General features: G+C 38.5%; 2 protein-coding genes across 7 annotated transcripts; one reads left to right on the plus strand and one right to left on the minus strand.

The window, feature by feature from the left end:
• Positions 1-11,739: 11,739 nt before the first annotated feature.
• On the minus strand, positions 11,740-29,488 carry c4orf33.1.S (chromosome 4 open reading frame 33, gene 1 S homeolog). Of its 2 annotated transcripts, none has more exons than XM_018243312.2 (6): positions 29,351-29,488; positions 26,253-26,442; positions 24,801-24,861; positions 16,323-16,374; positions 13,937-14,136; positions 11,740-12,089 (listed from the first exon to the last, which is right to left on the minus strand). In XM_018243312.2, exons 2-6 carry the CDS (start codon positions 26,431-26,433, stop codon positions 11,999-12,001), a joined length of 585 nt encoding a protein of 194 aa, XP_018098801.1. In that variant the 5' UTR covers positions 26,434-26,442; positions 29,351-29,488; the 3' UTR covers positions 11,740-11,998. The 2 variants fall into 2 exon arrangements, with proteins under 2 accessions (XP_018098801.1, XP_018098802.1); XM_018243313.2 differs by having other exon boundaries at positions 26,253-26,446; positions 29,351-29,479.
• Positions 29,429-101,253, plus strand: sclt1.S (sodium channel and clathrin linker 1 S homeolog). Of its 5 annotated transcripts, none has more exons than XM_041579579.1 (21): positions 29,463-29,567; positions 30,800-30,920; positions 32,716-32,816; positions 34,902-34,969; positions 38,924-38,967; positions 39,541-39,613; positions 40,210-40,265; positions 48,717-48,846; positions 52,429-52,499; positions 64,762-64,852; positions 65,187-65,278; positions 65,882-66,059; positions 68,981-69,079; positions 72,372-72,443; positions 73,185-73,259; positions 76,465-76,610; positions 86,633-86,825; positions 89,243-89,439; positions 99,014-99,092; positions 99,287-99,382; positions 100,769-101,253. In XM_041579579.1, the coding sequence occupies exons 3-21, from the start codon at positions 32,780-32,782 to the stop codon at positions 100,787-100,789; spliced, it is 1,818 nt and encodes a 605-aa protein (XP_041435513.1). In that variant the 5' UTR covers positions 29,463-29,567; positions 30,800-30,920; positions 32,716-32,779; the 3' UTR covers positions 100,790-101,253. The 5 variants fall into 5 exon arrangements, with proteins under 5 accessions (XP_018098799.1, XP_041435513.1, XP_041435512.1 ...); XM_041579578.1 differs by having other exon boundaries at positions 29,473-29,611; XM_018243310.2 differs by lacking the exon at positions 30,800-30,920 and having other exon boundaries at positions 29,429-29,567.
• The last annotated feature ends 9,230 nt before the right edge of the window (positions 101,254-110,483 follow it).

The raw sequence follows: 110,483 nt of genomic DNA on the forward strand, positions 1-110,483 counted from the left end.
AATATATATTCAGCTGCTGCATTGCATTTGAAACTGACCTCCTTGACATGGGGAGAACATGCAACTTTGCAATTCAATCATTTTGCTAAAAGAGCCACAAGCATTAAGAAGGGCAAAGATCAGCTCGGAGTGGTAGAGAGAGGGATCTTATATTTTATTTTAAATGTCTTTAAGTTATACTGTTTATACTGAAGAGTAAAATGGCTACATTGGGTGTAAGAAAGCACTTTAATGGAATCGATCATTCTGATTGTGTTAAAATACTTTTTATACAGGTGCTTGCAATGGTTAGGCAGGCACACATATGTAGTTACAGTTTTAGCAATGTGGTAACTAGGGCCCAAATTACTCTAGCAACCAAGCATTGATTTGAATAAGAGTCTGGAATATGAACAGGAAAGGCCTGAATAGAAAGATGAGTAATAAAAAGTAGCAATAACAGTGACCCCCATTTGAAACCTGGAAAGAGCCAGAAAAATTAGGCAAATAATTTGAAAACTATAAAAAATAAACAAGGAAGACCAATTGAGAAGTTAAAGGTGAACCACCCCTTTGAAGTCTAAATGCTAAAAACTTAGTTTTTTTATTATAAAATCCGAATTTTTAGTGGAAAAAGACTTATACACTGAGGCTGCAAAGAGTCAGAATCCAAAAATACTCCATCTTCAAACTGTCGAGGTTGTGTAGAAGTTTTCGGGTGTCAAATTTTTCATGCAATATTCTGAAAAAGTCGCGGTTTTTGACGATCTGATTTTTTTTCATGCTTTTTTAACGATTATACGAGTAAATTGTGGATTCTAGTTTGTTCGGGCTTTTTTATTCAAAACATCTAATTTTGATAAATAACTCCCTAAGGGGCAAATTCACTAAGGCGCGAAGCGCCGAACGCTAGCGTTAATTAGCTAGCGTTTGGCATTTTCGCTACTGCGCAAATTCACTAACGAACGCTGGCGTACTTTCGCTAGTGTTACTTCGCAACCTTATGCCAGGCGAATCTTCGCTAGCGACGAAACTACGCAAATTCACTAACTTGCGCAGTGTAGCGAACGCTACCTTTTACTTTACGCTAGACTTCCTTCGCCACCTCAGACCTGGCGAAGCGCAATAGAGTAGATAGGGATTGTTTCAAAAAAAGTCAAAATTTTTTCTAAGTCCCAAAAAACGCTGGCGTGTTTTCTACATGATGGCTGATAGGCTGAAAAAGATCGAAAATTTTTTGGGGCTCCCCTTCCTCCCCCCTACATTTCCTGACTCATGGCAACTTAACTATACAGTGGGCACATGTGTAGGGCAAAATAAAATTTTTATTTGCAGATCTGAAGGTTTTCTAGGCATTTGTAGTGCCGATCCGAGTATAAGCCGAAGTACCTAATTTTACCTACGAAAACTGGGAAAACTTATTGACTGTAGTATAAGCCTAGACACAACTACAGCCCTGTCTCCCAGCAGCGCGCATTCCGCCAAAGAGACTCCCCCAGCGATCAACCGGACTTCTTTGCAAAGTTGATGGTGACAGAGAATTTCGGATTACTGTGTGCATTGTCCCACTGTCCCACTACCATGTGCAGAGGGTGCTGTGTGATATTGCCATCACTGTTAATCTTTCGTATAACCAACAGAGGGCACTGTGTGATATTGCAGTCACTGTTATTCTTTGATATAACCAACAGATGGAGCTGTGTGATATTGCAGTCCAAGGAATAGGGGTTGCGGACACCACCAATTGACATCAACACGTGCAAACCAAAGTCGTGTAAAATAAATCCATCTTTATTGAACAAATTTAAAACTTGCGGGCAGGGGAAACAAGCTTGACGCGTTTCGTGACGACAAGGTCACTTCATCAGAAGCAAAATATTGCAGTCACTGTTATTCTTTCATATAACCAACAGAGGGCGCACTGTTATTCTTTGATATAACCAACAGAGGGTGCTGTGTGATATTGCAGTCACTGTTATTCTTTCATATAAACAACAGAGGGTGCACCGTTATTCTTTGATATAACCAACAGAGGGCGCTGTGTGATATTGCAGTCTCTCCCCAAGTGAACTGTTGGTATAGGAATGATTAAAAGTGACTGCAATCTCAGCTACTGCCCGCTGACCCGAGAATAAGCCGAGGTAGACTTTTTCAGCACATTTTGGATGCTGAAAAACTCCGCTTATACTCGAGTATATACGGTAAAAAGTACAAATGAAAAAAAAAAGAAAACAATAATCCAAATAAGACAACGAAAACCTCACATTCCCAAAATTTGTTGTGAAAATACTAGCTCCATTTGACTTCTATATGACCTCAACAGCTTTTCGTTTTTCCCCCTGGTTTTAACACTGTTTAATCCAAGATTTTTACTAAAAAAAATTAGAAAATGGGCCCTTTGCTGACACTATTTATTAATCTGTTCAAGATGCTTTTTAAGAACAAACTGGTTTGTGTGGGGTTATTGAAAGATGCTCTTAAAAATCAGTAAAACGGAAAAAAAAATACAGTCATAAAAAAAACTATGTCTAAGTCTAAATCTCAAATTAAAATTGACATTTGCCTAGAACAACTCCCATTGACTGTGTGTACTAGCCAGCTTTTAGATTCAAGTTTTTGAGTTTTTCCTCCAGTAAGGATTAATTATATATTTCAGGATTTTTAGCAATGTAATCAGATTGATATTTTAATAAAATGATTAGAAAAAAATAGTTGTCATACAAACAGTTTAGCGTATCACATTTTTTAAAGCAGTTGCTAAATTGTGCCTGCGTTATATATCGAAACACTAAAGTATTGATATAGCATTTTAGCTATAATTCAACAAGATTATCCCAAGTTTTTTTGTACCAAAAATATATTGTATGTTTTGTATATTTGGGGGAAGCCTGCTTCTCCAATAGTTTTTGTTTACACCATTAGCTACTAGCTAGCGATTAGCTAGTAATTAGTTATGGATTCTGGGTATATGCTGCAAATGTAATATAATTATTTATACAGTGTATGCTACATATTCCACGGCTTTATACCATATACATTGTTATATGGGTTTTGAAACTGAAAAGACACTTCCAAGCAGTTTAACAAAAACTAGAACTGTAAGTCATTCATTTAAGTGCCAGGTAACAGCCACATTTTAACAGTATTAATAAGTTACAGTGAAAATAATATGCTATGCTGATTATAGAAACAATGGTATAAAAAAGCATTATAGTCAGAAACGTACACTTCTTTTATCTGTAAACAAAATATTTTGCTTATCAAAGTTACCAATTTACTAGTGATGGGCGAATTTGCGCCGTTTCGCTTCGCCGAAAAATTCGTGAATTTCGCGAAACGACGAAAAATTCGCAAAACGGCGCCGGCGTCTCGTTTTTGACGCCGGCGCCCGTTTTTTTTACGCCGATGCCCGTTTTTGATGCCAGCGTCTGTTTTTGCGGAAAAAAATTTTTTGACGCCGGCGCCCGTTTTTTTTACGCCGGTGCCCGTTTTTGACGCCAGCGTCCGTTTTTGCGGAAAAAATGTTTTTGACGCCGGCAAATTTTTCCCGCAAATTTTCGCGGGCATTTCGCGAATATATTCGCTGGGGGCGAATCACGCAAATTTGCCGCGAATTCGCGCCTGGCAAATAAATTCGCCCATCACTACAATTTACCTGTACTTTTCCCTTGTTATGCCATGGCATGCAGGGAACTCCTGCACAGACTAAGTACGAAAGGGCTGATTTTTCTATGTTCCAATATGGATTTTACTGCACTATAACTCAAATTAAAACTTCAAATCAAGTATTTATTAAGTTAAACATGTAAACTATTTATTCAATTTTAGTTTTTTGAGCAATCCCATTTGTGTAAACCCACAAAATCAAGGTATTCAAGTTTTTTCAACATTGCTTTTCGAGTTTTTAATGTTCAGATTTTTAAATAAACATTTGTTTATTGTGATTTTATTCGAAGTAGGAAAACCCCTCTACAATTACACAAACCCGAATTTTGATAAATAAGGCCCATACTGTAAGGTTGATTATTTTTCCAGTATTAGTATAGGTTTCTGTCCTACCATACATGCTTAAAATAATTAGTGATGGGTGAATCTGACCTGTTTCGCTTCACCATAAATTTGTAACGGCAAAGAAATCCCTGAACACATTGCCATTGGGCGCAAACTGCACAACATTTACTATCCATTATAGTCTATGGGCATTTTTTCTCAAGAAACAAGGTGAACTATTTCACTCCTCCCTAAAATTAATAATAAAATGACATTCCCTTTAAAAAAACATTTGAATGGTTATCAGATGTTTTGCATTTCTGTATCCAGTCAGAACATTATATTTTGGAATCATACAAGTAATGGGACGGGGGGGGGTACTTGATTACTTGAAAACTATAGTGGATTCTTAATTACTTTTTATAAAATCTTTTTTCTTTCATTTGGCATAATAGTATTTGAAATATAAATGCTGTATAAGCATGTCTCCTTAGCCTTCTGCAAGTCAACTATGGTCTTTGACTGTTGTCATCCTGGAATCAGCCAGTTAGACCACATACAATTGTAAGTGACCCACAGCATGAGTGTGTTGTTTGCAGCCAGAAAATTGTGGTTAGGTTTTGAGAAACGTAAAAAAAAAAAATTCATAAAATATATTAACAACTATAAGAAAAAAAACAATTAATGGTGTCTATGTTAGACAGATTTCGCAAACATCTACTACAGTTTAGTGTATTTTTTATAGCAGGGAATGTTCACAGGTAACATTTACTAGACATGACTTACTCAAAATATAAAATTTAAAAAAACCTGATTTTATACAAATATAATACACAAAAGCCATGAATATCTTGTAAATTATATTCTTATAAACTGTGACTAGTGATGTCATCAGTTCATAAACGGATATCATTTTTGTCACGACTCACTAAAACTTGTGTATTATAATAAATAAAGTACCCCTTGTTAGAACATTAGGGGGCCGATTCATCAAGCTCGAGTGAAGGATTCGAAGTAAAAAAACTTCGAATTTCGAAGTGTTTTTTGGGCTACTTCGACCATTGAATGGGCTACTTCGACCTTCGACTACGACTTCGAATCGAAGGATTCGAAGTAAAAATCGTTCGACTATTCGACCATTCGATAGTCGAAGTACTGTCTCTTTAAAAAAAACTTCGACCCCCTAGTTCGGCAGATAAAAGCTACCGAAGTCAATGTTAGCCTATGGGGAAGGTCCCCATAGGCTTGCCTAAGTTTTTTTGAAGGATTATTCCTTCGATCGTTGGATTCAAATCCTTCGAATCGTTCGATTCGAAGGATTTAATCGTTCGATCGAAGGAATAATCCTTCGTCGTATGATCGTAGCATTTGCGCTAAATCCTTCGACTTCGATATTCGAAGTGGAAGGATTTCAATTCCTAGTCGAATATCGAGGGTTAATTAACCCTCGATATTCGACCCTTGATGAATCGGCCCCTTGAAGTAACCTCTGAGTTCCATGACCTGTATAAAAGCATTCGGCCTTACGCCTCGTGCTTTTATATGTTCATGGAACTCCTCGGTGACTTAAAATATCCTTATATTTTATAAGAGTGGATACTTTATTCACTATATTATTTAGGTCTAAGACTGCTTGTCAGATTACAAATACAATTTCAAAAAAGCACAACACTGCATATATAAATATACAATATATAATACTCACCCAATTATATAATATATATATATTGATAAATTATTAATTAATTCCTTTAATGCATGTACAGAAGCTTGTTCAATTACAAAGAAATTCCATGTTCGAGAGCATTACATGACAAAATAGTTTGCTCCTAATTACAGCCGCCAAAATGAATTTAGCATTTGAAGTAGGAAATGACTGTGCATGATGTAAATAATAATCGCCCTGATGTTAACTAAAAACTGAATATTAAAAACATGTCTGAGGATTTCCTTTGCATATATAAATAAAACTAGTTTTGCTTGGAAATATATTTTACCAGCTCAATTTATGATTTGAACTTTTTTGTGGGGGAGTAAAAAAAGAAATAAAAGCTGTAAAAAACCTTGGCATTTCTTTAAAATAACAACAGGTTGCAAAAAAACAAAAAACAAATAATGCAATAAAATAAACTAAATTTTCATTCTATGCTCAGATCAAAGTGAATAAGTGTTGCAGCTGTACAAACATAGTTTAGCCAACCATACACACACACACCTTACTAAATGACCAAGGTAATGAGAAGATCAAACCTGTTCCTGATCTTGATAGAATTTGAGGTGAATGACATTGCTTGTGCTGTACATGAGGAAAATTATGGCTAAAAGTGTTTTTACATAATATGTATTGAAGAAAAACAGAATTACAAAATAAGATAGTACAGTAAAATTTAAATCCCGACAGTTCCTGGCAGACTGTAGGACTGGTTTATGTAAAATTCTGATTGAACAATACTTATCACCTACTAGCATTATTTGTATGGGAATCTTTTTTTGAATCCCTAACAATACCCGGGTATTTAATTAAATGTTATTATCTTTACCTTTCGTGAAACAAATGGATTGATGCTACACCTAACACATTGCTGCTATGTTCAGTTTTTTTAATATGTAAGTGTATTTTAAATTTGGAAAAGCTAAAGTGTGTTTTACCTAATATATTCCCAGTAGTGAGACCCCTTGTTTAAGTAATTCTCCGCTATATGGATTCTTTTCTTAAATTTATGTATTTTTCCATTTGGGTAGCTAAAGTCCCACTATTTCTCTGTACTCTGTATCTTCCATGACAAATACCCAGGGTCAGTTCACTATTATGCACCGTATGGTATCAGCAAAGTTATCCTGCACAAAAAATGCCTGTGATATTAATGGGAAATGTTTTTGTGAACCGACACATTTATCAAAGTCAGTTTCTCTTGTAAATCTGCCAGTTCATAAGAGTTTTTTTTTTTTCTTAATAGCGTTGAACTTCATTGCTTTTGGGTGTCCATATAGGGACTTATAAGAGCTGCCAACTTTATTGCCCTGAGTATAGTCCGCAGGTTAAAATGGTGGAAGCATCAACATTTCACCCAGTGTTCAGCAGAAGTGCTAAACACCCAGCTATAACACCCCCTAAAAACAAGCATAGTGTTAAATGTAAGGATCACCCGTAGGTCCTAATAGGGAACTCGGGTCCATGGCTGCGGGACCAATAAACAAATTAGTAACATGTTCACGCCCTAATTGGTTAATTGATAAATTAACCCCATTGGCAACAACACTTAATTGAAGGAAGGGAGATGGTTTAAAATAACCCAGCTGACAGAGCAGCCTTTCTTATTTGAGAAAAAGCACCCTCCCACCCTCCGCTGAGTTTATCAGAATTTTCTGTAATATTGTTTTTTCCACTGTTTAATTTTGTTTTGTTTTATTGTCACAGCTTTAATTGGCGGAGTTATGCAAATGCCATGATAAAGGAAATGGTGGGTTATGCAGTTAAGGATCTGTAGCTTACGGCTTAGATCCACATCAGGCTGCTGGAGACCCCTGGGATCGATTGTTAATTCGCGCCTGCAGTCATCATTGGCTGCAGCAGGCGTATATGTTGTTTCATGTTCAATAAAGCTGTGGCCAATACAATTGCAATCAAAATATGTGTATTTGTTATTATTTAAGGTGGTGGGCCCAGCTACATATTTTGTTCACAATTTTAGATTTGGTCCCTTGGCTGCCATGATATAAGAGTCTACTATGGACTTGCCAAACTAAAGAAGTGATTTCCCACAGTAACCCTAATTTTTTTTAATGCATAGTTACAAACATGTCTGATCATCCATTTGACTGATAGCTGAGACACTCAACAACCTTAATACAACACGTTAGCTGCTGAAGGTAGAGGTAGGCTTGTTTTAGGAAACCTGTCAAAATATCACACAGGGGTTAGTAGTAACAAATTGTTTCTATCCAACTATTATTGATGGAGCTGACCCAGCCTGTAAAAGGATCTGTCAGAAAAGGGGGAAAACAGCATCTTTATATAAATATTGAAAAATTGCAGTTACCCATAGAAGATATAATGTTCCTTTTAACTTTTCTGGTTAAAGAAGAAACACAAATTCAGTTGAAAACAGGTTTACAGGGGTAGTATACCCCATTGTTCAACATGAGTGCAATGAATATGACTTGAACATACTTTTTGCCTATTTTTATTTTTTGAGGTGAACAGGGAAACTGAAGCTACTGCATGTTTGGTAGATAATTACATTACCAGTGCACAGATAAACAGAAGTCCATTATGGAGTAGAATTATCTGTGCTCTGGTTCAGAAATTTTGACAGTTTGATCTGTCTTGAAAAGGAGAGTCAACAACTCCATTAAAGGAGCTAGAATTATGTTGTCGGATTAATGCTTTAGAAGATTGTGGTACAGGTATTATAATGCAAAATGGGAACTGGGAAGGCTTCACTGTATTAAAGATGGAAATTACAAGGGGATATAATAGTTTAGCTTTAGCAGTCCATTATCTATTTAATTTTGTTAAATGTACTGGAGGAAGGGAATTTTAAAAGCCAAATGTTCCACATTAACAATAAGTGCTCTACTTAAAAGTTCTGTAAACATTCTAGAACATAAAGGTAAGTTTCGTTTTCTTTTCTTTTTATACTTTAACAGACGTTTACAGATTCTAAAAAACAAGCTCATTCTAAAAAATGAACGCATAAGGCATATATCATGGATATATCGTACATATATCATACTTCCCAACTGTCCCTTTTTCATCGGGACAGTCCTGCTATTGACAGCTCAACCTGCAGTCCCGCGTTCATACTGGAGAGTACCGACTTTCTCTGCACTGAACAGCCAGAAAAACAAAGTTTATAACTTGATTGGCTTTTGTCGGAGAGCCCAGAACAGCTAACAGGTGCAAATAAGATACTTTGGGGCACATTTACTATGGGTCGAATATTGAGGGTTAATTAACCCTCGATATTCGACCATCGAAGTTAAATCCTTCGATGAAAAATCGTTTGATCGATGGATTAAATCCTTCGAATCGAACGATTCGAAGGATTTTAATCCATCGATCGAACGATTTTCCTTCTATCAGAAATTGCTAGGAAAGCCTATGGGGAAGGTCCCCATAGGCTAACATTGGTGCTCGGTAGGTTTTAGGTGGGAAGTAGGTAGTCAAAGTTTTTTTTCTAAAGAAACAGTACTTCGACTATCGAATGGTCGAATAGTCGAACGATTTTTAGTTCGAATCGTTCGATTCGAAGGTCGAAGTAGCCAATTCGATGGTCGAAAAAATGTTTGTACCTATAGGTTGAACTTTGAGTGAAGGGAGGGGCAGGAGCCCTTGTCCCTCTGCAATGTGTGTCTGTCAGATACCGAAGCGTGTCACAAAGGGTTGCTGCTGCACAACTATTTTATATATGCAGAGCCATGTGCACCCACTGATATTTTCTAGTTTAATTTTCAAAGAGAATGGAGCTGTGAATTGTTTCCTTACCAGGGCTGTGCACCAGGCCCTGGGACTATGGAGAGATACCACATGAATGGCAATGCCCTGTCTGGGCTCAGGGATAACGAGACCCTGATATTTGCGAGAAATGCTGACCAGGATGAGAGAGAGAGATTCATGGAGATGGATGGCAGTCGGATGGGCTTTGCTGTGCTCTCACTGTGGATGGTTTTGGGAGCATGCTCTAAAAATTCCAGCAAGTTGTGTGCTTGGCTAGGAGAGCTTGGAGCCTCTGAGCATGTCATTGCTGTGGATCCCTGTTCCAGCTTTGTGTGAGCCCCTGGGTGAGTTTGCCTGAGGGAGGATAGAAAGAGAAAGGACCCAGCGTGTCCCCTGTTTGTGATTAGTCTTTGCTGCTGTGCCTGCCACGTGGGAGCAAATTATTGGAGGAAAGTAATGCTTTTTGGGGTAAAGAGGCCGAGACTTTTTATCCACCAGGAATGGAGTATGTGACTTTGCCTGGCAGGGAGGTGTCAGGATTGGACTGCAACAGGTTCCCCAGGGTAGTGGGTCATTGTTATATGAATGCATATTTAATATGCATTTCCTTTCTTATATAACGTTTATATTTGTTATACAGCGCTTGGTGTGTTTGAATGTATTCCTAATTACACCACCCACATGGGGAATTCCTGAATCCCATTAGGTGGAGGCAATGCCATAGAGGTAATTCCCAGTACCCTTTCAACTTGCAAAGGGGACTCAGGACCTGAAGTTGGTAAGGCAATGTGTGATGTATAACCTTTGGCACAGGGGGGGTGGCCAAAAGGGGGGTCACACACACACCTTGGTACCACTTTATTTTCTACTAAAAATGATGTCAAACCATCTAAAATTGTCCCATGTGAAACTGTTCTAACAATAAGTAAAGAAATGCACATCTTAGGTGACTTGGAAATCGTCCATAACAGATTTAGTTGCCTCTCTAGAAAGAAAAATGTAATTCCTCGACAATTTGCCATTTCCCAGAGCGATATAAAAACATGCTTAAAATACCGGTCCTACGAGCTGATACAAGTGTTTATACTCAGTATTAGCATATTGCTGATGTTCAATAAAATATGCCAAACACTTCTTTACGACAGTATGTCAGAAATAAACATTCTGAAACCATATGATGTGGGGAAAGAATTATAAAGGACAAGATGCACAAATGTATGTTCTGTTTTATTTGTCAAAGTGTGTCCTTTTTGTCAAGAAAAAATCTCAAATGTCATTCTGCAATACGATGCAAATCAGGGTTACAGTGTTCAGATATTGTTGAATTACAAACACCAGGACAGATAACCTAAAAGCTAAAGGTTCACAATAACTAAAGGAATGCAGATTGGGCACCCCTGATTTGGAAGCTTTAGTAGCAGAATTTACTTCTTCAGTGCTAATTAGGCTCCCGGATCACCCACCCTGTTTTGAACACTTCATTATATGTTGTTAACACAACAATAAAAATCACATTTGGACTTCATGTTATGAAATTTGAATAACATGAATCATTTATTAATTAAGATTAAAATAAAGGAACTGCAGAAAATGTTTTAATCCACAAGAAACAGATTTTTAAAGATATCAAATATAATTTGAATTTAATGTACAATTGCATCTTTGCAACATTAAAAATTAAACAGCCATCAATATGCATCTTTGTCAGCTACAAAATATCTCTGGAATTATGCATAATGAACATAAATGCATGGAAACAGAAAATGAGGGGGGGGGAAGACTGCTGACAAGATCGTGATTGCTATGAATACATTTACAGTACCTGAATTTATGTATATTGAGGTTTTCTTTTCAAATAAGATGTAGGAAAAAAATGTAATAAAGAACATTTCTACCTACATACAATGTAAATATCAAGATCAGTGACACAGGGGCATATTTATCAAGGGTCGAATTTAGAGTTTATGAAAATTTATAAAATCTCCCATAAACTCGAGATTCTGAAAAAAAAAACGACCTATCTAAATTTATTAAAAAATTTGATTTTTTTTAATTTTGGGTGAATAGGAGCAACCTGCAAACTCAAATCGAATTTGAAACAAATTCGAGTTTTTTCCCCAAAAAAAATCCAAATTGATTGTAGGAGGTCCCCCATAGGCTAAAACACCAATTGCGCCATTCCCTTGTCCAATTACACTAAAATAAACTCAAAATTCTAATTTAAAAATTCAAATTTTAAATTCGACCCTTGATAAATCTGCCTCTTAGTGTCATAATGTCATCTTGCTAGATTTGTGAACGTTGGGAATCCACATTTTTTTGTTACCTTGTTAACATTTAACTGTTAATTTAATTGTTAATGTTACCTTGGCATACTATTTCTATGTCTATGTCTAGGTTTTTCATGCTTTACACATAAATCTTGTTTAAAACAATATGCAAGTTCATATTGTTATATTTCTACAGCTTTAACGCTTTAATATAGGAGAAGACATTCATTTATGGCTATTAGTGATTTGTACATGCTAAATCTGAAATGAAACTGATTAAAATAATTAGAAGGTATTTAAAGCACAAAGATAGACCATGTTACATTTTCCAGAGGCAGGACTGAGGCTGTTTCCATTTTTTACCCATCAGTGTGCAGAAACTAAAAGGTCTGAAGTACTCCAAGCGGTGACTAAAAACAAAGAAAAGAAAGAACACTGATAAGTGGAATACCCAGTTCCATAGGACTATAATTTATCTTTCATACTAAATGTAGCTGAAATGTGATATCTGGCAGTTCCTGACATTGAGCTCCACTACACAATGTTTCCACTAGAATGGAAAAAGAAGAGAATTGCTAGAGTTCTAATTATTACATTCTGCAAATAAAAATGTAAAATTATACATGTGCTAAAAGATAGAAAATAATGTAGCAAATCCTTCATGATAAAGTAATATAATTGCCCACACAGTCCTGCCTAGAAAAATCTGTAAATACTGCTACTGACACCTTCTTCTGGTCTACATTTGTTTCTACAATGCAGGGAAGTCCAGCCTACACCTCTCCAACTAACATACAAATTAAAACAGCATCAACTGACTTGGCAAGTGTCTCTGACACTTCAAGGAGAACGAAACAATAAAAATGAATAGGGCTAAAAATGTCATGTTTTATATAGTGAACTTATTGCACCAGCCTAAATGTTCAGCTTCTCAATAGCAGCAATGATCCAGGACTTGAAAAGTGTCATGCTCAATGAGCAGCTGTAGAGAAGCTAAGCTTAGGGGTTGTTGCAAATTATCAAGCATAAAATAAGGTTGGCCTGTAATATAAGCTGATGCTACAGGGCTGATTGTTAAATTCTGATGCTAGTTGCACTGGTTTCTGTGCAATTTTCCATATTAATTACTAATCAATCTTATATTGTGACATTTCTATTCTACGTGTACTATATAGTGTGAGTGGGTCCCTAAGCTCAGTAAGTGACAGCAGCACAGAGCATGTGCAGTGAATCAGCAGAAAAGAAGGTGGGGAGCTACTGGGGCATATTTGGAGACACAGATCTTTACTGCTAAAGGGATTTGTTTGCCTTGGGCTGGTACAGAAGCCAAAAACATAGAGTACAACCTTTCTAGCTACTTCTTTAGTTTAACTTTCCTTGTCCTTTAACAAAATCCAAGATGGAAAACACCTGCAACAACTTTGATGGCCTGGATCATTCGTACTATAGAGTTGCTGAATCTTTAAAGGAAAACTATACCCCCAAAATGAACACTTAAGCAACAGATAGTTCATTTCATATTAAGTGGCATATTAAAGAATCTTACCAAACTGAAAATATTGCCCTTTTACATCTCTTGCCTTGAGCCACCATTTCGTGATGGTCTGTGTGCTGTCTCAGAGATCACCTGACCAGAAATACTACAGCTCTAACTGTAACAGGAAGAAGTGTGGAAGCAAAAGACACAGTCTGTCTGTTAATTGTCTCATGTGACCTAACATACAGTACAGTGAATCCTACGATCCCAGGGGGCGGCCCTTATTTTTTAAAATGGCAATTTTCTATTTATGATTACCCAAGGGCACATACTACTAGAAAAGTATATTATTATGAAAATGGTTTATTTACATGAAGCAGGATTTTACATATGAGCTGTTTTATGCAATATCTTTTTATAGAGACCTACATTGTTTGGGGGGTATAGTTTTCCTTTAAGATGGCTCACTCAGCATATAAAAAATGGCATTTCTAGCCACATTCATTTTTAGGGTTAGAGTTGTCGGTTTCTATCTATCACCTTGGATATCTTTGGATAATTTTTGCATAGCAAACTTGGTAATTATTTTTATAATATAGTGGCCTGATACACCAGAAGTCCTCACCAATGTCTAAAAAAGAAATGCAATGGATGTTATAGTTCATAACATTAAAGTTGCCTTCAAGGAAGATAGTGCTAATGAGGAATAAATCATTCCTTTACATGACCTACAATATACTGTACATGTCCACACGCTTCATCTCAGTAGGTAATACTTACAAATCAGGCTGTTGCCCTTCTTTCAATGCATCTTGAGGTATAGGATAAAGTGCTTCATATGTTCTCTTTGTATCTGATCCATGAATGGCATAGGCATTAAATTGATCTACTGAAGGAGGGAAATAATCCCATGGAAGAATCACACTGCCTTCCCATTTTCTACTTGTCTTATGTACTTGTACAGACAAAGGAAGAGACTCCTGCACAAATGAAAACAAGAAGTTGTAAGGGTTTAGTATATTTAGATGTGATGGAGGTAGTTTTTTTTCTTTTTTTTTATTAAAACCTACATTATATTTCTGAATATGAAAGAAAATATCCATCCACATGGATATTAGAACAATGATATAAGGAAACCGATAAAGACCAACATGCGTTATGCGAACACATATTTATACATTATTTTTCATTCTATTTATATATACTTATTTTGGGTATTTATGCAATCTTTACATTTTTTATGAATGCTGGATTTTTTTTTTGCAAGCATCTACTGCTATTTCATTTTGGACTTCAGGACGAGTGACATCATTTTTAAGTAACTTTCACCAAGAGTGAATAAAATTTCAGGATACCTCTTCTTTATGCATAAAAAAAATAAAAAGACAAAACATGGAATAATTGTGTAAGGCAGTACTTACTAACAGGTATTGGGAGGTCTGGGAATGTGAAACTGATTTGAAAATGAAAAAACACAAACCCTTTCACTGCCTTTATTCTTCTATTCCGCTTTCTGTTCCACTCCTGCCTCTGTTTATTACCTCCCACCTACCATGCTTTGAATGCCTTACATTTTTTCCGGTGCACATATGCATTTTTGAGAAGGAACCTATTCCAATCTTTAGTCAAAGGGACAACCTGGTTCCTTGAATCACCCAGAAAATTTGACTTACCACAAAAAGAGATCCAATGAAGCTAATAAAACTTTACAACCTTAAACAAGGAAGCACAATATTTAACAGTTATCAAGGAAGATGAAGATAAGTAAATAGTATAGCTTTCTTAGGCTATGAGCAAACTCAGGGGGCTATCTGCTAATGTTATACCAATAGCACGCCTTAGCCAATCAAAAAATGTCTGTGCCTGTTAAGAAAAGTTAAAGAAATCAAGCCATAGAGAATAACGTTTAGGGAAAATTAAAAATGCAAGTGCAGCCAGGAACACTTGCAGACAGAGGTATTGAAGGAGTACCCACTGCCAAAAAACCCTTCATTTCAGATATTTCCCTCTTCCTTTTAGGTTACTGTTCTTCAACCAATCTGTGTTCCCAGCTGCCTGTAGTTGGGATTCCAGGAGAAGACAGTGCCTTCCACTTTATAAATCTTTTGAGAAAATGTACAAATTACTGATTTAATTGCTAAATATTTGACCAGTTGTATATCACATATGAATGCATTCTTACATTTAAAGCATACAAAAATTTTGAAATAGGGTTGTGATTACAGACATTATTGTTTTATATTTATTTAGCAATTTGAATCGGGGTTCTACAAAGTTTTAGGCTGGTCTCTTTCTGAGTACACAAAAAGTGGATATGTTTTCAGTCTCAATAACAATCCGCAGAAAAATTTTCCTGCCCCCCAAAAAACTATGGCAGGCTTGCTAGTACAAAAAGCTAAAATTGAGGGCTTGAAATCCCTGTTCAAGAATAAAACACAGAGAAAATACATTTTCTCTGACACCCTGGTATCTAAGAGATAAATGGAAAGGCTTCCTCAAAATAGAACCATTGCCAAGAATAAATATTTTCAGATACTTAAAATGCATCTGCAATTGCAAATCAAATATGAAATACGGATGCTCAATTCTAAAACATAATTGTCAAAATACAGGTTTGTTTCCTACCTTTGCTTGGATACAACATTAACTTTAAATCATTTAAATCATCTCTGGCTGAAAATATGTGAGAGTCTCATTACTTAAAGGTGATACAGATGCACTTAACATTGTGCTCAAATTATTAGTTCAATATAATCATCCTGTGACGAAGCCTAAAGCTGCACAGTGCACGCTCTTAAAATGAGTTCTAAATTTGGCAAATCACATCTAATTATTCATAGGGTAGAAAAAGGATAAAGTTAAAGGTTTCTAAACTTTATTATCCCTAATCGTCTCCCGCCCTCCTGTTTTATAGCTGACAACTGGGCTGTGCAGAACATGCCAACACTCATTAGAGATTCCATTTTATTAAATGGTTACTTGGCAAGGGAAGACCAAAAAACTAAAGGATAAGAAAAGAGAGGGAGGTGAATTTGCCAGTTAGCTCATTTTCTGTTCAGCCATGCTGGGTTGAAGATCTGATTTTCTGTTGATTTTACTGTTTATGATCTTCATTTGTCTGCTCAGTAGGATTTGTGTTTCCTTTACAAGCCTTATCCTCACTTACTTTCCAAATAATCCTGCGTTTTGAAAGAAACAGGACCAAATGCTGCCCATGCCTGCAAAAATAAAAAGCACAGCAGTGTACAGATCAGTTGTTTGTAGTGTAAGTAACTAAAATGGGTCGCTAAGAAAAGCAATATATACTGCAGGCAAGATTGTTTTCACACAGATTTTCACACAGAGCACACAGCACCTGCACATCTATATAGTCCACAGGACACATTGCACTTCACTTTATAATACAGAAATGTACATTACTAACACAGCAACTTTTCCATAAAAAAACAAGAAAATAAAACATTGCATTATTTTCAACATTAAGCTATAACGCAGGGAGGAAAAATGTATATATTTGTTTGTGTGCCTACATAATTATTTAATTAGCAGTACAGAAAGGGGCAATAAGGTGCTGCGGGAGGGGCATCCTGGTAAGCAGTGCAGCAGAATAGCTTGAGTGTTCTTTGAAGCAAGTATTCTGATCTGCCTATCTAGACTGCTTTATATTCTGTTGAAGGTACAATTGACCTCCCATCTAAGCTTTCATACTTCAAATGTAAAAAAAAAAATATTTATAAAAAAAACAGTTTACCTGTGGCACCTTAACTCTGCTAGCATCCATCTCTCTAGGACCTATTGCCATAACAACACAGGCCATTACTTATTTTCACAAAACAAAGAAATCACGAGGACTCCGACTAACCCACACTTAGCATTGACCAGCTGCTATTTTTTACAAGTTTCAGACTAACCTACACTCTTGAGTTGACCACCTGCTAAAAGTTATAATTGTACCACATTTTGGCCAAGCTATGTAAATCCTACACTACCCACTATGTACTAAAGTTACAGAGTGGTAGAACTGTGTTCACTTACTGTACCCTTTGTGCTCAGAAGCTATGGGGGGAGGATATTCAATCACTGAGCCCCCAGATCAATAATTTGCATTATGTGCAGCAGGTAGGTGGAACCATGTTCACTTATACTTTGCGGAATCATTTTCTTATAAGTTGATTGCCAGCTAAAAGCTATATTAAGCTTCAATATATGCACAAAACAAAGAGAAATCTTGAGGACTTGGTCTAACCCATGCTTTAGCCATGGGTTACTTAAAGGAGAAGTAAAACCTTGCTACTAAAATCCCCTACCCTACATAAACCTCCCTCGGTGCAGATTCAGGTCATCGAAGTTCCGAATCTATAAGTAAATGCTGTATCAGCGCATTCACAGTTGGAGCAAATTTCTGTTTCGCAACAACTGTGCATGCTCCGAAAGTCACGGAAATTGCTGAAGTGATTATTCTTATTAATAATAGTGAATAATAATGCATTAATAATAATTCAATAATAATCCATTAATAATCTTGAGATGAAAGTGATGGAGGAAGACCCCAAGATTACCAAAGTGACTGAAGATGGTGCCTGTGAACTCCACTGGACCGAATCTGTACTGAACGGTAAGTAAAGAGTTACTGAAGGAGCATTTAGCAAAGGTACCACCTAGGCTGGGGGGAGCAAGGAGGGGGGGTCTATGTAGGGTAGGGGATTTTAGTAGCAAGGGTTTGTTTCTCCTTTCATTTCAGTTACATAATTCCTTACCAACAAAACTGAGTTAAGGAGGAACTCTTTGCTAAGAAGATTGGCAAGCCATCCATAAAAGAAAAAGGTAGCTGAAGGACTGCAAGGGAGCACTCAAGGTTGGCACAAATAGAGTTTATATACATACGTATATACAGAAAGCTAAAACAGCCTATGAACATCTCTAGAAGAAATCAAAGTGGTAATAGAAATGGCATCCCTACTGCGGGTTTAAATCTCATGGGGACATATTGGTTTCAACACTTTGTTCATTCTTCAAGAATATACCAGACCTGAAGCCTATGGGTTATTCACTTGGATGGGCGCATATCCCCCCCACATTCACTGCGAAGCAATATTTATATTCTGGACAGCACTTCAATATTTTTGTGAAATTACAATACCTCATTGCACAAATGCGGCACAGTCCGCAGACAGCAATGTTTCATGGCACATACCTTTTATTAAGCGAATAAAAAGTCAGTGTAGACCTAAATTGTTGCTGTCTGGAAACTCGTGCAATATAGGCATTTTAATGGAGCACTTAAAGTATAAATACTCTGGATGGCAAGATTATATGGTTTTGGGGGGTAATCCTATTTTTCTGTGTTTTTACCCCACAAAAAATGCAGTAAATGTGTTGATTTTTCAGTAGTTGATGTAAAGTCCTGGACAATTTGGATGTGCTAACTTCATATTGGGCTCACTAAATGCCAGGTACTTTGGCCTATGCCAAAACCTATGCACAATGGGCACCAAACTGTTCATTGGACCCCTGGCAATCATATTTAGGGTGATTTTTCTTGGTACGTAATGATTCATGGGCGATATGGTGCTGGAAAGTTGAAGCTTTGAGGCAATTTTCAGATATTTCACCAAAACCGACAATTTCGGGAAAGCCTTGCGACTCACTAGTTTGGATCAGAAAGGCATGGGTAGCCATTTTAGATTCAGTAGAATGTGTTCTTTCCAAAAATATATGGTTTTGGGGGGTAAACATATATTTCTGTGTTTTTACCCCACAAAAAATGCAGTCAATGTGTTGATTTTTCATTAGCTGAAGTTACCCACAGGAATATTTGTATGCACTAACTTCATGTTGAGGCCTCAAAATATATGGTTTTGGGTGGTAAACCTATTTTTCTGTGTTTTTACCCCACAAAAAAAATGCAGAAAATGTGTTGATTTTTCAGTAGCTAAAGTAAAGTCCTGGACAATTTGGATGTGCTAACTTCATATTGTGGTCTCTAAATGCCAGGTACTTTGATAAACCTATGCATAATGGACATCAAACTGTTCAGTGGACCCCTGGCAATCATTTCAGGGGTGCTTTTTCTTGGTACCGAATACAGTGTGGGATATGTGGAGCAAAATAAAACCTTTGAAGTGATTTTTCAGAATTTTGATACATTTTTATAAAAAACACTAAGTTCTGACAAGCTTTGGTGTTTGGTAGTTAGGAGTAGAGAGACATAGTTACTCATTTTGGAATCAGCAGAATGTTTACTTTTCAAAAATATATTGGTTTCTGGGGTAAACCGAATGTTTCAGGATTTTGTGGCCTTGGAATCTTAAGTATGCCATTTTCTGCCTTCAGAAGTCCTAAATCTGCCTAAAACTATACATATCTGGTATTGGCACGTTCGAGAGACATGAGACTTTCCAAATCACTTGGATTTTCATGTGTAAAATGAATAATTCTTCTGGTATAAATTCATATATTGTGAAAAATGGGAATTTTTCATATTTTTTTCGTATTTAGCGCTATAAATCTTTTTGCAGACTTAGAAATACATGATTTAGAAAGCTCAGTTTCTCCAGAAAAAAACAATGTATAGTTTTCCTAGGTAAACTATAGGTTTCCCCTCAGAAAATGCCCCTAAAAAAGAGAGAGCACAAATGTTTAAAAAACGGCTGTCATTTCAAGTAACCAAAATGTGAAATTCTGCTGGCACTTAAAGGGTTAAGGCAAGAAAGCCTCTTAACCATGTTTTGTTTTGCTTTTATATGTTTTATATTTATAGAGTTTTCCAAGCTGCTACATTTCCTTTCAGCCTTACATCCTGAAGTCTTCTCTGTACTTTCTTATGTTTGCACTCATTCAGCTGTGGCTTGATATGTGATGCAGTCAGTGTTCTGTTGCACAGGCAAGTAACCCTTGTGCTCTTGCCATTCCTGTTTCTTGATGTTATTTGATAGTATATGCCACAATAAAATGTCAGTTTCTAATAAGTTATAGATTGGTTTGAGTAAAATAAAATTCACTAACATTTTTCAATTGACCTATACATATTCCTAAATTGTATTTTGAAATTCAAGGTTAGAGAAGGAATATTCTATTGTACAAAAAATAAATTGAAGCATAATTTGTAGTGATTGCTATGGGTAAATGCAATTTACTACCAATGATAGTCAATTGGACCACATATGTGCTGAATGTAAAAAGAACTTGAATCTACTTTAAAAATAGGGTACTCTTAGCTAGTGAGACTCTCTCTTCACTCCAGTCTTGAGGAGGGGTTTGCTCCAGGTTTCCCTTTGTATGTTGTGCCTAAACACACAACTTACTTGCACCAAACAAACAACATGATAACACAATTTTAGTGCCACAAACAAGATAATCCAAAATGATATTATTACTATGCAGACACAACTTGCATCTACATTGGTAAATCTTTTCCAAGTTGTATTCCACACTACTTAGTGTACACACACACACACACACAATTACACTGGACTCCTGGTGAAAAATGCTTCTTTATAAGTGAAAGATGTGGTGATTCATGCTAATTTCTGCACTGTATGTGCTTTGGGTCTGCAGAGACAGATTCCATAAACCTGGCAGTCTCAAGACTGTAAGCAGCTAATAAATGGTTATCCTAACATTGGTTGGCAGGCACAGGTATCAAAGACATTCTATGGAACTAAAAGCTAATTTAAAGCAATAGGAGCAAGCAGCTTTGCAAAAGAAGATAGCATGAAACAGTTAATGAGATTAAGGATGTGTGCCTGCTTTGTTCAAATATTTTAAAATACACATAACATTTCTGAATCATAAAGAACGTCCTTTATCGATCGCCTTCCTTTTAGCTCGAATTCCATTCTATTCTCTATGCTAGAGAATATGCAACTGTTCTGTAGGTATGCCAGCAGCACGTGATCTCTGAAGCATGACAAAAGCAATTACTGTTGCAGTGATTAAAGGCTTTCAAACTTCCAACACTCAAGGGGGCTTTAATTTCTTCAGACTCTTATATCTTTACATACTCAGCACACAACAATATTTTCATATTCCCCTAGCTTCTGCGACATATTTGCATTGGCGCTCCACCTCCCAAAACCCGCAATTACAGCAAATTTATTGAATATAGTAATGACTTGTGAAACAAACTATAAGCGAATATCAGTCCATTTTTTCTATGATTGCTTATAAAGTGAAATTATAATAGCAGTGTCATGTAAGATTAAAGAAGATGGAGACAAAGGAGTATAAGGAAAATATTTGAAAAGCAGACCTTGAAGCAATGTACACATTCATGACACCAATTATGCATGATTTTTAAAACTATTTTATGCATAGGAATACTATAAGTGACTAGATCACAAGTGTTGGAGGGAACAAGATTATGAAATGGACAGTTACAGCAACGTTTTGGACCACGCAGGTCCTTTGTAAAGCTGACAGAACTGCACTACTATGTAACTTTGCCCTCTATTTGTTGCTGCAAAATAATCCCTCATTTAATTTTTATTTAAGAAGGGGAATAATTAATTTGTATTTCAAAAAAGGAGAATAACCTTGAATGACAACTGCAGCCCTTTCCTTATTTGGTATATTTGGAGAACTGCAGCTGGATAAAAGGGGCTGCAGGTCGCAAGGACTTGTATGTACTGTGCGGATTGGGTTTGGATAAAATAATGGGCCCAAGGTCATATCTCAGTTGAGGACCTGTTCATTGTCCTATCATTTAGATCATGGCTGTCCAAGTGGAGGCCCATGGAAGATGTGGACCTCCAAATGATTTGTATGCACCCCAAAGTCTTCTCAGAGGCTCCATAGACTTCACTTATGACATCATTTTAATTCAATCTGTATAACATGTATAACATATAATTTGCCTGATACATGTAAGAATTAGACCGCACTGATTAAGATATAGTACAGATATGGATCAATTATCCGGAAACCAGTTATCCATAAAGCTAAAAATTGTGGAAAGGCAGTCTCCCATAGACCCAATTTTATCAAAATAATCCACATGTAATAAAAATACCTGGTGGTCTAGTGGTGCGGCGGCGTGGACGGCCGCCACGCAACCGCGCCCCTTCTCCTGCCTCCAGCGCCATCTTGGTTTCTTAGGGCGCGCCTCTTAAAGGTACAGGCGCGCTGGCGTGATTGTGCCAGCACGCATTGGGCACGTTTTGGCGTGAAATTTGAAAGTATTTTAGGCCCATTCTGACTCCCAGCCAGTGCCCGTGATAGAACTTGTTTCTAGTGGTTCCTGAGCCTTGTGCGTCTGATCTGTTCTGTATCTAGTCTGTTTGATTACCCGTGTTTGACCCAGCCTGTTCCTGACTATTCTGCATTCTGTATCCTGACCCTCGCCTGCCTACGACAACTCTTCCTGTTTAACCCCTTGATTGACAACCCGGTTTGACCCTTGCCTGCCTGACGATTCTTGATTTCTGCCTGCCTTGACCTTGCCTGTCTGACGATTCTCTTGCCTGCTCCATTTGTACCGTGACCTTTGGCCCAAAAGACTCTGCTAAGAGCCGTGCCCCTTCGCCAGCCAGAACATCTCGCCTTGCACCCCTCGTTAAGTCCAGGTGGCACCCAAGTAAGCTGAGGGCACCTCCCGAAGCCCAACGGTGGTCACACTACTGGTGAAGCCGAGCCGAGACCAGGGTGCTCGGCATTTGTTCTGGTATCGGGTGCCGGTCGTGACACCACATTTTTAACAATCATTTCCTTTTTCTCTTTTATAATAAAACAGTACCTTACACTTTATCCAAATTAAGATATCATTAATCCTTACTGGAAGCAAAAACAGCCCATTGGGTTTATTTAATGTTTACATGGTTTTCTAGTAGACTAGATATGAATATTTAAATTAAAGAAAGATCCCTTATCCATAAAAGCATTCTGGATATCAGATCCCATACCTGAAGTAGGTTATTCCCACTGGGGTAAGAATGAAATGATTGCCCTGTCAATTTTATGATAAAGAGACAATAAAGCAAATATACAATTTTGCACAGTGAAAGTAGACTTAATTCTAATGATTTATATACATTTAAATATAATATAAATATATTTGTAGATGCAATTGTTGAATACTGCTTCTTTGTTTCAATCTGCTGTTCTCTGCACTGCTGGTCTGACTACCTGTACCATTGAAACAGAACTATAATAGTCAGTTCTCCTTTGTTCAAGGCTCTGTTCCGTACAATACCTTTGCTGATCAAGTAAAAGTTGTCGAGCTGCTATAGAAGTCAATGAGAGATGTGCTATTTTTGGATAATTTTTTTATCCAATCAATGGGTTTTTTTTCACTGGGGTTTTCAAGGTATTTCTATTTTTAAGCAAATCATTCAGCATTTTTTCAATTTGTACTTTGTTTTTAAATTCAATGACATTTGTAGTTTTAGAGTTTGTGAATTTACTCTAAAACCACTAAAATATGACCTTTAATAAATAAGCCTCCACAGCTCATCTAACAAAAAGTCACCCTGTTTCACTGAAGTGCCCTACTACATGCAGTACATGTTTTAACACTTATGTGGGCTCAACATAGACTGCCAGAGTTAAACTTCACCGCTCTCTAATTTATTTCTAAGGGATTTTTAAAAAAAACTCAGATTTTAGAATGTACACTGCTGGCTCTAAAGATCGGGCTCCTCAATTATAAGCTCCTTTGCCAGAACAATATATTTGACATTTCCAACAGGCTCTCAGTCTATGCCATTTGAGGGAAGAGGTGACAAGGTGAAGCATAAGCATACATATTTTATCCTATAATTTTGTTTTATTCAAAATACAAGGGAGCTTATAATTGAAGCGACAGAGCTGTACAAATGCTTAACAACATAGACAGGGTTGCACCATTTTCAAAACAATGGTTGGTACTGCAAGCCAGGAAGGAATATGATCACCAGTAAGAGTGAATTTATAGGGTAAAGAACCATCCCCAGCTAACAATTCATCAGTATGGCATTTAAAAGAAATAGATTAGGTTAGTTCTAGATACAAGATACAAGACCCAACAAGTCAAAGGGCAACTAAAATAAAAAACAAAGATCCTTTTTTTGATTCGTGCCACAAAAATATAACTTGAAATCCTGGCCTGCCAGTACCCTGACAGGTGGTCACAAAGATCTTCTGGCATGTGCCGGTATATAGCTCAGAAGGAATTTTTTGGTTCCATGCTAGTTCGGCCAGAAAGCATGAAAGTTGTGGTTGTCTTTGTTTGTTATAGAACTTTCTATCATTTGTATGGCCAAACAAAAATGGGTGCAGTTTCCATACTTCCTGGCAATTCAAGCACAGAACCAAAGGTTACATTTTAAGCAGTACAGCTGGTTTTGAAAGTATTTGCAAAACAACTTTGCTAGCAGTCAGGACACATTTTAATTTCCATGTTAGAATTATGATGAAACCCATATAGGCTAGTACTCATTCACAAACATAAAAAGCACAGCTTCAATAACAGTTGATCAGATCCCTTCTACAAATAACCCTGGTACAGATTGCTTTTGCAGGAGAGTATCAGTGCAGAGCAGAGTTTCTAGGAAGTAAAAGCCAATAGAAGTAAAGCCAATAGACTGAATTCAAACTCAGTACATCAGTTAAGTAACAGAGAAAGAAGGACAAATAAATGATAAATTCATTTAAAATATTTCTAACTCACGGGCAAATCTCTACTTCCAAGTATTGTTCCTTTTCACTGTTTAAGAAAAATGCTTCCACCACTGAAATATAAAATAAAAAGAAATATCTATAAGATATAAAGATCTCTCTCTTTACATATTTGTTATGCAAATAACAACTGATGGTTAATAAATCTGACACTATGGGGGTTATTTATTGAAGTCCGATTTTTTCTGGTCAGACTTTTAAAAGGGAAAAAACACAATTTTTTTGTAGAAAAAAAATATTTTTTTCAAGATTTATTAAACGCCAATGCTGTTAAAAGTCCGAATAAAAAAGTACTCCAACTCAAACATGTCGATTTCATGTAAAAGTCAATGGCAAATGTCCCGTTGGCATTTTGAAGATATTCTGATCTGTTCTGGGTTTCGTTCAAGAATCAATTTTGTGATTTTATTGAGTCTTTTCCAGCAAAAAAAAAATGTTTGTGAAAAAGCATTGATAAATGGCGGGGGGGGGGGGAATCTGTGTGGCTTTGGTTTTCAGAAAATAGGGATTTTGATTAATAACACCTTATGTGTTATATATATTATCCCCAACCACCGGAGTGCAGTGGGGAGCTCTCGGTGCGAGCAGCAACGTTGGGGCACATGCATGCGCATAATGAGCAAATGCCGCAACTTACTCATTATGCGTATGACGCCTCCCACAGTGAGTGTCCTGGAGCTGGCAATTTAATTATTAAAAAAAAACTCTGGTTACTCCCAACTGGAGTGAGGGCACCTTTCATGGGGATAATATATTTAAACTACAGTTGCCCTTTAAGCTTGCTAGTGAACAAATGCACAGATTGACTTCTAGGCTCTGCTGTCCTTCTTTAATTCCTTTTTATTAAACAAGGATCACTAAAAATATCCCAGCAATATTAAACAATAAACAATTAAGGCTATCAATTTACAGTATATCTAACTTATTTTAATTTCCACTCTCCTAAATGTGTTATCTTTCTCATATAAATAATCATGTAATCTACCAGTCTGATATGCCTTGGCACAAAAGAACCCCCAACAAAGCAATTAAGGTCAGCATTACATGAAATCAGGTGTGTAATATAAAAGCCGTTTAGACGCATAGCCTTTCATTTACACAAAACCAACAAGGAAAGGCATTGAATTGGATTGGGGATTTTATGGATCTGTTTAAATGGTTTCCAGCATTACAGATAGGTCAGTTATATAGGTCTGATGTTGTGTCAGAAGAAACATCTTGACAGTCAGAAAAATGTAAATAAGGGTAAAAAATTTCAGTTTCTGTGAATGCTTCCTTTTTCACATTTTGAATTGTTATATACAAGTCCCTTAATGCTCAAATTAAAATATAAAACATATATTTTCATATTTAAAAATAACCTAGCAGCTATATACTTCTACTATTTTACATGCCACAGTATGAATTACTGGCCAGAATAATAGTTAATTAAGATGACACCAACCTTCATAATCCCAAAGACCTGGAAAAGGTTGCCCACTAGGTCCAGGAGGTGCAGGAGGGTCATTAAAAAAAGGTGCATTTATATCCATCTGCAGACCATTGTTCCCATGTTTGAGAGAAATTGTCACTGGTTCATGCATTACAGGTTCACTGTTCCACTTATGTTCAATTGTAAACAGCATCTTTCAACTCTAACTTAAAGAAAGACAGCAATGAAGTTAGACTATGTGGACTGTTCAGTAAACCGACATTCATAGAAGGCTAATTAAACTCTATACCTACTTAAAATACACAAAATACCAACAAAAGGGGAACTATCGTGAAAATGAAAATTGAATATACGCTTCATCATACTGAAATAAGAAACTTTCTAAATCTAATCAATTAAATATTCTGCAAATAATAAAGTTTATCTTCACTATCCCTCTCTCAGCATCTGTTTCTCTTCATTCAGAAGTTGGGTGTCAGATTGACAGTTGGGAGTCATTGACAGTTAGATCCAATATATCTTATAGGGTGCTCCCTTTCCTAGCAGATGAATTTGAGCTCAGGACGTCGATCGCTGTCTACCTGTTGATCCCGATAATTTTCCTGGTAGACCGCGACCTGCCCGACGTTTTCAACTGCACTTCCTGGTTGTGATGTCAGAAGTGTCGCGAGACGACACTTTAGACGCGAAACCTTAATGCAGCCCAGCCGCCATCTTTATTTTTACCGACGCAGGTGAGAGCAGAAGAACCCGCTATAGACAGCCCCACTCACAGTCTTTGGTGGAATAGGCCCTTTCTCCCCTGAGCAGCGAGGGCTGGCTGAGAGAGGAGAATGGAGAGGGGGCGGGCAAAGAGCAGAGGAGAAGTGAAGGCGGGGCTGGCTGAGAGCAGGTTCAAGCATGGACACGGAAGGGAGGGCGCCATTTTGAGCAGCAAGCACGTCGGACACAGAAGGTAGGGCTAAGCAACTAACATGGACACAAAAGGGAGGGCTGACAGCTACAAACATGGACACAAAAGGGAGGGCTGACAGCTACAAACATGGACACAGAAAGGGGGCTGACAGCAACAAGCAGTGACACAGAAAGGGGGCTGACCACAATAAGCAGGGACACAGAGGGAGGGCTGACAGCAACAAGTAGGGACACAGAAGGAACGTTGACAGCAACAAGCAGAGACACAGAAGGAGGGCTGAGCAACAAGCAGGGACACAGAAGAAGGGCTGAGCAACAAACAGGGACACAGAAGAAGGGCTGAGCAACAAGCAGGGACACAGAAGAAGAGCTGAGCAACAAGCAGGGACACAGAAGGAGAGCTGAGCAACAAGCAGGGACACAGAAGGAGAGCTGAGCAACAAGCAGGGACACAGAAGGAGAGCTGAGCAACAAGCAGGGACACAGAAGGAGAGCTGAGCAACAAGCAGGGACACAGAAGGAGAGCTGAGCAACAAGCAGGGACACAGAAGGAGGACTGACAGCAACAAGCAGGGACACAGAAGGAGGGCTGAGCAACAAGCAGGGACACAGAAGGAGGGCTGAGCAACAAGCAGGGACACCGAAGGGAGAGCTGCGCAACAAGCAGGAACACAGAAGGAGGGCTGACAGCAACAAGCAGGGTCACAGAAGGGAGAGCTAACAGCAACAAGCACTGAGGTGGAAGGGAGGGCTGAGCAGCAAACATGGAGGGAAAGGGAGTGTGTTTAAACTTTCATAACCAGCCACATTTTATAAAATGAATATGGTAATTAGGAGGTGTGGTAATAAAATGGGCGTGGTCAAAAATTGCCATGCGTTACCAAGGTAGATCTCCTGTTGGCGGCCAGGTGTCAAGAGTAAATCCCAGTGTACCCAAGTCTGGGCACCCCTGTTCTAGGCAAAAGGAGCCCACTATAAGATATATTGGATCTAACAGTCAATGAATATCTGACACCCAACTGCTGCATGAAGACAGAATGAAGAGAAACAGTTGCTGAGAGATGAATAGGGAAAATAAACTTGATTATTTCAGAAACAGTACAAAATTTTTAATTGATTGTATTTAGAACACTTCTTATTTCAGTATGATGCAGCTTATATTCAATTTTAATTTTCGTGTTAGTTCCCCTTTAAGTAACTTTACACATTTTTCATTACTCAAATCCATACTTGCCTCATTATTCTCACTTGTAGCAGTAAAAAGCAGGCAAAGAATGAGTAGGTTTTTTATTAATGCTGGATATCTGTTGCTGGTTTTATACTTTGTTGCACCTTTGGCATATACTTGAAGGGAGGGCCGTTCAATATGCCATTAGAAGTCGACACTAAGGGGGTTATTTTCTAAAATCCAAAAATTTGTTTGTTGCAACAAAAGACAGCAAGGCTAGGCAAAGTAGGCAAAGTTCCAATAACATAACAAATGGGAGTGGGCTCAGTGCCATAGAAGTACACCAGTAATGAGACTATAAGTGGATATTAATAAAGGTAAAATTTGAGATTTCCCAGGAGTCTTAGAGAAATGGTTACAAATATAGAATGCCCATAAAAATCTAAAAGAGAGGTGGCATTAGTACAGCAACCAAATCTGAAGAGATCATATACGACACATTGATGTAGCTCATTCTAGCCATGTGAAATTCAAGCCTCATTGAAAGGGACCTAGGGGTGCGCGCGCGTCCTCGGTTACGCACGGTTGCGCACGCGCGTCCTCGGTTACGCACAGTTGAGCACGCGCGTCCTCGGTTCCTCGCGGAAGCGGGGAGGGGGTCGAGGCGCGACGTGGCCAGCTGGGTTGCCTGAGGCGCCAGGCCGGCATTGGGCACTGTTTCTTACATAAATTGCAGTATCCATTTACGAAATTTCGAGTTGCTCCAACAAGAGGCTAGTGATCTTGCTAGCTAGCCCAACAAAGGCAATTCATAATTTTCCACCAATACAGTAAAGAAATTAAAAAACAATCAAACATGATGCAGGAGGAATTATTATTATTATTATTATAGAACCAATTCAAAGTTGCAAAGCGTAGCTGCTGCAATTTAGTGCAAAAGAGTAATAATCAGCCATACAGGAAATGATAAAACATTCGTTTATTTATGACTCCAAAATGCTTAGTTCCCCCATCGCAGCTGACTCACCTGTCACACTAAAGTTGCCACGCAGATAGCAATCTATTTGTTCGCAGCATACGGGTTCTTCCGGCTTTCAATGCGTTCCAGACCTGCATTTCTTGGAACGCAACCATTTCCCATCACGGGTTCCTGGGCGTTGTTCTATATAGGCGTCCTCGTTGCTATTGTTACGACTAAGCCTTTTCTTTAGACGCTGCCCAGAAGTGACGCATTGCAGCGGGAGGTGAGGATTTGAATGGGACCGGGGAGGCAGCGACGTTTGTTACTGTAAGTGTAGAACGTGATTCTGTCGCTGGCGTGAAGTGAAGATATTTATCCTCAGTGTCTAGCAGCTTTCCAAATGCTCACTGACAGCACAGCCTGGAGTTCTCTGGTAGTTGCTGCTGTTTGTAGATTAGTCAACCTCTCTCACCTTAAAGGAGAAGGAAACCCCTTGGGCGCAAACCCCCCCCTTCCTCCCCCCTGTCCCCCTGGGCAAATGCCCCTAACTTGTTACTCACCCCTCTGCGCAGGTCCTGTCCACTGAGTTCACAGTCGCCATTTTCTCCCACGCGCGTCTTCTTCCTGTTTGACCGGCGTCTTCTGGCGCATGCGCAGTAGGAACATTTACCGGTACGGATCTACTGTGCATGCGCCAAATGTTCACGAAGTGAAATCGGAAAACTTTTTGACAATCGGCGCATGCGCAGTAGATCCGTACCGGTTTTACAGCTCCTCATTGCCCCCGGTACATTTTGAACCTGAATCATAAGCATTATGTAAGGCACATCTATAAAATGTCATACTTGTTGCTTACATTTGTATATATCTAATGTGGGAATGTGCAGACTGTAACACTGTCACTGTGGGGCATTCGACTGGAATGTAGAAGAGAATATTTCAGAATGGATCCATTTGACAGTGCCAGTTTCTGTTTCTCTTTAAAATTACATGTATGGGATTTATCTGGAAACCTATTAATCAGGAAGCACCAAAATATGGCAATGACATTTCCCACAAGATCCACAAACTATTCTTAATTTATGACTAATTTGCTGTTTCTATGTAATTATAAGATGGAACCTTGTACTTGATGATGTCCTAGCTAGCATAAATTCATGTGCCAACTCAATTCTATTGATGTTTTTTAATATTTAAATATTTCAGTATATTGAAAACATGCATATTCACTTTGCGGACATATTTTTTGGAAACTGCCCAGATCCCAAGACCTCCAGATAAAAGATTCCATATTACACTTGTAATATATGTCTGTTAAAACCTTTGTACCTGCTTTGAGATAGAGGCGATCCTTTCTGCAGCTTTTGCTCCTCTCCCTTGATCATGATCACAATGTGGCTGGCTGTCTTAATGCTCCAATGCTGATAAATACTGAAAGGAGTGGCCTAACCCATATATATATATATATATATATATATTATTTTTTTTTTATTTTTTTTTTTTTTCTTGTTGAAGAACTGCTGCCCTTTAGAACTCTGAGGAGTAGGAGGGCCAGCAAATGCTGAACTACGAGGAGGATTGCAATCAAGGGAAAGGAAAGAAAGCTGCAGAAATGATGACCTGTATCTCAAAGCAGGTACAAAAGTTGTAAAAGAATCTATACATTCACTTTTAAAAATGACTTTATATCCCCTTTAAGTATTCATTTTGGGGGTATAGTTTTCCTTTAAGGGTCGAATTGAAAAATGTAATTTCTATGGGCAAAACTGTAAAATTTGACTAGGGAATTATCCAAATTTGATTCAAGTTTTTGAAAAAAAAATCAAATTAGATTTTTTCGAGATTCATCATACTCTGGCACTTTAAGACTTCGAATTCGACAATTTGCCACCTAAAACCTGCCAAATCACTGTTTAAGTCAGGGGTGGTCAGACTTTGTTACACTGGGATCTACTCTTAACACCTGGCCCCCATCAGGAGATCTACCTTGCGAACACACCCTAATTACCATGTTCATTTTACAAAATTTGGCGGTTATGAAAGTTTGAACACACTCCCTTCCCCTACGTGCTTGCTGCTCTCAGCCCTCCTTCCCTTCCCCTACATGTCCATGCCTGTAGCCTGCCCTCCTTCTCTTCCTTCCCTTCTGTGTCTGTGCCTGTAGCCTGCCCTCCCTCCCTTCCTTCCCCTCTGTGTCCGTGCCTGTAGCCTGCTCTCCCTTCCTTCCCCTCTGTGTCTGTGCATGTAGCCCTTCCTCCCTCCCTCCCTTCCTTCCTTCCTTCCTCCCTCCCTCCCTTCCTTCCTTTCTCCCTCCCTTCCTTCCTCCCTCCCTCCCTCCCTTCCTTCCTCCCTCCCTCCCTTCCTTCCTTTCTCCCTCCCTTCCTTCCTCCCTCCCTCCCTCCCTTCCTTCCTCCCTCCCTCCCTTCCTTCCTCCCTCCCTCCCTCCCTCCCTCCCTTCCTTCCGCCCTCCCTCCCTTCCTTCTGCCCTCCCTCCCTTCCTCCCTTCTTCCCTTCCTCCCTCCCTCCCTTCCTTCCTTCCTTCCTTCCTTCCTCCCTTCCTTCCCCTCTGTGTCCGTGCCTGTAGCCTGCCCTCCCATCTCCTCTGTGTCCATGCTTATTGCAGCCTTCCTTCTCCTCTGTGCCTGTGTTTGTTGCAGCCCTCCCTTCCTTCCCCTCCATGTCCTTGCTTGTTGCAGCCTTCTCCTCTGTGTCCGTGCTTAAATGAATCATGTGTAGGTTGTCGAATACAGTCCACAATTACTTTTCATTTAAAAAGAACCCAGAAGCAAACCATCTATGATGCTAGCACACATTTTCTGCTATTAATTGAGATAATATATTGTTTACAAAGAATGAGTTATAGGACCTGCGATTACACTGCTCTTCACCAACACCCTTGTACATTAGCGATACGTGGGTTGATAAATGTTGTATTCTGACACACCCTTACCCGACCTGGACCACCACATCGCAGTGTCTTATATTCCCTCACTCAACTCGTTTATGTCTGACATTATTGGCTGGCAACAGTGCAGGAGCACAGAATCAATTGGCCCTAGTCTGGGTGACATACATCACTACTGTAACCAAGTAACCATAACTTACCTTCTTCTATAACAAAAAAACAGGACATTATATGCCAAGAAAAAACACTTTTTAAATATTTTAACAATACAGAAATTAATATTCTCAAAATAATATATGACAATTTTTGTCCTTAAATTATTGCACTTCAAATGCTTTCAACTGTGAAACTGTCACTGGTACTGTATTTGTGGTAGTTGTTTTCTTCTGTAATTACTGAATTGCTAATAGTCACAACTGTGAAACTGTCCCAAGTATATTTACAAGTTGTTTTTCATACTTAGTTATTGCACTGTTAATTGCCGTAGTAGAATTGTGCAGCTGCCACTGATATTTTGTTTATTCAGTTTCAGATCCACTCTCAGTAACTAGAGACTCCACTCACAACTTGGCTGTAGACTTCTCCTCAATATGACAACCTTGGAAAATGAGTTTTTCAGCAAGGAAGGTAATAAAGTAATAGTTACTGTATATTGGCTTCCTTCTTCCTGTGTCTTTTAGAACATGGCTGTGTATAAAAGTAGTATGAAGTAAAATTGTGTGTGTGTATAAAAAGACCTGTGAGTGTGGTTATTGGCTGTGAATATGTGTATGTATATCAAAATACTGGTGCACTCAAAAAACTCCGTCACTGCCTTGGTGCTGGTCATCAACAGATAAATATCAAAATCACCAAAAGACCGCACTTCCAGGACTTTATATAGTGCAAAAAAATTGTTTATTTCAACGTTTCGGCTCACAACTCAAGCCGTCATCAGGAAGTGCAAACACCACAATCCCAAACCCTTGATATAGGCCCTATTGGCGCCAAAAACATATCATGATGTCATGTGTAGGAGTGCATATCATTAGTGAAGTAATAACATTCTTTCCGAGTCAAAACTATATAATTGTGTATAGACCGCCATCATCTTGCGCAGTCTCAGCTTATGCAGGGCAAGTAGTGACAATATTACATCTCATTGATGTGAATATAATAACACCCTATTCCATCGTGATTGAGTGATGAAATTAAAAGTTCCAGATGGAACTGCTTACCCCTTCGGAGATGGCTGGACGGCTGGATTATCAGTACATCTCCCTTCGATATCGCCCACCGAGCAGTGCATACTAGAGATGAGTGGCAGGAGAATCCTATAGTATAGCCAACTGACAGAACAGCGCACCGCCAATACCGGCTCTTTCCCTTCTACCTGGTATACCTTTAAAACTTTTGAAATGTATACTGGGTAGAAGGGAAAGAGCCGGTATTGGCGGTAAGTTGGATTTGTGCCCGACCAATTGTATATATCTTTCTTACCCCCCACCGTTTTTTAAAAAGGCAACGCAAAAAATAAATAAATAAAAAATCTTGACATAAAAACAGAGTATATTTTCCTAACAATTAAGATTTTACTTTCAGTATGAAAAAGAGGGTATAAAGATCTGAAATATTGGGGCTTGATTATCTAAGCCTGTACACCCATAACAACTCTTTGTTTTGTAATGGTGTACGTGAATATTGTATATGCATTCTTCGCACAACATATAGTAAGCTACACCATATTCCTTTTATTAAATTCTGCATTTTCTTCAGGGTAAAATGTTTTAATACTTGGCTCAGGTTTAGCAACTGTAATGTTAAATTGATTTTAATTGAGTAATTTTATACTTGTAATTTGCACCTATTTGCCTCTGACATAGCCGTGAGCAATTTGGGCAATGATTTTTATGGAACGATATCGTTTAGAAGAAAAGACATCTTCACTCCCTTTTCTGCATCATTAAATAAATCTTGACGTCTCTTAAATGAAACTGTCTATCATTTGAGCAATAAATGTTATAAATATTATTCAGATGATTCCCAGATTACCAATAACAGTCAGAATAAAAAATATTTGACATTTCAAACTGCAAGTCGGAGGATCCAAGTACATAACTTGATGAGCTTCTGCGGAGCACTATGTACATCTGCTGCTCTCCCTAAAGTGTTTTTATCTTGATTTACTCTTTAGAGAATTGTTTTCCCCTTTACTAACCGGTTGAAAATCCAATTTCAAGCAATTCCCTATTGAGATAATAATTAGTGTATTGCATACATGTACAACATGAAATGTTGAATTCTAATAAAAATAAAGACTAGAAAGACCATGCATTAATGTACTTAAAATAGATCTGCATAGGCAATGGCATTATTGCTATTTGGGAAACATTGATTGCTTTCAAAACAATGTAGCTCTCTGCAGTAATATATCTTCTAAAACAAATTCTGTGGGATCTGGACACCTTTTATGGTCCAAATTTTAGCAAGGTTCACCAAGTATGTCCAAGTAATGCCTATCTGGCTGTGCTGATTTTGGTGTCCTTATAGTTTCCCCTACCCAAACAGTTGCCGCTCCAGTGAGAGAAATCTCTTAAATTGGTGCCTGCTGAATGAATATCTTATTTTTTTACCTTTTTAAGTTTTAAGTACAATATGTTCGGTGCCTGTAATAACCATTTTGGTGCCACCACATACTGATATTTTATACGTACGTTATTTCCTCCCTTTCAGTCCAGAAGCTAAGATCTGCACTTAAACGATATGAAGATAAAAATTATGGTGGACAAACTGTTGAACAGGTATTTCTACTTCTTGTGTTTCATAGGAATATTTCATTGTGCTTTTCAGTTTGTTTATCATCTGCATTTGAGCTACCATGTTTTTTTAATTACAAAAAAATTAGAATGTCAAAAAATAAAATATTGCTTGTGCTTAATAGAAATCAATGTGACAGGACTATGTGTTTTACATAGATAAAAATGTCAAACAAATCTTCAAAAAACACATTTGATTCCTTCAGCATATTAATCAAATCCTGTTTTATACTTAATTTGTGAATTAGATTTGATTTTGACATATATCTATCCCCCTTTTTCTTGACAGACATTTATGTAAGTGCTACTGTTATTTCTGGAGTTCAAAAGTAGGCTACTAGCTATAAGAATGAAAGTAGGCCAAACAAAATCCAATATAGAATCTGTTAGCCTACACCTCGTCTAAACATTTTTTAATTCAAAGCTCATTTTACTGTGATAAAATGTAATTCTTGCTAAATAACCATGATGTATGTTTTTCAGTAAACAATATAGTAAATGTAAATTACCCAAAGCAAATATTGCCAATAAACATTAAAACCAATCAGATACAGTAATTTATTTTTGATTAATATCAGACATTCATAACTTCTCCCAGGCCACCCTATTCTACCTGTGCTATAGACATTACCAATTGTTTGAGAGAGTGAGAAATAAATGTCTACTCGTAAATCTACCTAAAACAGCCCCACAACATAATGAGCATTACTATGAGTCTACATCCTATAACTAGTATTTGTGGGAGTATAATTTTCTTTAACCTCTTCATCATTTATGGTTGACCTTGCATTGTGTGAACCCAGTGACCAGTAAGTTTCATCTAAAGGACACTATATTTTACATACAAGGTATTGCCCTGCTTTGTGGGCTGACATTTAGGGGCAGATTTATCAAAAATTAAATGTGATTTTTTTTTTTTTTCCACAATTCAAATTTGTTTTGCACCCAAACTCACACATTTGAGATATATTTTCAAAAACTCGAATGTCTGTGCGTGAATAAAAAAAAAAAATGACAATTTGAATATAAAGATTCGTTTTTTATCCGAAAACTCAATAAATTTTTGATCGATTTGAGTTTTTACTGGGCACCAAATCGATTATTACATTTTTCTCCCCCTGTTTTTCATACGATTTTTTGACATTCGGATTTTTCCATAAACACGCAAACATTCAAAATTAGAGTTTATCTGAAATTAGGGATGCACCTAATCCACTATTTTGGATTAGGGGAAAACATTTTTTACTTCCTTGTTCTGTGACAAAAAGTGACGCAATTTCCCACCTTGCCCCTAATAATTTGCATATGCAAAGTAGGATTCGGTTCGGCTGGGCAAAAGGATTCGGCCGAATCCTGCTGAAAAAGGCCGAATCCCGAACCGAATCCTGGATTTGGTGCATCCCTATCCGAAATAGAAAAACCCTTACACAATTCATAAATTAGATTCTTGATAAATATGCCCCTTAATGTCTTATATTTAAAAAAAGTAAAAAATGTATTCATAACAAAATTATTATCAGCTTTCAACCCCTATTTGGGACAGGGCAAACAGGCTGCATACTAGAAGCTTGTGTGTTTTCTAACCTGTTTTCTAACTTCTGGTAACTCCAAGAGAGCCTTTAAATGGCGGGAACAAAAAAGTTAGTAACCACAGACTTATGTTTTTGAAGATGTTGTGTGACCAATATGGTATTCCCCATTATAAGATATTTAGATATGTGTAAATAAAAAATTATATTCATAATTCAGGAGAAAGACTCTCCCTAGTTACAACATATGAACTACTGTGTCTCTAAACTCCTATTTGAACCGTTTGACCTCTTGGAGGGATTTAAGATTAAGAATGGCTTTAATTTACAGGCATGTTTTGACAATGAACCCTGGCTATACTTATTCAGAAATTAAGTAAACTGCTTCATAAATGGGGTAATTCAGATTGGGTGCGCTCAAACTCAAATTACTAATAAAGTACTGTTCAATGTGGGAGCTTAACACCCCACACATGGCTCACCTTTTACTTAGGTGGGTCCGGGTGCCGATGCCCCAAACCAGTCGTTTTAACACTGACAATTCAAATGCATTCAATCAAGGCTGGTTACTCACCGCTCCAAATCCCTGGCCCGGGTGCAGCGCCCAGAACCCGCAGCTTTGGGACACCTCAGAACCATGCACTTTCCAAATCGGCGCGCGCACAATGGAATCAGCAGGAAGCAGGGAAATTTAAAAAGCAGTCTTTATTCCCCAAACATCACCAGAGTGGTTCCCTTACTCTTTACCACTGTGTTTCAGAAACTGTGGTCACAATACATATGGCAGGAGTGCCCACAAGTTAAACAAAAGGAGTTTTGTGGTATTAAAAATCACTAATGTTAAACAGACAATGTGCTAATACTGGAAAGTCTCAACATCTTATCTTCTGGAAAACCTAAATCGTATATCTAGAACCCGTGGATGACATACAGGAGTATAACCCACTCACAGATGGTTATTCTATACCTCAGTGATACTGTGTGCTGGGAGGAACACCAAAAATTGTCACTGAACACTAGTTTTGAAATTTAAATAAATGCATAAATAAAATGGTATTCACATGCAACAGCATTGTGTAGGCCCCAATACTTAGCACAATAATACTGTGAGATATAATTTTTATAGGAAATATATAGGGATATTGGTCTAAGCTTAAAACCCCCCTACACTTCCCCCTCCCTGTGATGTGATTTAGTGTAAAAAACCCTTTAAAAAATTCTGACCCTTACAGGAGAACTAAACCCTCCACAGTTAAAGCACATTGCAGGGAGGGGGGCAATTCCTGGAAGATTAGGGGGACTTTTGCTAGGGGGTTAGTTCTCCTTTAAGCATCAGTGTCCCCTGTTGGCCATCTGATCCAAGGTATTTAACCAGCATGGGTTAATGTTCCAAGCTTTAGATCTTTTGGTCAGGGATAGTAAGCTTTATTTAGCTTGTGATTTAACCATTTTGTTTTCAAGTTTTAGACCATTTCCTTTTTGTTTTCTCAGCTTCCAAACTTTTTCTTTTTTGCCCCCTTGTACAGGTCCACCCCAGCTCTGTCTTATAGAGCTCACTTCCCACACCCATATTGGGGCATATGGTCATACTACTGCTCAGCACAGTTTTGTTTCTCTGTCTTTGAAATTTAGAGACAGGGTGATCTGTTTTCCTTCTTTGACTATTTCTATGTTTCAAGCTGTCCTCTGTGCCTGTTTAGAGGATTCAAGTTATTATTAAAAACAGTATCTAGTTATCAATGTACTACATTGGGATTTTAGATTAAGGCATCTGTTGCATCAAATGAAATTCACTGTCAACAGTATTTCCTCTTTACTTGAACAGAATCATTTTGCTTGCTGCTACTTGCCATTGATATTTAACTGCATGAATTGAAAGTGAAAATTTAGGCTGAGGGCACATGGAGCATTGGTTCCCTTGCTCACAACCTGCTTTTTTTTTTTTTTGCTTACTGCGTGGATCACTCCATTCCCCAGCTTTGAAAAATACAGCTTCTGCGTGTATGCAAATTGAATGAGCCCAAAAAAGCATTTTCAGGTCCACTTCCTGTATGTATGTATATGTAGATATAGATATATATATGTATATATATATGTGTGTGTGTATTATATGTAAAACTGCAGATTTGTAACGTGAAAAAAAAGCGGTAATTTATTTAACCTACGTTTTGGTCTTAACAGAGACTTTTTCTCAACCTTGAAATGTCTGTTAAATAAGCTACTACTTTTTTTTCACTTTGAAAGACCTGTAAGTTCAGTTTTATAGGATGTTATATAGTTTTTTTTTTTTTTTTATTCTGGCACCCAGGCAATTAGCTTATACAAACGGAGTGCAAACTACACCCCAATTTTATTTATTTGTATATATTTCAGCCTTGTAAAAAAAACTTGTAATATTTTTATTTTTTAGGATGGTGAGTTTTTGAGAGAGGATGATAAGGCAACATCTCGAAGGTAATGTGTGACATTTCAGTGCACAGTATAACATTTTAGCGACTAGCAAAGATTTTTCTTTATAGCATTTATGTAGAATTAGGATAATTTTCAAGCACCTTTTGGAAATTGCTCAGCTGTGCTTCAAAGGATTATATGTGTGCATTAGTAGGGAACTAAAGGTAGAATGACTGGTAATTGCCAAGTTGTCATCCCCCCAGTGATTCTAGTAACTCACTTTCTACATCAAGCCTGTGTTCTCCTATTTTGATCTGTAGCATGAAGCAACTACAATCCCTGGGGGTGCCTAACCACTTGGCACCTATACGTAGTCCTACCTATAGTTCTCCCTTAGAAACCTAGTTTTCCTCAGGACATCTTTCCAGTTGGGAGACTATGTAGAGGCACCTTTCTGTTTCTTGCAGTTCATAGACCTGGCCTGCATAACAAAGATTTAACTTTTGGCAAATACAAATATTAATTTTTATTAAAAAATTTTTTTATTAAAATTTGTTTTTTGGGTGATTTGGAACTTTTGAACACTAATGTGTTTTATTTAATATTTAGTTTTTTTGATGTTTATTTTTACTCTAGAAATTTAAGCCTGCAGAATGAAGAATTGGATAAATACACAGAGGAGTTGATTGAACAACTTCGCTTTTATCAGGTATTTTACAAGTCATAGAGAATTTTAATCCTTTGGAAATTATATAAAGTATATTTATATATAAACTCATATGGACATTGTTTTGACCTTTACAAAACAACATTTTCCAAACTATTAACAAAGCTACAAATGTATAAAATCATTGCCCTAAGTAATCCTGCTATACCTCTGCAGTGTTTCTTTAATAGTTTTCCTTTTACAACTCAATTGTGCCTTTGAGCTGAGGTAGAAGAAGTAATCTTGGTAATGTAGAACAATGCTTTCGCCTATGCAACAGCATCTGCAGAAATGAAATATGCTAATGGGTATTGTTCGTCAGTGCTCAAAGTCACGTTTTAGAGATTAATATTTAGTCTTTAGTGAACAAGTACATTTGTGAATCCCAGGTTCCTATTTCTAGGTATCCAGGGCTAGGATCTCAAACGGCAGAGGCCTCTTGTGCAGCACGGGGGGGAAGTACCTTTATAAGTTATACAAGCTTTAAAAATGTATAACTCAGTCTTGCACTGTGTAGCTCCTGCTAACTTTTAATAAAAACAATTGAGAAATCTCATGTGAACAATATTTTTGTTGTGTTTTTTTTGTGCTTTGAATAGGCTGAAATGGGTAACATACGACTAAAGATTGAAAATGTTACTAAGGAAAATGAAAGGTGAGTGAAATGGACTAGGAAACACTTTTCTGATTCCATGTAGCTCTATTTAGCTTATGTTTTACATAGAAATGCAATAGCTGAACCATAATCTATAACTTTCACCCTTTAAGACATCAAGCTGTCTAGCTGTCTCAGTGCAAAACTAAAGCTGGAGTTCTTCCAGGATCCACTGTATAATGAATATTAATACCATTAGTATTGTATTTTCTCACTTGCTAAAGGATAGGGCACACGGGGCATTCTTCAATTGCAGTTCTCATTAGCTGGACAAGCACCAACACCTCTACTTCCACATTCCATTTACTTAAAGGACAACTAAACCCAAAAACATTAATATGGCTAAAAATACCATATTTTATATACTGAAATTATTGCACCAGCCTAAAGTTTCAGCTTCTCAATAGCAGCAATGATCCAGGACTTCAAACTTGTCCCAGGGGGTCACCATCTTGGAAAGTGTCTGTGACACTCACATGCTAGTGGGCTCTGAGCAGCTGTTGACAAGCTAAGCTTAAGGGTTGTTGCAAATTATCAAGCATAAAATAGGTTGGCCTGTAGTATAAACTGATGCTACAGGGCTGATTATTAAACTCTGATGCTAATTGCATTGGTTTCTGTGCTGCCATGTAGTAATTATCTGTATTAATTACTTATCAGCCTTACTGTATATTGTGACATTTATATTGTATGTGTACTGTATATTGCGAGTGTGTTCCTAAGCTTAGTAAGTGACAGCAGCACGGAGCATATGCAGTGAATCAGCATAGGAGGAGCTACTGGGGCTTTTGGAAACACAGATCTTCCCTGCTAAAGGGCTGTGGGTTCCGTGGTATGGTATAGAAACCCAAAACATAATGTATAACATTTCTAGCTAATTCTTTAGTTAGGCTTTAGTTCTCCTTTAAATGCAAAATACGTGAGAGTTATAGGACTCAACACTTTTAAAATGGAGAAATCTATTTGCCTACAGGCTCAAGTGATGACCTTCTATCTCTGCATGCAAAGTTTTTTGCTTTTTTTTTTGTTGTTGTTTCTAAAAGTCACAATATGTGATGCCTTAATTGTGTATTAAAATAAAATAAACCCAATTTAGTAATATAATGTGTCTGCCCTAGCTTCACATCTCTGAGCTTGTTACTGTAGATCCAGAATACATTTTTGATGTGTCAAGAAAGTGCACTAGGCGCTGCAAAGTTTATTTAAATTTTTTTATGGTAATGCAACTGTGTGGCTTATCGAATATTAACTAATTGCAGCGAATTCTAAATGCACATTGAAGCACATCTTATATCTGGATAATGTAGCAAAGTATCTTACATTTTAATAATTGCCACACTTTTCAAAATATTGTCTGCTTCAAGTAATGGATGTAGCAAATAAAAACATGTTAAATTAGTGTCGCTGTTTGTCTAGAAATCAGATAATCACTGTCCTTAGAGAGATATAATTTTCATTTGCATTTCCAACCGACACGGTGATGTGCTCCAATAGCATCATAGCCAAAGTGCCTGCTCAGTATGCCCACATAACAGATAAGCTAGAAGGAGTTTAATTATATTCATTTGCCATCATATCCTTTTATGAATTTAAAGGGGACCTGTCATCCAGACATAAAAATCTGTATAATAGAAGTCCTTTTCAAATTAATAATGAGACCCAAATTATTTTTTTATGTAAGTACCCATAACTGTTATAGAAGTAATTCAAAATCTTAGCTGTCAATCATATATTACCTGTCCCTCCTCTAGAGGCAGGCCAGGCAATTACTTTCACTTTCCATTCTGCACTTCCAATATAGTCCAAAGTCACTGCACTCTTCATAATCCCCCCTCCTTCCTCACTGCCTATAATTGTTTAGTCAGTGCATGGGCATGGGCATCAGTTCCCCCATTCTGGCACACAAACAACATTTTTATAAGATAAAAAGCATGCCTTAATGCATCAAATTAAAAAAAATTATGTACTGATGGTATAAGACCCCCAGGCCAAAATAATAAATAACTTAAAGTAATGCCCCTTGTGCTTTAAAGGAGAAGGAAAGTCATTTATACATGGGGGTGCCAAAAGTTAGGCACCCCCAATGGTTGTATTTACTCGCCTGACACCATGGGCTGGTTACTTTCCTTCTACTTTAAAGGAACAGTAAGACCAAAAAATGTGTTTTAAAGTAATGAAAATATCATGTACTGTTGCCCTGCACTGGTAAAACTGATCTGTTTGCTTCGGAAACACTACTATAGTTCATGTAAACAAGCTGCTGTGGAGCAATGGCGGAAATTGAAAAACGGCTATATGGCACAGGATAACTAATGGATAACAAATAACACCATTAGACAGACAGAGCTTATTTGCTATCTGCTGTGTAACCTGAGCCTTTTCTCCTTTGAATGGCTGCCCCCATTGCTACACAGCAGCTTATTTATATAAACAATAGTAGTGTTTCTAAAGCAAACACAGCAGTTGTACGAATGCAGGGCAACATTGCATTATATTTTCATTACTTTAAAGCACTTTTATTTTTTGACGTTACTGTTCCTTTAATGGCTGTCCAAATACAGAATATTTCTGTTTACTAACCCTATAATAATCTTTTATGCTTATCTATCAGACTACTCTCTTGGATTGGTAACATGTTCAAATTTAGTCTACAGGCTGTTGGCCCATCACTTACCACCAGCTATAACCAGAATTGGCTCTGTCTTTGCATTTTTGAACAATTTGTATGTCTTTTATTTACTTAAAAGATTTTAAATAACACACAAAAATGTAAATTCAGCCTACCTACAGTTCTGATGTGGAATTGCTGTTTGTTTGCACTTTTATCAGAATGAAAAGTATATTGTATACGCTGCTGGTTTGATATCTCCCCGCAGATTCTACATAATATTAAAGTCTGTGGACTGTGAAGGCCATTCCAAAACCTCCATCCATCCTTTCTATAAGTGGTTGATTTTGAGGTTTGTTTCGGGTCAAAGCCTTGTTGAAATAAACACTCTTTCAGAACGAATTTCTTCTGTGAAAGTGGGGAATTAGCTTCTGATAGCTTTCTCATGCAGATCATTATTATTTAAGCAACACTAGTGTGGACAACTGCTTCACTGGCAGCTAAATATCTTACAGTTTCAAATGTATATATTTTTTAAGATGTTGTATTGAATTTATTAGAAACATTGCTATAATATGAACTTACATGGAACTGACAATTGTATCATAGTCAGTTGCATTTAGAAGTATCTTAATTAATAAAAGCCTTCTTTTTAAGCCTTCATCAATAAGAAAGCCCTGTACACAAGAGCCTCAAATCAAATTGTGCAGTTCAAAATATGGTTATTTACAGTAGACCCCCCCCCCCAAAAAAGAAGTGTGTAAAATCCAGGAAATGTATTGTGCATAGTAGATAAGTGGGACCACAGAGAAACAGTGTAGAATGCGGGATAACTTAAAATTAGGGATGGGCAAAAATTACGCCTATAGACTTGTATGTATGTAAAATTCCGTGCGTCAAAAAAAATTCGACGTGCGACAAAATTTTTTTAACGCCCATAGACTTTAATGGGCGCTGAGTTTTTGGCGAAACGGGTCAAATTCGCCCAACCCTAATTAAAATCCAAGGATGTAAAATTGAGGTTACACTGTATATGCAGTGATATAGATGGCTGTATCCAGATGAAAATCAAACCTAGTGGTTAAAATGTTGAGGATGAAATCATTTTGTAGTTACTACAGTCATCCTTTATACTTTATACTCTACAACTATATAAACATAAAAGCACAGTATTTAACTGTATACTGGAGCACAAATGATGTCAGCCTTCCAGCTAGGGGAAGGCCATCTCCAATAGACTCCATTTTAATCAAATAATTCACATTTGTAAAAACAATTTCTTTTTTATCTGTATAAATATGGGATCCATTATCCAGAAAGCTTAGAAAAGTGGAAAGACGTTCTCCCATACACTCCATTCTAATCACATAATCCAAATTTATGATTTCCTTTTTCTGTGTAATAATAAAACAGTACCTTGTCCATGATCCAAACTAAGATAGAATTAATCCTTATTGAAAACAAAACCAGCTTATTGGGTTTATTTAATGTTTAAATTGTATTCTTGTAGACTTTAGGTATGAAGATCCAAATTACGGAAAGATCTGTAATTTGGATCTTCATACCTAAAGTCTACAAGGTATGAAGATCCAAATTACAGATCTTTCCGTAATTTGGATCTTCATAACTAAATTCTGAAGATCCAAATTACAGAAAGATCCGTTATCCAGAGAACAGTTTGCATCTTCAGCAAATTGCAACTTTTGGTTACAAAGGTATTGTGGCAATACCCGGTGGCCCAACGGTACTGGTTTAGAATTTACGGTATGATTTACTCATTTTTCAATATCTCGATTCCTAAACACTGAGCATAACTTTACTTTATAAAAACACCAGACAAACTGGGGATTATTTATCAACACTGGGCAAATTTTCCCATGGGCAGTAACCCATGGCAACCAATCAAATTGCTGCATTCATTATTGTATTTGTATATGGCTTTAAATAGCTAATCACTGATTGGATACTATAGTTAACTGCACATGGGCAAATTTGATAAATGTTAATAAATGAGCCCCAAACTCAATTTGAGTTATTTATTGTGATATGACCGCAAAAACTATTGCCAGAGCATATAAAACTAAACACATCTCAATTGATATTGCCAAGCATAAGGTTGATTGGATTATGGCTCAGGAGAAAATGTCTCCCTGGTTAACATACAGATACGGTAACAATAGCCTGATGGCTAATGAGATAGAGCTAAGTTACTGTGTTAGGTTTCTGTCCCTTGGTTTAGTTTAGATTGATTAAATTGCGTATGCACTGGCGGTTAGTTGAAAGATACGTGATGGGCAAATCTGTCCCGTTTCGCTTTGCCGAGAAGTTTGCGAAACTCAGAAAAAATTCGGGAAATTGAAAAAAAAATTGCGAAACTCATTGAAGTCAATGGGCGTCAAAATTATTGTGACACATGACAATTTTTACACGAGCGACAATTTTTATACGCGTGACTTTTGTCCAAATGCATTGAAGTCAATGGGCGTCTGAATAATTGTAACGCGTGACAATTTTTATGTGCGCAACAATTTTAAACAGGCAACTCTTTTATCCAAATGCATTGAAGGCAACGGGCGTCCGAATAATTTTGACTTGCGACAATTTTTATGCGCGCAACAATTTTTATGCGCACAATTTTTACATGCGCAACTTTTGTCCAAATGCATTAAAGTCAATGAGAGTTCGAAAAATGTTGACGTGGGACAATTTTTACAGGCGCAACTTTTTTGTCCAAATGTATTAAAGTCAACGGGAGTCCAAATAATTTTGACGTGCGGCAATTTTTTTGTAGCAGCGAATTTTTCCACTGTGAAATTTGCTGTTGGCGAAATCCGGAAATTCACTGCAAATCCATGCCTGTCCACACCCATCACTAGTGACTATTGGTAAATTCTGTATTGTTGAACACTGTCCTAATATCACTGCTAATGTAGTTGAGTGTAGTCTTGAGTGCACTGCCTAGTAGGGTTATAAGTACATGTGTAAACAGGAACGCCCATCACTGACTTTTTCTCTTTTTCCTCTTTCTTTCTCAGTTTCTCTTGTTTTTTTTCTTCAAATTTATTAACAATAAAGAAAACCTTACAAAAAAAGGTATTTGCTATTCTACAGTATAACATACTGTATAGATAAATATAAATTTCACAATATAAGACTAATTAGTAAATAATATGGCATGTTAATACATGGCAGCTCTGAAACCAGTGCAATTAGCATCATAATCTGATAATCAGCCCTGTAGTATCATCACAAACCTTGTTAGCTGCTTGATAAATTTCTCAGACCTCACTGAGCATGTCCAGTGACACTAGCACTCCTAACAAAATCCAAGATGGGGAGCTCCTGTGACAAGGCCTGGGTCATTACTACTAGAGATTCTGAAATAAAAAAAAAATTAAATTTCTGTCTTAAATAATGTTTATGGGTTTAGTTCTCCTTTAAGAATATCCCCATCCCATTGATTTTTATTGTATCTCTGTATAAATGAGCTGGAGAGATGAAACTTTTGACTGTTTCATGTTCATTGTATCCTAATGCTAAAAATAAACGGAAAAAAAAACCGTTATAAATAAAATTGTAACATAATTAGCTTCCAATAGCCACATATCTCGAATTTTGATAATGTGCCACTAAGAGATGTTTTTTAATTACTGAAATTATAACCATCTACATCCTACAGCCAGACTCTGATAGTTCTTGAAATACCTGTTGGCCAGCGGCACCCAAACTTTTTGCAACGAGGGCCAGATTAGGTGAGGTGAAAATGTGTGGGGGCCGACCATTCAGCCCGACATTCTTTGAACCATTAACATTAAATTACAGAAATTGAGTAATCGTAGCAGTAATATTTGGGCACATTAGTGAAATGATCTGCCACTTGGTCTATACTGCTGCCTGTGTGCTGAAGGTGTTAGCAATAGACATGTACTGGAACGTAGTGACACCATACTTCTTTTTTTTTTACTTCTTAGTTTACTGTACTGGCACGTCAGTACGTCTATTGACACCTTCAGCGCTAAAGAAGTATGTGGAAACAACGCGTCTCTACGTGCCAGTACGTGTCTATTGCTAATTCCTTCAGCACACAGGTAGCAGTATAGACCAAGTGGCAGATCATTTCACTAATGTGCCCAAATATTACTGCTATGGGATTCCTGATCGCACTGTGCTGGGGGGCCTTATTATTATTAATTTCATGACGGAGGCTGAGGGCCGGTTTAAATTTGAAAACAGGCCGCAATTGGCCCCCAGGCCGCACTTTGGACATGCCTGCTGTTGGCAATTTGGAAAATGTGCTTTAATGATATCTGTATGGTCCTGTGTGGTGCTCTGATCAAGGGATATCAGGCAACCCAGTCCACATTAATTTGTCATTGCAGGTGCTGGTCTTTGGGTTCTGTTCTATTCTTAGATCTTCTAACCATGAGTGCCTGCACACATTGACAGTTTATTTAAGATTGACCTTGCTCTCCTTGTATTTCTTGTAGGGATGCACCACTAAATCCATGATGTGGTTTGGGATTCAGACAAATCCCAGGAATTTCTGTAGTACATAATGAATCCAGTTGAATCTAGTGTTTAGCTGAACTGAACGATAACCCATATGCCATGTGACTTTAAAGTTCAGGACAATTGAACTTGCCAATTTTTTTGTTCTCAATTATTTTTCTCATATGTCAAAGGAAAACTAAAGCTTAACTAAAGAAGTAGGCTAGAAATGTTGTACATTATGTTTTGAGCTTCTGTTCCAGCCCCGTGCAATCATAACACGTTAGCAGAAAAGATCTGTGTCTCCAAAGATGCCCCAGTAGCTCCCCATCTTCTTTTCTGCTGATTCACTGCACATGCTCTGTGCTGCTGTCACTTACTGAACTTACGAAGTGATTCAAAATATGCAGTACACATAGAATATAAATGGCACAATATAAGGCTTAGTAATTAATACTGATAATTACTACATGGCAGCACAGAAACCAGTGCAATTAGCATCAGAATTTAATATTCAGCCTTGTAGCATCAGCTTATATAACAGACCAACCTCATTTTCTGCTGGATAATTTGCTACGACCCCTAAGCTTAGCTTCTCAACAGCTGCTCAGAGCCCACTGAGCATGTGAGTGTCACAGACACTTTCCAAGATGGTGACCCCCCAGTGACAAGTTTGAAGTCCTGCTGTTGAGAAGCGGAAACTGTTTAGCCACATTCATTTTTAGGGTTTAGTTCTCCTTTAAGATACAAATTAGGGTCTTGACTTTAATGCATTTGGACAAAAGTCGCGCTTGTAAAAATTGTTGCACGCATAAAAATTGTTGCTAGTCAAAATTACTCGGACGCTCGTTGCCTTCAATGCATTTGGATCAAAGAGTTGCCCGTTCAAAATTGTTGCGCACATAAAAATTGTCACGCGTCACAATTATTCAGATGCCATTGAGTTCAATGCATTTGGACAAGAGTCACGCGTATAAAAATTGTCGCTCGTGTAAAAATTGTCACGTTTTGTGACAGGTATGGGACCTCTTATCCAGAATGCTCGGGACCTGGGGATTTCCGGATAATGGATCTTTCAGTAATTTGTATCTTCATTCCTTCAGTCTAGTGGGAAATCATGTAAACATTAAATAAACCCAATAGGCTGGTTTTGCTTTCAGCAATGTTTAATTAAATCTTAATTTGGATCAAGTACAAGGTACTGTTTTATTATTATAGAGAAAAAGGAATTCATTTTTAAAAATTTGGATAAAATGGAGTCTATGCTAGACACCCTTTCCATAATTCTGAGCTTTCTGGATAACGGGTTTGCAGATAACAGATCTGTATCTCAAATGATTGCTTTTATTTTATAGGCTTCATGAGCAACTTAAGGAATCTTTAGAAAAGCAGCTGGAATCTATTCCCTCTGGTTTCGCCACTGATGCATTTACTGAGCAAGAACAGATTAAAAACCTACAAGAACAACTGCAACTTGCAAATCAAGTAAGCTTGAAGGAAGGACTTATTTCTCTGTTGTTAAATCTTTTCCAATCAAGCAAATACATATTTTCATTTCCATTGCTGCATGTATATACCGTATTTCTATCACACATTTTCTGCTTAAGGGTTAATACCCGTGTTTAATGTCAAGCCAAAAAGGTAACCTTTTGGCTTGACATTAAACACGGGTATTAACCCTTAAGCAGAAAACGTGTGCTGGAGTATTTAGTTCGGTCTGAGTAGTGGAGGTGCTGTCCTCCTATGCCCCAAGCATCGTGCATGATATTGAGAGACCAGCTGTGCACCTGCAACCTTTTGCTGGATACCGTATTTCTAACAAAGCCAATGTCACTGTGATCATTAAAAGAAAAGGAAATTCTAACAAACGGGCCTTATTATGACTTTGGTAAGTGCCCTTTTAGCTTTGCTGGCACAGCTTTCTTAAACTCCACAGATGCACACTATCTCATGAAACATCTGTGACCTTTTAAATCAACTCTTCATATATGGTGTTAGAATAGAAATGATATCTGGAGTACGCAAGGTTCAGCAGGATTCTGTTCAGTTCTCCAGCCGCAAAAATACATTGAATGTGAATTGTTTAACCAACAGTGCCCCCTGCTTGACTATAATATACTTTTTAAAGGAAGCTCATTGTAACTGTATGTTTTTACTGAAGATTGAAATTACGAGGGATGCACCGAATCCACTATTTGGGATTCGGCCGAACCCCCGAATCCTTCGTGAAAGATTCAGCCGAATACCAATCCAAATCCTAATTTGCATAAACAAATTAGGGGTGGGAATGGGAAAACATTTTTTACGTACTTGTTTTGTGACAAAAAGTCACACAATTTCCCTTCCCGTCCCTAATTTGCATATGCAAATTAGGATTCAGGTTCGGCCGGGCAGAAAGATTTGGCGAATCTTAGTGAAAAAGGCAGAATATCGAACCGAATCCTGGATTCTGTGCATCCCTAGAAATAACTATATTTTGCAAGAAACTGGAGTTGTCCACTATGATTCTGTTTATTGGTAAGTGACACATTGGGGCAGATTCCCTAAAGGGCGACGTGACTAACGCTAGCGAAAATTTGCCAGCGTGACGTCATTTCGTAACTGTGCCAATTCCCTAACAGGCACAGGGGTCACTTCGCTATTGAAGGAGATACACGCTAGCGTTGGTTCGCACGCTAACAGGCCAATTTTCGCTCTGGCGAACGGACATAACTGCACAAATTCACTAAGATGTGGATTTTACTGAACGTTACCTCTTGCACCAGACTTGCCTTCGCCACCTCAGACCAGGCGAAGTTCTTCCTCAATTTTTAGTTGAAAAAGTCCCAAAAAACACTGGCGTCTTTTCCTTTTTTCAGGGGGATAGCCTGCAAAAGTCCTTAATTTTTTTCAGGTAACCGGGTTCCCCCATACATTTTCTAACATTAACTATACAGTGGGCTCATGTGTAGGGCATTATAACAACTCTATTGTCTTTATTAAGGTTCCCTGGACTTGTAATGTAATGTATTTGCTGCAACATATACGTCCATTCAACATTCACTTCCCGCCGTATGCAAATTAGCCACTTCGCAGTTACAGTTTATGAAAAAAATATCAAGCAGGATGATCCACTAATCCTGTTCCTAATTTAGTAGAAAAAAATTGCTGTGCTGCTACAAGGATTAGTAGTACAGTTATGGGATCCGTTATCTGGAAATCCATTATCCAGAAAGCTCTAAATTACAGAAAGACTGTCTCCCATAGACTCCATTTTATCCAAATAATCCACATTTTTCAAAAGTATTTCATTTTTCTCTGTAATAATAAAACAGTACCTTGTACTTGATCACTTGATCCAAACTAAAATATAATTACTACTTATTGGAAGCAAAACCAGCCTATTGGGTTTATTTAAGGTATGAAAATCCAAATTGCAGAAATATCTGTTATCCAGAAAACGCCCGGTCCTGTTCATTCTGGAGAACAGGTCCCTAGCATTCTGGATAACAGGTCCCGTTCATTCTGGATAACAGGTTCCGAGCATTCTGGATAACAGGTTCCGAGCATTTTGGAGAACAGGTCACAATTAATCAGACGCCCATTGAGCATTCTGCCTAACAGGTCCTATACCTGTAATGCAGAAAATTATTAGTACTAAATCATTAAGTCCTCATTGTGGTAATTTTGCTCACTGATCTCTTGGGGCTTAACAATGTTTAACAATTAGCATTCAGTTCAGTATAAGGCCAAATCCTTTTGAAAAAAAAATTCTGTGCATTTTTGGTGATTTTATTAAATCACTGTTCCAGTAGATTAATCATTCTTTGAGGTTTACCACTTGCTACCTGCAGGAATGATTTATCCATACACTGTTCATCTCTGCTGCTGTGGAATGTAAATGAACCGCTAGCCTTACTACTTTCCTTACTATAATAGACTGGTAACCATTACAGCTCTATGTATAATATATAAACCGTTTATCTTTACTGCACAGTGGATATTTAAAGATGGTGGATGCAGCAACACAATTTGTAGATATAGTAAGCTGATATATAGTGAAATCTTCTGAGATAAACTGAGCTGCAATGGTTTCGTCTTGCTTCAGTGCTCTGTGCCATTTATTCTCTGTGTCTCTCAGTTCTGGTAACCTGTCCTTTCACACCTCATATATTATAAGCAGCATCCTGTCTGCTATAAATCATCACAAGTAAACAAAGATTTTGTGCAGATACAGGTGTGGGATCTGTTATTTGGAAACCCATTATCCAGAAAAGGATCCGAATTAGAGAAAAGCCGTCTCACATAGACTCCATTTTATCCAAAAAGCTCTGAATTACAGAATGGCTGTCTCCCATAGACTCCGTTATAATGAAATCAAATTTTTAAAAATTATTTCCCTTTTCTCTATAATAATAAAACAGTATCTTGTACTTGATCCAACTAAGATATAATTAACCCTTAGTGGAAGCAAAACCAGCCTATTGGGTTTATGTAATGTTTGCATGATTTTCTAGTAGACTTAAGATCCAAATTACAGAAAGATCCCTTATCTGGAAAACCCCAGATCCCAAAGCTGTACTAGAAAATCATGTATACATTAAATAAACCCAATAGGCTGGTTTTGCTTCCAATAAGGATTAATTATATCTTAGTTTGGATCAAGTACAAGATACTGTTTTATTATTATTATAGAGAAAAGGCAAATAATTTTTAAAAATTTGGATTTCATTATAATGGAGTCCATGGGAGACAACCATTCTGTATTTCAGAGTTTTCTGGAAAACGGGTTTTCCGAATAATGGATCCCATACCTGTACTTCTCAGTAGCAGAGTTGCAATTGCATTATTTAGACTGAAAATCAAAGTGGGTAAATATGCAGGTTGCAGTTCAGGTAGGGTCTGGGTCTTAGAAATGGGTTCAGCTCACGAATCTAGCTCAGAATCTTTCTGGTGGATTTAATTAATTCCATAAAGTATTGTTTCAGCATGTACCATGGTTATTGTGGGAAGATGTTAGCCATTTACAACGTTAACAACAACTAACAATGTACAATATCTAACGATGTTTCTGTTTATTATTGTAAGACGAACCAGCAGTTTCTGCTCACTGTAAATAAGCAACAGCTGGAAAGAGAGCAACTTGGAAAACAAGTAAGGTATGTTCTGAATATGTTTATTAACCATATATTTTTATAGCTCAAAATTAAGTTGAAGCACTTTTACTTATATGTAACAAAAGGCACTAAGATTGCCCAGAATGCCGTTATGGACCTTTCTATAGGTAAAGCCCCAGGCCCTGACGGGCTTCCTTCTGAACTCTACAAGAAACATTTAGAAGAGGCATAGGTGGTCGGTAGGGGACCAGCTCCTACACGCTCCCAACGTAGCCAGGTAGTTATTTCTGGGGGAAAACATGGAAGGGAGGTGTGGTCAATCTGTATGAAACTTTGCCACAAGAATGGCCGATAACAGATTAATTTGAATATTGAAGCGATTGGGCTTGTAGTTAATTTAATTCATTTTGGAATACCATTATGGTTTGTGGCTGGTGAATTACCAATGTGTAATATCCCCACTCGTTCATCCTATGTTTTTAAAGTGTGTGTTTTTTATGGACATGGTCCAGCTTCTCTGAAATGGATTTTCAGCGTTGTGTTGTGTGTATCAGGCAGCGTGGTCTGTTTTTTAATTGAGAGAAATAAAAGTTGAATTTTAAAGTGAGCAAATTTTGTAAGCACCTGAACTAGTTAACTGGAGGACTGCAGGGTGGAGACAGTTGATACAATTGTTTCCACTGGGCAACTCCTCAAAAGCTTCAAGTATAGATACATTATGGTTATTTAACTTGCGGGTGTGTGGATACTTAGTAGCACTTTCTTTGGTACTCTAGTTAAGAAACATTTAGAAGACTTAGTACCCCATTTGACATTGCAATTCAACAAAATAGCTGAAACTGGTATTCTGCCTGTATCAATGTCTAAAGCTGTAATAGTTATCAAAGGGAAGGACCTACCTCAGTGCGCCTCCTACAGGCCAATTTCATAAATAAATTGTGACGCCAAAATAATAGCCAAGATTTTAGCTAACTGGCTGAAGCCTTTTATGTCTAGTTTAGTCCACTCGGACCAAACGGGATTTATCCCAGGCAGGGCCACGGACATGTGCAGCGATTCTTTACTAATCTCCAGATAATACATGAAAACAGTGAGTGATCGCTTCGTTAGACGCAGAGAAAGCGTTCAACTCTGTTGAGTGGTCCTTTCTCTGGGAGCTTCTTAAGAGATACGGATTTGGCCCCCGTTACATTAAATGGATAAGGGCTCTATACTCTTCCCGCACGGCCCAGATACATGCTAATAATATGCTTTCCTTAACTTTCCTGCTCATGAGAGGAACAAGGCAGGGATGCCTGCTCTCCCCATTTCTGTTCTGCCTAGCTATAGAACCACTAGCTGAAACTATCCGCAATACTAACACTATTCAAGGATGACATGTTATTGTACTTAGAAAATCCTGGCCGGCCTTACAAAGTGCATTAGACTTGGTAACTGAGTTTGGTCTGTACGCGGGATTCAGGATAAACTGGCACAAGTCTAATCTGTATGCCATAGATCAGGAAGCGAAGAACTTCCCCAACCTGGATACACCCCTGCAGTGGGTAGACAGTCTTTTATATTTGGGAATAGTGGTTACTCAAAAGATTAAGCAAAACAAATCGAATAATGTGGATCCCATTATGGCTGACCTGAAAACCAAATGTATGCACTGGGAGGGGCTTCCTTTATCTCTGATGGGTCGGGTTAACCTTGTAAAAATGAAGTATTTGCCCAAATTTGTATATGTGTTTGGAAATACCCCATGTTGGCTAACCAAGGCCTTCTTTAAACAGGTGAACTCCCTAATTATTTCATTCATATGGAGTAAAAAAAGCCCCTAGAATTAGCATAAACTCATAACAGGGGGATACTACTACTGGGGGACTAACTCTACCAGATCTTCAAATGTACTATTTGGCATTTGTTATGGTGACCGTGAGATGGTGGTTTGAATCGCAGTACTCAAAGCCAGCCACAGTGTTGGAAGCTACAGTAATGGGTTCACTTGAGGCTCTACTTGTATTGCCATATGGGGGGGAGGCACACCAAAATCCATGAAGACCACTTTAAAAGCATGGACAACAGCCCAGAAAATGCTTCGGACAAAAGGAGTACAGTCATACTCGCCACATGCGCCTCTATGGCGAAACACAGGATTACAACATTTGCTGAGCCTGCCAGACACTCAGTGGTGGTCACGGTTGGGAATTAAGTACATAAGAGACTTATATCCGGAGTGACAATTGATACAAATAGATCAGTTGAATCTTATGGAGCCAATAACTCAAAATGTGTGCTTCAGATATTACCAGCTCCATCATGCAGTTATAAGCCAATTCACTGCACGAGGTCCTAGTGGAAGTGACTGCGCTCGAGACTAAGCTCCAACTTGAGACCATGCCTAAGCCTCTCTCAACCATATATTAGGTCCTAATGCTCCCAAATAACCAAAGGCTTTTACCCTGCCAAGCCAAATGGACCTGGGATATACCTACACTAACAGAAAATGATTGGGCGATTGTGCTACGACATCTGCTACCGCCCTTGGTATCAGCCAAGAACGAACTGATACAAGTTAAATTTCTTCATTGCATTTACATGACACTAGAAAGGCTCAACTTGGTAAACCCGGACAGGCCTAAAACCTGCCCTAGATGTGGTTCAGAAACTTGGAAACTGGTTCCACATGACATGGTCCTGTGTTGCAATTCGAGGCTATTGGACACAAGTTTTTGCTTTTATCTCAAAAGTCATGGTGCCACAAGTCGAACCTACCCCAACAGCTGCACTTCTGGGGTTAATAACTCAGCATGACTTTTCCAAGGAAGGCAGAGTGTTCCTTCAAACTCTTTTGTACTACGCCAAAAAAATGATAGTTCTTAAATGGAACAGACCACTGGCACCTACCATAGAGGCTTGGAAGGCGCTGGTTAATGCGGCTTTGCCGTTTTACAAGGAAACATACATAGCTCGGGGATGTCAAGAAAATTTATTGACGTTTGGTTACTCTGGATATTAAACACGGATACAAATAGTCCTGAGGTACTATAGGAGATGTTTCAAAGGAAAACCAGCGCTCACAGCACGAGGTCAGATCCACGAAAGACAGGGAAAAAGAAGAAAAAAGAAGAAAAGAGAGATTTCCGCCAATATGGTGTAGTATTTTCCAAATGTGTACACACACCTTTATGTGATTAGCATATACAATAAATAAGTAAAAGTGTCCCTTGTATCCACTCCAACCTATTATCCTAGATTTGTATAGAGGGGTACTCACGAACGTTTAAGGGATACTGTGCAGTATAGAGGCGTAGATATCAGCAGCGGATTTTACATGCGGCTCCAAAGCTTCATCCCACTATGGAAATTCACTGACATAGTGTAAAATTGTAAACATCTTTAATAAACAAATGTTAAAAAATGCACTCACAATGTTCCAGTAATAAAATCGCATAAAATATTTTGTCTCCCACAATCCCACAAAAAGTGGAGAGGAGGTGATTTGGTTAACATAACCCTGCAAAGCGAGAGCAGATGGATCTATAACATTTACACCAAAAGGTCTAAATATAGATATCAACTTGAGGGCCTTTCTGTGAACCAAATTCCCCCCCCCCCCACAGTACATAATGCTGGAATAATTAATTTATTTTAGGAGAGAATCCAACAATATTTTATTAGAGTAAATTATTGTTATTATTAATATCAGGTATAGCTGGGGAAACCAATATTCATCATAACGTAAAAGGAAAAAAACCTTTTTTTATATGTCTGTAAAGGAGCGGTTTTTAGGAAAGATTTTTAAGAAAAAATTTTTTTAAGAAAAATTTTTTTTTATAACAAAAGTTTTTTATCCTATTGTTAATATGGACTGTATTTATTAATGTATAACTCTGTAAGTCAATATATTTATATAACACTGTAAAAGAAATTTATGTGAAATTTTGGGAAAACTGTTGAAATTACGATGGTTGCTATGGACTGGGATTCCATGGCAACAGATTGGTCATAAGGAGTTAAAGAACAATAGAGATGAATATATGACAACCCAGCAGCTAGATAGTACAAATAACAAGAGAGGAGAAAAAACACCACCGGAACTATCGCCAGGACGTAAAAACGCATGCGCAAAATACAATTTGAAGCCTTTTGAAAAAGTCGAAGGACGAAACGCGTCAAGGCTAATACGCCATCGTTAAGCGCCTGAGGTTTACACGCGGTGGGAAAAGACGCCGGCGAATTTTCGCACCGGAATATGAACAGCTTGTAGACTCTTGGGGACGCTGAAGCAGTGATTGTGGGAGACAAAACATTTTATGCGGTTTTATTACTGGAACATTGTGAGTGCATTTTTTAACATTTGTTTATTAAAGATGTTTACAATTTTACACTATGTCAGTGAATTTCCATAGTGGGATGAAGCTTTGGAGCCGCATGTAAAATCCGCTGCTGATATCTACGCCTCTATACTGCACAGTATCCCTTAAACGTTCGTGAGTACCCCTCTATACAAATCCGTATGAGATAAAGTCTAGGATAATACGTTGGAGTGGATACAAGGGACACTTTTACTTATTTATTTATTGTATATGCTAATCACATAAAGGTGTGTGTACACATTTTTGGCGGAAATCTCTCTTTTCTTCTTTTTCCCTGTCTTTCGTGGATCTGACCTCGTGCTGTGAGCGCTGGTTTTCCTTTGAATCCTTGCTTTAAGTCTGAGGGAGAACAGACAGACGATATACCGGCAGAGGAAGCGGACGACCAGAATCCTTGATATCCTTTTTATCTTTACTATAGGAGATGTGCTTGTTTAGTAATATGTTGATAAATGTGTAATGACTTTCCCTGCGGTTCTAATATTACACCCTGTGGCTGGGCTATTCAGGAGAATGTGGAGTGTTGCATACATAGAAATGTTTGTTTTATGTGTGAAAAATTGTAAAATAAAAACTTTAAAAAAATAAATAAATAAAAAGATTGCCCAGAATGATGACAGAATGAAGAGAAGCAGATGCTGAGAGAGGAATAGTGAAAATAAACTTGATTATTTCAGAAATGGTACAGAATATTTAATTGTTTGTATCTAGAAAGTTTCTTATTTCAGTATGCTAAAGCTAATATTACATTTTCATTTTGCTGATAGTCCCCCCCCCCTTTTTTTTTATAATCATTTTTATTGCTTTTTCAAAACAAAATATAAAATAAAAAATAGGTAGGTGGAGATACAAGTCATAGTGATTGTCATTCAAATATTTTTAACATATATACTTCAGTACACATATTTTCATTACACTTCACACAAGTCATACTTATTCAACTTCTCAGGTAGAATCAGCCCCTGACTGTAAAGCGTCCAGTCCAGACCAGCTCAAACTTATTTGGTGTATTTCTTTGTATACACACTAATCGTGCCAGCGTGATATGTTCCTGTAAAAGGATTTTCCACATTTGTATAGTAAGAGGATCTCCTGACAACCACTAGAGTGCTATGCATTTGCGTGCCAGGAATAACGATTCCCTCAGAGACGTTAACACATAATGCGACTTAGTGAGATATGCAAGAATACCTCGCAGGCACACCTTTGGGTTCACAGGGATTCGTATCTCGGTGAAATGGGAAAGCTCTTCACACACTTCTGCCCAAAATGAAGCAACTACTGAGCAGCTCCACATCAAGTGAAAGAAACCGTCACTTGGCAGGTGACATTTGGGACAACAATCATTTGGCCTAATATTTGCCCTGTGCATATGCACTGGAGTGATATATGCTTGATGCAGAATAAAAGTTTGGGAGAATCTACTTCTTATTTTAAGGACACCAAACTGGGAGCCTCCAAAAGCCTCCTCCCATTCCTCATTTATAGTTGGTCCCACCTTCCTCTGAAATTTCCCGTTACACCTTTCTTATTTTTCAGTAACACAGAGTAAAGCCATGATAAGGGGTGATTTCTACAGAAGCTAGTGAGATATTCCAACATATTTTCTAGTGGGGATATGTCAACCGGGGATAATGACCATTGAGCCATAGCGGCCTGTTTAAGTTGGTAATATTGTAACCAGGCTATTACTGCCACATCAAAATCAACTTCAATCTGCCCGGGGGTTTTAAATACATCGTCCACATATAAATCTTCAATGACCTGTATCCCCTGAGGTTGCCAAAATAACTGCAAATCTGTATTCTGAAAATGAGGGCTCCCCTTGTTTCCCACAATGGAGTGTTTGGGGAAATCCCCTGGTATTGAATAAGTATCAGTGCCACCTTCCACACCCTAAAAAGAGTTATTATCAAATTCTGTACATGCTCTAAGAATATCAGCGGCGCTACTGCCTTGCTACCCCAGCACTTACTAAGAACATAAGAGGAATCTGTTTAGACCATGGCAGGAGATGCTGCAATTGTGACGCTAGGTAGTAGGATCTCCAGTCTAGGAGGGCCATCCCCACCCTGCACGCTTGGAAGTTGTAGAACTGAGTACACCAGTCTACTGCGCTTGCCTGCGCCCACAAATAATTTTGGTATCGGAATCTAACCGTGTAAAGACCTGTTTTGGTATGTAAACTGGGGAGTTTACGAATATATAGGGGCCGATTCACTAACTTCGAGTGAAGGATTCGAAGGTAAAAAACTTCGAATTTCGACGTTTTTTTTGGGCTACTTCGACTATGACTACGACTTCGAATCGAAGGATTCGAAGTAAAAATCGTTCGACTATTCGACCATTCGATAGTCGAAGTACTGTCTCTTTAAAAAAAAACTTCGACCCCCTAGTTTGCCATCTAAAAGCTACCGAAGTCAATGTTAGCCTATGGGGAAGGTCCCCATAGGCTTGGCTAACTTTTTTTGATCGAAGGATATTCCTTTGATTCGAAGGATTTTACCGTTCGATCGAAGGAATTATCCTTCGATCGTTTGATCGAACTATCTGCGCTAAATCCTTCGACTTCGATATTCGAAGACGAAGGATTTTAATTCCTAGTCGAATATCGAGGGTTAATTAACCCTCGATATTCGACCCTTAGTGAATCGGCCCCATACAGTAGCTGCGGCAAGAAGATCATTTTACAAATAGCCACTATACCCGGTGGGATTAAAGGGAGGGCACTCCATGTCTTCATTTGACTGGATATTTTAGTAAGTATAGGGTTCAAATTATATTGCAGGTAGTTACGGTGGTTTTTGGTAAAGGATATTTCTAGATGTTGAAGTCGGGTGACCCATTGCAGAGGTTGGCCAGGTAATTGGTAGCGAGGGGCTTCGTGATCCAGAGGAAATATGTAAGATTTACCCCAGTTTATAAGCAAACCCGAGAATTTCCAAAATGTTTTAACCGTGTGAAGAAGTCTGTCTAAAGGTGCCCATACACTGAGAGATCCGCTCGTTTGGCGATGTTGTCAAACGAGTGGATCTCTCCCCGATATGCCCACCTTGAGGTGGGCAATATCGGGCTGATCCGATCGTGGGCCCTAGGGCCCAACGATCGGATCCTAACGAATACCAATGGGCGGTCGGATCGCGGGACCGCATCAACGAATAGATGCGGCCGCGATCCGACGGGATTTTTTGTCCCATCCGATCGGCCAGATCTCGATCGGTGAAGCCCGTCGGGGGGGCCCCATACACAGGCCAATAAGCTGCCGACACGGTCTCTCGGCAGCTTTTATCGGCCCATGTATGGCCACCTTAAGGAATCTGCCAGAAAAAGCAACATATCAGCATATAATACACAAAAGCCATGAATATCCTGTAAAATATATCCTTATATATAAACGGTGAGTTCTGATGTCATCAGATATAAACGGTGAGTTCTGATGTCATTTCTGTCACATGACTAACTTAAATATGTGTATTATAATAAATAAAGTACCCCCAGTTGCAAAATATGAGGATATTAGAAGTTACCTCGGAGTTCCATGACCTGTATAAAAACACTCGGCCTTCGGCCTCGTGTTTTTATATGGTCATGAAACTCCTTGGTAACTTATAATATCCTTATATTTTACAAGAGGGGGTAATTTATTCACTATATAATGCTATATTTTCCTCTATATCCCCATATTTACAGCCAGCAATATTCTCAGGAGTCTATATGATTCGCAATATGCGGGATCCTTCCCTTTTTTGGGAATCAATGCTATGAGTGCCTCTGTCATGGAGGGAGGAAGGGTCCTGATCATAGCATTTCTTCAAGCGGGGCACTTACATATCCTTATACTGTTTATAGAATTCCATAGGGATCCCTTACCATTGGGAAATGAACTAATTGCATCCTCTATTTCCTGCACAGTTATATCTCCATCTAGAGAGGTTCTGTCTTCTATCTCTAGTGTGGGGAAAGGTACATGTTGCAAATACTCCTGCAATTCTCCCTTTGTGTAACTCTGGGCCTGTAGGCCTCAGAGAAGTAGCCTTGAAATGTCTTATTACCCCTGGCATATCTGAAATTATTACGCCTTCTGTTATATGGATAATCATTATTGCAGTAGATGGGGCTATTTCCCTGCACATCAGTGCCAGAAGATGACCGGTTCTGTCCCCAAATTGTGTTATTCTATGCTTGGAATATAATATACTTTTGTGGGCCTGCTGCACTAAATAGTTTTGTTGGTCCTGCGATTTAAGGAGCCAGTTTGCTTTATTTTCTGGGCTGTATTGTATATTGCGCCACTGCCTCTAGCGTGTCCCTTTCTAGCTGTATTCCCTGCTCCTCCTTCTTCTTTTTCCAGCTGTTAACTCTGGACTTAACTATATTTCTCATATATACCTTCATTGCATCACACTCGCTAGAGTCTTTTTGCCCTATGCTCGTTAAGTGCCCAATATTAATCAATTGCTTGGGGAAGTCCCTCAGACACATCTGGGAGCCTCAACCAGTAGGGCTGCATCCTCTATGGTCTATTACCACAAGCTGATGTAGAGACCGTGAGAGAAATTGGCGAGTGGCTGATATCCCACAAGGCATAATGTGTACATTTTGTATCGTTGGCAGCAGATCGGTGTAAAGTAGAGCTAAGTCTATCCTAGACATTGACCCATAAGTAACGTGCATTGTTTTAGGGTAGGGTGCCTAACCCTCCAGGCATCTACCAGTCCCAGTGCTGCCAGGCATTGTTGGAACCTATGGGATGGCTTAATAACCATCTCGGCATTGGGGTTAAATTTGTCCAGATGTATAACCTGAATGGAGTTGACGTCTCCCATGCAGATTATTGGCAAACGGAGGAACAGAGATATTGGGGAAAGACTCAGTCAGCATGGTTACTGTAAACGGAGGCGGAACATATACCCCAACAATCAAAAATTCCCGCTCATCAATTCTAGCATGCACAAATATAAACTTACCCCATGGGTCAGTTTTGATTTTAACAGGTTGGAACACAAGTCCCCTTCTGGGAGACACCTTTAGCATAGCTTGAGTAACAGGCATGGTAAGTGGCGCCCAGCCATGGTCGCCTAAGAGAGGGGGTAATCATGCGTCATATGGGTCTCTTGCAATATTATAATATCATGTGGGTGTTTTTTTAGAAAATTAAACACTAAGGATCGTTTAAGCTTATCCCTGAGTCCCCTCATGTTCCAACATATTCATTTCAATCCCCCACATGCCATTGTACAGGCCAATAAGGGCTATGTAGGATATCACCTAGTACCTTCAGACAGTGTCTGTCAATGTGCCGGGCTTGCGCCGCATTACCACCAATCTTTGTATACATAGTAAGTAATCTCTCTCCATCCTAAAAAACATTTCCCACCACCCTGCTTTCAACCCATCACCCCAACCTGGGTTCAGTTTATATGGATCCCTAACCTTTAGAAAAACCCTAACAATAGTACCATGTGGGGGAGCCAAAGGCTCAAATGTGGACAGCTAGTCTCTGTTAGCCACTTATACCTTATCCACGTCCCAAAGCAAAGTCACTCCTGGATACAAGTGCCCATCCGATGCAAATTCAGTGATCTCAACTAAACCAGAAGAAAGGCCAAATCAGATATAGAAAACAAGAACCTCTTAAAAAAGAGGGGCTAACCTGCACAGACCGTCCATATACCGTCCAGATTCAGGCCTTCCCCTTCTGAATAGGTTCAGCACCATATTGCCTTCGAGTAGATGGAGTGGACTCCAACCAGTCCACTGCTTGGTGCGGAGAGGAAAAAAAAAAAAAGATTTTCCAGTATGAACCACACGAAGTTTGGCCGGAAAAAGCATAGCATATTTGATGTTCAGCTGACAGCCTTCTCTTCACCTCCATAAACTGTAGTAGTTGTTTCCTCACCTCTATCAAAAATCCGGATATAATGAAACAGCGTTTTGTATGAGGAGCTCTTTGGTGCGTGCCTCACTGGCGCGATATCACTGGTCTGGGCCCTGCGCTTGGTGGTAATGGCCGAGTTGGGACCCGATGCGCATGTTCTCCTAGGAACATGGTGGAGAAGGCCTTCTCCCCGAACTGTGTTAGCAGAAACTGTTCCACAAAAGCCTCCGTCGCAGTACCCTCAGCTCCCTCCGGCACTCCCACCAGCCGTATGTTGTTGCGGCGCAGACGATTTTCGAGGTCATCCATCTTAATCTCTAGGGCCTGTATGCGCCTAGCTGCCTCTGTGGCGCCTTTTCCCAGCGGCCCACAGGCGTCCTCCAACTCCCCAATTCTGCGTTCTGCCTCTCTGGTACGGTCTCTCAGTTTAGAAATGTCCTGCTTCACCGTGGCAAACTCAGTTTTAAGTCCATCTATTTTGTCAACCAGCATTGTCTTAAATTGTTTCATAATGTGCGCAATTTCCAACAGGGAGGGTTCCGCGGCATCATCCGGGCCTACTGCTATGGCCAGAGAGGGAGCAGAGGACAGTGGACTGTCAGGTGGGAGGTCGGTCTCGTTAGCGGTATGGCAGCTGAAGGCTTGATTGGTCAGGTCATGTGCAAAGATTTCCAAGCGTTTGGCCACTGAAGCTCTAACATCCGCTTTTTTAGCACTGACCTTGGCTGTAGAGGGTGAATGCTCCAGTATGGGGTCGACGCCATCTCGGCCTTATGCAGAGTCCTTAGGGTCGGACCTTTTCAAAGCAGTTGCTGAGGTTTTAAGTGCAGAATTTCTCATAATGACAGATTAATTCACCTCTGTCTGGTACTAGCCCCGCGTCCAGTTTTGTACCTTATTGTGCACTTTAAAGCAGGATAGATACAGGATCTTTGCAGGAGCAACGAAACGCACGTCCTCTCACAAGCTCATGCTGGCCACGCCCCCCGATAGTTCCCCTTTAAAATACATTACTGCAATTAATTAAAAATGTTCCAGGTTATAAATATAATCTCGAGAGTTTATTTTATAGATCTGGACTATAAAGGGGTGAGATGCATACATAGCGCGATAAAAGCTGTCAGCAGCTTATTGGCCTTTGTATGGGTCCCCCCACAGGGGCATCCCTGGCCGATATGGGGGTGTAAATTGTGCAGGCTTAAAAATCTAATCGGGAAAGGTAACACTTTGGCTCCTTAATGCAATCCTCGCCCGACAGGGCCAAATGATTGGATTAGCCTCATATCCCCTACATCTAGATGGGCATTTTGGTAAAATACTGCTTGTTTGGCAGCCTTGCTAAATGAGTGGATCTTTGCACATATAGGCAGTTTAAGATTTCCAAGCTTGATTGGTTTTTTTTTTAAACACCCATCAATAAACTGACAAAGTCATCTTTTTTTTAACCAGTATTTTGTAATTTTAGACTCTGATAAAAGAGCCTTTTTTTTTTTTAAAATATCAGCTTAATATAAAATGTGCATGCTGAGTTTCTAATTAGTAATCGGATCAGATAAATAATAAAGGCTAGTAACGTGACATAAAGCTGAACTAATTGCTATTCTGCATCTACCTTTTAGAGCTGTCCAAACCCCCAAAGGTTTCATCTACTTTTAAAGACTAATTAATAAAGGATCAGAAATTGAGCCATAGCATTTACTTACAGTATATTATTATTGTAGATACTGAATTTCTTTAACCGTATATTACTCTATATCTGTATCTTGTTTGGGATCAACTACAATATACAAGGTTATTAATCCTGTCTTTCTATATGTCTGCCTCATCTGCATGGTACTTTTCAGTTCTGGTGTAAGTAATGAGCCCCATAGAAAAATCATTTAGGGGCCCTCTGAACTTTTTGAATGAGACGTTTTTCATAAACATTTATTGAATTTGCCAGTTTTCAATTCCCAACAACCACCATCACCAGTAAGCACAGGATTTGCTTTGTCTATAGCTGCAGATTTAATATGAAAACAGGGCCAGTCAGATGTTGTATTTTTATTACCATTTGTTTCAACAGGCAGGCAAAACAAGAGTCACAAATAGCAACTGTGAAGCTAGAAGAAACTACAAAACGAATAGAAAGTCTACAGGAGCAGCTGCAAAGAAAGGTAAGATAAAATCACATCTGACATTCAATCTACGCAGGTCACAGAACTCTGAAGTGACTTCTAGCAGCCTTATACATTTCAGAATACAGTCTAATCAGTAAAATACCAAATAAATGTGCATATTGATATTTTGTTTCAATTTTGATATTTAATAAGAAGCTTATCGAGTTATCAGTTTACCATAGTTTGCCTGTAATTTAAAGTTATGACATCTCTTATGCAGTATATCTAATATGAATGGTTATTAGAAGTTGTCTATGTGATATATTCCATTTGCTGAATGTCAGTGTTCTGAAAATGGACAAAGTTCAAGGTTTTCACCTGTTTCCATTAGGAACATGATGAGTTTGCTGCTAATACAAAGGAGGAAGCTTCAGAAAATCGAGTTCAGCAGCTTCAGCCTGCATTCACGCAATTAGAAAGCAGGTAAGAAATTAAATATATAAAGGTCATACACATACTTTACACATACTACTCACATACAATATTTGTACATATGTCAAAGCAGACATATTGCAATGTAATTTTTTTAGCATACCTGGGAATGCATCCATGCAAATGATACTGGTGTCTTGTATACTTCTAGTGTAGACTTTAGTTTGGTGCTTATGCATTGGAATAATAAAGAGAGAGTAATTCTTGCCATATGCATTATTTCTATAGGTGAATATACTACTTTCATAGTTTTAGTCAAAGATTCCTCCAAATTTTAAATAACAAACATAAACTGGCAGCTTTCTGAAAACATTATTCAAATATGAATGAAATGACAGATAAATGCTATAACATGGCACAGTTTTTTTCTGTAGAAAGAGCAACATGCTGTTGTAAGCCTAGTCAGATAACGGACTATGCAGCTTCAGTTGTTGGATCAGTCGCGTATAGATCAAGATGTTATTAACCCCTACCAATATAACTGAATATCTTAGAGCTGTGTTTTATTGTAGTAAGAAAGAATGCATGTTTTGTATTGATTTGGCTAAAACTTGAATTTACAATACCCAATGAAAAATATGCAATTTATTTAAGACTAAAAGTAGCAGTCCAGGATGTAGAAAAATTAAAAGAAGAACGAATAGCACTCGAAAAGCTTATTGGGGAATTACAAGCAAAATGTGCAAAATTCGAAGAAGAGAAATATGTTGCTGTTTCCAGAGTCCGCGACAGTATGCAAATACTAGAAGAAGCTAACCTACAAAAGGATCAGGTATAAAAAATTCTAATGTTCTAATGTGTTGCATCCAATTATTTATTTATATGGATATAAGACAAATGGGCCTGGTGCACCCAGAACAATGGTCACTGCCCAGGTGCTGGAACACAAAAATTGTACAATCAGTAAAGAAAAGAATCCGCACTCATGGGTCTTTGTGATACAAAAAACTTCTTAGTGTTTATTCAACGTTTCGGCTCCTAAACACAAGCCGTCCTCATGGAGACCTCCTCTTCCTGAGGACGGCTCGTGTTTAGGAGCCGAAACGTTGAATAAACACTAAGAAGTTTTTTGTATCAGAAAGACCCATGAGTACGGATTCTTTTCTTTATATATATATATATATATATATATATGTATGTATATGCACACACACACAGTTCAAAATGGACCAACACTCCAACAGTTTTTTCAAAAGTTTTATTCACACATCACTCGTGTTTTCCAACATAAAATAATTTTTTTCTTCAAGTGTCTGGCACAGCTATGGGTGTGGCCATGGCACCCGCGTATGCCAACTTGTATATGCATCAATATGAGCAGCAATACATAATACCTAGATGGGGTGACAGATTATTATTTTTTCGTCGCTATATTGACGACATGATTATGATATGGAAGGGGACAGAAGCCGAATACATGGGAATGGTTAATGAACTTAATAACATTGAATCCCCAGTAAGGTTTACATTTGAAATTCATCCGGTTAAAATTAATTTTCTTGATGTGGAAATATCAATCAATAGAGATCATTTGGAGTTTACCCTATTTAGGAAACCCACAGACAGAAACGTACTTCTACATTTTAAAAGTTGCCACCCTGGCCCTATGAAAAAATCGCTGCCAATCTCTCAATTCTGTAGAGTCTTGAGAAACAATTCCTTGCAACCACAGGCAGAGAAACAATTGAGTGTCATGTGGACTTGATTTAGAGAGAGGGGTTATCCCGATAGGACGTTACAGGAGGCTCTGAATATAGCCAGGACACGTTGTAGAGAGATAGGTAATATATGTAAGAAACGTGATAGATTGGTGTTTAGCACTAAATTTAATGAGTGTACAAAAAATCTAGGTAAGTGTCTGAAGGACAATTGGAGAATTGTTAGTGCTGATCCTGACTTACAACGGGTGATAGACGGGGTACCAATTTGAGAGACCTCCTAGTGAAAAGCAATCCTGTCGGTTGCTATCAAAAGCAGCCTAAAGGTTGGCTCTAGGGAGTGAAACTGGGATGCTTCTGTTGTCCAAACAGCACCTCATGTAGGTACATGACACCTGGCAATTCTTTTTTACATCCTCAAACAGGCAGGCGTTTTTCCATAAGACATCATATAACGTGTACTACTACACATGTTTTCTACTTGATCACATGTCCGTGTGGGTTATCTTATGTTGGGAAGTCAGATCAAACACTGCGCCTGCGAATGGATGGCCATAGGTCGGCAATCAGCGTGGCATTCAGGGATAAAACTGCTAATAAACCTGTGGCCTCGCATTATTTGGAAATGGGAAATAGGCTTCCCACCTTTAAATACTGTATATAGCCATAGACCATGTTTCACCTTTGAGACGTGGAGGTGAAAGATCTAAAATTCTTTTACAGAGGGAAGTGTTTTGGTGTTACTGTTCCTTTAAATCAACGGTGAATATTTATCTTCAGCAAACTTAATATGTTACTTACTTTGCCCTAATGTCTCTATTTATTACATGCTACAATGTTTCAGCCTTTAGATCTCAGTGGTTTTGTTTTTAATCAATGTTTCTTTTCCATTGAATATCCAGTGTATATTTGCCAATTCTAAGATTTTTCAATGCATTTCTTGGTGAATGATTGGTGAAATTACACACGATTGGTTAAGTGTCACATTTTTTAACTATTTAAATCCTTGTCTTTTTATCCTGAATTAGGTCTTGATAAAGGTCTTAAGTGGAGACCGAAACGTTGGCCGATTTTTAAATATGACAATTAATGTTTCAGTTTTATTTTTGTTAAATCCCAGTGTGCACCTACTTCTTGGATGAATGAATAATACAGCAGTTTATTGGTAGCACCTGGGTAATTGCAATGTAATGGTGTGCGGAGGACTTATGGATCGTGAATATATATATCTATATCCAGAAGACTGTGTTTTAAAAATAAAATGTAAATTTTAATTAGTAAGACCTGTGAGTGCGGATTCTTCTGGATATATTTCATTTATTTTGCTGTCTCTACACCCAGGCACATTTACCGCAGTTATCGAGAGTGCCGGTATCAGAGTGAAATTTCAGCAAACAAAATGTAGGTTAATTGGTTCCAACGTTTCAGTTCCACACTGGAACTTTCCCTGATTAAACTTTTTGTCTCAAAACATCTTTGGAGTGCTGCCAACTCACCTTGGTATCTATTTATATTCAGACTGGCACCCAGGTTCTATTTTTGGCTAATGGTGTGCGCTCTGCCTGCATGTTATGTGTGTATATATATATATATATATATATATATATATACATACATATATATATATATATATATATATATATATATATATATATATATATATATATATATATATATATATATATATATATATGCCCTAATGTTTGCCGAAACGCTGGATATGCATTTATAAATAAACACGTTTGGTCCTTTTAATGAACTGTATGATATATTAGACCCTGCACCCACAATTGAACTTAAACCAGTAAGAGTGTGAATACCAAGATTTTTTTTTCACCTTCACTACAGTGTGTGCTGATCCTCTATACACAGTATATATATATATATATATATATATATATATATATATATATATATATATATATATATATATATATATATATACTGTACATATATTACACATAAAGCATTGGATATATAATACAAAATAACATACAGTGAATATATGTATGAAGTTTCTATTTGATATTTGAAGGCACTGGTAAGAGAAAAGCAAAAGGAAGAGGAGATTGAAAATATGAAGAAAGGCATGAATAATATAATTGAAGAAGCTGCAGCAAGAACGAGAAAAGAGGTGAGATTTTCAAGGCTATCTGTACTTTTTATATATTCACACTCTCCCCATGGCCTTTCCTTTCATGGCATGGCCGTTCCTTTCTTACAGATATACATTTCAAAACAAGTAAACTCTGCTTACAGAATATGTCTTTTTTTAATGACCACTGTAACCTCGGTTCATCAGAAGCAAATAAAGCACATAGTTTCCCTATTGTTTTAGGCCTATTTTGTAATTCATATTAATCAGTCCAAAAGCAATGCAATCTATCTCCCTTTTCAGTTTTTTTTTTTTTTTAACATCACCGTCCCTCAAGAGAAACATAAATCAAATATTCCCAAAAGGATCTTTTTATTCATGGTATGTAGTTCTAAATCTGTTTGCAGATATACTGTAACTTACCTATTAAGCGCAAGTTTATTGTCTCTTTGCCTAAGGCATGAATGCAAAGTCTTTATCTATTTCTAGGACACAGGTAGACTATTATAGGATGGAGCATTCTGCACATTTGAAAGTGGTATCATCACCAAAACATTTCTTTTTAGAGAGACTCGCCACGTAGATGAGGAGGCTCAGGTGCTCTGCCCCAAGCCTTCAGCATAAGGGAGCAGCCTGTATTCCACACTTGGGGGCAGATGTATCAAGGGTCAAATATCGAGGGTTAACCCTCGATATTCGACTGCTGAATTGAAATCCTTCGACTTTGAATATCGAAGTCAAAGGATTTAGCGCAATTCGAACGATCAAAGCAATAATCGAACGATTCAAAGGATTTTAATCCATCGATCGAAGGATTATCCTTCGATCAGAAAATTGTTAGCAAGCCTATGGGGACCTTCCCCATAGGCTAACATTGGGCTCGGTAGGTTTTAGGTGGCGAACTAGGGGGTCGAAGAAATTTTTAAAGAGACAGTATTTCGAATATTCGAACGATTTTTAGTTTGAATCGTTCGATTCGAAGGTCGTAGTCGAAGTAACCAATTCGATTGTCGAAGTAGCCAAAAAAACCATTCGAAATTCGAACTATTTTTACTCTATTCCTTCACTCGAACTTAGTGAATGGGCCCCTTGTACTTCAGTAAAGACCTTTTTACTACAACTGACTGGAGGGCTGCTCCTTGAGTGCCTACCCTATAAACAATACACGGACATTTGAAAGTGGAGCAAAGTATAGACAAGTATAGTAAGACAAGTTTTGCTTCATATTTACCCACAAAAACTCAGAGCAGTTAGACCAGCTATGCCATATTTATTTAGAAGTTTAAAGCAAAACGATATCATGATATAGAGCAATTTTGGAGCAATGCATTGTTGTTAATGTCAAAGGTGCATTGGCAGATTTTCAAATGATGAGACATATATAAACAAAAGTATACACTGCCAGTTACTGTATGTTCATGACACTGTGTCCTAAGGGGAACAACTGGCAGTCTAGTCTTGATAGTAGGAGGTGGTTGGTGCATTATAGGCCACTGGAATTTGGATCAAATACAATTAGTTTTATCAGCTGTGCTGAGTAAGACACACACACTGGGTGTTATTTCCATCACAACAAGGCAACAAAACAACAAACAACAGAGCATACAGGCAACTCGTATGAGCCATATGATGCTGCTTAATGTTTATTATCAGGTTTGTTAGAAAAAACCTTACAAATATTTCTTGTAATCAGGGAAATTACTTATAGTTCCATGGTGTTACAACACTAATAGTAATAGAAGTTCACTATAAAAATGTCTGCATTGATTACCTGAGTTAGCTAGAATACCACTGAGATGTGTCTCTAGGGAGGATTCAAACACATATACTTGAGTGAATTCTCCCTGGGGATTAATTAAGAATTAACTACAAAACACAGGGAAATAAACCCCTAGCCTACTAGCATACCCCAGGCTGCTGCTATAAGACAAGGTCTTTATTTATAGACTCACTGTTTTTATGCTATTACGTTTTTTCTAAATTTATATAATACAACTTTTTTTAATGATATTATTTTATCCACCAGTGCTGTTTTTTCTTGGTTCCAGCTTGCAAGATATTTCTAAATGTAGGCTACATACTGTACATCCAATTGCATTAGTACAGTTTTGCCGCTCTCACTGCTTCTTCAGGGGCATAAGTCCATATGCTCCTGAAGAAGGCGTGAGAGGGGCGAATTGCGTTGGGTGGCATAGGTGGACGGTGGGTGACTAGCTCCCACTCGCTCCCCATGTAGATAGGCAGAAATCACTGGGGGTTGATTGGAAGGGAGGGAATGGGTGTTGGATAATCCAGTTTGTTAGTGTAACTGAGGCCTCAAACGGCTCAAACTAGATTCTGTGAGTCATTGTTGGTTGTTATTTTCAGTCCACCTGGAGGGGATGTTTGAAGGGTGGGCAGAATACTCTCTTTAAACTTGTATGTTACTAAAACTGTGCTACAACACGGAGCATGGGAAAAGTATTGTTATAATCCAACACTTATATGTGTGCTAGTATTCTGTTTGGCATTAACCCAATAGTGACTAGCGGTTAGAAAGTCATTATACCACCGGCCCACTCTATGTGTTTTTAATTAAGTGTATTTTTATGGACATGGTGCAGCACTACTCTGTCTGGCTGGCTGTAGTGGATTGATTGTTGGAGGGCAGCGCATGTTTTAATTAATTTATAATAAAAGTTATATTTTAATACACTATATGTGTTCACAGCTGAACTGGTTATCTGGAGGTTACTTTGGGGCTGCAACATTGCACCTTACTTCAGAGGGCCTGTTTTGTTACATTATTATTAACCTGCAGCTGGTGACACAGTAACAGATTTTCTATGCTCATATTGTGTCCATAGAGATTAATCTTGGCTGCATGTTGTCTGTTCACAGCAAAATCTTCCACATACAAGCACCCCCCCCCCCCTCAAATCAACTTCAGGGCTTTTATCTGCTTCATTGATAATGACATAACGAAGGAATTGCCCACACCTGCCCATGAAATAGCCTTTAAATCAATTGTCCAATTACTTTTGAGCCCCTTAAATTAAGTAATTGTGTTAAAATAAGGCTTTAGTTCCTCACATTTTTATGCAATCTTTTTTTTTAACCCACTGAATTAAAGATGAAAGTCTGCAGTTCAAACAAGTTGTTTCATTTAAAATTCATTGTGGTAATATACAGAACCAAAATTAGAAAAAAAGTTGCCTCTGTCCAAATATTTATGAACCTAACTGTAAATCTACTGTTATATTTGTCCTTGACAAAATAAGCCTTCATGTTTGGCAGTTTCATCTAATTGGTTTATTTATATTTGGTTAATTGCTGCAATTTTTTTTCTCAGGTAGAGAATACAAGAAAACTGTTTAATGTGCAGATTGCACGGCTGACGGAAGAACTTTCAGCTTCTCACCTGGTAAAAGATTCATGTATTTTGAACATTTTTATCACTGTGGATGTTTATGCGTCTTGGGGGTGGGCAAGAGGTAATGGCAATAAAGATGACTTATAGAAAGAATGTACTGGAAAAACAGAGAAAAACAACAAGAATAACTAAAGTTACTTTACTGAAGAAGGGGATTAGGTTAAAAAGGTTACATGAAAAAGCAAAACTCATCGCATCATTTCAAAATGACATCTGTGAGTGATGTAGATCCAAGACTGCTGCACGTATTTATGCAGCTTGTAGCAGGAACCCTCGCATTACCAACAGCTTGAAGGTGGCAGCAGCTCTGGGATTTCCCTTTGTCTTATGGGTATTTTGGAACAGCAAACAAAACCTGCACACCAGTCCCAAGAGAAACTATCAGCAACTGCTAGGAGCATTATTTGACCCAAGACCCAAAAACATCAATTCACACAACTGGTCAATTTTTTTCACAAGCATAAGTTTGGTTGTGGTTGTGTATGAGACCTACTGTATGGTGTAAGCACCACTGAATAGTTTTAGGTTGATTGCAGCCATTTTAGCATTTGAAAGGCACAAAGAGTATCTGAGTAAATCATCCTGTAGCCATTTGGGCAGTGCAAAGATGCCCTGGAAATTCAGTGTGCTAAATTGTTATTTTCCTAAATTCTCTTAATTATAGCCCAGCTATATTTATATTTGCATAGCGGTAGCCTTTATTGTTTCTAAAGATTTGTGTTGTGTTTTAAGGAATGTGGAGAGAAACAGAGCCAACTTGAACGTGCACTGAGAGAAAAGCGCGCAGCAGAGGAAGAACTTGCAAAGGTAAGAATATGGTAGACAACAATAAATAATGATATTGGTTGCTAATAATTTTATGGATCACAAACAAGGATAGGAATTTGTCCTTATATAGTCAAATTGGTGAGGATTTGCCTTTTGTTAGTAAATGGTATCTGTGAAAGCTCAGAATTTGAGGATAAACAATTCCTTACAAATTCTGAAATCATTCTTTTCTGATTTTCACCTAGCCTTGTGAGCTGGGATTGCGTTGTAAAAAATATCTCTTCCCCAATGTTCTTCAGTGCTATACGAAAGTCTTTTACTTGCACGTAACGATGAAAAAGCCTAAATGTACAGTAAATGTGAAATGTGATTATATCTGCACATATAAGGGTTAATACATTATACAGTGAGACCTACATTGTTTGGGGTGTAGTCAATTCATTCCTTGAGCTCATTCACCCCAATAACGGCAGGTGCCATTCCTCTTACTGTAAACAATGCTTTGTGTTTGCTAAAACAATTTACTGTATTTTTTTCCGGCTTTTAACTCATCTTTGTGAGTCTGATCTCTGTAGCCTGCAATTATCGGTTTTGTAGTTTGTTTAGTTTCAGAAAGTCTGGAGATACTTGAGAAGTAGATGACCTCATTTAATTTTCAAATGAAAATTTTGCTTAAAAACTAAAGTTTAGGGCCTAAACGCTTATTTCAGAAAAAAAGTACAGCATAGTTAAACTACGAAAATTTAAAAAACAACTGTGGCATTACTAGCCTAAGCAAGTACATTACAGTAAGCATAGTAAAGGGCAGTATTAGCCTATGGCACAAGGGCGTTTGCAATCACATCATTTTAGGAAGAACTTTGGCAGCCAAAACAGCTGTCTCTGCCAGCAAAAATTATTCCAGACGTTAGAACTATCTAACAAGTATCAAATATCCAGAGCGAAACCCCATACTCTCAGCATTAGTGTGTGTCATATGGTTTCCAAAAATATGCTGCATACTGCTCATGTCTGGAGCTAAATCCTGAAAAAAGTAACATATTTTATTATTAAATCACATTAGAAACATTAAATCAAAGTGTATTTTTAAAACTGGTGCAAAGTGGTGTATGTTTCGATGCTACTTAAAGGAAAACTATACCACTGAACAACATAGAAATCTACAGCTGATTGTGTCAATAGGTGAAACAACTTAGCACTAAAACAGTTCCAAAGTGTTTTAGCGTTTGCTGGTATCGGTACAATCTTGCTTCCAAAAAATGCCCACTTCTTGAAAACATGCACAGACAATAACATTCAGCTGATCAGGTGGAACTGCAGCAGCAAAATGGTATTGGAGAAAAAAAACTGCATTGTGGGGAGGCTGGAAATGGTGATTAATGTAAAAAAATGCACTGTTAAATGACCCAGTAGGTTTTATGTCACACTTTCCTTGTCTATCGCAATTTTGTGTGTGTTATAGCACGGTCTCATATTAGTAAAATATTCCGGTTTGAGAGTGATGTTCTGAGACAATTTGCAATTGTTCTTCATTTATTATTATTTTTGGTTTTTGATTTATTCAGCTCTTTATTCAGCACTTTTCAGATTGCATTTTCAGCAATCTGGTTGTTAGGGTACAAATTACCTTAGTAACCATTGATTTGAATAAGATATTGGAATAATAATAGTAGAGGGCCTCAATAGAAACCACAGCAATACATTTGTAGCCTTACAGTGCATTTCTTTTTAGATGGAGTCAGTGCCCCTCCCCCCATTTGAAAGCTGGATAGAGTCAGAAGAAAAAGGAAAAATCATTTAAAACTATAAATACTGAAAAGTTGCTTAGAATTGGCTATTCTATAACAGACTAAAAGTTAACTTAAAGTTAAACCACCCCTTTAAAGGAGGACTAAAGAATTAAGGTAGAAATGTTGTACATTATGTTTTGTACTTCTGTACCAGCCCAAGGCAACCACAGGGAATATCTGTGTCTCCAAAGATGCCCCAGTAGCTCCCCATCTTCTATTCTGCTGATTCACTGCACATGCTCTGTGCTACTGTCACTTACTGAACTTAGGGACCCACTCACAATATACAGTACACACAGAATATAAATGTCACAATATAAGGCTGATTAGTAATTAATACAGATAATTACCATATGAAAGCAGAAAAATTAGTGCAACTAGCATCAGAATAGAATAATTAACTTTGTAGCATCATCTTAAATTACAGGCCAACCTCATTTTCTGTTTGATAATTAGTGACAACCCCTAAGTTTAGCTTCTCAACAGCTGCTCAGAGCCCACTGAGCATGTGAGTGTCGCAGACACTTTCCAAGATGGTGACCCTCTGTGACAAGTTTGAAATCCTGGATCATTGTTGATATTGAGAAGCTAAAACTTTAGGCTGGTGCAATGAATTCAGAATATAAAATATGGCATTTTTAGCCATATTAATTTTTAGGGTTTAGTTTTCCTTTAAAGCATTTGTTTCTTCTCAATCAAGACCATTTTATCAGCAGTACAACCCATTTGATTAGTTGCATCATTTACCATTGGTTGAAAGTGTTGTTGGCCAAGTTGCTAAATCTGTTTTTCATTAATTGAATGACATAAGTTCTTCAGTGTGTGGTTTAACCAACATTCGGACGAGAAAATTATATACCTGAGATAAACCTGAAACTTGTAAAGGACAAAGTCATAATAGTAAAATGTATTGTTATTACGAGGAAGAGTTGCCAGAAGATTTATAAACTGCTAAACAGTAAACAATACATTGCATTAAATAAACTACAATTATGTTCTCTTGATTGCTGCAATTAGCTTGTTATACAGCCATAAGATCTATTTTCTGGAGTACATGGAACCTGGGGCTTTCTAGATACTTTAGAGCACTATTCTTTGGTGCTGCGTAAAACCTTTACAGAATAATAATACCCAATAGAATTGCTGATCCACCAAAATGGATTTAGTTACTGTCCAGTAAGGTACTGTTTTACAGAGAAAATTGAAATCCGGCAAAAAAAACCCAAAAAAACTGTTGTTTGCTTAAAAAGTGCTCTATGGACAATGGCTTTCCTGTATTTCAGAGCTTTCTGAATAATGACTGTCCATGTATTATATCCCGTATATGTTTATAGCTGCTCTCGGTAGATTCTCCTTGATGTTTAAAAGATGAACTTTCCTTTCTTTGAGATGTGAAGGCTCAAGTAGATTTCAAAGTGCCGTGGTAATAAAAGTATTAACAAATTTTGTGTTAGGCATATCGTGACGGTCAAGTAAATGAAAAAGATTATAGAAAACAGGAGGAGCTCCACCAGCGATTTCTGACTGCTGAGAGCATGAAAGATGACCTCAAGATAAGGCTGCACGCTGCACAAAATAAAATTAAGCAAATGGAGCTCAAGTAAGCAACCATAATATTTAAATTACAATTTTAACCACTCCGTAAAAGCATTCTGCGAGATGTAAAAATATGTGTTGAGCATTACTGGAAATTATGTTATCCTCTGAATGGGCACAAAGCTACTTTCTGTGATGTGTAACTGTTGGCCTTTGTTAAACAGTAATTTATTTGTATACAAACTGTTCTGCACTTAATGTACCGTATGACTTTTATCAGGGTATTAAGTATTAATAATGAGGAAAACATATTTTCGTTTCATTCGTTCAAAATGGAATGGCTTCAAACTTTATTCTTTAACACGTTTGCTTTTGCTTCCTGCTCATCAACACAGGACTCCCTGGATTTCAACCCAGGACAAAGAAAATACAAGAATTAAACAACAGACTGGCAAAGCTGGCAGGGTCAATACTTTTTTAATTGCAGTTGAATTATCACAGAATTTAAATTCAGGACCTTTCAGTCCCCCACTTTAGACATAATATGTAAACCCTCAGCCAGCAAATAGGGTTTAAAAAAACGCCACCATAAGTTTGTAATACTCAAATCACCAGACACTTTTAAATTTACTTCTCCATTTGGAAACTAGTATTATCATAGAATGAAGATTAATACTAATTAGAAGTCTGCAATTTTTACATAATTAAACTTTCATGTATTTGTTGCCACTCCCTGTGTAGTTCATAAACTGATAGTTTCTTAAAAATAAGACTATTTTTTTGTTCTAATGCACTGGTTCCAGCCTACTTCCTCATTGCAGGTGCACGAGTAAAAAAAAAAAAATATTACAAAAAACTCTAATGTACAAAGTAAACCTTGAAAAAGAGATAATTCAAAGTCTGCTCAAACAAAAATGCTCCCCTAAGACCAGCATCACAGGTGTGTGTGTGATGACTTTCCTTTTTATTTATTTTTGGCACAAGAAATCACCCTTTAACTTGAGTTGGAAATTTGCTGTTTGTAGAAATGTATCAGAGTTCCTAAGTGATTTTGGAACTATTTGGTTTCAGGGAGAAAAAAAAACCTGTGAAGTGGTTATTGTAATTGCAGCTGCGAAGCTTCTTCCATAGTAGCAGTCACTTTTGAAGATAGAATCTACTAGAAATGCCAGCCCATTCCACTCCCCAACTGAATGATCTCTACAGCCTTTTTATAATAGGATAAATATATATGTTGTGAAGTTTGGGGGGATCACAGCGGGATTGTTAGCATAAATGCAGGCCACTCCAAGGTGAAAAGAAAAACAGTCCGTTTATTTTGAAAACAAAGAGCTTCCAGCAGCAGTCAAAATGTAACAGAAAGAAAACAGCTTCATTCAGCAACACAAAGTCCAGCAATAAACAAAATAGCTTACTTCAGCGTTTTTAAGTTTCCAGTACCCCCAAGGTACTATCCAGCCTTGGTCTGTGGGGAAAACACCAGGAAAATATTCACCTGGCTATCAGGCCCCACAGGTCTCTGAAAATACAGCCATTCCAACCCAACAGCCCAGCCCTCCTGTGCAGCTCCTTCTCTCACACCCTGCACACCTGCTGCTGATTCCCTTAAACACCCCTTGGCTGTCCAGCCCACCTTCTGGCTGCTTAACCCTCTGGTGTTTCTTAAAGGGAACATTCTTAAATGGATGGCTCAGAACCTAAAAACCGGGGATACATATCTGCCATCCACTATAAATCCCGTCCGGCTTGTACATATCCCCCCCCTCTGCCTCAACCCAGGGGAGGTGGAGGCACTAGTAGAGCCTAGACAATGGACTCGGGACAGAGCATCCGCATTCATATGCTGTTTCCCGGGTCTGTGCTCTACAGTATATTTGAACTCCTGGAGTGCCAGGAACCATCGGGTTACCCTGGCGTTTGCCCCTTTCTTCTGTTTCATCCAGGTGAGTGGGGCATGATCAGAGATCAGACGGAATCTCCTACCTAAAAGGTAATAACGGAGGGAGTCCAAGGCCCATTTAATGGCTAGGCATTCTCGCTCAACTATTGCATAGTTTTTCTCCGCTGCAGTCAGCTTTCTACTGAGAAACACTACGGGATGCTCTTCCCCATTAATGACCTGTGATAGGACAGCTCCCAGACCTACGTCTGAAGCATCCGTCTGAACAATAAATTCCTTTGAGAAATCTGGTGCCACCAAAATGGGGTGCTGACAAAGAGCGGACTTGAGTTCGAGGAATGCCTTTTCAGCATCCATGTTCCACTCAACTATGACTGACTTTCGACCTTTGGTCAGGTCAGTCAATGGGGTTGCTACTGTGGCAAAGTTGGGGACAAACCTACGGTAGTACCCAATCATTCCCAGGAATGCTCGTACCTGTTTCTTTGTTTTAGGGCGGGGCCAGTTCTGGACAGCATCTACCTTATTTAGCTGGGGTTTTACTAGCCCTCTACCTACAATGTACCCAAGGTATCTTGCCTCTTCCATCCCTATGGCACACTTTTCAGGATTCACTGTGAACCCACCATTTCTCAGGGAGTCAAGAACTGCCTGGACTTTAGGTAAATGGGACTCCCAGTCCCTACTAAAGATGACAATGTCATCCAGGTAAACGGATGTGTACCTCTGATGGGACCTCAAAAGCTTGTCCATTGCCCTTTGAAACGTAGCTGGGGCAGTTTGTAAACCAAAGGGCATTCTTTTATATTGAAAATGGCCATCTGGAGTGGAGAATGCTGTTTTCTCTTTTGCCGTCTGGGTTAGGGGTATTTGCCAGTACCCCTTGGTGAGGTCTAAAGTGGTAATATAACGGGCAGGACCTAACCTCTCTATAAGTTCATCTACCCGGGGCATAGGATAGGCATCAAATTTGGAAATTTCATTGAGTTTTCTGAAATCATTGCAGAATCGCAGAGTACCGTTGGGCTTGGGTACCAACACAATGGGGCTTGACCATTCACTCTGTGATTCTTCAATAACCCCTAACTCCAGCATTTTTTTTACCTCCTCTGAGACAGCCTTCCGGCGAGCTTCTGGAATGCGGTAAGGTTTGAGACACACCTTTACTCCCGGCTCTGTAATTACGTCATGCTCTATGACATTAGCGATCCCAGGCAAATCAGAGAAAATATCTTTGTTTCTCTGCAGAAACTCCCTAACTTGCTGGGTCTGGGCTTTTGACAATGCTGTAGCTACCAGGACATTGTCAGCACCTACCTGAGACTCAAGTTTCCCACTAGCCAGTGCTGAAACTGGTTCTCTATCCTTCCAATGCTTTAACAAATTGATGTGATAGATTTGGTAGGGCTTTCTCTTACCAGGTTGGTGAACCTTATAGTTTACCTCACTCACTTTTTCTACAATTTCAAATGGGCCCTGCCATCTGGCCAAGAATTTGCTCTCTACAGTGGGGATTAACACTGCTACTCTATCTCCCACCTGAAATTGCCTCACCTTAGCGGACCGGTTGTATACCCGGCGCTGAGCTTCTTGGGCACTTTGCAAGTGTTCCTTAACCAGTGGCATCACTCCAGCGATCCTTTCCCTCATTTTAGAGATATACTCCAAAACACTTTTGTGGGGTGTAGCTTCACTCTCCCAAGCCTCCTTTACAATATCAAGCAGTCCCCTTGGCCTGCGCCCGTACACTAACTCAAAGGGAGAGAACCCTGTGGATGCCTGAGGCACCTCCCGAATTGCGAATAAAAGAGCAGGTAACAGACAATCCCAATCCTTACCATCTTTTTGTACCACTCGCTTAAGCATGGTTTTTAAGGTCTTATTAAACCGTTCCACTAAGCCATCTGTCTGAGGATGGTAGACAGACGTACGTAACTGCTTTATCTGGAACAATTTGCACACACCTGACATCACCTTTGACATAAATGGGGTACCCTGGTCAGTAAGTATCTCCTTGGGAAACCCTGTCCTTGAAAACATCAGAAACAGCTCATGGGCAATGGCTTTAGATGTGGCATTCCTTAAGGGAATAGCTTCCGGGTATCGGGTGGCATAATCAAGGATTACCAAGATATACTGATGCCCTCGGGAAGATTTTACCAGGGGGCCTACCAAGTCCATTGCTATACGTTCGAATGGTACTTCAATAATGGGTAAAGGCACCAAGGGGCTGCGAAAATGAGAAGCCGGAGCCGTTAACTGGCAGGTGGGACAGGATGCACAGTAAGTTTTTACCTCGGATTTTAAACCTGGCCAGAAAAAACGGTCTGTGATTCTTGCTTCGGTCTTCTCTGCCCCCAAGTGTCCACCCAGTGCATCATCATGCGCCAGGTCAAGTACCATTCGTCTGTATGGCTTTGGAACTAACAGTTGTTCCACCACCTCCTCACGGACCTTGGTGACTCTATAGAGTAGATCGCCATTTACAGCGAAGTGCGGCCAACGCTTCTCTGCACCTGGTTCTTGGGAAACCCCATTTATCACAACCACTTGTTCTCGGGCATTAACCAAGGTAGGATCCTGCATCTGGGCAGTGCTAAAGGCTCCCCTTGACACATCTATATCAGGAGATATGGGGCTTAATGAATCATCCTCATCATCCTCCCCAAGCATTACCTGTAATGGGAAGAAATCCCCCCCCTCAGAGGACGGCTCGGGCCTCTGGCCAGGATCCTCAATTACCTTATTACCCTTTTCCAGAGTTTGGGGCTGTGACACAATATCATTTTTACATTCATGCATTATATCATTTTCAGAACCCCTTGGGTTTTGGGAACCCACCCTCAAGTCAGTGGTTTTCTTCTCCATACTGTCCCATAATTCCCAGAACTTTGGAAAGTCACGCCCCACAATAACGGGGTGTAGCAGTTTACTCACCACTGCCACCTCATGCACCACGGATTCCCCATCAACAGTGATGGTCACTGGGACTAGCGGGTAAGACCGGGTATCTCCGTGAATGCAAATTACCCGGAGTGACTTGGACACTGGTTCAAATTTGCCAATAACACTGTCCAATACCAGGGTCACCATGCTCCCCGAATCCAAGAGAGCCTTGACTGGAACCTGATTAATGTAGACAGTGCACTCAAACTGCCCCTCAACTGAGTCAGGGCATGCAGTGCAAACTTTGTGGGCATAACAGGACAGTTGCTGGAGAGCCCCACACTCCATGGGCTCATCCTTCAATGGGCATTGTGCTCTAGTGTGGCCCCAGGTTTGACACCTCCAACATTGCACATTCCCCCCCTTCCAGGGTGAAGAGGTATCTGTGGGTACCCCTTGTCGGGCAGGGGGTGAAACGTCTCCACTTTCTTTCACACTGAGCCCAGGACTCTGCGGGGAACTTTTCCGGGCTGGCGTAGATTTCTCTGGACGTGAGCTGGTGAACGGTCGATGACCGGTGGGAGCAAGTAGTTCCTCGGTAGCCGTGTACCTCTCAACCATTTCGACCAGCTGATCCGCAGTTTTGGGGTCCCCATGACTCACCCAACGCTGCAGGTCAACAGGGAGGGACCGAAGATAACGATCTGTCACAACCCGCTCCACAATTTGGGGTCCATTCAGATCCTCGGGTTGCAGCCACTTGGTAACCAAATGGATAAGGTCATGCATCTGTGATCTAGGCGGTAGTTTAGTTTGATACTTCCACTTGTGTACCCTCTGAGCTCTTACTGCAGTGGTTACCCCTAGGCGGGCCAGGATCTCTGCTTTTAGCCGATCATAATTCATGGCGTCATCTGGGTTAAGATCGTAATACGCCTTTTGTGGATCGCCAGACAGAAATGGAGCTATTAGGCCGGCCCATTTATCTCGGGGCCACCCTTCTCGCTCTGCAGTCCTCTCAAAGGTGGTAAGAAAGGCCTCCACATCATCCGTGGGACTCAGCTTTTGGAGAAAATGACTTGCCCGGGTGGTTACCGGGTTCCCCTGGGCCATGACAATGGACTCCCGTCCAGGAGCAAACTGCTGGACAGCCTCAGCCAACACCTTGGCTTGATTAATTGTAGCCTCTTGTAAGGCAGTTGCCTGTGAAGTTGCAGACTCTCGCAACGCCAATAATTGAGCATCTGTGGAGTGCTGGTGGTTAATGGTAGCTTCGTGTAAGGCAGTTACTTGTAAATTTACAGACTCTCGCAAAGCCAATACTTGAGCCTCCAGGCTCTTTTGCTGGGCCTCTATAGCCTGCTGCTGCACCTCTGTAGCCTGTTGCTGCACCTCTGTAGCCTGTTGCTGCACGACCATGCTCTGCTGAAGCTGCACTGTAGCGCGAGACATTTGCTGCAACAGTTCCTCCATCTTTAGCAAAAATAGGTTACTGTCTCTTTAAATGTCAGTTTTCAGAAAAAAAAACGTTTCCCTTTTTTTTTTCTTTGGTAGTGCCTGCCCGCATCCGAGCACCAGTTGTGAAGTTTGGGGGGATCACAGCGGGATTGTTAGCATAAATGCAGGCCACTCCAAGGTGAAAAGAAAAACAGTCCGTTTATTTTGAAAACAAAGAGCTTCCAGCAGCAGTCAAAATGTAACAGAAAGAAAACAGCTTCATTCAGCAACACAAAGTCCAGCAATAAACAAAATAGCTTACTTCAGCGTTTTTAAGTTTCCAGTACCCCCAAGGTACTATCCAGCCTTGGTCTGTGGGGAAAACACCAGGAAAATATCCACCTGGCTATCAGGCCCCACAGGTCTCTGAAAATACAGCCATTCCAACCCAACAGCCCAGCCCTCCTGTGCAGCTCCTTCTCTCACACCCTGCACACCTGCTGCTGATTCCCTTAAACACCCCTTGGCTGTCCAGCCCACCTTCTGGCTGCTTAACCCTCTGGTGTTTCTTAAAGGGAACATTCTTAAATGGATGGCTCAGAACCTAAAAACCGGGGATACATATCTGCCATCCACTATAAATCCCGTCCGGCTTGTACAATATATATATATATATATATATATATATTTTTTTATATATTTTTCTAATTTTATTTCTCTTTGCATCTGTAATCTCACAGTGGCTTAGAGGTGGCTAGCCTTTCCTATTTCCTCACTCGCCACTCTGATTTTCTGCTTTCTCAGTCATATTTTAGCCCATGTGTAGGACAAAGAAGCTTTCTTAGCATGGAGCCACTCTAAAGATTCTCCCAGTCTGACCATCTGCCCAAGAAACATTTTGAGAAGAAGCTTCTTCCTTGCATAGAAAGAGGTTCCCCTCGTGTGTTAAGCCGGCCATACACGCAAAGATCTGATCGTACGAATCGCAGATTCGTACAATTTTCGGACCGTGTAGGTAGAGTCCCGACATTTTTTGTCAGGCGGAGATCGGTCGTTTGGTCGATTGGAAAGGTTAAAACATTTCTTTTGGCTGCCGATAATTTCTCTGCATGTATTGCCGATCGTACGATTTTTAGTGGGAGTCACTAGTTTTGTTGGACATAACTTTCGTACAATTGCTGTAGGGGCAGAACATCGGATGATCTGTTCTTTTACTACTTTATTTGATCTGAATGGTTAGTGGCAGGTCAGGAGATGGGGAAGTCCGATCGTTCAAGGATTCAAACGATTGGATCTTTGCATCTATGGCCAGCTTTGGGATTGGAAATATTCACGGGGTGGACAAAATAAAACACTTTAATTTATATATTGATATCAAGTACCATTGTTTACATTCAGAATACCTTCACGCCTTTAAATTATATGCTGTCCCTAAACCATGTGTAGAGCAATAGTTGATTATTCTTCAAAAAAACTGACAGGCTAGAAATCTGATTCACACTCCAGAAGTTCCTATAAATGCTCAAGGATGTGTAAATCTAAAGCTGGCCCTACATTTAAAGATTTGGCAAGGTCGGCAAACAAGCAAATCTGGGCCCAATTTGGCCTGCTACACACATATGAAGGGGCATTCAGACCCATCAAAAGGATCCCCTATCAACATGCTAATGCAGTTTTCATCAAAAAGTAAAATAAAACATGCTAAAATATATCTTCCCGATTTTTGCCAGATATTGATCAGCCTGGCCCGACTGTGCTACCAATACACGGACCAATAAGCTGCCGACTAAGTTTGGAAAGACTGAGTTGGCAGCTTTTATGAGCCCATGTAATGCCACCATATTGCTTCGGGATACCAAAGAAGGCATTTGACTTTATCCTGTTGTCTATCGCTATATGCATTTGTTAAGAAATTTTCAAACTGAACTATAGGAACATCAATATGAGAAGGGTTTGCACCACAGGGTACATCTGGGTCATTAAAGTGGCACCATATGCCTAGCCCATAAAACTTTGCACCCAACTTTTGCATAACAGTTGGCAACAAATGATGTTGGTTGAAGGGCACCCCTTGGAATTTTATATAATTCTAATCATAAACATGTCCAGATGCAAGAAGAGGGGTGAAAGACAACTAATCAGACCATATTCATTTCCATTACAGGACACATGGTTTGTGTGTGTTACTCCAGGTTATGCATCTTTTGGACTTCACTTGAATTTCAAAGTTTTGTAAAAAACAACCCTGTATTAGCCTCCAGTTTTGTGAAGCATTTCACTTTGCTGAGACTGGGTCACAGCGCTGCTGACTTTGTGGTTCTGTAGTAACTATGCAATAAAATGTATCTTGTGATTTTTGAGTTGTGACTGCTGTTCCTCTTTACCAATTCAATTTGTCACTGTTAGTTTTCAACATCAAAATAACATATTCCTGTTCCCCTTGTTTTTATTTAGGGATGTTTTATTTTAAAAAGCTAGTTATAATGTCATTAGTTATGCCCGATTGGTTTCCCTGCACGCTCAATTACTGCCTTCTTCCTAAATTTGCAGCAATTCCCTTACCACTGAGAAGTCTTCTCTTACCATATCAGCATTAACAAATACTATTTTTAAACAACTCATTTATTGTTTAATATATTTATATTTTCTACTTTCAGGAGAATTCTATTCTTCTTCTGGCCTCTCAGCAAAATGTTCTATTGACCAAAATAAAGTGCCAAGTCACTGAAGAATTAAGATGCCCTGAAGAAAAATTCTTTTTATTAGACTCTGACTTCCAGCAGGCTTCTTTATTACTCTCATCCTATTTTATGTGACTGTTAGTTTCCATTATTTTATCATTCTAGGCTGGTTTATGAGCACTTCCTTCCTTTTAGCAGCATGGATCTGTAAATCATACATATATTGTAGCTGAAAGCGTATGATTAGACTAGACCAAATGCTGTAATCCTCCAAAAGGCATGGGTTTTTTTTTTGTTTCCATTCACTCTGTTTCAAATTAACAGGACCAATCACCTCAATACTTGGGATGACATCATAAATAATATACTTTTACCTTTTGCTTTTGAAAACGTTGTGTTTCATTCTGGAGCATTAAAGTAGATTGCAGGACTGCATTCAATGATAAATAGGGCTGCAGGGTCCAAATTTGCATAAAAGTCAACAGATACGTTTAAGGAAACATATCCGCCTATTTTTGACATTAGTTTAGTCAGTTGGACTTTTGTAAAAAAAAGGTTTATAAAAAAAACTAAACTTCAAATGTATATATAGAATAAGCTATATTTTCATTTAAGAAGAGATACACTTGGAGCAGACGTCATTTAAAGCAATTTACACATCTATACAATGAAGACCCTTCTTATAAAAAAGACTGCTGCTGCTAAGAAATATGTCGCAGTTGTGTTCAGAATAATAGCAGTTTGATATCACTTTTGTTGGTAGAAATTATATGTCTACATGGCAAATAGTTTACTAACAGGTGTAGTAGAGTAATAGAAAACCAACAGTCATGACATGCTGCTGATTCTGTGTAATTGAATCATTAAGGCTTGTTCAAAATAATAACAGTGTGGAGTTCAATTAGTGAGGTCTAGTTATGGGCGAATTTATGGGTGTCCAAAAAAACGGACGCCGTTGTCAAAAACGAGACACCGGCGCTGTTTCTCAATTTTTTTTTTAATGTAGCTAAACGCCCCAAATTTGCCCATCACTAGTGAGGTCATTTATTCTATGAAAAAACAGTTGTCAATTACGGCCCTTATTTAAGCAATTATATTAATAACACACAGAATAAATAAAATGACTGTAACCAAGATTATTTCAAGCAGGCTTTCAGTCACTGTACTTAATGATTTTTCCAGCTTTACTGAGGATCTGTCCCGATGCCATGAAACAATAGAGAAGCTGAGCAAGACTTTAGAATCTGAAAGAAAGAGCAGCAATTCTGTAAGTGAAGAAAGACTGAAACTTGTGCAGGAGAATGAACAGTTAAGAAAAGAAGTAGAGGAATGGCAGAAAACTGCTACAGAAGTGCAGCAAAATGTAAAATTTCAGGTATGCAAGCACAATGTCTATCTATCTATCTTTCTATCTATCTATATAGAGCAGTGAAAATAAGTATTGATCATGTCAACATTTTTGTAATGGGGCTATTGACAACGTATCTTTCTGTAATTTGGATCTTCATACCTTAAGTCTACCACAACATCATGTAAACTTTAAATAAACCAAACAGGCTCGTTGTGCTTTCACTAAGAACAAATTATATCTTAGTTGGGATCAAGTGCAAGGTACTCTGTTATTATTTGGTGTTTGCAGTACAGGTATGAGGATCTATTATCTGGAATGCTTGGGATCTGTAGTTTTCCCGATAAGGGATATTTCTATAATTTTCTATCATTTTGATCAGCAAACCAATTGGAGTGTGTTGCCACTGATACAAGGTACTGTTTTATAAGTGCAGAGAAAAAAAGGAAATTAATTGCGTTATTTGCTCAAAATGCATTGTATGGGAGTTGGTCTTTCCATGATTTGCAACTTCTGGATAACTGTACCATTTTATTGTACAGCAGTGTTGGTGCTTTTTAAATCCATGTTAATAATAATGTTAATAGTTTATCTAGAACACTGTTCATCAAAATAGCTATGGTATGCACTAGATATATTTTTATGTATTATTGTATGTTTGTGTCTGCATGACTTATTATGCATCAGTGTTTATCACTATAATTGCTTGCATGTATCTTTTGAGTATATATGTATTTGTCACTATGTGTAAATGTAGTCATATATATATTTGTGTACAAGCATTAGAGTCCATCAGTTGCAGGTTGAAAGAAAATCAGATTAATTTTCCCCCCAGGAATTTTGATACAAACACAATAACTTAGGCCAGTGTGAAACAAGACAATAGGTGAGCAGAGAACGATCATAAGCAAAGAGGCTAATGGATACTGAAATAAAGGAACCTCCAGAAATAAAGCAGGTTGTACAAAGGCAATCATTCATTTATGTGTTTAGTTTGTATGTTACAGGATGTGTATAGAACCATTCTATTCCTGATTATTCTCAAATTGTATGAGAAAAAATTACCTTCAGAAGTACTTGGGCTACAGAAGCATTTAGCTATAAAATGTCAAGAACAAGTATTTGACATTTCATTATACTCCTCTAAAAATAGACGATATATGGGAGAATGTAATAAAAGTCACAAAGAACAAAACAATTTGCACAAATAATAAAAAGTCTCATTTTGTAATGTAATATTCTTTAAACTGTTATTGCATTGTGAATTTTAATTGCCCATGTTTAAGAAGTTCTTGACAGTGACACAATCTTTTGGAGCAAGCATAACTTTCTCAGTAAGAAGTTTTATAACATTCAGTGCGCAATGGCGCAAACTATACAATTTGCAAACCTTCTTTCACTGTCGCTAAACAGTGACAGTTTGCAAAAGCTATATTAAGGGGCCGATTCACTAACTTCGAGTGAAGGATTCGAAGTTAAAAAACTTCGAATTTCAAAGTTTTTTTTGGGCTACTTCGACCATCGAATGGGCTACTTCGACCTTCGACTACGACTTCGAATCGAAGGATTCAAAGTAAAAATCGTTCGACTATTCGACCATTCGATAGTCAAAGTACTGTCTCTTTAAAAAAAACTTCGACCCCCTAGTTCACCATCTAAAAGCTACCGAAGTCAATGTTAGCCTATGGGGAAGGTCCCCATAGGCTTGGCTAACTTTTTTTGATTGAAGGATATTTCTTCGATCGTTGGATTTAAATCCTTCGAATTGTTCGATTTGAAGGATTTATTCGTTCGATCGAAGGAATTATCCTTCGATCGTTCAATCGAACTATCTGCGCTAAATCCTTCGACTTCGATATTCGAAGTCGAAGGATTTTAATTCCTAGTCGAATATCAACCCTTAGTGAATCGGCCCCTAAATTTGTGCAAAGGAAAACTTTTCGCACAAACACGTCTTTTCGCAGTGTGAATATTTTTTTACCGACTTTTCTTAAATCTACCAATATGCTTTTATAAGTTGCTCTTTATGCTGCTTCAGTGAATTATTTGCCCCAAAACCAGCCAGCCATTCTGTTAGTACTTCTTTCCCTGTGCAAACATGGAGCTGTGATTGGTTGCCATATCCTATTGTGCTTCAGGGACATTCCCACAATTACTTTGTAACATACACAGGAACCAGAGAGGATCTATGCTGAGCTCCAATGAAGTAAAGTCAAAATTTAAAGCTGGAGCTACATGTTATTTATATTTGGCTACATACAGTAATAAGGTTTGGAGACCCAAAAAACAAGGATGTAAAAATGATCATGTTTCTATTATGTTAACTATTCCATACTTGATACTGGCACGTTCCTATGATTTCTATGGGAAAGTGTCGATATTGCTTTAAATAGTATGCTCATTTTTATTAAATGCCTGCATAACAACATTTTTTCCCGCAATAGATTAGCACATTGCAGCATGAGTTTTCCGTGAAGAAGCAAGGCTTCAAAGTGCAACTGCAAGAGATGGAAGACAGCAAGAGAAACTCTATCAATGAGCTGAGGATGCTTCTGTTCGCTCAGCAAAAAGTAACCAACCAATGGAAGGAGGAAGCGAGACAAATAACAGACAGTACAGAGGCCAGGCTGGGGAATCTGCGGTAGGTCATTTTGAATAGAAATTTTTTTTTGAAAACATAAATCTTGGTTTTTGGTTTTTTTTTTGTTACATTGAAGCATTTAGTTATTTTCCTGTTCAAAATCATTTACTTTAGAAAAAAGTTGCGGCTTCAAATACAGAAGGGTTATTGCAACCTTGGCCGCCATTAGAAATCACAGGGCCCTGTACAACATTTTCATGCCCACCCTGGCGCCCAAGCCCTGCCCCAGACCCCATCCTCTTCACATCACAGTTAAAAGACCACACAGACATCAGCCCTAAAAAAGTAACGCCCACACACGTTATAAAAAGCTATTGATGGTCAGGGCCCCCTTATAAGTTTTAAAAAAAAAACATTGGCGCCAGGGCCGCCCATAAAAGTTTTTTTTAAAAAGCATTGGTGTCAGGGCCCCCCTTACAAGTAAAAAAAAATATTTTTTAAAAAAACATTGGCGCCAGAGCCCCCCTTACAGGTTAAAAAAAATCGGGGGCCCAAAAATGTATTTTTAAAAAAACATTGGCACCAGGGCACCCCTTACAAGTTAAAAAAAAATTACGGCCCCAAAAAATATTTTTTTGAAAAAACATTGGTGGTAGGGGCCTATAGAATATTAAAATAATACATTGGAGATTAAAAAAAATAGTAGAATTGAACTTGTGGCTTCAGGACTTCAACGTCGCCTCCTTTCGTGACTTTGGGTCTTTTCGCCGCTTCAGGACTTCAATTTCGGCTGTTTTCGTGACTTTGGGTCTTTTCGGCTCTTCGGGACTTCGGCTTTGGGAAGTAAGCAGATACACTGGAAACAATATGACGTTGGCCACCTACTCTTCTAGGAAAGGCTTTTTACTAGTTTGTTAAACACTGTTGGCAAGATTTGGGGCACCGTTACTGGGGATCAGGCCTGGTTTGCGGTTGGTGTTCCAGTTCATCCAACAGGTATGAAGTCAGGGCTGTGTTCAACCAATCAAAGCCTTCCATCGCCATATCAGAAAACCTTTTCTGTATGGATCTTCCCCAAAATGTTGCCACATAGTTGCCATTTATCATCTTAGAGAACACATTGTACTGTTCTCTCCAGCCAATGCCTTGCTTTGCACATAGTGATGTTAGCTGTGTTTGTCTCTGATCACTCTTAAGGTGACCATACACGGGCCGATAAAAGCTGCCGACAGACCGTGTTGGCAGCTTATTGGCCCGTGTATGGGGCTTCCCCAGATCGAGATCTGGCCAAAAGTCGGCCAGATCTCGATCAGATGGGACTAAAAATCTTGTTGGGCACATCAGGGAGAGATCCGCTCGTTTGGCGACATCGTGGCCACCTTTATAGACCCCTACTCCTTTCATTAGTTCTTGTGCTTACAGGTGGAATTGGAATAACTGGATCCTCTGATTGTAGCTGCATTATAGACAGTTAATAACAGTCTAAAGATGCCTAGATGATTTAGAAAGGATTACAAATTAAAAAAAACAAAATCAGGGGAAAAAATATAATGTTATGCTTAGCACGAACATGTTTGAAGAGATTATTAGGAAATTAAAATAGAATGAAAAAATTAAATATTATTTTGCCCTTTAATAGAAGGCTTGATATAAGACATTAAATAAATTATCCTACCTAAATGAGGTCTACTCCAGCAAAAGAGTTTTTTATCAGTGATGTCTTTTAATTGAGCTTCAAATCCCTTGACAAATTACAGCCTTTTACCACATCAGCAAAACTAGATCCTAATCAGTATTAGTTCTATCAAACCTGTTATTCTGTTTGCTGTGGGCTCTGTCTCTCTTTTATAGAGCTGAAAAATGGTTTCGGAATTTCATTTCAACATGCATAGCAACTGCAAGAAAAAAAGGAAACGTGTAAAAACCTGCCACAATTTCATCGCATTTAACTGCTTTTTACAAATACGTATAGCATTGCGTATACATTTCCTTCACACTAAATGCCCTTTAGATGACATTTTTGCTGAGGTTTGAAGCGCATCCAAGTGCTTTACTGTTTCAACGTATGCTAATGAAAGCCTTGCTCAGCAGAATTTAATGTTTCTCTTATTTAGACTGATTTTAAATAGATTCTGCAAATACCTGTCTGCCACTGCGACAGCCGATACAGAAAGCAAAAGAGTTTATTTAGCAGGTGTTGGGCACTGAATCCCACGCTGTTTATTCTCACCAGAGATGAAGCTGCGCCTGACGTTTTTTCCTTTCCATTTGGAAAGGGTCTTTGAATTTTTCCTTTTGCCGTTTGTGTGCTGACAAAAGATCTGTAAACCTTTCACCGACTGAGCTGGAACATTGCCCAGAATTTTAAATTGGCATCAGAGTCTCTCAGCAGCTTAATAGAACTTGTATGTCTGCAATACATCGAGACAGACAGTGTCATCTATTGTCATTGGGTGGTTTTTGAGGCATCTGTTTTTCTTGGCATTTTGCAAATTGCAGCACCTCTTTCCAGAGCAAAGTGATCATTATGTGAATGTAAAAAATGTTTTTTTTTTTTTAAAGGCACACGTGTTTTTCCTTTGTGCTGTATATAAAGCCCAACAATAACCATTCGTATTCATTAGAATAATAATTCAGTGCAGTTCTGAGATCTTGTTAGATGGAAGAGTACTTTGAAAAATCCATTATAGCTGTGTCTTCATTATCTGAGAATCCTGTGAATGTTCTTGGTTGGGAATTCCTGATCATGTTCTAGAATTTAGCCAATTGGTGACACAAGGCTCATTTCATAATGTATTGTTTTTACACCATTGGAAACCGTTTAAAGCTGGCAATACATGGTAAGATCTGCTTGTTTGGTGAACTCCCCCCAAAAAAAGAAGATCTTAACTCGATTTGGCCACCAACATGGTGGGTCAAACTGGCATTATCCAAATGTTTGTGCTTCAAAAGATGAGCAAATGAGGTGGGGGTGGGGGTGGAAATAATTGGTTCCTTCCTTCCAGTATTCAATGAATAAGGTACAAAAAATGTTTTTTTTTTCCAAAAAAGTGAGTATTTCATAAGTTCAAACCTGGTATATCATGTGAATTGGTGTCATATTTTGTACTTATGAAATAAATACTTTTTTGGAAAGTATTTTTTGTACTTTATTCAAAATGTTTAACCCCCAGCCATCATTCAGATCATAATGGTGGAATGTGTTGACCCACATATTATACAATACAGTCACAGAATTATTAAAGCTGCACAGTTGATATCTGGACTATTTTTATGAGCAGGACATCCCAAGGACTCCTTGCTCTTGCGTTTTTAAACAACCCTGCAGTATACATCAGTGCCTATTCTAGTTATATTTCAGGGATTATGGGATCTGTTATCCAGAAAGCTCTGAATTACTCCTATAGACACAAATTTAATCAAATAATCCAAATTTTCAAAAAAAAGTTTTCCCTTTTCTCTATAATAATAAAACAGAACATTGTACTCAATCCCAAGTTATTACTAATCCTTATTGGAAGCAACACCAGCCTGTTGTTTATTTATCGCAAAAATGAAAATTTAAGATAAGCTTCAGCATGAAGTAAGAGGTTTTCTAAATATAATCAATTAAAAATTCTGTACCGTTTCTGAAATAATCAAGTTTATCTTTACTAGCCCTCTCTCACCATTGGTTCTCTTCATTCTGTTATCATGCAGGAGTTTGGAGTCAGATATTCATTGACAGTCCAATATATCTTATAGGGGGGCTCATTTTGCCTAGAAGATGTATTAGAGATCACTCAATTAAAATCACCAGACATCATGTCTCTCTACATGCAGAATTTGTGCAAAAGGCAGTTATTTTGTTAGATTTTGTTTGTACAGGGAAGATGTGTGGAAAGGCAAGCACTCCTGCGACACACCAGGTTTGTAAAATTTAGATCTTTATTCCATGGGTGAAAACAAATGTCCTGACGCGTTTCATATCCAAAGATGCGTAGACATAGGCACGGATAGAGCCGCGTGTTTCTTCTGTTTCCATTTGCTTGTACAGGAATCAGTTATTTGAGTGAGCTCTAATACATACTAGCAAAGGAAGCCCCCCCCATAAAATATATTGTATCTAACTGCCAATGAATATCTGACACCCAACTCCTGCAAGAAGACAGAATGAAGAGAAACAAATGCTGAGAGAGGAATTGTATTTACAAAGTTTCTTATTTCAGTATGAGGAAGTTTATCTTACATCTTACATTTAAATTTTTTTGATAGCTCCCTTTTAATGTTTAAATGATTTTCATTTTCCAGAAATTCCATACCTGTATTGGGGAATCAATCCATTCTTTGATTTCAATGGTTTTATACCAAGGTTAGAAGTAGTGATGTGCAGGCCGATCCGATACCCGCGGGACCCGCGGGTTCGGGTCGACCTCGCACTGCTCCTCACGGTTGGCCACCTTCAAATGGCGACTTCCGGGTTCCGGTTTTATAGTCTTGCGTCTGCTTGCCCCGCCCCTTTTGTGATGTCATTGTGACGTCATCGGTGGGTCAGTGCGGGTCTATAAAAGGACCCCGGAAGCGCAGGCGCAGGCTGAAGCAGGGCGAGTTAGGGTTGGGTGTGGGTCAGGAAAACCCTGACCCGCACATCACTAGTTGGAAGATCACTTGTTTTCACTTGGAAGACTAGAACCTCAAAAACACATAGAGGGCTAAACATTCTGAATGTAAACTCTACTCTAAAGTTCATTACACTAAGCTCACTAACAATAACACCGCTTGGTTCCCTACCTTTCAAAATACAAGAATCCATTAAGCCATATGATTTCTGTTCATATGTCCCATATGGCAAAAACAACGCCTTTAAATTCTTATGGGTATCGTAAAAAATGTAAAAGAGTAGTTGTCTTAAGAATGTACAGTAGCACCAAAGGATTTCCCAGTGACATAAAATCAATGGGGATATGTAAAAGAATGCTAGTTTTCCACTTGAAAGCAGATAGCATTATAATCCAGAGAAACACACTGGTTAGTTCTACGTGTTGGCCGCTAGTTTTGTCTCTCTGTTCTAATACCGTTGCATATGTATCTATAATCACAATTTTATTCATTTCTTAGATTATATTAAGTAGTTCTTACAGTTACAGATCAACAGATCATATCATGGGTAACAGGTGCTGAGTCAAAAAAAATTGTAATAACCGCAAGGGATAAAAGCAATGTTAATAGCACAAAATACATCTGGAGAATAAGGGCATTGCAATAACAGACACACAGGGGCGATCCTGTCCATTTTGCTGCCTGAGCGTAATTGCGCTCTCTGCACTAGAAGAGCCGAATTTCCTGGGTTGAAAAACAGAAATTTGTCTCTTAGTTACCAGGAGTGGCATTTTTGCCGCCCCTGGCAACCAGGGGTGGGCGCTGCCGCCTGAGGCGAATGCCTCAACTCGCCTCATTGGTGGAGCGGCCCTGCAGACACAGTGCAACAGAACTATTCCCTCACCTCCCTTACAAGCTGATACCGTATAATTTACACTGTATTACTGATTAGCTTAATTTTGGATATTAAAAAAAGTGTTGCAACATAAATGGTATTGGATTCGTGTTCTGCACACTTTGGCTATAAAGAGGTTAAATATTGCATATACTTTGCCATGTTTCATAGATAAGAGGTTAATATTTGGAAAGATTGGTTGCCTTTTTGTTTTTTTTCAGATAAAGTTAATTTGCATTACAAGCAAGCATTTGTATAGTTTACATGTTAGCATTTCTTTGGATATGCTATTTTTATTGGTATGTACTTCTCTAGTCTATAAAGGCCTTAACCCACTGTTAATAAGAAGATATTGGGGCACTTTCCCAGATTTTTTGTACATTATTTGTACCATAAATAGTCTAAAGACAGACTATTTACTTTCCAAAAACATATGATTTTCTTGGGTCAACTTAGTGTTAGGGGCTCTGGCAACACAGGCAGGCGGCGTGTTTCTTCTACAGTAGCCAAAAAGACGGCAATGAAAATTTGTATACACTTTTTTTTTACATGCCACAAGCAATCCTATTCATATTGGGACTCAAATTGTCCTGAGGACTCCTGGCAATCCTATTTATCTCTTTGTAAGGAAAAGTGGGAAATGAGATTCTGTAAAGTACAAGCTAGATAGGAGATTAGCAAAGCTTTAAAGTTTGTTCATTTTGAGTAGAACCATAGCTTATTTGTCAGCATGTCCAAAAATATACACTTTTCTCTGATCAGCATTTTGGCACTTGTAGTCTAAAGAATGCTAATGTCTCATGTGGTGCTTTAAGAACTCCATAATGTGCTGCTGTGGGGTTTTGATCTATACAACTCACAAATCTCCATGAAACTTCGGTATTTGCACACTCTATTGTTATATGGCTTTTTATATCACTTATTGTTTTGCTTCTAGAATTTTTTTTAAGTCACGACAAAAAACAAGTGCAAAAATAAAAAAACAACTTACTGTTTATTCAAGTTTAGTATTTTGCACAAAATAAAAAAAAAATCGAAATAAACTGAAACAATATGTCATAACATTTTTAACATTCTTACTGATTACTTTACAAGGGCTAAAATTGTATCTATAGCATAGTTAGTGAGATACTCCTGTATGGGGTTATCTTTATTAATCCAGGGATTCCATATTAACTCATATTTATCAAGCTTATCTTTCAATAGGTAGGTGATTTTTTCATTGGCCGCAATCCACCATATTTTTTCTCCAGTGCTGATTGGTGTGTCCCAGGACCTTTCCACATTGAAGCTAAGACACATCTTGTAGCTGAACAGATTTGGGTTACCAGTTTATTGTGGTTCCTGGTCATTTGTAGACGTCTTTCCAAACAAAGCCGCCCATGGATCCGAAGTATTATTTGTTTGGAAGATTGCCGAAATAGTTTTAAACGTGTCAGTCCATATTTGTTGCACTATTGGGCACGACCACCAGTTATGTCAGTTGTCTGCGTCCTTGCCGCATCCCCTAAAACATTTTGTTGGAGGTTTTTGAGTCCCATTTGTGGATTAAGACTGGTGATACATTCCAATCATATAGAATTTTGCAGGGTTTTTCCTTAATGATACTATTCAATGAGATCTTCGCCATATCCGTAAATATTTCTGTCCATTGTTCTTCTGGTTCTCACCTATGTGTGTCTCCCATCTTTGTTGGTGCTCTGTTTTTCCTGGAGACCTATCATGACATATCAGTCTATAAAGGCAGAATTTTTAAAGCTTAAATTTTAAATTCAATGTTTCCTCTAGAAAATGACCCTGAAGTACACATAAATGAGCACACAGCACAGTATGTCATTAAACTTCGCATACCCTCTGAATTCCTTCTGCCATATATTCTCTAAATGAACTCCATAAAGTTCTGTTGTGAATACCATTTCTGTTTTTCTTTATGTATATATATATATATATATATGTATATATATATATATATATATATATATATATATATATATATATATATATAAATGATGGTTATTTTTTTTTCCTTCTGTAAAACAAATGAAACAATTGCTCCATTTTATGACTCCTTTAAACAAAATGGACTTGGCATTTTAAAAAGAAAATTCTGCCTTCTATTACAGAACTATTTGCCTAGCCCCTTATAGAAGGGCTAAGTGTTATTGCTGTGCTATTGCTAAGCATAACCGTGACCACTTTGTGACTCCAATCCCCAAACTTGCATCCCATTTTTTTTAGGAGAAAAAAAACTCAAATCGAGTTCCACTAGAATTTTATTTCAATTCGATTTGCGTTTTTGAGTCGGTAATATTTGTTCGAGTTTTAGACGTTCAAAAAAAAACTCGACCATTGATAAATATGCCCCTAAAAGATGTGTTTACCATTAGTCTGTGACTTCTTTATGAAGCAATCTGATGTAAAGGAACCTTATCTATAGTGTATGCCCAAGAACCATATTCTTAACCAAAGATAAATCTCTATAGATATTTATTTAAAGGCAAACTCCACAAAAACATAGCTTAAGATTTTTGAAAAGTAAACATCATTTCAAGCAACTTTGCAATATACATCATTTACAAAATATTCAGACTTTTCATGATTTGTAATGGTTTCTGTCAGTTCCCTAAGCCTAGCCCCCTGCACTTCTGCTGATCTGTCTGACTACTTTGCTGAGCTGGCTGACTACTGTTACTTTGTCAACAGACATCTGTCCTCAGCCTGCTTCCTCCAAACCCCACAATTCCCTGCACATGTGATTTCCATAAGGAAAGGAACATCACAGTGCAATGCATTGTGGGTTATGTAGTTCCTGCATGCTGCCTGTGAGCTGTGGAGAAGTTGTTACAATCTGTAACATCAGTGTTTAGTCCCTCCTTCCCTGCCAGGATTTCAAATGATGCAGAAAGAGAAGAACTGTTAACCAGCTGGATTTCAGCATAGAAAATGGCATTTATTCATACTTTTTGAAGAAACTGGTAACTGTGATGGGTATATTAGGGGTTTCTGTGTTATGTGGGCCTCTTTATCAAATTTTGGCTTGGAAGACGAAGTTCCCCTTTAAGTTTTATTTTTATTTTTATTAAACTAGTTTAAATTGTGACACCAAATGCAAAAAAAACCCCAAAAAACCAGTTGCTAACAAAAATGACCCACTCCTAATACCACTGCTATACAGGTATGGGATCCATTATCCGGAAACCTTTTATCCAGAAAGCTTCATATTATGGGATGGCCATCTCTCATACACTCCATTTTAATCAAATAATTAACATTTTTAAAAGCAATTTCGTTTTTCTGTTATAATAAAAGGGTAGCTTGTTCTTGATCCCAATGAAGATATAATTAATCCTTATTGGCTTTAAATTCATTTTTAGCAGACTTAAGGTATCTGGAGATCAAATTTACGGAAAGACCCTTTATCCGGAAAACCCAGGTCCCAAGCAGTTAGTTATGTTAATTGCCATTTCTTATTCTCCTTCTGTATTAATGCAATGGAAATGCTAAAGGGCCAATTTTTTTTTTTTTAGTAAAGTTTTTTCAAGCTTGAAATATAGAGATTTCTCAATTGAAAGATTCCATTCAAAAATTTGGCACCTAAAACCTGGCAAGCTTTTACAGAAGTCCGCAGTAGTTGTATTTTCACCATTCAAGCAATTTTTTTTTTTTTTTTTTGATGACTTTCATGTGACTCTGTTTTCTTCTCTTAAATATGCTAGTGATCAAGAGAAAACATTTTGATATTGAGTTTAACAGTGATTTAATTAATGATACCACTATGATATACACTATCATATATATATATACATACTATATATAATGCAAGCCTAAATACAATGGTATAGTACTGTCATATTCCTGCCTGGAGTTATCAGGCTTCTCCAAGATTCTTTCATTATTATATGGCTGAATTTGCACATGGACTAAACCATTTCATTAGGTGCTATTGGTTGGTTTAATAATTTACCACTACTAAGCCGTGTGATTGAGAGGTTTCTAGTCCTGTAACTTCTGATGATGTTTGTTTTGGGGATCTTAGTACATTGGTTAATAGTCTGATACATTTATTTGTCCATATTGTCCGGTTTATCATTTTGATGTGTATACAGCACAAGAAACATGTCCTTATTATTAACTGTTTTTTTGTTTGTTTTTTATCCACAGAACTAAATTAGAGAGACAAAAACGGCACAGTGAAGAACTGCTGTCTCGGTTACAAAAAGCACAAGAAAAAAAGACTGGGGTATTGTGTGATCAAACTATAAACTTTGTTGGGTTTTTGAACACAACTACATTTCACGCACAAAATGAATAATAAACAGGCCATATTGCCATTTAATACTGTTAAAGCAGCTCAAATTAATTTTTATAGCAAAATACTGTAATAGTAAATCTTTTTGTTCTTGGTTTGATTAACTTTGTTGTGTTTTCCAACAGCTTGAATGTGTAATATTAGATTATCAGGAGAAAACAAATAGACTACAAAAGCGGCTAAACCAAGCAGAAGATCTGGCGCTAACAGCTTCCAAACAGGTACAATCCCTGCCAAAACAGGAATGTTACAGAACTTGCCTTATATTTATGTGCGTGTGTTGCTGTGGTTTTACTGATTCATTAGGAACTATCGTCCTTTCTCCTGTGGATGTTTTATGCAGGAAAAAACAGCCATTCACAGGAGGGGGAGGTGTAGCCAAGTGATAGTGAGGCTGCAGAAATACAATCCCTTCTTTCCAGAAAGCAAAGCATAAGATTAGAGCAATTTCGTGTTAATAAGCTGTACATATACCATACCCCTGCACATAACTGTATAAACTGTAAGTTCATTAAAGGAGAAGGAAAGCTACCAAGGCAGTTTATTGTGCAAGATATAACACCATTTTATTCTTTAGAATGCTTTTCCAGTTCTAAACATTGTCTCTGTTTGTTTAGGATAGCAGCTGCCATATTAGCTTAGTGTGACCTCACTTCCTGCCTGAGTCACTCATAGCTTTGGGCTCAGCTTACAGCAGGAGGGGGAAAGGAGCAAACTGAGCATGCTCAAGCCCATGCCCTGGAGGTTTAAGCTGAAAACAGGAAGTCTGATACAGAAGCCCATGTGTACACAATAGAAGGAAAGAAAATCACAGTTCTTTATCAGGGAAGATATGTCCCAGTAGCTCCCCATCTTCTGATTCACTGCACATGCTTTGGCTGTGGCACCAGCCTTTCTCAAAGTGATTTAACAGTGCAGAAAAAACAGTTCATATACAGGAAATGGCAAAAAGGGGGCGTGTCAAGCAGGGAGTGAGTGACGTGTACCCAGATTATTGGGTAGTGTGTGGAGCTGCAAAATTCAAAACAGCCTATCATCAACAGTGCTGGTGCAAAACACCCAAATGTTTGGGTGAAAAAAAAATTTAAATTTAATTTTAGATCAGCTCCTTAAATTCGACCTAAACAAACTCATGATTAAAGGGGTGGTTTACTTTTAAGTTAACTTTCAGTATGTAATAGAATGGCCATTTCTAAGCAACTTTTCAATTGGTCAGTTGTTATCACTCTTTAAATCCTACTGAATGTTAGTTTGAAAGTGAACGACCCCTTCAAGAAAACTGCTGTTCCTCTTCTACACTGATTCACTCCATTACTTTGGAAACTTTTTTATATTTTTGTTCAAGAAGAAATCTAATTCATTGGGACAGACATTTATTTAGTACTTACTCTTGTATACTGTATGTAACATCATTGAGCTTATATATGTATGAAATGTGTCCTAAGAAATAGGCGTGCCTTTCTATCACTATGTGCCACTTCTCTTAGATTCTCTTCAAAGGATCAAAGCTGTTGAATGAAATCGCTTCCATAATGGCAATAGAAAAGTTTCTTTTTTTCTTTCAGTACAAATTGTTCATAAATTGATTTTCTATTTTGTTTTTGTAGCTCAGTCTCGTTGCATCATAGAGAAGAACGGCAGCTCACAAGGTGAATTTAGAAAATATCTAAGAGCACCTGAAGTTCACAGACCAGATCATCACCACTGATTTGCTACTGAAACTACTACGGGTTTTATTTTTCTTTCGTATTTGTAATTAGGGATGCACTGAATCCACTATTTGGGATTCGGCCGAATCCCTGAATCCTTGGTGAAAGATTCGGCTGAATACAGAACCAAAGCCTAATTTGCATATGCAATAGGGAAAGGGAAGGAAAAAGTGGAAAAAATCTTCTTTTGTGATTTCCCTTGCCTTCCCTAATTTACATATGCAAATTAGGATTTGGTGCGGCCAGGCATAAGGTTTGGACGAATCCTGCTGAAAAAGGCCGAATCCCGAACCGAATCCTGGATTTAGTGCATCCCTATTTGTAATGTCATCTTTTTATACTGATTTCTTGGGTGTGATTATAAAATCCAGATATGATGAGAATGTTTTTGACATGTGGCTTTTTTTCAGTTGAACTAAGAATAATGATATTGACATGTCCCTGTTGTGACATTTGACCTGATGGCAGCTACCTCACCTCCTAGCTGTATACAGTGGATGCCAATGCATGCAAGAGCAAGTACAGGTATAGGATCCCTTATCCGGATGCATCTCCAATTGACTGCCATACAAACTCTACAGCTTTCATTTCGATTTTTGGCAGTTTTCCATTTTCAGAATCGCAAATATCTGAACTGGAAAAACTATAAAGGAAACGGCAAACTTGATTTTAAACAAACATGAGATATCTGGTAGACTTATGCGTTTTCGTGCACAGGGCACCTTTGAGTTAACTTTTAGTATGATACAGAGAGGGATATTCTGAGATAATTTGCAATTGGTTTTCATTTTTTATTATTTACGTTTTTTGAGTTATTTGGCTTTTTATGCAGCAGCTCTTCAATTAGCATTTTCAGCAATCCGGTAGCTAATTCCCCTAGCAACCATGCACTGATTTGAATAAGAGACTGGAATATGAATAGGAGAGGCCTGAATAGAAAGAAGAGTAATAAAAAGTAGCATTAACGATGCATTTTTAGCCTTATAGAGTGTTTGTTTTTTAGAAGGGGTCAGCGACGCCCATTTCGAAGCTGGAAGTCAGAAGAAAAAAGCCAATAACTATAAAACTATAAAAAATAAATAATGAAAACCAATTGAAAAGTTGCTTCGAATTGGCCATTCTATAGCATATAAAAAGTTACCTTAAAGGTGAATCACCCCTTTAATCATAGGCTGAACATAGGCCCTTCCCCTTGCACTTCATTGTATTACATATTATATTAATACAGTGGAACCTCAATTTTACATTCCCTGATTTTAAGTTTTCCCTCATTTTACATTGTTGTTTTGTGGTCCCACCTATATATTAATCATAATACATTTCCCTGGTTTTACATTTTCCTGGATTTCACACCATTTTTTCCCTGAAAAACATAAAATGGTGGTTCTACTGTACACAATAAATAATTTACTAGGTGTAGTAGAGTAGTAGAAAACCAACAGTTGTGACACGCATGCTGCTGATTCTGTGTAATTGAATCATTAATAGAGGTTTGTTCCAAATAATAGCAGTGTGGAGTTTAATTAGTGAGGTCACTATTCTGTAAAAGAACAGGTGTCACTTACGGCCCTTATTTTAGGAAGGAAGGAGCAAATGTTGTACATGCTGGTTATAGTGTATTTCTCTCTGAAAATCTGAGAATATTGGGTTGTTTCAGACTTTGTTCAGAAGAACAGAGTACGTATTAAAAAGTTGATTGGAGAGGGGAAAACTTATAAAGAAGTGCAGAAAATGATCAGCTAAAATGATCTCAAATGCTTTAAACCTGAAAGACATGGAAGAAAACGACCATTTGCATGGATAGAAGAATAGCCAAGATGGCAAAGACTCCGCCAATGCTCAGCTCCAGGAAGATCAAACAAGGGGGCGAATTTTCGCCAGTGTCCGCTTCACACCCATCACACTACTTTGTCAGGGCAAATAAGCTACTAATACGCTTATTCATTAAAATTATTCGTCCCAGGCGTCTTTTCACAAGTGTTACTTCAGCTGTGCGAGCATTTTATAGCGAAGATGTGCTAGCATTTATTTGTGCCTAGAGAAACTTCACTAGTGATCCTGCGCTTAGGTCAATTTGCATAGGGCAGGAAATTTAAAGTTGTATGGAGGTCTTTATTATAAATTTTGCTGCAAATGGTTTGTTACCTTAATACAAGAGAGCTAATATATTATCCTACACATGAGCCCACTGTAAAATGAATGTTCCATATGTTATAAAATGTATAAAACCTCTTACCCAAAAAAGTAAGTTAGGACTTTTGCAGCCAATCCCGCTTAAAAAAGGGAAAAGTTGCCAACGTTTTTTTTGAACTTTGCTGCATTTTCAGGCTCACAGGATATGATGTAAGTGACAGAAGATTGAGGAAGATCTAGCTACTTTATACGCCTGGTCTGAAGTGGCGAAGGCAACTCTGGCGAAAAAGGGAACATTCCGTAAAATCCAAATTTTAGTGAATTTGCGCTGTAACGTTTGTTCGCCACAGCGATAAGTCGTCTGGCAATAGAGTGCGAATGACTGCTAGTAACAATCTATTTCGCTAGTAAATTGCCACCTGTTAGTAAATTGGCTATGTCCCTGCAGGTGCTCACGCTAGCAAATTGGCGCTCGCGTTAGCCACTTTGCTCCTTAGTAAGTCTGCCCCATGGTGTAAAGTTACCTGTGAGTAATGTTACTATTAGAAGAAACCTACGTGAAACCAAGCTATCGGCAAGAAGTCCCCGCAAAGTCCCATTGTTGAAACAAAGATGTGCTGAAGAGGTTATAATTGGCCAAAGAACACATTGACTGGCCTGAAGAGAAATGGGGCAACATCTTGTGGACTGATGTAAACAAGAGTGTTCTTTTTGGGTGTAGGGGCCACAGACAGTTTGTCAGATGACCCCCAAACACTGAATTCAAGTCACAGTACAGTGTGAAGCATGGTGGCACAAGCATCATGATATGGGGATGTTTCTCATACTATGGTGTTGGGACTATTTATCATTGGTCATTCATCAGTTTCAATACATCAAAATACTTGAATAGGAGATGTTGCCTTATGCCAAAGAAAATGCCCTTGAAATGGGGGTTTTCACAAGACAACGACCCCAAACACACCAGTAAATGAGCAACATCTTGGTTCCAGAACAACAAGATTGATGTTATGGAGTGGCCAGTCCAATCCCAGGACCTTAATCCAATAGAATGCTGTTTCTGAGGCAAAACCTGCCACTGATCAGAAGCATTGTAGGGAAAAAAAAATCGCTAACTTCTAGAATAGAAATTCCCATAATCCTACACTCCTGCAGCAAGACCAAAACTGCACCGTCTAGCACAATATATCAGACTAGGAGGCAGCGCATGCAACTATTCGTGAGTGCTAAACTATTCCAACTGAAAAGGAGCGCTTACCTCACAGTTGTTGCAGCGCATGCGCATTCAGTTGGCTTGCGCCATCTTTATACTGTAACTGAGAAGAACATGGCAGCGGCGAATACAGAGAGAAAGCAGGAACTTTAAGACAGCACTATGGGAGACGAACGGTTTTTAAGAAAATTATTCCAGCGATTAGGTAGTTGCAGGGGCACTGTATTAGATGACGATGAATGTAATAAAAGGCTTTCCTTGTCCTTTAAAGCTCCCATGTGTCTCATACTAATTGAATGAATCGGGGAACCACCACGCTTTTTAAAGGATACAAAAAAGTGTTTGAAAATCCTATATATTGGTTTTATAGAAACAAAAAAAATATTGCTTAGAATAAAATTTGCAGTTTCCCTTACTCGGGTGCGGGTTGAGCTCTTCTCCTGCTCTCCCCGCCTGCCACCGGCTTCTTCTTTTATCGACGCAGTGCCCGCTAGCCCCGCCCCTTTTGTGACATTATGGGCGGGTCTATAAAAGGAACCCAGAAGTCGGGTGTGGGAGGTTGGGTGGGTGCGGGTCGGAGAAATCAATAGTCTTTATGTCTGGGACGATTCTTCTTCTCAAGCTGTAGGTCTGGGACAGGCGCATCCAGGCTCCATGTGGCTCCAGGTAAGATAATCCACCAGTTAACAAACAACTTTTCTTTATGTTGCATGATCTGCCTCTGGCTAAGGGCGGAATTGTTTGAAATAGGAAGGCCCTGGTCGTGTTCACCTTTTTAAACAAAGCAAGTAAAGAAATTTGATTTTATTGGAAATTATTGTTGCTGTCCATTACTTTTTATGGTACAGGATTGGAAAAACTGTAACCTGAATATATTTGCAGTCACGTTGTCCAGCAGTTTCCCCCTCAGTGCTCAGCATGGAACCGTGTAACACATCTCTTTCTTTGCTTCCCAGCAGAATTCCCAGAAATATTAATTAGCTGGAGGTCAGTGCAGATGTACAGCGGTAACTGTTATTGTGTAAGCAGATAGAAATAGAGAGCCGGCTTTGGAATGAACACATTAAGCATTATTCATTTTTAATATCGGCAAGAATACAGTAAATAAAGCTTTTGGAGGAATTTAGAACTTTATGGCCTTTAGGATTTCCGCAGGCTAAAGTGTCTCGGCAGCAAAAATATAAAATCTCACATTAGTCACCAAGCTTGATTGGTAGAGGGAACTTGCACTTCAAAGAAAATGGAAATGAAAGGAATAAAGTTTCATTAAAATGACACCCAACCCCACAAATCTGCATATTAACTAAAAACTGGTTCCCAAATCTTAAATATTGTTTCAAATATCTGCTCATAAAACGATGATGCTAAAGGGATCCAGAGGGAAGGAGACACAGCCATATTTTACTGCAGGTAGAAAAGATAATAGAAGAAATGTTAAAGGGAAACGATTCACTTTTTTTTTATTGGTTACTCAATATTTCCTTTTATTCTAAGAGATAGTCATAGATTCTGCATTCTACCAATAGGGGGCACAATCAGTGAAACGAAAATCGTTAAAAACTAGCATTTTCCAAATATCCCAGAGTAGCGGCGAGTGAAATTTTTCTCCAGGTTTCACCACGAAACGCCATGGGTTTTTGACTTGGAACAATTTATTTCACCCATAGACTCCAATGGGTTGAAAAAATTGTTGCTCATCAAAAAAATTAGTTGCCCATAGACTTCAATGCAAATTTGTCACCGTTTCGCAAATTTTCAGTGATGCCAAATAGATCAAATACGCACATCACTACAAGTGAGGTATGGGCCAGGAATTTCCTTATTTGCCTCTCTCCTAAACCAATGTAGCTTTGAACATTTTTTTTTAGATCCGCACCACCTCCATACATTAATGGATGGGAAATGGGCAATGATGTCACAAGTCAGAAAGGGCCATGCAGGACACACCTATTTTATATCTCATTGGTTTTATTTGTATCATGTACCCATCTATTGGGAAAATGACTACATTAAATGGGTAATTTCCCTTTCTCCAGGACACCAGTGATAGAGAACAATGGGGTGCTTAGAGCTCAGCTAACAAGCAGCGGAACCCTGGGGAATGCTACTATCTGCTTCTTGGGCCAAATCAAAAAAAAAATCGGACTTGAGAAGTAGAACACAGCTGGGAGTGCCAGCGAATACTGTTCCTACAGCCTGCCATAGGGTAATATGTGGGGACATGGCTCTGTTGTGGCTGGATGAAGCCCAATTAAAGGAGAATTCAACCGTTTTCAAAAATATCCCCCACCCCACGTAGTTCCCCCCCCCAGCATAGCTGCCCCTAACTTTATACTTACCACTCGCCGCGAATTCAGGCATCGGAGTTTGACGAAGTCATCTTCCGGGTCTTCGGTAAGCTGAGTGGAAGATCGGCGCATGCACAGTTGGAGAAATTCGCTGGGTTGTGACAACTATGCTTGCGCCGAAACTCGCAGAAATTGCCGAAGCACCCGAAAGAAGACACGAAGACCAGGAAGATGGCTGCGTCGAACTCAGATGCCTGAATCTGTGCCGTAGGGTAAGTATAACGTTAGGGGCATTTTCCCGGGGGCAGCTATGCTGGGGGAGGAGGGAGGTGGGTCTACGTGGGGTGGGTTTTTTTTGTTGAAAACTGTTGAATTCTGTTGAATTAAGGGGCAAGAAGGAGACACCTCTTGGCTAGAATGCTGCCTAAGACAGACATTGCTCAGGGGCGAACTGACCTGCAGCAATTTGTACAGAGCAGAATAGAGTGTGCAAAAAATGTCCAATTGTGTCATTGTATTTTTACACGTTCCACACTGTATTCTGTTATGTAAATAAGTTCATGTGATGGAATTCATACCGCTGTAATACATCCATAAGGGTTTCAATCGGATGTCAAAGTTTGGACTTCATAGCCTACAAACAGGTCCGAGATTTAGTTGAACAGTAATTCTGACAGTAGAAAATGCAAAGCTATCACAGTGCTGAAGAATATTCTTATAGAGAATATCACACTATAAGGCTTATTTAACAAAGAGTGAAGTTAGAGATCACCACAGTTCTCTAGAGCGAAATTCCACCGCTCTCCATTCATTTCTATGGGGTTTTTATCAAAAGATGATCTTTCACCCGTTGATAAATACTCTTTAAAAAATCCCATAGAAATGAATGGAGAGTGGCGGAATTTCACTCTAGAGGACTGTGGCTACATCTAACTTCACTAATACACCCCATAGAGTTTTGAATGAAACCTACACACACTGTAGCTGCCATTTCACCCACTTTATTTTGGCTGCAGCTCAAATGCTCAGAGACATCCTGCAGATTTTGTTTTGATCCTTCCCTGCCAATATCTCAGCACCTACATGGAGGAGAAGAGCCAATCCGACGATCTTACCCTAGAAATCGTTAAGGGGGTGACATTATAGTTGTGTTCAGAATAATAACGGTGTTTTTAAACAAGTGAATAAAGCTTAACATCCTTATAAAAGCTTTTATTTCCATACACACAAATGCACTGGGAACACTGCACATTCTATTCCAAATCAAAACATGAAGAAAAATGTACCAAATGTGTGTTATTCCTGCTGCACGTCTGTGTTGTATGGAGTCGGCCAACTTCTGGCACCTGTTACATTCCACAATTCTTCTGCATTTCTTGGTTTTGCCTCAGAAACAGCATTTTTGATGTCACCCCACAAGTTTTCTATTGGATTAAGGTCTGGGGATTGGACTGGTCACTCCATAATGTCAATCTTGTTGGTCTGGAACCAAGATGTTGCTCATTTACTGGTTTGTTTGGGGTCGTTGTCTTGTTGAAATGCCCACTTCAAGGGTATTTGCTCTTCAGTATAAGGCAACATGACCTCTTCAAGTATTTCATGTATTGAAACTGATCCATGATCCCTGGTATGTGATAAATAGGCCCAATAGTATGAGAAACATCCCCATATCATGATGTTTGTGCCACTATGCTCCATTGTCTTCACACGTATTGTGTCTTGAATTCAGGGTTTGGGGGTTGTCTGACAAACTGTCTGTGGCCCCTAGACCCAAAAAGAACAATCTTGTTTTCAGCCGTCCAAAAATGTTGCACCATTTCTCTTTAGGCCAGTCAATGGGGCTCATTTATCAACACTGGGCAAATTTGCCCATAGGCAGTTACCTATAGCAACCTATCAGTGTTTAGCTATTTAAAGCCAGCTGCAAGTAAAACAATGAACGCAGCAATTTGATTGGTTGCCATGCGTTACTGCCCATGGCAAATTTGCCCAGTGCTGAAAAAATGAGCCCCAATGTGTTCTTTGGCAAATTGTAAGCTCTTCAGCACGTCTTTTATTTGTTTGCAGGGACTTCTTTCTGATAACTTGGTTTCGCATAGGAATCTTCTAATTGTAGCAGTACTCACAGGTAACACAAGAAATCAGGAGGTTAGGAAGGTGCGCTGAATGAGGTTCCTATAGGTAGAAAGAAAGGCTCTCCGGTGTATTAACCTTAATACAGGGTTCTTGGTAAATAGCGTCGGATCTACTCACAATTGTAGGTGTCAATCGTGTTTTGCAAAGTGTAGTACTGAGAATCGTCTAATCACGGTCACCCTTATGCCTGTTGGATAAGAATAAGGATAGTGTAGCACCCTCGGCGATCACAGAAGGGGTGAGCGGGTATTGCGCTTACCTGGTAATAAAATATAATTGCCGTCAGATGCAGCGGACTTCTTCGCAATGCCGGTCTCCATAGAAGCGGCTCCTTTGTGGTAAAAGCTGGTTTGTGCTGAGAGTTCTCTACGGGTGCAAGTCTGTGCCGGTATTGGTGCGGCCCCTCTTCACATTCTCGACTGGATTTTCTTGGTACTCCAAACAGTCGGCGTGTCTCTCCTCGTGGTAAGCAGTCGTGGGTGGACACGGTTCCTTATTCCTTCACAACAGGCTGAATTCGCTATGGGAACGCTCGTGAAAGTATAAATTATTTAAAGGCACATATTTGCCGGATTTAAAAAGATCATTTATTATTTAAATAAATAAATGATAATACAGATATCGTTTCGTATCGTTTGATACTTCCTCAGGGGCAAATTACCCATACGCGTTGGGCTAAGATATCTGTATTATCATTTATAGCAAATATGTGCCTTTAAATAATTTATACTTTCACGAGCGTTCCCATAGCGAATACACCGGAGAGCCTTTCTTTCTACCTATAGGAACCTCATTCAGCGCACCTTCCTAACCTCCTGATTTCTTGTGACATGTGGACAAGTGGATCCACTTTGTGAATACTGGTGCAGCTTCGGGCTGAGCGCAGTTTTTTAACCTATTGTTTCACAGGTAACATACACCATTGTATTCAACAGAGCTTTTCTGTTATTGGCTATGTAATCTGTGCCTTGTCTCCGTTTTCCAACTTGAATGGCTGCCCTCCGGACTACATAGCAACTTATTTATATATAACTATAGTAGCATTCCTGAAGCATACAGATCAATTATTACCAGTGCGGGGTAATGGTACATTAAATAATATTTATTTTAAAACACTTATTTGTTGGTGTTACTGTTCCTTTAATAGAGACTTGACTAAAACGCCCCTGGGGGAAAAAAAACCCCATTGTGATAACACATCCTTATAGGGGTTGAGAGAAATGACTCATTAAAGCTGTGACAACATATTGAAACTTTTATAAACAATTGTGCGATCAAGGTAATACAATGCCCGAGTTTAAGGGGAACAATAACAATTAACTACACAGCAAAATTCAGAATATCTACTTCCCCTTGATTTTTATGGCAACTCTGTAGATCGGAGCAGATTTAACGATTGTTTCCCATTCATATTATGAATCTGACTTCTCCAGTTGCAATTAGCCAATAAAACGGCCCCTTATTGTTGCTGTTATTAAAACTTGGACGCACTCCAGTTGGTGACACATTATTTTTGGCATTCCCAAGTGATGACTGTGGCAAAATGATGATAAGTTGTGTTTTTGGGGCGGGTGTGGTTTTCATGCAGTTTTGGCCAATGGCACCATAAAGAAACATTGCCTACAGGATTATGATTAGTTTCTGATTCATTGATACAGCAGGTCCTGGGTGATTTTCAATAGGGTGTTTGAGATGCTACAAAATCAACATTATCATGACTATACTGTTTATAGAGCAAAATGATAAATGGGTCAGGAACCCTAAATGAAACGCATCAGTAGTAAGTAGTAGTAACTATCATACTATGCCATTGAAAGTGAAAGTGAATGGAAAAAAAAAAAAG

This window comes from Xenopus laevis, chromosome 1S (assembly GCF_017654675.1).
Source record: "Xenopus laevis strain J_2021 chromosome 1S, Xenopus_laevis_v10.1, whole genome shotgun sequence".
In the NCBI taxonomy this organism is placed as follows: domain Eukaryota; kingdom Metazoa; phylum Chordata; class Amphibia; order Anura; family Pipidae; genus Xenopus; species Xenopus laevis.

Bases quoted from the DNA above. Each gene is read 5' to 3' on its own strand.
- sclt1.S (XM_018243310.2), top strand. From the start codon at position 32,780: ATGACAACCTTGGAAAATGAGTTTTTCAGCAAGGAAG. The intron at 65,279-65,881 runs GTAAGAAATTAA...AATTTATTTAAG, and splicing joins TTCACGCAATTAGAAAGCAG to ACTAAAAGTAGCAGTCCAGG. The intron at 76,611-86,632 runs GTAAGCAACCAT...TGATTTTTCCAG, and splicing joins ATTAAGCAAATGGAGCTCAA to CTTTACTGAGGATCTGTCCC.
- c4orf33.1.S (XM_018243312.2), bottom strand. From the start codon at position 26,433: ATGCTGTTTACAATTGAACATAAGTGGAACAGTGAACCTGTAATGCAT. The intron at 24,862-26,252 runs GTTGGTGTCATC...TTTATATTTCAG, and splicing joins AGGTCTTTGGGATTATGAAG to TGGTGGAAGCATTTTTCTTA. The intron at 14,137-16,322 runs GTAAGTGAGGAT...TCATTTGTGCAG, and splicing joins AACGCAGGATTATTTGGAAA to GAGTCTCTTCCTTTGTCTGT.